The sequence below is a fragment of the Oryctolagus cuniculus genome, chromosome 12 (genome assembly GCF_964237555.1).
Source record: "Oryctolagus cuniculus chromosome 12, mOryCun1.1, whole genome shotgun sequence".
Classification (NCBI taxonomy): Eukaryota; Metazoa; Chordata; class Mammalia; order Lagomorpha; family Leporidae; genus Oryctolagus; species Oryctolagus cuniculus.
The window spans coordinates 19,322,705-19,452,008 of record NC_091443.1 but is presented as its reverse complement, the minus strand read 5'-3'; the positions used below and the strand labels follow the sequence as shown (position 1 = coordinate 19,452,008).

General features: G+C 43.5%; 2 protein-coding genes and 1 long non-coding RNA gene across 14 annotated transcripts in view; 1 reads left to right on the top strand and 2 right to left on the bottom strand.

Moving 5' to 3' along the window:
• Positions 1-7,618: 7,618 nt before the first annotated feature.
• LOC103351262 (uncharacterized) lies at positions 7,619-54,810 on the bottom strand. Of its 10 annotated transcripts, none has more exons than XR_007910268.2 (5): positions 54,129-54,810; positions 50,398-51,898; positions 31,647-31,713; positions 25,129-31,467; positions 7,619-16,207 (listed from the first exon to the last, which is right to left on the bottom strand). It is a non-coding gene; the product is annotated as an uncharacterized lncRNA (long non-coding RNA). The 10 variants fall into 10 exon arrangements; XR_007910278.2 differs by having other exon boundaries at positions 25,129-25,191; XR_011380693.1 differs by lacking the exon at positions 7,619-16,207 and having other exon boundaries at positions 18,830-25,191; positions 31,308-31,467.
• Positions 54,811-54,969: 159 nt separating this feature from the next.
• NAA30 (N-alpha-acetyltransferase 30, NatC catalytic subunit) lies at positions 54,970-75,322 on the top strand. The gene is made up of 5 exons (XM_008269799.4): positions 54,970-55,100; positions 55,392-56,193; positions 61,371-61,494; positions 62,310-62,365; positions 71,913-75,322. Exons 2-5 carry the CDS (start codon positions 55,393-55,395, stop codon positions 72,048-72,050), a joined length of 1,119 nt encoding a protein of 372 aa, XP_008268021.2. The 5' UTR covers positions 54,970-55,100; position 55,392; the 3' UTR covers positions 72,051-75,322.
• A 32,554-nt stretch (positions 75,323-107,876) lies between these two features.
• Positions 107,877-129,304, bottom strand: part of CCDC198 (coiled-coil domain containing 198) — a 47,531-nt gene continuing 26,103 nt past the window's right edge. For all 3 annotated transcript variants that reach the window (XM_008269709.4, XM_002718267.5, XM_017348334.3), the window contains exon 6: positions 107,877-122,804. In XM_008269709.4, coding sequence (XP_008267931.1) covers positions 122,569-122,804 — 236 coding nt within the window. In that variant the 3' untranslated portion in view covers positions 107,877-122,568. The remainder of the gene's footprint in view (positions 122,805-129,304) is intronic.

Sequence of the window (129,304 nt, the reverse complement as noted above, 5' to 3'; positions counted from 1 at the left end):
AGCCACTGCTGGTTTCCATCAGGCATGTTCCCCTATGCCATGGGAGGAAAAAGAGTAGCTGGCTCTGGCAGTTCAGAATAAAGCACATCTCTCAGCTTCTTTTGTGGGGCCCACTGTGGTCTGATCACTTCCGGCAACGGGATGACAGCAGATGGATGGTGTGTCAGCTCTGAGAACAGTTCCTGTGCCCTGTTACTATTCTGGTTTCACCTACTTTCTTTCAACACCAGCTGACAACAGCTCTCTGTCTGCGCTGCTTTCTCTTTTCCTTTATTCTGCTCCGTGGGGTGTGGATGTGGGAACTGGGGGGGCGGGGAACACACATCTTGAACCACGGGTGACTTTGAGAACGGAGACTGTGCACAGCAGAGCAAAAAGAGGCCACCTGCATGCTTCTGCTGCTCCGGGTTTCCTATCACTTATGATCAATAATTAATATCAATAATTAATGCAGAGAAAGTCGCGGCCCATTTTCAGCCCCTAGATGCTGCTGTATCTAAAACTGTCTGGAACTTCTGCAGCCACTGTGCAACCATCAGGAGAACCAGTCTCGGGCCAAAGCCCAGCTTAGAATAGCAGATGATGGAGAGCAGAATGCTAGTCAGTCAATCCTGTCACCCTGGGGATATTTCATTTCCTGAGAAAATAAACTTTGTTATTGTCTAAGCCGCTGGGTGGGTGATTTGTTTTTTTGCAGCTGAAAACATTGTTTCAGGGTTCAATGGTGTCTAATGGTTGTAAGATAGTTGTTCTTTTCGGCCAGCGCTGCAGCTCACTAGGCTAATCCTCCGCCTTGTGGCACTGGCACACCGGGTTCTAGTCCCGGTCGGGGCGTCGGATTCTGTCCCGGTTGCTCCTCTTCCAGGCCAGCTCTCTGCTGTGGCCCGGGAGTGCAGTGGAGGATGGCCCAAGTGCTTGGGCCCTGCACCCCATGGGTACCTGGCTCCTGCCATCGGATCAGCGCGGTGAACAAATGGCAAAAGTAAGACCTTTCTCTCTCTCTCACTGTCCATTCTGCCTGTCAAAAAAAAAAAAAAAAAAAAAAAGATACTTGCTTTTTGAGGAAAAAGTCAGCAAACCAAAGATTTGGAAGAAGCTGAATTAAATACAAAAGGTTGAGGAAAATGAGTGGCAAAACACTCAGAAAAAAGAAAATGGGGAAAGAAGGTAATCCCGCCTGTTCAGAATAACCATGAGGATAATTCTGACTTTCTGGTCTTTTGGAAAAAAAAAAAAAAAAAAAAAAACAACAACAACAACAACAAAAAATGCGTTTAGCTTACTTCTCCTGGTGAATCAAAACTCTGGGCAAGACACAAGAAGCAACCACATGGGAACTCTGGAAAGTGAAAAGAACAAGGCAGTTTGACGAGGGAACTGAACAGGAAAAATTGCGTGGTGCTGATAATCCTTCTGGTGCTTTTGGTGCTTTTGGTCAGTTTTCGAATTTTTACTTTTTTTGCTTCTTTATCTGCCAGCTTTTACTCAAGGTTTGGCAGATGCAAACCCCAGAAACTCTCGGGACACAGATCTGAGAAACCACAGCAAGCTGAGAGTCTGGAAGGGTCCCTGTTTCTCTCTGCTGGCCCTGACCTGAGGCTAGCCAGCCCTGGGTCTGCACCCTCAGGCAGCAGAGGGCTCCTTTGGTGGGGAGCTTGCGGCGGGATTCCCACTGGTACCCCGGCGGTTGTTCTCTTTCTTTTTCACCCTGACTGTGGGCCCAGCTGGGTGGAACGAGAGGCTCCGTTAGCACTGGAGACTGAAACTTTTCCAGAAACCTCATCTCTCTGCCAGAGAGGAGAGAATGTAAGGATGAATCTAATTCTGAGTGAGCTGATACAAGCCTCAGGCTCACCCGCAACTTGTACTTCGAGGTACACACACATGCACACACATACACACCAGCAGAGCAAGACTGCTGGGAACTGAACTGATATTGGAACCACTGCCCAAAGACAAAACTTGTTATCTAAACCTATGTTGGCTTTTGCCTGCTGAAACAAACAAAACAACATTTTCCAAAATATTTCAACAGGACTCAGAGACTCATAATATTTCAAATGTCTAGATATGACCCCAAATTTTATGACATATAAAGAAACTAAAAAATCTGAACCAGGTCTCAAGAGAAAAGATAAGCAACTAATGCCAACCCCAAGATAACCCAGATGCAGGAATTCTAATAGAAAGGCTGCAGAGTGGTTTTCATAACCAAACTCCATAAGGTAAAGATGAAGGCTTGAAGTGAAGGTGGACAGAGGTTCTCAGCAGAGAAAAAAACTATTGAAAAAGATCTAAATGTAAACGTAAGAACTGGAAAACATAATAACTGAAATAAAAATCCACTGGATGAGCTCAGCAGCAAAGTGGAGATGACAGAGAACAGAGACAGGACACTTGAAGATGGATCACTATAAATTACCCAACTGGGAGGAGAGAGAGAGAAAGCACACAGGACAGAGGTTTAGAGGAAATTATCGAATGGTTCCACACTCATGTACTTGGCGGCCCTAAAGGAGGGGAGAAAACAACGAGGGCAGAAAAATATTTAAAAATGCAGTGACTGAAAAGTCCCCCAATTTGGTAAAAGACGTACATTTATAAATTAAAGCAGCTCAGTGAATGCAAAAGTGGAAACACTAAAGTAAGTATGTCGAGATACAGTCAGACTGTGAGAAATGAACAGGCAAAGGTGGCTGGGGAGGCCGCGCAGGGAAAGGGAGTTGATGGACACCTGACAACTGTGACAGAGCAGGAGGTGGCCAAGGTGTACCACTGTGCTTGAACATGGTCTGTCCCTTCCCCACTGTGAGGGATGGAAAGCATGGAAACTTCGTCCAGCCGTGGTGTTGCCATGTGGACTTTGAAAGGTGGTGAGGACAAGTCGAAGTATGAAGCAAGGAACTACCTTACACCCTATACAAAAGTCCACACAACATGGATTAAAGATCTAAATCTATGACCCGACACCATCAAATTAATCAAGAGCATAGGGAGATCCTTTAAGACATTGGCACAGTCAAAAAATTCCTGGAAAAGACCCCAGAGGCACAGGTAGTCAAAGCCAAAATGAACAAATGGGATTACCTCACATTGAGAAGCTTCTGTACAGCAAAAGAAACAGCCAGGAAAGTGAAGAAGCAACTGACATAATAGGAGAAAATATTTGCAAACTACACAACTGAAAAAGAATTAATAACCAGAATCTACAAAGAGATCAAGAAACTCCACAACAACAAAACAAACAACCCACTTAAGAGTTGGGCCAAGGACCTTAACAGGCATTTTTCAAAAGAGGAAATCCAAATGGCCAACAGACACATGAAAAAAATGCTCAGGATCACTAGCCATCAGGGAAATGCAAATCAAAACCACAATGAGGTTTCACCTCACCCCAGTTAGAGTGGCCCTCATACAGAAATCAACAAACAACAAATGCTGGAGAGGATGTGGGGAAAAGGGCACCCTAACTCACTGTCGGTGGGAATGCAAACTGGTAAAGCCACTATGGAAAACAGTATGGAGATACCTCAAAAATCTGAATATAGATCTACCATATGACCCAGCCATCCCACTCCTGGGAATTTACCCAAGGGAAATGAAATCAGTAAACAAAAGAACTATCTGCACCTCCATGTTTATCACAGCTCAATCCACAATAGCTAAGACATGGAAGTAACCTAAATGTCCATCATATGAAGACTGGATAAAGAAATTGTGGGATATGCACACTATGGAATACTACACAGCAGTAAAAAAAAAAAAAGATGAAATCTGGTCCTTTGCAACAAAATGGAGCAGCTGGTAAACTTCATACTTAGTGCAATAACCTAATCCCAAAGAGATAAACACCATATGTTCTCCTTGATTTAAGAGAATTAATAGTGTGCCTAAAATGAAACTGTAGAAGCGAAATTGTCACTTTTAGAATCAATGTCTTCAATAGTCCTTGACCTGTCGAGAGACAGTTTACCATTGTTACTTTTTACTGTGTATATCCTTTTTGTTTTGTTTTGTCTGTTTTTTCTCTGTTTTCTTTCTTTCTCTCTCTTTTCTCTTCTTCATACTATATGTTGAACTCTCTATGTAACATAGAGTTAATCATATGTATTTTAAAGCAATTGGAAAAGATCCCAGTTAAAAATAAGAGGGGGATAAGAGATGGAGGAGGTAGTCTGTAACTGTAAAACAGTCTAGTTCTTCCTACAAACAGACTCACCTCTCAGGGTACAGCCTAAGAACTAGTCATGGGGCTCCAAACCCATAACAATCAGTGGTATAAACACCATCTTCACTGTTAAAATGATCATATTAAATGTTAAAGGTAACATATAGATCAGTCTAAGTTTAAAAAGGATGATATAAATAACATCAAGTACCCGGTAAAAATAATAGAATTAAAAAGGAAGGCAAGTCCAAAATGGGAAGTAGTCCACAGAGCAGACTCCTAGAATGACATTCACTGTAAATAACACTCTGACCTCAGAATCAACCCTTAAGGCTTCCTGGTTAGTCTGAAAGGCCTACGAGAGCATTTCAGTCATAGAAAGCCAACACTCTATGACAAAAAATATCCTACATGGAGGAGCTCTGCGAGATCTCAGAGGAAAGAAAGGGTCATCAAAGAAGGATGTACTCTTCTCTGAAGGGAGGAGAGAACATCCACTTTGCTTATGGCCGTGTCCAAATACTGATGGAGTCTATGGTCACAAAAGGCTTCCATAGCCTTGGCAGCCCATGGCAAGAGCCTCAGAGGATCACTGATTGTCGCTCCCCCTCTTCGTGGAGGAACGACACAGGGCCCTGCGTTGTTCTTTTGTCTGCTCGGCCCTCCCCGGGTTTGCTGCTGGTTCTTCCCGGGTTGGCTACCGTCCCTCCACCTCTGTGGAGGGGCGGGCCCCCTGCCACTTTCCCCACTTCCGCAGGGGAGCCGCACACCGCCGGCCGGCTCTCTCGGGGGCTGCACAGGTGTTCCTCTTAGATGTTCCTGGTGCATGTTGTCTCTCTCCTCCTTTATAGTCCTCTTCCACCAATCCCAACTCTGCTACCCACACGCCGAGTACGCTGCTCTCCTCCAATCAGGAGCAGGTCCTACAGTTTATTGGTTGAACTGGAGGCAGCTGTGTAGAAGCTGTTTCCTCCTCTCCCAGCGCCATATTGTGGGAGAGCAGATGCATAGAATAAGTCTTAATTCCAGTAACTTAGTCTAGTCCGAGTTGCTCCCAGTTGCTCCCCACAACTGATGTCATAAAAAAGAGTGTTAATTAAAGGAACAAAAGTAGTCACTGTGCACTTGCTCCCCAGGTAGGTCCTCTGTCCCTATTGAATTGTAATATGAGAATCGACTGCAAATTCTCTCCCCAAACTCTACTGTATATGCTGGGTGTGGGCATGGGTGCAAATTGTTGAAGTCTATGATTAGCATAGAGTTGGTCCTCTGTATATAAAGTCATACTATAAATGAATCATAATGAAGAAGGAGATGGGAGAGGGAGGTGGGATGGGAGCTGGGAGGGGTGTATGGGGAAAGAACCACTATATTCCTAAAGTTGTATCTATGAAAAAATGCATTCATTAAATAAAAACTAAAAGAAAGAAAGGTGAGGGTTAGATGAGGTCATCAGGTGGAGCCCCCATGAATGGATACTGGTGACAAGAGAGAGAGCAAGCGAGAGCGAGCGAGAGAGTGAGCCTGAGAGATCAGAGGAGACGCACGGAGGCTCCCCATCTCTGGCCTCTCAAGGCCCTGCACTGCCTCGGCACTCTGCCGGCAAGGTCATCACTCACTGTGCTGCTTGACCTTGTACCGCCAGAACTGTGAGCCAACGTCAACATCTTTTCTTTGTAACTTACCCTGTCTCTGGTATTCTGTTAGCAGCAACCCCAAAATGCACTAAGATAGGCACCTGTTGGTGGACTTTGAAGATGATTTGTGACTGGTGCTACATAACTAATTCTTCACATGCTGAGAAATTCAGTGCAAGCTGTGAAGCTCATTAATGCTTTGCAGCATGTGGCCATTCCTGGACAGGGCAAAGCTTGGAGCCCGGCTACAGCCGTGGGGAGAGGGGTGGGAGACAGATGCTGTCCTTGTGTCCTGTCACTTCTGGTCACACCTGCCACGTCTTGGCACTGGTGTTGCTACTGTTTTCTGTCCCTCTGGCCTTTCTCTAGGCAACATGTTCTGTAAGATGACCATTTCAGGAAAGACAGAAACAATAAAGTCATATTAAAATATTATATTTTTGATTAAAAATGTAAAATGTAATCTCTAAAAGCTTGGATATTTTAAAAACTTTCTCTTTTACTAAAGGCTTCTCTCTCTCTCTCTCTCTTTCTTCCTTATTTTTGTTTGGAAAAAAAATAGGCACATAACTAGTGCATGCTGAAATCCCTGATTATGTTTCTTTTGGGTACAAATCTTATTATTACATATTTTGTTATCTTTTTTCCCCAGACGACTTGCTTTACTTTACCTTTTAATTTACTTAATCACAATATTAGATGTCTTATTGGGTCTCTTAAGACTGTGGTTTTTTTTTAAGATTTATTTATTTATTTGAAAGTCTGAGTTACAGAAAGAGGAGAGAGAAAGAGGAGAGAGAGAGAGAGAGAGAGAGAGAGGTCATCCATCTGCTGGTTCACTCCCCAAATGGCTGCAATGACCAGCTGAACCAGGCTGAAGCCAGGAGCCAGGAGCTTCTTCCAGGTCTCCCACGTGGGTGCAGAGGCCCAAGCACTTGGGCCATCCTCCACTGCTTTCCCTGGTGCATTAGCAGGGAGCTGGATTGGAAGAGGAGCAGCCAGGACTGGAACTGGCACCCATATGGGATGCTGGTACTATAGACCGCAGCTTAACACGTTGCACCACAGCACTGACCCCAAAATTGTGTTTTTTTTTTTTTAAATATTTATTTGAGACACAGAGTTACAGACAGAGGGAGAGACAGAGAGGTCTTCCATCTGCTGGTTCACTCCCCAGGTGGCCACAATGGCCAGGGCTTCACAGGTCTGAAGCCTGGAGCCAAGAGTTTCTCCTGGGTCCCCACATGGGCACAGGGGCCCAAGCATTTGGGCAATCCTCCACCACTTTCCCAGGCCATTAGCAGGGAGCTGGATCAGAAATGGAACAGCTGGAACTTGAACCGGTGCCCATGTGGGATGCTGGCACTGTAGGCAGAGGCTTAACCTGCTATGCCACAGTACTGGCCCCAAAATTGTGTTTTTTAAAACAAGAGTTTTTCTTCTCGATCTCAAGCAAGACAGACTCTATCTGAAACACTCAAGATATACTCCTCCTTTGTTTGGGACCATTAATATTATCAATCATCTTTCTGCATCTGTAGCAGCCAAAACAAGGATTCCCATTTTAGTTACAACCTAAAGTCAGCTAATGGGGTCTCACAGTCAGCAAAAAAAAAAAAAAAAAAAAAAAAAAAAAAAAAATTCAGTCTGCTGTTTTCTTTCTTTTTATTTTTTGATAGGCAAAGTGGACAGTGAGAGAGAGAGAGAGACAGAGAGAAAGGTCTTCCTTTTGCCGTTGGTCCACCCCACAGTGGCCGCCGCGCTGCGTCGCACCGTGCTGATCCAAAACCAGGAGCCAGGTGCTTCTCCTGGTCTCCCATGCGGGTGCAGGGCCCAAGCACTTGGGCCATCCTCCACTACACTCCTGGGCCACAGCAGAGAGCTGACCTGGAAGAGGGGCAACCAGGACAGAATCCGGCGCCCCGACCAGGACTAGAACCCGGTGTGCCTGCGCCGCAGGCGGAGGATTAGCCTAGAGAGCCACAGCGCCGGCCTGTTTTCTTTTGTCTACCTTGCTTATTCAACGTAACAGGCAGGCCTGGCTGAGTCTGGCCAGCCCTGGCTGCTTCCTCCCACCTGTAACCAAAAAGGGTTCCTGAGAACAGATACCAGGCGGGAACTCCGAGTCAGCCTTGACAGCTCTGTTCTTGCTGCACATGGACGAAGATTGGGAAGAGGAATACCAACAGAGGAGACAGCACTGGATGAGGGGGGAAGGCCGGTGTCACCCTGGCAGTCAACTGCTCATCCAACTCTGAGATGCTCCGAGTGAGTGAGCACCCTCCTTGGATGCTCAGCTCCGTCCCTCTGGACTTTCTGATAAGCACAGCTCAGAAGATCTCCTTCTTTTCCAAGTGCCAGTCTCTGGGTGTGTCTTTACAATCAATCCTATGCAATGCTTATTTTATCAGCAGACACAAGCACTGAAAATAAGATGTCAAGTGTATGCACTATTGATATCTTAGGTTTGCTGTTTTTGTTGCTTTAAAATTAACCATTTTTTCTAGAAGGCAACAATTCAGAAACTTCTGATGTTTGTGGCGTAGCTGGGAAAGCGGCCACCTGTGATGCCCACATCCCATGTGGGAACCAGTTCCCGTCCCAGCTGCTCCACTTCTGATCCAGCTCCCTGCTATGGCCTGGGAAAGCAGTGGAAGATGGCCCAAGTGTTTGGGCCCCTGGCACCCACGTGGGAGACCCGGAAGAAGCTCCCGACTCCTGGTTCCAGCTTGGACCAGCCCCAGGCATTGCAATCATATGGGGATTAAACCAGCAGATCAAGCTCTCTCTCTCTCATGGAATGAATCACCATGTTCCTAAATTTGTATTTATGAAACGCATGAAGTTTGTATACCTTACAAAAAATTAATTTGCATATGCTTAAAAAAATCTCCCTCTCTGTAACTTTAACTTCCAAATAAATAAATAAATATTTTAAAAAAGGAAAATTCTGACATTTAAATAATTCACACTCTTATATTTTGTTACTTATGAAGAGTTAAAAATTGTATATGTGCGGGTGTCAAAAGTTAAGCTTAAGCTTACAGGTTTAAACCTTCCTGGTGCAGCTGTGAAAATAAGACAGAGTAAAGTAGCACCTTGACAGTAGGGACTCCATTTTGGAGCACTTGAGACTGCATTCTGGGAAAGCAACCCCCCCACCGTGAGACTCTGGTCTGAAACTATGATCTCAAATAGTCGGACAATAGCAGTGCACTACACCACCCTTGGCAACGCACAAAAACCCCCTAGCATGATTGCTCAAGCTTAAAAGTAAAAAGGTTGCACCTGGGTTACCTGGGCTAATAATGAAGATGTGATTTGTCTATGTCTTAAAATCATAATTGCTGATTGTAAGATTTTAGCAACCGCTTAGCAACCGTGTATTCTCTCCCCCCTCCCGATTTTGCGGTTTTTGCCTTTATGAACCCTATGCTGTAGTTCCTCACTGCTCCTTTGTCCTTGTCAGAGGGCCCCAACATGTTGGATCAATAAATTTAACCCTTTGCTGGTTGCATGAGAGAAAAAGTCTCTTGGAGTCGTTCCTCGGGTGGTGGGCTTTTTTTTTTTTTTGGACCCTAACACTTATAAAGCATTATTCTGTTAAAAGTACAAAATATTAGCCGGCACCGTGGCTCACTAGGCTAATCCTCTGCCTTGCGGCACTGGCACACCGGGTTCTAGTCCCAGTCGGGGCGCCAGATTCTGTCCCGGTTGCCCCCCTTCCATGCCAGCCCTCTGCTGTGGCCAGGGAGTGCAGTGGAGGATGGCCCAGGTGCTTGGGCCCTGCACCCCATGGGAGACCAGGAAAAGCACCTGGCTCCTGGCTCCTGCCATCGGATCAGCGCGGTGCGCCGGGCTGCAGCGCGCCGGCCGCGGCAGCCATTGGAGGGTGAACCAACAGCAAAAGGAAGACCTTTTTCTCTCTCTGTCCACTCTGCCTGTCAAAAAAAAAAAAGTACAAAATATTTTTGTGGACATCAAGTATAATTTTTTAAAATGTAGTTATCTCAAAAGCTACCGGGCCAAACAACTTTCAAACTGGATATCCTTGATCTGAGAGCTAGTTATAAATTTCCAACACAATAATGAAGATTATCAAAGTTCTTAAAGATATCAGCTTCCACCTGATGCAGTGTGCCAAGTGACAGCTCTGTATCTGGTATAAATGTTTCTCTCGGTTTCTGGAACAGGCAGATCAGAGAATATCCACAAATGAATGAAAATAAAAATGTTCAGGTGCGAATAAAAAGGCTTTGAAAAAGAATAGACGTTGTCACCAGTGGATTCATGCTGGCAGATCACGACAAAGTGGTCGCAATGTTTGTTGTGATCAAGAAGTTGCCGGGTCGGCAGTGAATGCCTGGAAGGGAAGTGGAGGAAGCTTAGCTGCTCTACAGTAAGCGCGGCTTCTGATCTTGCGTGGAGGGGCGCTGTGCAGGGCAGAGGGCAGCAAGCCCAGGGGAGTGTGCACCCACGGCGCTTTTCCGCCACACATCAAACAGCACACGGCGGTCAGAAAGCGCACTCTGCTTGCCTCCTGGATGGGCGTGCCGTGTGCGGCGGGAGCCACGTTCGAGTCGCACACTTTCATGTGCGAAGCGCTCGTAAGGTAGCCGGAGCTGGGGTAGGGGTGACGTGTTGCAAAAACGTCCAGAAACATCAAACCCTGTGCTGGCTGCCGAAAGGTAGGCTCTGCCTTTAGCTGCTGCTTCTTTTGGTTCCAGCTGAGTCAGACAGAACACAAAGAACCGACACACGCTGCACGCGACTGGCAGTCCCTGTGGGGTACCCCAAACCAGTGCCACTCACTCCCAACAGCGTTCTTTCCCCGTGGAGGGGCAGCTGCACCTGCTTCCCGGCCACATTCCCCGCCTCCAGACTTCAGGAAAACTCTGCACAGCCAGAAGACACCTGGTTCTGTACATGATCGAATGCTGATTTAGGTGGAGAGTTTGATTCCTCAGTCTCGTTTTAAGCTCAAGGTTTTAAAATGAATCATATAGTGAGGCATGGGATAACTGTCAATAATTTCCTCTTCAATGACCAAACCTCATGCAGTGTCTCGTTCCTGGAGGTCCGTGGAATTAACCATATGCCTCAAATATTTAGCACTTACGTCACCCACCCAAACTCTGACAAGCCAAACTAATCACTCCCTTGAGTGATCTGTTTTCTGTTTAACACTAATTCTCACCATATTTTGAGTGTCTTCTACTAGTTGTTACAATGTCAACTTTTTTTTTAAACAATCACTTTTTTCTTCAAGAAGTAAAAAGAAAAAAACATTTTGTGTCATCTAGTACTACAGCTGCTAAGGATAGTAAGTTATTTACAGGTCTCAAGAGCTATTTACCCACAGGGCTCATTTCTTAAATGAACACTTCTTAAACATGCATAAAACATCCCACTACCTAAGAATGAGCCACCTTCTGCCCTCCTCAACTTACAGAAAAGGAAATTAAGTCCAACTGTATTATTTCTACGGAGTTCCGCCATGCAGTGGGATGTGAAAATAATAACCCCAATAAATGATTTAATCTGTATCACGTTGTAATTCATCAGTCCTGGAACAGCACATTTCAGAAAGTTGTGGTCAGAACCAAAACACTTCTCTCAACATTCTCCCTTTTGGGCTTCCTCCTTTGTTAACTTTAGGCCCACAGTTCAGAAGCTCTGATGGGATTCTAGGCATCTCTATGACAGGGACTCCCTGAGTATGTGATGGCTAGGGGTGGGTGCAGCCTTGAGCACACTGGAAAAAAAAAAACATATATGAAGAGAACTGGCCTCTCGTGTTGGGCTTGCTTTCCTGTTTGTGGTTACGCAGCTGGAAGATCCTTCTTCAAGTATCAGTCTACTTCCACACAAGGACATGGCTATTTTCATGTTCACAAAACATTCTCTTCAAACGTTGACCTTCAAATATTTTTGAAGGTAGAAAGGCAAACAAATGTACCATTGTTCACTTAGATGACACAGGGCACCTCCCAACATTTGCTTTAATCTGCTAATACCCTGTGGCAGGTGGACATAGTCGAAAGAATTCCCACAAGAGCTATTTTCTCGGTTGAACAAGATGGAAATGGCAGTGGATTTAGTTCAAACATCTTCTGTGACTGTAGCATATAAAGACATTAAAGAAGTTTATAATTCTGTGATGTCTACCCTTACAACTCTTACTATCTCTTAAAACCCATCCCTCTAGCCGATCCCCACAAGTTCTCAGAAAATGCGGTGTGAAAATGTCAACAACATAGCTATTTCACAGCAGATCTAGTAATCCATGTATGTTTATTTTAGTAATTTATCTGCAGAGTCCGTTTTTTTTTTTTTTTTAAGAATAAAGCAGGTAAAAAAGTGACACTGTGATTGTTTCATTTTGCTAATCACATGATTCAGGATGGACCGTACCAGCCATCATGGACATGCAAGAGGCACCAGCGACCATGGTGGAAAGAAGTCTCTGGAAGACACGAGTAAATCACTTGCCACAGATAATTCCTGTGGAAACTCACAACTGGGTGATTCCCACAGAAGATGACTGCAAGAGGACAATAATAGAAAATCTGAATTCTGAGCGTGACTGAGCAACTCAACGAATAAATAATGCACCAATCTTGAACAACAGGAATCTTAGTACTGATGTGATGATAAATTCTTGCAAATCATATAGCCAGACAGGCCAACAAAGATATTCTAAGACTATAGCCAAGCTGGCGCCGCTGTAGCTCAATAGGCTAATCCTCTGCCTGTGGCGCTGGCACACCGGGTTCTAGTCCCTGTCGGGGTGCCAGATTCTGTCCCGATTACCTTCTTCCAGGCCAGCTCTCTGCTGTGGCCAGGGAATGCAGTGGAGGATGGCCCAAGTGCTTGGGTCCTGAACCCGCATGGGAGACTGGAAAAGCACCTGGCTCCTGGCTTCGGATCAGCATGGTGCACCAACAGCAGCGGCCATTGTGGGGTGAACCAATGGCAAAGGAAGACCTTTCTGTCTGTCTCTCTCTCTCACTGTCCACTCTGCCTGTCAAAAAAAAAAAAAAAAAGTACACTTTAAATTAAAAAAAGCTAGATGACATATATGGATATTTGAGTGGTGAAAAACTTCAGCTTTCAGCTGAAAGCTAGTTTTAATTGTGTGACTATGTGTGAGGTTCAAAATTATTTTAAAATTGAGCATAAAATGATATAATAAATATGAGACCTTTTTGATAATTAAAAAGAATTATACAACTGCAAGGAGTGTTTCCATGATGCTTTGCAGTCATTAAGATGTCTTTCTTACTATTATTTTCCATAACAAATGTGATGATGTGGGTTCTTGACAATAATAAGATATGCACATCCAAATATGTTTTCACTGAGCTCAAAGTCAATATGAATGTAACTGTTCTATCAGAATTCTTGAATAAAATACTCCTTCATCTTATAGTCTTATTTTCAATTTTCCCTCCAAAGCAATATTTTCAATTAGTTGGTTTTGTTTTGTTTTGTTTTTGCCAGGCAGAGTTAGACAGTGAGAGAGAGAGAGAGAGAGAAAGGTCTTCATTGCATTGGTTCACCCCCCAGATGGCCAAAGCCAGGAGTCAGGTGCTTCCTCCTGGTCTCCCATGCTGGTGCAGGGCCCAAGCACTTGGGCCATCCTCCACTGCCCCCGGGCCACAGCAGAGAGCTGGACTGGAAGAGGAGCAACTGGGACAGAATCCGGCACCCCAACCAGGACTAGAACCCGGAGTGCTGGCGCCACAGGCGGAGGATTAGCCTAGTGAGCCGCAGCACTGGCCACAATTAGTTGTTTTTAAAAATAGTTTTTGCCTGGCCCATAAAAATGAAACTCTATGGCTATCATCTGGGTAATTTTCACATAACTTCAGGGAGGCTATCAAGTATACTTTATTATATTCTCTCTTTATCTTAGAAAAATGAGTAAGGGGCAATTATTTACTCAAATAATCCATGCTTATGAACAGTACCTCTGTCTGAAATAAGAGAACAAATTGATGGACACTGTCATCTAGAAATTCAATACTTAACAATTCCAGGGCAGGCAGGGTGGTACAGGGGCTTAAGCTGCCACTTGGGATGCCTGTGTCCCGTATTGGAGTGCCTGGTTTGACTCACAGCCACTCAATTTCTGACCCAGCTTTTTGCTAATGTGGTCCTGGGAGGCAACAGGTGATGGTTCAAGTGGTTAAGCCCCTGCCATCCACATGGGGACCCGATGAAGTTCCAAGCTCCTGGCTTGCGGTCTGACAGTTGCAGGCATTTGGAAAGTGAACCACTAGGTGGAAGATCTCTCTCTCTCTCTCTCCCTCTTTGTCTCTGTCACTGTCACTGCCTTTCAAATAAATAAATTTAAAAATTCAGTTAACTGATTAAATAAACCCCATCACTTTGGTTTCCCCAATACACAGGTTTTTGGGTTTTTGCTTGTTGCTTTTACTTTTAAGACCAGAGTATTTCATATCTAACTTCTTTGAGACACTGATTTCTTCACCATGCTATTTCTCCAAGTAACAAAAGGATAAGGAGAATCCTGAATAGTCATATATATCTTCAATTTCTTATTTTGACTTTATACTAGGTCTCCATCTTTTTAGTTCTTTTTAATTTCTGACAGTGTAGAGTGTCTATGGCCAGGATATACATTTCAACACATTGACACTTGCTTTTACTTCTAGGTGAGACATGAAACAGTATTGCTGAGAAAATTATTAGAAATACGAACTACACCTCGGTTGTGATTGCCTTAAGAATCAATATCCTTTTATTTGAACAGGCGGCAGCAGCAATCATTAAGATAGGACCCTAGCAATTCAGGTTAAATTATAGCTCAATCATGAAGTGGTTAGATCATTTGGACAAACCATTGCAACAATTTCCATTTCTCCTACTTGTAAGTATAATAAACATAATCATCCTTGCTGGATGCTATGAGCTTGAAGAACATGTGTTTGGAAAAACTTTTCCGATTCTTAGGTATCTAATATAAAGGGGGAAAGACACTATTTACAAAAGTAACTATCTGTCTCAAGGTCAGGTTGCATGTCACATGTATTTAGAATCATGCCTATCCCTATGTGAGTAGTATCTGTGTACACATATAACGTCAGAATAACAGTACCAGGGGTGGTGCTGTGGTGCAGTGGGTTAAAGCCCTGGCCTGTAGCACCAGCATCCTATATGGGTGCCAGTTCTAGTCCCGGCTGCTCCTCTTCCAATCCAGCTCTCTACTATGGCCTGGGAAAGCAGTGGAAGATGGCCCAAGTCCTTGGGTCCCTGCACCCACATGGGAGACCCAGAAGAAGCTCCTGGCTCCTGGCTTCGGATCGGCACAGCTCTGGCCTTTGCGGCCATCTGGGGAGTGAACCACGGGTTGGAAAGACCTCTCTCTCTCTCTCTCTCTCTCTCTCTGTAACTCTGTCTTTCAAATAAATTAAATAAATCTTTATTTAAAAAAAAAAAAGAATAACACAGCACCTCATGAAAGAAAATCCAGAATAGGCTCTTAAAAATAATCAAGTGTCTGAGGAGTAAAGCCAGAGAATTAGTTAAAATGCCTGATCCATTCATTCCACATAGCATTCCAACCCTGTCAAGGCCACAGGACATTTTTTGTTGATTCTTTTTTTTTAACTCTCCCAAGTGAAAAATATACCAAAAAGCCAAATTCCACTGAGAGCCAGCTGCCGAGAGAGCCATGGACGTGACTGGCCACGTTAAAACGCCAGCCTGCTTGGCAACCTGTGTGCTCCCGCCACTCGGCTGTCCCTCCTCGCACCCAGTGGGCCTGGGAACAGTTCCCATGCCATCGTCTGCCGCCTCTCTTCCTGCAGTCTATTAGACAAAAACCCTCTGCTGGCTGTGACTGAGAGAGGGCTTCTGGAGCCCCTAATTATCTGCTGTAGCTCCAATTTCCTAGGATTCGACCTCTAGCTAAAACAGCCATGTGCCTAACTTTTCATCAGTCATTTATTCCATTTTATTATTTCTAACGGCTTTTTCCTATATTACAGCTGCCACCCTTCCTCCGCAATGCACGCCCTGTTCCTACCAGCTGTTATTTAAGTATTCCTTAAATCTCAGCTAATAAGATCTCCTGTATAAAAATAGCCATGCCTTTTCTTTGAATTTCTTTCAGACAGACAAACCCCTGCCAAGACACACAGCTGACCAAAAGTCCACCATCCGGCTGATCATACCAGCGGCAGCAACTGCTGAGAAATACCAGAAGTTAAAAGGCAATTCTGCTTTTCGGATTCGGTAGGTTAAGGGCTGTCTTACGGCAGCACAGAGGTAGCAGATGTTAAAGCCTCTGGTCGCTGCTGGAGGATGCATTCCAAATCCACAACCTTGGGGAGCGCCTCCGATTTGCCAGGACATCTTGGTCTTTCCCTTCTTCCTGTGATAGTGCCAAGAAAAGAAATTCACTAGAGGTTAGGTTTGGGATTTATTGGGTAAAAGGGATTCGTGTATTTTCAACGCTTTCCCTGTCTCTAATAGCTTTAAGATGTTTCGTTTCATTTCAAACATTAGTATTGTGAGTGTTCAGCAAGGTCTTTTACAAAGCACAACATGGGGTTTGTTGGTTATCAGAGCACTTTTTTAAAAATATTTATTTATTTAAATTGAAAGGCAGAGTTACACAGAGGCAGAGAAAGAGAGAGAGAGAGAGAGAGAGAAAGAGAGAGAGGTCTTCCATCCACTGGTTCACTCCCCAGATGGCTGCAACAGCCGGAGCTGCGCCAATCCAAAGCCAGGAGCCAGGAGCCTCCTCCAAGTCTCCCACGTGGGTGCAGGGGCACAAGGATTTGGGCCATCTTCCACTGCTTTCCCACGCCACAGCAGAGAGCTGGATCGGAAGTGGAGCAACAGCATTCATATGGGATGCTGGCACTGTGGGCAGTGGCTTTACTAGCTACGCCGCAGCGCCGGCCCCTCAGAGCACTTTTCCAAATTGAAATGTTTCTTTCTGGGACAGGCGTTTGGCCTAGAGATTAAGACACTTGTTAAGGTGCCTTCGTCCCACATAAGAGTGCCTGGACCATGCCCAGCTCCAGCCCCTGACTCCAGCTTTGTGTAAATACAGAGCCTGGGAGGCAAAGGTGTTGGCTCAGGTGACTGGGCCCCAGCACTCCTGTGGGAGGTGTGTATTGAGTTCCCGGCTTTCAGCTTTAGCCTGGCTGCTGGCATTTGGAGATTGGACCAGAGGATGGGATCTGTCTCTTTACCTTCATCTCTCTTTCAAATAAATAAATTTTTTCTTTATTTTAGGTATAAAAAGTTAATTATTTTTAATCTGTGCCTTCAGCTTTCCCTATTGCATTAATGTAAATTGCTTTTGTAAATCATTTCCACTTCCCAGGTAATATAAACTGTCATGCCCCTAACAGGCAATTTTATATCCCAGAAAATGAAATATATAATTTGCACTAAGTAGCCTCTTTTCTCAAACTCAGAGTCACACAGACGTTATAAAGAGGTTATAAGTTGGCTTTTTTAGTCATGGCAGATTATGCATTGACACAAATAATAGAAATGAAAAATTAATTTTCCTGATTTATGCAATATCTCTATATTTCTAGAGGTAAAAAAAAAGAAGATATCCAAAAGGGAGTTGGTGAGACAGCATTGACCTGGAATTTCCATTATCAATTGGATCATCGATTATAAAATAACTGAGATACCAATTGTGACGATGCTAGCCCTGTAACCGTCTCAAACCCAAAATCAAACAACGTTACTGTCTTTAACCGACCTCAGTGCCCTGAGCCACCCGCAGTGTCAGCCCCTTGCATGTGTCTGCTTTGGTCACTGGGCCAACATGCACCCCACCCGCTGCCCAGCCAAGACCCCATCTCTTGAAGGTAGCAAGTCTTTAGCTTATGAGAACCTTCATTTATTTATTGTTTTTTTTTTTTTTAAGATTTGTTTTATTTGTTTGTAAGGCAGAATTACACAGAGAGGTGGAGACAGAGAGAGAGAAAGAGATCTTCCATTCACTGGTTCACTACCCAGATGGCCACAATGACCCAGGCAGGGCCAGGCTAAGCCAGGAGCCAGGAGCTTCCTCCGGATCTCCCACACAGATGCACTGGCCCAAGGACTTGGGCCATCTTCTCCTGCTTTCCAGGCCACAGCAGAGAGCTGGATCGGAAGTGGAGCAGCCGGGACTCCAACTGGTGCCCATACAGGATGCCGGCACTGACCTTGCAGGCTGGGACTTTAACCCACTGCATCACAGCGCCAGTCCCTATTTGTTTATCTTTAGCATTTCCAATCCCCTCTCCCACATAATCGAATCCCCCTTTCTCAGTGAACACGGGTGGCATTCCCGCTTCCACATTCTGTAAATCGCTTGGCTGTACGAATCTCACAGACTTTGGGAGGCAAATGGGAGCTCACAGCGCAGCACAGCCCCCTGCTCGTCTGGTTCATCTGTCCTTCAAGTTCACTGAAGAGGAGGAGGAGGGAACTCAAACTTACCGGTGCTGTGGGACTCTGCCAGGTGCCTCAGGAATTCTTTCAGCATGTATTTATCAAGTGCCTACTGTCTGTGAGGTACTGTATTGGTGGTGAACTAAATGCTCATTTAATTCCGTCAACAACCTTACATGTAGATAACTATTAACTCACATACTACAAGTGAAGGGATGCTATCTAAGTCTTTTTAACACCATATAAAAATATTCAAAGTGTAGTCCTTTCCAGGACTTCTGTGCTTAAAAAGGGGAAATCTAGGGGCTGGCGCCGTGGCACACCAGGTTAACAACCCCACCTGCAGGGCCGGCATTTCACATGGGCACCAGTTCGAGTCCCGGCTGCTCTTCTTCCCATCCAGCTCTCTGCTGTGGCCTGGGAAAGCAGGAGAAGATGGCCCAAGTCCTTGGGCCCCTGCCCCCATGTGAGAGACCTGGAAAAGCTCCTGGCTCCTGGTTTCAGCCTGGCCCTGCCTGGATCACTGTGGCCATTTGGGGAATGAACTGGCAGAAGGAAGACCTCTCTGTCTCTTCCTCTCACTATCTATAACTCTACCTCTCAAATAAATAATAAATAAAATCTTTTTAAAAGGGGGGTATGGGGAAGTCTAGCCTAGTCTAGTCTTTTCTAATTCTAAGAGAAAAGAAAATTTGGATTATTTCCCCCATCAAAAATCTGACAGTTTTTCTTTATTCCTAAATATTGATGGTATATGGGTCTGGTTCTTGACAAACTGATAAAATGAAATCAGAACAATAAAAAGACAAATAACCTAAATAAAAAGTGCACAAAAGATTTGAATAGACATTTTTCTGAAGAAGATATACAAATGGCCAATACACACATGAAAAGAGGCTCAACACCATTAGTCAGCAGGGAAATCAAAATCAAAATCAAAGTGAGCAGCATAGCTATAATTAAAAAGATAGAAAACAGCAAGTGTTGGGATTGGCTTTGTGACATAGCAGGTTAAGACACTGCCTGCAATGCCAGCATCCCATATGGGCTCCGGTTCGAGTCCCAGCTGCTCTCCTTCCAGCTCAGCTTCCTGCTAATGGCACAGGAAAGCAGCGGAAGATGGCCCAAGTGCCTGGGCTCCTGCACCCACATGGGACATCTGCAAGAAGCTCCTGGGGGCTCCTAGCTTTGACCTGGCCCAGCCCCAGCCATTCCGGAGATCAGGGTAGTAAACCAGAGGATGGAAGAGCTCTATCACTCTCTCTCTCTCTCTCCTTTTCTCTCTCTCTCTCTGTCTCTAAACCTATCTTTCAGCTAAATAAATGTCTTTTTTTAAAGATTTTATTTATTTATTTGAGAGGTAGAGCTACAGACAGTGAGAGTGAGAGAGAGAGAGAGAGAGAGACAGAGAGAAAGGTCTTCATTGCATTGGTTCACTCCCTAAATGGCAGCAATGGCCAGAACTGTGCTGATCCAAAGCCAGGAGCCAGGTGCTTCTTCCTGGTCTCCCATGTGGGCGCAGGGGCCCAAGCACTTGGGCCATCCTCCACTGCCCTCCAGGGCCACAGCAGAGAGCTGGACTGGAAGAGGAGCAGCTGGGACTAGAATCAGCACCCATATGGGATGCCGGCACCGCAGGCAGAGGATTAACCTACTGTGCCACGGTGCCAGCCCCTAAATGTCTTTTAAAAAAAGAAAAGAAAATAGCAAGCATTGGTAAAAATGTAGAGAATGCTGATATGAATGTACATGGTGTAGCCCCTGTGAAAAACAGTTCACAGTTCCTCAAAGGGTTAAACATAGAGTTACCATATGACCCAGCAATTCCACTTGGAGGTAAAAGAAGTGAAAACAGGTACTCAAATAAATACGTGTACGTGAGTATTCCCAGCAGTGTGGGTCACGACAGCTAACAGAGACAAGTTCATTGTCCATCAGTGATCAAGAAAATACAACGTATGCATACAATGAAATATGATTTAGTCATAAAAGGAATGAAGTCCTGGCATCTGCTACAATTTAGATGAACCTGGGAAACATGATTCTTCGTGAAAGAAGCCAACCATATATTGTAAGATGACTCTATTTCTTTAAAAAAAAAGATTTATTTCTTATTTATTTGAAAGGCAGAGCTACAGAGAGACAGAAGAAGAGACAGAGAGAGAGAGAGAGAGAGAGAGAGAGAGAGAGAGAGAGATCTTCCATCTGCTAGTTTACTTCCCAAATGGCTACAACAGCAGCCAGGAGCCTGGAGCTTCTTCTGGGTCTCCCACATAGGTGCAGGGGCCCTACCTCTTGGGCCATCTCCCGCTGCTTTCCCAGGCGCATTTAGCAGAGAGCTGGATCAGAAACAGAGCAGGCGGGTACTCAAACAGGTGCCTGTTCAGGAAGCCCACATCGCAGGCGGCGGCTTCACCTGCCACACCATGATGCCTGCCCAAGATGATTCTGTTTCTATGAAATGTCCAGACAAGGCAATTGTAAAGAGGCAGAAATCAGATACCTGGCTGCCAGGGATTACGGGAAGACAGAGAGTGACTGGTAATGTGTACTGGATTTTTTGGGGAGAGGTGATGAAAATGTTTTAGAACAGGATATTGGTGATGGTTTTGGAATGCTGAATAAACAGAAATCCTTGTTTGAGAGGGTAAGTTGTATGGCATGTGAATTATATGTCAATTATGACAAGAATGAAGGGAGCCTGAGAGCTGGCTGATCACAGCCTTAGACAGTATGGCTCCCGCTCCTTTTCACCTCAAAACCTGTCAGACAATGGGGCACTGGGGGTGGGGTGGGGAGGTGACTGCTCCGGTAGCTTCCTCCTGAGTCCATTTGTTTTAGATAGGATTTCACAGTAAGTTCTGACTTTGGAGTTTTGAACAAAGGAAGTGAAGCAAAGGAATTTTGACTATGCACCCTGCGGCTTGATCTTAGAGATTCCTCAGAAATTGTGTGATTCAAGATGTCTCAAGGTTGGGTGCTCTATAATTTGGACTCTGGTTCCTACAGACATAAATGAGATTAGCTTTTTGAAAAAAAGATTTCCTCTCAGAGACACATATAAAAATACTGGAAGGTTATTTTACTCAAGTCAGATGACTTGAAATTTCAATGTGAATAAAAAAATTGTGTGTCTGGGCACACATATGTACAACCAAGAAAATAAGAATTTCTTAAGGTTACATTGGCTTAAAATGAGTTTAAAGCAAAATGTTAGCTCAATGTACCCAAGTTAGTTCTTAGTACATAAGAGGTCTTCATGGACAATGCATGCCGTGAAAAAGATAATGCTTGGATATAAAAAAAATTGTACCAAAATAAACTTATCTTTTAAATTCCATTTTTTTCACAAATTTTTTTGAGTGCCCTTATATTTGGCGTTTTTTGCAGAATCTAGTGAATTTCATAAGGGCTGATTTTTGGATGTTTCTTCATTAGTAGGTATCAAATCATCTTCACGTTATAAAAGGCATGCTAGTCCCAGCAGTGCAGAACTGAGTTAAGAATTCACACAGGGATCCAGTAAAACTGTATTTCTTCAAAGTTCCAGCACCCGTGCTACTCACAAAGCACCTTGCCTATGGTCCCTGAATTCTCCGAATCGTTTCCAGCTTTCTGCTTCTGACTTCACCAGGTCAACTGAAAATTTGGAAATCTCACCATCCAGCCATCTTTAAATGAGTCAATTCAATCTAAAACAGTCCTAGGACTTGTACCCTATTAAGAAATTATTCAAGTAGGGGTAGGTGTTGGGTACTGCAGTTAGAGATCCCTCATAGGACATCTACACTGGGGCCAGTGCTGTGGCGCAGTGGGTTAAAGACCTGGCCTGAAGCACCAGCATCCCATATGGGCACCAGTTCTAGTCCTGGCTGCTCCTCTTCCGATCCAGCTCTCTGGGGTGGCCTGGGATAGCAGTAGAAGATGGCCCAAGTCCTTGGGCCCGTGCACCCATGTGGGAGACCCAGAGGAAGCTCCTGGCTCCTGGCTTCAGATGGGCACAGCTCCAGCCATTGCAGCCATCTGGGGAGTGAACCAGCAGGTGGAAGACCTCTCTCTCTCTTTCTCTCTCCCTCTCTCTGTAACTCTGTCTTTCAAATAAATAAAATAAATCTTTAAAAAACGGGAAAAAATGAAAATCTACACCCCACATCATCATGCGACACACATCTTGTTGCCAATGACACTATGTCCCAGATGTGTCTTCAGAATCCCTTCCACTGTCACCCTACAGGCAGCGACTACTTTCCAGGTGGATTTGCCTCAAGGGAAGAAGACCTTTCAGCATGGTGCATTCACCTGGGTAGGGTAAGGGAGTGTGTCTCAGTGAGGAGGGGGAATGGGGAACAGAGAAAGGAAGAATCCTGAAGTCATAAGAATGCTGAACGTGAAAACACCAGGGTGTGGCCCAACAGCTAGGATGACCATTAACACGCCTACACCAGCATGAGTGCTGGGTTTGATGGCCTGCCCTGCTCTGACTCACTTCCTGCTAATGCGCCACTCTGGAAGGAGGTGGTAACAGCTCAAGGAATTGGGTTCCTGCCTCCCACTTAGGAGACCTGGATTGAATTTTCAGTCCTGGCTTTAGCCTAACCCATCCCAGGGTGTTGAGGGTATTTTGGGGAGTGAACCAGTGGAAGGAAGCTTTCTCTGTCACTGCCTCTGCCCTCAAATAAATAATTTTTTAATAAAAATTTTAAAACACAAATAAAAAAAGAATTTACCAAATCTGATGGCCTTGCCCTTTTCATAGAAACACACAATGATGCCATACGCGGCTTGCTCAAGAGACTGTTGTTATAAGACACAATAAACCTGATATCAGAGACTGTTATTTCTGTTTTACCCCAAACTCTCTGATTTGCCTAGGTCTTTCTGTTACCTGTGAATGGCAGGGTTCTTGTCTTCGCACAAGAATTCAGGCGTGAGACAGAGAGTAGTGGAAAGTCAAATAGCAAGGTTTATTAGGGAAGGGACATCTGTAAGAATGGATGGGCACCTCTCCAGACAGAACCTGAGAGAGAGTACCCAGTTGCTCGGGCTGGGGGAGAGCGGGGTTACATGGTTGAGTGGAGAGATTACACCTGGCTAGGCCAAGTGGGTGGCTCAGCAGAGAGGCAGAGGGCTGAGCACACCGTCTGGTTGAGGCTGGGGGTTTTTAAGGAGATGGGTCTTTGTCTTCACACATCTCCTGAAACAAAGGAATTTATAGATGTAAATATTAAGAAGCTCCTATCTGAGTTTTTTCCTGAAGATATCAGACAGGAGGAAGCCTAGTTGGCACCGTCCTAACCCAGGATCTGGAGCAGGGTATTTGAAATGTAGATACTTGTCGCTCCCCCATTCGCGGAGGAATGACACTGGACCCTGCGCTGTTCTTTTGTCTGCCCGGCTCTTCCCGGGTTAGCTGCCGGTCCCTCACTCGCGGAGGAACGACACTGTCCCGGGTTAGCTGCCGGCCTCCACGGAGGGGCGGCATCCCCCGCCGCTTTCCCCACTTCCGCGAAGGAGCGGCACACCACCGGCTGGCTTTCTCGGGGGCTGCTCAGATGTTCCTCAGGTGTTCCTTCAGATGTTCCTGGTGCATGTTGTCTCTCTCCTCCTTTATAGTCCTCTTCCACCAATCCCAACTCTGCTACCCACATGCTGAGCACGCTGCTCTCCTCCAATCAGGAGCAGGATCAGCTCCTGCAGCTTATCAAACTGATGAGGCAGCTGCGTAGAGGTTGTTTGGTCTCTCTCTCAGCGCCATATTGTGGGAGAGCAGATGCATAGAATAAGTCAATTCCAGTAACTTAGTCTAGTCTCAGTTGCTCCCCACAGATACTGAACTGCATCTGGAGGATTGTGGAAGATTGTCAGGCAGAAGGGGCAGGGACCCCCACCTGGCAGATTATCGGGTAGAAGGGGGCAGGGCAGGATGCGAATACTGGGCTGCCCCTGAAACATTATCAATGTTATAGGGATGACTTTGAGATGCAGATGCATATACTGGACATAGATATCATTTCTTTAGACCTTTGTCACACACACATAAGCTCATATCTGACTTCCTACCTAACATTTCCATTGAGTTTTTTCTTTGTATTTATTATATTATATTATCTTTTAATCCATTGTCCATAAACCTTTTGAAGTATTATTATATTTAAAGATGTAAGTATGTGTTTCTGCTAATTTATTGTTATTTTGAAAATCAATTATTAGTAAAATATATAATGGAGAAAATAAGTAGAGCCCCCAAAATGCCTCTCCTAGAGAAATAAGTACTCAGTGATTTGGTGTCCTGCCCTTCATATTTTTCATACACATTCAGTCTTTTTAACAATTGTATTATATTCTGTTATCTGAATGCATTATATTTTATTTTATTTAAGTCCACTACTTATAGAATGTTGAGTTAGGTTCAAAACTACCCAATTAGAAACACTGTTGCAGTGAACATCTTAATGTGTATGTTTTTGTACAGTTGTACAGGTATTGCTGTAGAGAAAACCCCAGGAAGTGAAATAGCACAACTGGAGAGTATTCACATTGAAAGCTTTAATAAAAATTAAACTGACCTCCAAACATATCACATTAATTTATAGATTGTTTTTTAGGAACAAAAGAACAAGAAGAATTCGTGTTTTTTTACGATCAGGTTCATATAGCCGTAGGTTTCAGTAGTTCATAGACAGAAAAAAGTATGTGTACAAGGGAAGCAAAATTACAGCAGCTGGTGGTCAGGACAGAACAACCACAGTAAACAGCACAGTGTGCCATCCTGTACATTTAATTGGTTTCTAAGGTTCTTCAGCATTACTTGAGTGGAAAAATAGGACAGTAGTTATACTGTTTCACACTATAGAAGTGAAATAAAAGGAAAGAGTTCAGACTTACTCTTATTATTATTTCTTGCTTTGTCTTCAGTTCCAACCCTTTATCTCAAGATCAGAGAGCACACTATGGAGAATAATGCAATACAAACAAGTAAGTTCCTAAAAGTGACCACCTCTTTCTTAACCAAGTGGCAATGTCTGAGAAAATCAACTAAATAACCAATGTGGGTAGAACAAAACGTGCCTTTTAAGAATCACCTCTTTTTTAGTTTGAACAATTACAAGACTGCCTAGCTCTTTGATTTTTGTCTTTGAAAAACGAGCAAGGGGCCGGCACTGTGGTGCAGTGGGTTAAAGCCCTGGCCTGCAGCGCCCGCATCCTATATGGGTGCCAGTTCTAGTCCCAGCTGCTCCTCTTCCTATCCAGCTCTCTGCTATGGCCTGAGAAAGCAGTAGAAGATGGTACTTGGGCCTCTGCACCCTTGTGGGAGACCCAGAAGAGGTTCCTGGCTCCTGGCTTCAGATCAACTCAGCTCTAGCTGTTGTGGTCATTTGGGGATTGAACCAGTGGATGGAAGACCTCTCTGTCTCTGGCTCTGCCTCTCTCTGTAACTCTTTCAATTATAAAATAGATTTTTTAAAAAATGAGCAAGTATAGTTCAGTGAACAAGGTACTAATTAATAGCTACTAGTATTTCTGTGTATTAATGTAGGAATTGTGTTAGGTGGTTTATAAGCATTATTTAATCTTCATTATAGCCCTGCTAGGTAAGTTCTATTATTAGTCCCACTTGCAGATCCAACACGATTTTGTTCCTGATGAAACATTCCAAGCATAGTTATAAACATCGATGCTTTAGACAATGACTTATAAAGTTGGAGCGTGCCTTAGATTTCATCTTCCTCCTGACTCATTGCTCCTTTGGAAGGGGATACTGATTGATTACACCTTTTATTTGTCTACCATGGATACTGTGAGAATGAAACATTAGCACATAAGTAGGCCATATAACCCATTCTTGGTTTACTTGACAAAGCAGGAGAATTTTGAGATGGTTGTGGTGGAACCTCTCAGGTAGGCTCACCCGGACTCAGAAGCCGGAATCCTGTCCACAGCATGGCCCTGATTCACTTCCTTGCTGATGTCCAGGTAGGAAAATATGGTTCTGCTTTTTTTCGGGGGGCAGGCATTGTGTTTCAGTGGGTTAAGCCACGGCTTAGGATGCCCTTATCCCATACTGGAGTGGCTGAACTGAGTCCTGCCTCTGCTCCTGATCCAACTTCTCTCTAATGTGCACCCTAGGAGGCAGCAGTTAACCGCCCAAGTATATAGGGTCCTGCTACCCATGTGGGACACCCAGGACTTCCAGGCTCCTAGCTTTGGGCTGGCTCAGCCCTGGCTGTTGCAGGCACCTGGAGAGTGAACCAGCAGACAGAAGGCTCCATCTTTCTCTTTTCCCATCTCTACTCCCTGCCCCGTCACTTTACCTTTCAAAATAAATTAAAAAGAGAATTTTTTCTGCCTTCTCTGAAGGCAGCCCTAAACAAGCAGCAGGAATGGATTCTTGGCGCTCTTTGTAGACCATCATGAGAACAGCTTACCTCCTTGATGAATGACTATTGATGAGTTACATTATAACATGAGGACAGGGGAAAAGAAAGCCCCCATGGTATAATAAAATCAAATTACATTTGGCAGGGATGGAATCCTGGTGGAAAAAGAAGCCTGCAAACCTTAGTAGGTACCCGCTGGGCACAGCATGGGCAATAACTTTTGAGGTTTGTGTAAGAAAATAAAATACTATCACTGAGACAAGAGAAGAGAGAAATTGATGTGAACACAGAGAGAGATTACCTTCGTTCCACTTCAATACAGAAGTATGCTGTGTTGGTATGGAAATACCAGTTCTGAACACCACTTCATCTGCACCCCAGTCTAATTGTAATAAAGCTAACCTCCATGAAGCATATTGAAAAAGTCTCAGAAAGTTGGCAACCAGAAGGAAGGGGAAATGAATCAACCTTCATGTAATTTGGGGAAAAATAATAAAAGAAATGGAGTTATGGGGTCATCGGTACAGTCATCTTGAGGAAAGAGCATCAGTTATTATTGGTGTAACCTTCCGTATTTAAACTAGCATCCCGTTTATTTCTGCCATTCTTCTGCATCTGAATACTTGCAGTTTGTTAAACTCAGTTCCTAAACAAAATGTGAAAGGTATCCAATGATGCTTTTATCTGACAGAAGATTCCCCGAGAGAGCAATGTTTGGGAAAGGCATTTCCGGGCTTCAGGGTGCAAACCATCATCCTTTCCCGCGCCTTTAATTGCTTTCTGTCCAACTGGGAAGCTAATCTGGAACATCTCCGGATGCGCAGGTTCTCGAGCCGTCATACCCAAAGCAGATTCACGGCTGTGCCGAGGACGACCTTTGAAGTTATGATGCTCTGCTAGAATCTCAAACGTTTTGCTTTGATCTGCAGGTACCGTTTTGCCCAGGAAACTTTCTTGTGATTGCTGCATTTCCTATCACCAATCTTTTTTACTCTATAAAGGTCTATATATCTTATGTCCCAAAGTTTGATATTTTGCCAGTTGTGTTTTCTTTGGTCATACAGAGGTTGACAGAAACAAGATCACTGGAGCTATGTAGTTTCTTTAAAATTTTCATTATAATTTATTTGGGTTAAGTAGTAATTTTATATTTTTATTTTATTTTTAAATTCTGGTGTTAGAATCAGAAAAATGGAGTTATTTATAAAAAATGAAAAAGAAAAAATAATTTGTACATGAGTTTTATTTTTTAATTGTTACAAGCATGGGTTTTGGGGGGTTGTATTAAAACATTTTAATCACTAGTAATTAGAGGCTGGCGCTGTGGCATAGCGGGTAAAGCTGCTGCCTGCCGTGCCGGCATCCCATATGGGTGCCGGTTCAAGTCCTGGCTGCTCCACTTCCAATCCAGCTCTCTGCTGTGGCCTGGGAAAGCAGTGGAAGATGGTCCGAGTCCTTGGGCCCTGGAAGAAGCTCCTGGCTCCTGGCTTAAGATCAGCTCAGCTCCGGCCGTTGTGGCCAACTGGGGAGTGAACCAGTGGATGGAAAACCTCTCTTTCTGACTCTCCTTCTCTCTGTGTGTAAACCTGACTTTCAAATAAATAAGTAAATCTTTTTAAAAATAACTAATAATTAATGAGATACTGATTGTATTGCGTATGAAGTTATATTTATAATGTGGTGAAAGGAGATAAGGAAAAAGGCAGGCAGAAATGGAAGAAAATTTAACAGGTGAAAATGAGAGAAGGAAGGGAATGAACCAAGCTCAAGGTAGAACAGGAAAGAAAAGGAAGAAGTAGTTCCAAAAAAAGTTAGGAGGCAAAAAGGAAAAAGAGAGAGCAAGAGGGCATTATTTTCTAAAAATTTTACTCTACTGTTGCTGTTCACACACACACACACACACAACACACACACACACAGGCACTTAAAAGTTCGTGGAAAGTGAAATTAAAAGATAAGCTTATTTTGGTGCAAGAAATGAAATTCATGCATTATGTTCTCATAATATACATTCCTATGAACTTTTTGAAGCCCTTTTTTGTGTGTGTGCGTGTGTGTTTCTTTAAATAAATGTCTTTATTTACTGAGTGTTCATAACACTTAAAAATAGTCCTAAGTGTTTTCCTTTCCTATTACATTTTGAGGGAGTCTGTTTAAAGTGATTTTATATCTCAGTGTTCTCGAACACAAGGATAACGTACCATGCTTGTTATTTAACTACTATGTGTGCAGGCATGGCGTTCTACACAACGCACAGAGCACCTTTCAAAGAAGTGTCAAATGAGATCTGCGTCCTAATTTCAGTTGCCTTGACAAGCTTTCCTTCATGGTGGCTTCTGTATGTCAGTGACTTGCAACACTGGGCATTGGGGATCTCCCATCAGGCTGAGACGTGATTCTCTTATTCTTCACCTGTGGGATGCTCCTGCAGAAAGCAGCGGCAACCCATCAAGTCAGTTCGCTGCACGCTACTGGAAAACTGCAAGTCAGGTGCTGAGAACGACGAAGCCCAGCATAGCATTCTCTGAAAGGACGAGCCAAGAAGATTCTAAATGTACACGAGGATCTCAAGATAAACAGTCCCGGATAGGAACGCTGTAGTCTTTATGGCTGATACTATACGCGGAGCCAGCTCCTCTTCCTCTCAGAGCACACAACAGGACATTCTGAAACCCACACCGCCCCTGCTCCTGAACACAATGGTATCTTTCATCTCTTTCTGGGACTTTTATTTCTTTTGTTGCTGGATCCCCCACATACTTGTAAGCATATCGCAGGCCAGCACAATGGCAGCCGTGGGCGGACGCATCCTGCACAGATGCGGACAATATCTTCCTGGCTGCCGCTGCCTAATGCAGCCACTAACCCACTTTTACACGCTCTTTGGAGTAAAAGGTGCAAGAAAAGCTCTGAAGAACTTAAAGGAGAAGATGCTTTTCAAGTTTTTTTTTTTTTTTTTTTTTTTTAGATTCAAGATGTTTGGGTGACTCAATCTGAAAATGCTAAAGAAAAAAGCAGAAAGAATTTCCAAAGAGTCATAGGCAACCCCCAGGCCCCTTAGAGCAAGCCACACACATAACCTTTGGCCATGTGCAGCAAGCACTGTGACTCATACAGCAACCGTCAGATGGAGAAACACAGGAGTATCTTGCAGGCCACTTTTCTGACAGGAAGGAGAAATCCATGAGGACTGTGGGAATTTGCGAATCACAAGCAAGTAGCTCTTTGGTACCCCAGTGGTAGAGGGTCTGAGGATGAAGGAAAAGGCCCCAGAGCAGTCATTAGAAGTCCCTGATTTGCTGCCTGACCTCTCGGAAGCAGCCCAACAGCTCTCTCTGTGGCTGGCCTGTCTCCACTAGTTTCTACATGCAACTGTCTAATGCACCAATGATGGAACTAGGCACTCTGGAAGCTTGGGCAGCTGCCAACACCTGGAAAGCAGTTGGGCCGAAGACCCTCTCCCCCAACCCCTCACCTGTAATGTGCTCTCACAAAACCCAACAACGTACTTGAGGTTTTCTGGACATGCTCTGTGCTTCCTACTAGTAAGGCATTATTCACCTTGTTCTCTTCTAGGATGTGTCCCATCAACTACCCCTGCCCGCCCCTCCCCCCTTCTCTTCTATTGAAGTTGATAGGGACTCCAGGAGCTCCTGGAAAAGGAAAGGAAAAAAACAGACATAACATAACCCTCCAGGAGTGCGTGGAAGGGGGAGAAGGCAGAAATGTGCACAGTGCAATTCAGATGTTACATCTGCCTAACAGACCTGATTGGGTACTCTGCAATCTGCTATGCAAAACAGGTTCCTCCAATGTCAGTTCCCGAACTGGCTCATGTAGAAAATCCCGTGAGCATATGCCTCGATGAATCAGTGACGACTTCTTCACTTAGAAACCCATAAAAATGGGGTTGGCGCTGTGGCGTGGTAGGCTAAGCCTCTGCCTGCAGCGCCAGCATCCCATATGGGCACTGGTTCATGTACCAACTGCACCTCTTCTGACCCAGCTCTCTGCTTGTGGCCTGGGAAAGCAGTGGAAGAGGACCCAAGTGCTTGGGCCCCTGCACCCACGTGGGAGAACTCAGAAGAAGCTCTTAGCTCCTGGCTTTGGATCGTCTCTACTCTGGCCATTGCAGCCATTTGGGGAGTGAACCAGCAGATGGAAGACCTTTCTCTTTGTCTGTAATTCTACCTCTCAAATAAATAAATAAATCTTAGAAAAGAAAAGAAACATAAAAATCCTGAGCCAGGCAGGCCCGTCAGGCCTTTGGGGCAGCCCTCCAGGCTGCCAGGAGGTATTCTCTCTTCTTCAGTAAACACCCTTTGCTTTGCTCTCTTCTTCCTTGTCTGTGTGCCTCACTTGTCCTGGTCATAAGACAAAGAGCCTGGCAAGGTAGAGAAGCTGTAACCCATAAGATGCCAGCACTCCTTGACGAATCCAGCAGAGAAGAAAAGCCGTAGAAGACAGCAACACTCGACAAACCAAGCAGGAAGGAGCAGCTTGGCACGCAGAGCTAGGATAGGAGGAGCTGCAGCACAGGAGCTGTGCTGCTCTCGAAGAATCTGCCTAAAAGACGACTCTGCCACGTCTCCTGGGGGATGAGACGCAGAGGCAACGGGAGCCACAGACTCCTCCTGCCACTACTCCTTCAACACTGACACCAGAACTCCTGCAACAAAATCTTACCATTGTCATGGGTTGAACATGCAACCCCGCAAAGATCAGCTGAGGTCTTAAATCCCGGTGTCTATGAATGCACTCGTTTTATTTGGAAATAGGGTCTCTCCAGATGATCAAGTTAAGATGAGGTCATTAGGGTGAATTTTAATCCAGTGTGACCGCTGCCCTGATAAGAAAGGGGAAATCTGAGTACTGACCCAAATTTCATTATCATTACCATACAGCCATGTGTATAAATGGAATTGGACTTTTAGAGCTAGAAGAGGCCTTAAAAATAATTCAGAACAAGATTTTTAAAAAAGGCACATGCTTATCTTACCTTGACTGGCCGTGACTGATACTCACCTTGAATGCCCTGGACACAGCACTCACTTGCAGAGCTCGGAGTTTCAAAGTCTTGCTCAGCACAGTGCTACAGAAGGAAGCACAAAACCACAACCTGAAGATCGATGCTTAGTTTTCATGCAAGTTGAAACTGATTTCTTTTACTAATCTAAGCCAAAAATGAAGAGTGTAATAATTCTTGACCAAAATCATACAGTTAGCAGGTGATCTGAGGTTGGAACTTTCAGCCCACAGTGTCCCTTGAGTGTCCCGGGAATAGTCCTAGCATAGATTTCTGAACCTGGCCCCAGGATGGCCTGTTGGGCAAATGGTGAATTTTCAGAGCCTCTTCTGTAATTAGGGTGATATAGTCACTTTTTTTTTTTTTTTTTTGCCAGCTAAAAACACTGAGGTGAGAGTTTAAAAGCTGTTTTGAGCCGGCGCTGCAGCTCACTAGGCTAATCCTCCGCCTTGCAGTGCCGGCACACCGGGTTCTAGTCCCGGTCAGGGCGCCGGATTCTGTCCCGGTTGCCCCTCTTCCAGGCCAGCTCTCTGCTGTGGCCCGGGAGTGCAGTGGAGGATGGCCCAAGTGCTTGGGCCCTGCACCCCATGGGAGACCAGGAAAAGTACCTGGCTCCTGCCATCGGATCAGTGCGATGTGCTGGCCGCAGCGCGCCTGCCGCGGCAGCCATTGGAGGGCAAAGGAAGACCTTTCTCTCGGTCTCCCTCTTTCACTGTCCACTCTGCCTGTCAAAAAATAAATTAATAAATAAAAATAAATAAATAAATAAAATAAAAAGGCTGTTTTGAGATTTCTGTATCCCATGTCAAAGAGTCTAGGTTCAAGTGCAGGCTCTGCTCCTGAATCCATCTTCCTGCCAATGCACACCCTGAGTGATGGCTCAAGTGGTTGGGTCCCTGCCACCCAGGAGAGACCCAGATGCCATTCCCAATTCCTGGTTTAAGCTGCTAGTTTCTTGTGGGCATTTGGGGGCATGAACCAGCAGATAGGAGACCTCTGTGTCTCTGCCTTTCAAATAAATATGTAAGTAAAATTAAGGAAAAAAACAGAAACACTGTTTATGCTTTAAAATATTTTTATGCAATGCACTTCAAAATATTAATTTTAAAATCCTGGAATTAGAGGGATAAATGTGCTTTTAGGCAAAAGGATGATTTAATTAAAATGTGGGGGTTAGTCACATGTATATAATGCAGCAGTCCTGCCTTTGCTGTAGCACCTTGTCAGAGGAACACAAGTATTTTTCTACTCTGTACAGCCAGACCCAAAGACTTTCCAGACTCCTGCTTATGAAAATCATCTAGGATTGAGATCACGAAGCTCATAGTGTGTCCTGTAGCAACCTGACATGAAAGAATGTCACCCTTACCCCTGGGGATGAGGATTCTGGGAGGGGAAAACCACGTGTGAATGATTCATATCTTTGGATCTCTGAACTCTCGCGGTGAGTAGGTGCTGGGGCCTTCACAGTGTGGTTTCTCGTGGTGCTTTGCAGTGTTTCAGCAAGGCCAGCATACCGCATCAGCTATGACTTAAAACCTAGAATGCACATCCTGGAACAGATCTCTACCAATGTTCCGAATTCCAGGTAACACATACTGCCCACCGGAGCCAATAATGGCCAACAAGTGTTTACTGGGCACAAATTTCGTGCTAAGCACTTGAGGTTCTCAGAGTACAAAGCTCAGGCAGACACAGTTCTCAGCCTTAAGAACCTGGCAGATGTACCCAAGATCATTTTTACTACTTTGGGCTTTTTCTTTGTTTTATGCTTTTCTATGGCTAAAGAAACAAGAGGGAGTATTTACACAGCAAATCTTATAATCTAGATTATAATCTGTTTACCTTTACTATTTTGATAAATAGAGTAAAAAAACATGGCGCAATGTCTTTGTTACCATATTCATACCATAGCATTTTGCTTACTCGGTTACTCACTACTGATTTTATTTGTGTGACTTGGATGAAATGTGGACTTGTTAGCACTGGTTACGTCAGAGAAGCATCATCAGGGCAGGGTGGGGAACTTCCATATTTGCTGTTTCCTTTTCTTGTTTGGTTTTTAAATAAAGATATTTTATAATTTTAAATGACCAAATCATCTGTAAATAATTGTTAATTATTTCAGGAATAATGATGTATTTTCCCAAGATCCTTTAACATCATAAAACAAGCACTTTAAGGAATGCTGTTAATGCTGAAACTCCTTTGGTTTTTTTTCTTATAAATTAAAACAGGTCTCTTCACTACCTTACCTGTAATGTATGGAGCATGTTTTGTGGTAGTTAAAGTATTTCTTTGAGATCAAGGAGAAGTCAGAAAAAGGAAGAGACTTGCAATATGTTTTTAATAATGTTGTAAAAGGTGTTTTCTTGTACAAGAAAGACCATCTGAATCCTGCTCTTTGTGGGATCTTCTTGATGTCCATTTGAGCCCATGTCATTTCTTTTTTGTTTGTTTTATTTTGAAAGACAGAGTTATAGAAAGAGCTAGAGAGAGAGAGAGAGAGAGAGGTCTTCCAACCACTGGTTCACTCCCCAGATGGCCACAGTGGCTGAGCTGCGCTGATCCGAAGCCAGAAGCTTCTTCCTGGTCTCCCACATGGGTGCTGGGGTCCAAGGACGTGGGCCATCTTCTATTGCTTTCTCAGGCCACAGCAGAGAGCTGGATCAGAGGAGGAGCAGCTGGGACTAGAACCGGCGCCCATATGGGATGCCAGCACTTCAGGCCAGGGTTTTAACCCACTGTGCCACAGCACCAGACCCCTCCCTCAATGTCATTTCTAAGGGGCACAAAGCCAGAAGAGAAGTTGCAGTTACATCTAACAGTGTCCTGGCATACTAAGAACAAAAGGTCAGTAGAATCATACAAAGTTACAGGTTGGCAGCTTTACTCTATGAACACCACTTAATCCACGTTTTCACAGGTTGATACTGGATACTTTAAACTCCTCACGTAAATGGAGCATTACAACAACCAAAGCAATCCAAGAGTCAACAGTCATGAGTGTCGTGATAATAATGCTGAATTATTCCTGTGCAGAAAATATCGTATAAGACAAAACAAAACAGATATAAGGTAGTTGGGAGAGGTGAAAAGAGTGTGTGAACAGAAAACTAGGAAAGAATTTGTAAAAATACTTTAGTTTCATAATAGGACCAATACTGATATAATCCACAATGCAACAGGTTTCCTGTAATAACAGCTTTAGTCAGGTGACTACATTTCCCCCCAACTGTTTTGCATAATCTTTTCTTTTGCATATATGTATTTTTTTATTGTGGAAAAGGCACATAACATAATATTTGCTATTTACCATTTTAACCATGTTAAGTGTATAATTCATTATTATACACTTAAGTACATTGATAGCTTCATACAATCTTCACCATTATCCTTTTCCAGAACCTTCCCCAGTATCTCAAACAGAAACTCTGTACCCACAAATAATAACTCACTTTTCTCGTCTCCCCTCAGACCCTGGTAAACATTATTCTATTTTCTGTCTATGAATTTCACTATTTCAGGCACCTCAAGTATGCAAAATCATATTTGTCCTTCGGTATCTGGCTTATTTCACTTATATTGTCTTCCAGTTTCCTTCATCTTAGAGGATGCATCAGAATTTCATTCATTTTTAAGACTGAATGACATCTCATTGTATGTAGGTGCCTCGTTTCATTTATGCATTTACCTGTTGATAGCTATTTGGGGTTGCTATCTTTCAGCTATGGTAAGTAATGTTGCCGTCCATTTTTATCCCGCCGCTGGGTTGCTGCTTCATGTCACTTCACTCTAAAAGCACAGGATTTGGATGACAGTGAACATTAACCTCCTAAGCCTTTATTTTTGTTTCTGCCATGAGTGTTTGTGGGTGGCACTAAGGAAATCACCAACTCGTCGTCTTTGACTAACGACATGAAGATACAGTTAAAGACAGCCCTCTCGGCCGGCACCGCGGCTCACTAGGCTAATCCTCCGCCTGCGGCGCTGGTACTTCGGGTTCTAGTCCCGGTTGGGGCCCCAGATTCTGACCCAGTTGCTCCTCTTCCACTTCAGCTCTCTGCTGTGGCCCAGGAGGCAGTGGAGGATGGCCCAAGTGCTTGGGCCCTGCACCCGCATGGGAGACCAGGAGGAAGCACTTGGCTCCTGGCTTAGCAGCCATTTGAGGGTGAATCAATGGAAGGAAGACCTTTCTCTGTCTCTCTCTCTCTAACTCTGCCCGTCAAAAAAAAAAAAAAAAAAAAGACAGCCCTCTCCTCGGCTGAGACGACGCCTCACCTGAGTATAACTTGACACGTGGCATTCCCATGTTTAAAGAAGGCTTGTATAAAAATGTGGGAAAAGAAGAAATTGGAGATGTAATTTGAAGGTGGAGACCCCTGATAAGCAGGCTTCAGATTCTAAGTCTGTGGAAAAGACACATCCATGTGGACACAGACACAGCAAATTATTTCAGTACGATCACATATATTTAGCTGAATACACAAAAAGGCCAAATTGTAAACTTTAAAGAGTCGTTCCTCACAATCTGCTTGACAGTCATGTCCCATCACATGCTCTGTATCTTTTAGATTTCTTTACTCAGTTTATTTGCTTAATGTTTCCTTCTGTTAAGTTCAAAGAGGACCAAGAGTGTGTTTGTCTTTCGCACAGCAAGGGCTACGTATATGCACGTAAATGTGGTTGGTCTCATCCACTCCAATCAGAATGTGGAAGCTAAATGCTAGAACTTGGAAAGTTAGAGATTTAGACATTAGGTAGTCCCCCAAGATGAAATTATGTTATAAATAAAATCAATCAGGCAGGCTTGCTTAGCAAAAATCCTCCTAACATACTGGGCTGCCCTCATACCCCACTAAATTCCAGGGTTGCTCAAGCACCATGAAGGCATGATAGAAATTTTCACTGATATTCAGAAACCATCTTGGTAAAAATGTGCACAAGCACTTGAATTACTGCAACAATTTCTTCCTACCAATATATTGTAAGATTTTAATCAGTCTGTCTTAACTGGAAACCTTAGATGGAATAATACAAAGCAAAAGTACAAAAGTACAATATGGTTAATAGTTTTCTTAATGACTCATTTATCTTTCCATTCATTTTTCCAACAACTTAGAAGCCACAATAATGGGGATGGGAAATTCACCCAAAAAACACAGAATCACAGAGAATCCTTTCCCTGTTTTTGGAAAGTCATAATGGCAATGGTAGGAACAGGGCTCATGTGTCTTGGGATTCCAGTTTTGGAATTTTTTTTTCCTACGTTGAGAGATTATTTTGTAACTATAAAAGTGGCCCATATTGGCTGGTGCCGTGGCTCACTTGGCTAATCCTCCGCCTGCAGCGCTGGCACCCTAGGTTCTAGTCCCGGTTGGAGCGCCAGATTCTGACCCGGTTGCCCCTCTTCCAGTCCAGCTCTCTGCTGTGGCCGGGGTGGGGGTGGGGGCAGTGGAGGATGGCCCAAGTGCTTGGGCCCTGCACCCACATGGGAGACCAGGAGGAAGCACCTGGCTCTTGGCTTCGGATCGCTGCAGCGCGCCGGCCATAGCAGCCATTTAGGGAGTGAACCAACAGAAGGAAGACCTTTCTCTCTGTCTCTCCCTCTCACTAACTCTGCCTGTCAAAAAACAAACAAAAAAAAGACTAACCGCGTCTCAGAATAGGGGAAGAAGCAGGTGTGATTTTCCACACGGTAATATGAGCCAAACCCCTGTGCCATTCAGTAAATTGCTGTTGTTAATTTCCATTTCTTTCTCCCTAAAAACTGAGGAAAATCCTTAACCAACGGTAGTTTGCCAAATGGTTAGAATATGAATTTTTCTTACAGATTTTGATGATATTCTTCTGCATGACAACAGGGTTCTTGCCTGTATTTCATTTTCTGATACTTGGGTTCTTAATTCTGCTACAGGTTTTCTTAGGCTCACTTCTAGGACAGCAAATACCTATATGAAGCTTTCCTAATACTAGACACTGCTTTAAACACTGTACGTTCATTGATGTCTCACAGCAGACCTTAGGAGATGGGTATTATTATAACTGCAGTGTATAGAGAAGGAAAACCAGGCACAGGGAGGTCAAGAAACTTGTCTGAAGTCACAGTTTGTATAAGACAGGAACTAAAGATTCAAACTCCATGCAATTAACTACTGTTATGATTTGGGAAATAATCTGGGTATCCTCCTAAAGGCCCACGTATTAAAGTCTAGGTTCCAAGAGTCTTTCTGTGCATGGCTATCCTTAATGGAATTCTGGTGTCTGAAGGTGGGCCCTTGGAAAGTGGTCAGATTGGATTAGGTTGCCAGGGTGGAGCCCCAGGGTGGCAATCACTGTGGAGCCACGTGGATGTGGAGGAAGAGCCAGCTCCCGCCTCCCTCAGCTTCCTCATGCCACCCTCCAGCCTCACCAGAGGCGGCAACACCAAAGGCTTCAACAAGTAGGGCCACTGAGCCTGCGGAACCGTAAGCCCAGGCAAACCTTCCTCCTCCCTAAGTAGTCCTTCTCAGGTGTTCTGAAATAAAGGAAAGGTGATGAATAAAACTATGGTGCCATATCACTTTTCTAAGTACCACGTTTTGATCACAGAATTCTTCAGGTTTGCTCCCACTACGATGCTTGGAGAAACATCTACTACTGCTTCCTTGGTCCTGCTTCTCCTATGCTGTTTAGCACAGAAACTCCAAATTACTGTGAGTTGGGCGAGGGCAGCAGCAGATGGTAAGAAAAACCACACAGATGTCTGCATTTGCTCTACAGATGAAATCAAGATCTGCAAGAATTCGTGCATGCAAACATGTGCACGGGTGCCTTAAGCCTACCATCTCTTGGTGTGCCATGGGTTTTTAGGACCTAGTGATCCAACTGGAATTACAGCGCCATTTATGTGTCAGGAAATTGAATTGTGTGTAAGGTTATATACATTTCCTGATCATTAGACTGTGCTCTCTAGCAGTTTAAACAATTCTAAAAATAGTCTTCTATTAAAATTTCATGGATCACATTTTCCTAATCAGAAAACATGAAACTATTTCCACTTTGAAAATGTAAATTGTAAAATCCAAGGGAAAAAGAGTAATTTTTGTATCTCTTGCATATCAAGTCTATTTCCTTGCTTTTCTACAAACTTAAACCAAGCAATATATACAGTGGTCAATGGAAAATAAATTCACTTTTTTTGAGATTAAAACAAGACTAAAATTCTTGCAAAATTCATTGTATAGATGTTGATGCTAAATTCCTTTGCAAAGTTACACTTGTGTAACTGTTAATAAAAAGACAATATTTACTAATAAGACTTTAAAAGTCTCCTACTGGAATAAAACCACAGTTGATTAAAAATGTTGACTTATTTTTTATCTTATGCAAACATATTTTATTGCTGTACAAGGTTGCCCTCTTGTGTTTTCTCTAGTTAAGTTATTATAATTTTTTATTGATTTAATATTCAGCTTTTAGCTTTTCCATCTAAAATGAATTCAGGACTAAATGAACTTCTAAGCCATACTCAAAACCATACAGAAGTTAGTGTTGGCCGGCGCCGCGGCTCAATAGGCTAATCCTCCACCTAGTGGCACCGCCACACCGGGTTCTAGTCCCGGTCGGAGCGCCGGATTCTGACCCGGTTGCTCCTCTTCCAGGCCAGCTCTCTGCTGTGGCCCGGGAGTGCAGTGGAGGATGGCCCAAGTGCTTGGGCCCTGCACCCCATGGGAGACCAGGAGAAGCACCTGGCTCCCGGCTTCGGATCAGCGCGATGTGCTGGCCACAGCGCACTGGCCGCAGCGGCCATTGGAGGGTGAACCAACGGCAAAAACGAAGACCTTTCTCTCTGTCTCTCTCTCTCACTATCCACTCTGCCCGTCAAAAAAAAAAAAAAAAAAAAAAAAAAAAAAAAAAAAAAAAAGAAGTTAGTGTACGGTTTGTGGCACATGGTAACCCTTTAAAACTCTGAACTAATTTATAAAATATGACAGCCTACAGTTAAGAAAAAGCAAGATTAAGTACCCAGAGAAAAACTTAGAATGACAAAGAATTCTAACACTTCAATACAATTACCAAGTTTTGGAAGATGTAGCCAGTTAGTCTTTTGGTATAGATTTGGTTTATATCTTTGTTATCAAATTCTCCCTTTTGCTTAGACTTTTGTTAGTAGAGGGATATAAGAATATTAGCATTGTTATTATTGTTTTCTTTGTGCACTAAATAAGCAAAATTTTCTTTTTAATGTTGCCTAATAAACAGATACTCGTATGTTGCTAGTGAAAGTGCGAATTCGGTACACTCTTTTTTTAAATCAAATTGGCAGTATGTATCACAGCCTTAAGAAAGGCCCATTACGTTTGCTTTCAGGAATTATCTTAAGAGCACAATCCTAAGCACCTAAAAAAACTTTATCCCCAAAGTGCTCATCATAGTCTTATTTATAATACAAACAGAAATAGTAACCTAAGCCTGGCCCAGTGTTGAACGAGAGTAGAATACAATTATACAGTGGAATCTTTGGAAAAATTAAAAGTTTAATGTATATTTAAAAATGACGTGAACTTTTTCTGTCATGATGGTCAGTTTAGACAAATCAAGATATAAATATGTGTGTGTATCCCGGTGATCAGGAAATGCTCTGTCTGAAGCTACCGACACTGAAATGGGATGTCTCTACATACAGACAGTTGCTTTCATTTGGTGGTGGCACGAAGGGAGAAATTCCCAGGTTCCTAATATTGTCATAATTGAGATGCTGCCCCCACCGCTTTATACTGATTAGGAATTCTGTGACTGCAAGCTCTGAAAACTTTCCTAAAGAAAAACACGTCTTCGGCAATAGCTCAGGATCCAGTTGTGTGAGTGCAGGAAAGTGGGGGTCGCTATATTATGAAAAGAATGAGGATGATTCTTTTTTTTTTTTCTTGACAGGCAGAGTTAGACAGTGAGAGAGAGACAGAGAGAAAGGTCTTCCTTCCATTGGTTCACTCCCTTAATGGCCACTACGGCCCACGCTGTGCTGATCTGAAGCCAGGAGCCAGGTGCTTCCTCCTGGTCTCCCATGCGGGTGCAGGGCCCAAGCACTTGGGCCATCCTCCACTGCACTCCCGAGCCACAGCAGAGAGCTGCACTGGAAGAGGAGCAACCGGGACTAGTACCTGGTGCCCCAACCGGGACTAGAACCTAGGGTGCTGGCACCACAGTCGGAGGATTAGCCAAGTGAGCCATGGCGCCGGCCTTTTTTTTTTTTTTAAGATTTATTTATTTGAAAGAGTTAGAGAGAGAGAGAGAGAGGTCTTTTATCTTCTGGCTTACTCCCCAAATGGTTGCAACGGCCGGAGCTGAGCCAATCCAAAGCCAGGAGCCAGGAGCTTCTTCCAGGTCTCCTATGTGGGTGCAAGGGCCCAAGGCCTTGGGCCATCCTCTGCTGCTTTCCCAGGTGCATTAGCAGGCAGTTGGATCAGAAGTAGAGCAGCTGGGACTTGAACCCGTGCCTATATGGGATGCTGGAGCCCTGGCCTTAACCTGCTGTGCCACAGTGCCAGACCCAAGGATGATTCTTAGAATGTATACTTTTCATCCCCAAGCTTTATTCTTTCCAGGAAAAGGAAAACAGTCAGATATAAGGTTCCTTTTCCAAACATATAAAACAGCAAATGAGAAGCAAGCACCCTTTATTAAGTGCTTAATGCACGCTAGGATGGTTGAATATAGCCAGAAGCTAGAGGTAATGACTGACTGAAACGAAGGATGCCTGCAGAACTTTGTGTCCAGCGACCTGGTAGGACCTCCCTGGCTAGGCTACAGCTAAAGAGCTGGTCTTCCTACCTCAACTGTTGCAGCAACCTTTACCTCTACCTTCCACACACACTGCCTCCTCAATGTATTTTCCAGACTGGCAAGAGTGATCTTATCAATGAGCAAAATCAACAGATGCCCAGTGCACCTTGGGGTGAATTCTAGCCCCTTTGAGAGGGTTTGCAAGGCCCTGTATGATATGGCTTCCGCTCACCCAGCTTCCTGACCACCTCATGTGCTCCCTTGCTTGCCTTCTAGGCACTCCGATCTTCAGCAGACTTGGCCTCTGGTGTTCTCCCAGGTTAAAATGGACCCAGGCTGTCTCTTGGTCTAGCTAATTCCTGCCTACCCTCTGAGTCTCTGGATAATCATAGCTGTCATTGGGAAATCTCAGCTGCACCCATCTTTATGCACCCATGGCAGCCACTACTTTCCCTATCAGGGTCTTTTCTGAATATTTTCCAAGTCTGGCTTAGCTGATCTTCTTGTCTAGTGGTATCCCCTTGAGGGCAAAGTCTGCTCCATTCTCCCAATACCTGTAACACCTAACAGGGTGGGCAACAAATGTTCATTGAATGAACAAATGAGTGGGTGAGTGAGATAACTGATCCTACTTAAACTCCCCAAATCTCCTTAAAGAGCTACTCCAATTACTGTCAGTGTATACAAAACAATGATACATATACACATTATGGTGCTGGTGGTTGGGGGATGACTCAATGCTGTATTTCATTAGTGCTCAAGTTTTGAATCCTGCCCTCTGTCTATAGTTGTAAATCTTTTAAAAATTTCAAATTAGTTTTTCTGGCCATTTGTGGGAGAAAAACTAATCAATTGTTCCTGATCCTTAGAAAAAGAAGATATCTTCATTATAAAAGTAAAGGAATAAATAAATTATGGCTTATAAAATATTTACAAATAATCTTTAAAGACAAAGGAAATGCCCATATTATATTATGCTTTTTAGGGGCCGGCACTGTGGCGCAGGGGGTTAACACCTTGGCCTGAAGCACTGGTTTGAGACCTGGCTGCTCCGCTTCCTATCCAGCTCTCTGTTATGGCCTGGGATAGCAGTAGAAGATGACCCAAGTCCTTGGGCCCCTGCACCCACGTGGGAAACCTGGAAGAAGCTTCTGGCTCCTGGTTTCGGATCTGCAGAGCTCCAGCCAATGTGGCCAGTTGGGGAGTGAACCATCAGATGGAAGATCTCTCTTTCTTTCTGCCTCTCTTCTCTCTGTGTAACTCTGACTTGCAAATAAATAAATAAATAAATCTTTTTAAAAATTATGCTTTTTAAAAGTACACAGGGCTGGGGCTTGCACTGTGACACAGTGGGTTAAAGCCCTGGCCTGAAGCGCCGGCATCCCATTTGGGCGCTGGTTCGAGTCCTGGCTGATCCACTTCTGACCCAGCTCTCTGCTGTGGCCTGGGAAAGCAGCAGAATATGGCCCAAGTCCTTGGGCCCCTGCCGTGTGGGGGACCAGGAAGAGGCTCCTGGTTCCTGGCTTCCCATCGGCACAGCTCTGGCCATTGCAGCCGACTGGGGAGTGCAGTGGATAGAAGACTTCTCTCTCTCTCTCTCTCTCTCTCTCTCTCTCTCTCTGCCTCCCCTCTCTCTGTGTAACTCTCGCTTTCAAATAAGTAAATAAATAAATCTTAAAAAAAAAAGTACACAAGGCTGAGTGTCTGGCAAAGCAGTTAAGACAATGCTTGGGACGCCCACATCCTGTACTGGAGTCATTGGATTCAATTCCTAGCTCTACTTCCCATCCAGCTTCCTGTCGAATGTGCACCAGGGAGGCAGCAGATGATTGCTCAAGTACTGGGATCTCTGATGCCCACGTGAGAGACCCGGATGGTATTCCTTGCTTCTGGCTCCTGACTTGGCTTGTCTTAGCTCTGACTGTAGCGGGCATTGGGGCAGTGATCAGTGGATGGAAGATCTCTCTTGTCTCTCTGCCTTTAAAATAAAATAAATTTAAAATTTAAATTTAAAAGCACACAAATTTCATATGCAAAATAAGTCCCATAAAATAAATATATTTATAGAATAGAAAGATGGAAGGGAAATGCATCAGAATGTGTACTGTGATTATCTCTGAGGGTCATCTCGTATAAAACCCTTTTGTTCTTCACAACTTTCTGTAGTTTTCTGAACGGACAGTGTGTTAGAATGCCAAGAATCATCATAAAATCTTTATGAGATAGATTCCTTTATGGGTAGGTAATGCTTTGGAAAAGTGTTTTAATAAAACGTAGGCTAGCAGCAACAAAGCAACTGTCCCAACCAACTGAAATGGATTAAGGGAGAGGCCAACTTGGGCTGCAACCCAGAATGACCCCTGGGAGTAGCCAGGCCAGCAGTGGCAGGTCGGACAGCTCCGCCAGCTTGCCTCTCACCTGCGCCACCTATCTCACTAGATCGAGGAAGTTGCTTGGTCTTTTGCTTAACAATAGGCATAGTGATAAGCAAAATGGCTCTGCTCCAAAGCTCCCTGAAGTGCAAAAATACCAAGAAGATCAAAGGAACCATTAGCCAACTCCCTGAACTTCAAAGGTTTCTCTTCTGGGAACTCACAGAAGCAGCTGGGTGTTTACTTAGAGACCTCCATCCCAGGGTATAAATATAACATTACGGATATCTTGGTTACCATAGCCTTTCTATTTCTTAGCTATGGTTGTTTTTAGGCTTGACAGTTTTGTAAACATATTAAACTGAGCAACAAACCAAAATACACTGGAATAGAGAGTTCATCACCCTCCGTGAGCACTGCAGCCCTGTCCTTAGCCTTGAATTCTTTGTGTTCCTTCTAAACTGAGTTTTTAGATACCTCAGTAATTGCTATATTTTTTATTCGGTAAAAAGCAATAAAACAAATATTTTGTTTCCAAATAATTTATGTTACAATGCAATATCAAAACAAAGTCTACACAAAAATCATTTATCTTTCCTGGACAAGTTTCACAGACTTTGTCCCCTCAATAGTGAAAAATATCTCTTCTCTGAAACACCTCATGCAGCCTATGGTGACCCAAAGCCAAAACAACCCCATCGTTCATGTAAATGTAGTGTGTTGTGTTGCCATTGAAGAGGCTGTCTGCAGATGTTCATTTTAATAATAAGAAATGTACCTCTATGTGATAAAATAGTATTAAGACTGAAATATATTAAATAGGTTAAAAAGAGGTCCTATTTTCATAAACTTGACTGAAGGAATTTTTTTAACCATCAGAGAGATCTAGATTGTGAAAAGGTGTGAAGTCAGTTGTGAAAAGGTGTGAAGTCAGTCATAGGTACATTCAAAATAATGTAGAAAGGTATGTCAAAAACTCCATGGAGGGGCAGACATGGAAGGAGAGAGGGTTAATCCACTCCTCGGGTACACCGCATTCCATATCAGGGTGCCTGTTCAACTCTCAGCTACTCTGCTCTGGTCCTGCTTCCTGCTGATGTGCCTGGGAAGGCAGCAGATGGTGGGTCTAGAACTTGAGTTCCTTCCATCCATGCGGGAGAGCTGGATGGAATTCCTGGCTCCCAGTTTCTGCTTGGTCAACCCCAGCTATTGTGGGCATTTGGGGACTGAACCAGCAGTTAGAAGATCTCTCTCTTGCTATCTTTTATTCTAGTGCAAAAAATTTTTTATTTATAAATATGTGGAAGGCGAATATTATGAGAAACTACGTGTGGGTTTCAAACATTTTTTGCACCAAAGAAAACTTTTAATTCCACTTTCCACAAATTTCTTAAAGCACTTTTGCCATATATTATGCATATATCTGTAAAAACAGGAATGACATAACTCCTGTTTTGAAAAGACCTCTTTTCTAGAAGAAGCCACAGACAAGGAGAGAAGTGCCCTCAACAAGCACAGCCACGGAGTCCAAAGTACACAGGGAGCAGGGAGAAGTCCGTTTCACAAGTCGTAGGGAGGGTGTGCTCTGTGTGTGTGTGTGTGTGAGAGAGAGAGAGAGAGAGAGAGAGTAAAGGAGAGAAGTGGTGTGTGTGTGTGTGTGTGAGAGAGAGAGAGAGAGAGTAAAGGAGAGAAGTGGTGTGTGTGTGTGTGTGTGTGTGAGAGAGAGAGAGAGAGTAAAGGAGAGAAGTGGTGTGTGTGTGTGTGTGTGTGTGTGTGAGAGAGAGAGAGAGAGTAAAGGAGAGAAGTGGGGTGTGTGTGTGTGTGTGAGAGAGAGAGAGAGTAAAGGAGAGAAGTGGTGTGTGTGTGTGTGTGTGTGTGTGTGTAAGAGAGAGAGAGAGAGAGAGTGAGTGAGTAAAGGAGAGAAGTGGTAGAGTATAGGTGGGGTGATAGTTCCAGGGACCAATGGAAGCACCCATGCAGAAACAGCAACCAGAAACCAACTGGCATATTTTGGAAATTCCAAGGAGCCCAGTTCAAAGTTCATTCATTCATAAACACAATAATCATTAGTTTAATATTTTGATTTGAAGTTGTTTCAAATTGCAGAAATAGCTGCTACTTCAAGATAAGATGAGATCAGGCACGTTCAGGGTGTTAGGGCTGTAGACTGTTACTTCAAGATTAAGGTCATGGGGCCCATGCTGTGGCGTCTCGGGGGAGCCGCTGCCTGTAGTGCTGGCATCCCATGTGGACAGCAGTTTGAGTCCCAGCTGCTCCACTTCTGATCTCTGCTGTGGTCTGGGAGAACAGTGGCGGATGGCCCAAGTCCTTGGGCCCCTGCATTCACGTGGGAGACCAAAGAGGTTCCTGGCTTCCGACCAGCATTGCTGATTGTGGCCATTTGGGGAGTGAGCCAATGGATGGAAGACCCCTCTCTCTCTTTCTCCCTCTCTCCCTCTGCCTCTCTGTAACTTTGCCATTCAAATAGATAGATAAATCTTAAAAAAAAAAAAAAATTAAGATCACTGAGGCCTTGTTCCTGCAAGATAAAAAGGCACTTCAAAATGTTTGTGGATGCAGCTGGCTCTGTGGTGTAGTGGGTTAACGCCCTGGCCTGAAGCGATGGCATTATATATGGGGTGCTAGTTAGAGACCCACCTGCTCCACTTCAGATCCTGCTCTCTGCTATAGCCTGGGAAAGCAGTAGAAGATGGTCCAAATCCTTGGGCCCCTGCATCCACGTAGGAGACCCAGAAGAAGCTCCTGACTCCTGGTTTCGGATCTGCAGAGCTCCGGCCAATGTGGCCAATTGGGGAGTGAACCAGTGGATGGAAGACCTTTCTCTCTCTCTGCCTCTCCTCTCTGTGTAACTATTTCAAATAAATCAATCTTTAAAAAAATGTTCATGGAAAATAACTTTGGTGCAAAAAGATTGAAAATTCAGAATTTTTTTTATAATACACATTTTCCATGAACATTTTGAATACCTTCTATGCAAGGATTTCACTTTTTCTGCACCAAAATATTTATTTTCTAATTCCATTGTCCACATACTGTTTGAAGGGCTCTCTTTATAGGGTCACCTTCCTGGTAGCCACTCCACATTCTTCTTCCTAATGCAAACCCAATTTCGTTTTGTTTAATCTCCTCCCCATACACATATATGCCTCTGCTCTTAGCCACGGGTGGTTAAACTTAGTCCCTTTCCAGGGGCTAACTCAGGAATAGCATGTGATCAGTTCTGATAAAAGAGATACCAAGGGAGCTTTGCTCAAAGCTTCTGGAAAAGTAACTCTTCTTGAGAATTACTGAAAGTTTCTCCTTTCCTCTCACTGGGCCTTAATCAAAAAGTACATGGCCCCAAATACTAGTAGCAGTCACATTATAATCCCACAGGAAATGGACATCAGGCTAGAGCTGAATCTAACTGGATGGGAGGGGAGACAGGAAAACCTGGGTTCTCAGTGATATCACTGAAACAACTAACCCTGAACCCAACCCTAGGCCGGCACCCCGGCTCACTAGACTAATCCTCCACCTTGCGGCACCGGCACCCGGGGTTCTAGTCCCAGTCGGGGTACTGGATTCTGTCCCAGTTGCCCCTCTTCCTGTCCAGCTCTCTGCTATGGCCCGGGAGTGCAGTGGAGGATGGCCCAAGTGCTTGGGCCCTGCACCCGCATGGGAGACCAGGAGAAGTACCTGGCTCCTGCCATCGGATCAGCGAGGTGTGCCAGCCACGGCGGCCATTGGAGGATGAACCAACGGCAAAGGAAGACCTTTCTCTCTGTCTCTCTCTCTCACTGTCCACTCTGCCTGTCAAAAGAAAAAGAAAAAAAAAAAAAAAAACCTGAACCTAACCCTCATTATCTTTGCCATGAGTTAATTCATATTTTCCTTTATCTTTTATTTTATTTTATTTTTAACAGGCAGAGTGGATAGTGAGAGAGAGAGAGAGACAGAGAGAAAGGTCTTCCTTTTTGCCACTGGTTCACCCTCCAATGGCCGATGCGGCCGGCGCGCTGTGGCGGGCACATCACGCTGATCCGAAGGCAGGAGCCAGGTGTTTCTCCTGGTCTCCCATGGGGTGCAGGGCCCAAGCACTTAGGCCATCCTCCACTGCACTCCCGGGCCACAGCAGAGAGCTGGCCTGGAAGAGGGGCAACCGGGACAGAATTTGGCGCCCCGACTGGGACTAGAACCCAGTGTGCTGGCACCACAAGGCGGAGGATTAGCCTATTGAGCCGCGGCGCCGGCCCCTTTTTCTTTTTAAATCAGACTATTTGTGGCCAAAATACCCAACCAAATTTAGATCTGATTATCAGACAATGGGGAGTCACCGAAGAGATTTAAGCAGGAGCCCAGCATAATCAGTTTGTAAAATATAAGGGTGACAGTGGCAGCAATGACTAGGAAGGGTGGGTGGAATGGGATACTGAGTAACATTTTCTGCAGCCCATTATATGTTCTATGGTAAACACTCTATGTGTATCAATTCATTGGCCCCTCCCAATACCCTCTGTGGCACGTGATCCTATCCATATCCCATATGAGGAATCTGAAGCCCAGGGACATTGAGTTGTCCATGACCATATAGCTAGGAGGTGCTGGAACCAGTATTTGATCCCCAATTTTATTAGACACACCTCTGCCCTTCAGCTAGATACATCAGGAGATGCTCACCTCCCACTTGGCCCCAAGTAGGTCAGACTGACACGACCTCTTTTCTGGTGATCGGTTCAGGAATAGGCTGGTGACCCAATTCTGGTCTGCATTCAAACCATCAATTCGTATTACATACTTCATAGGATTATTGTGAAAACTAAATGTACTATTGCTTATAACCTGTTTATAACAACACAGGGAAGGCCCATAATAGGCATTGGCTATTGTTTTATTATACTTATAAATCACGATTTTCTTTTTTTTTATTAGATTTATTTATTTATTTATTTGAAAGGTAGAGTTATAGACATAGAGAGAGAGAGAGAGAGAGAGAGAGAGAGGTCTTCCTTCCATTGGTTCACCCCCCAAAATGGCTGCTACAGCCGGCGCTGCGCCCATCCGAAGCCAGGAGCCAGGTGCCTCCTCCTGGTCTCCCACACAGATGCAGGGGCCCAAGCACTTGGGCCATCCTCCGCTGTCCTCCCGGGCCACAGAAGAGAGCTGGACTGGAAGAGGAGCAACCGGGACAGAATCCGGTGCCCCAACCGGTACTAGAACCTGGGCTACCGGTGCCGCAGGTGGAGGATTAGCCAACTGAGCCCGGCGCCAGGCCCCATAAATCACGATTTTCGAGAACAGCTGGCAAGCAATGTCCAAAGAGGGAGGCAGAAGACAGTGGTGTGACAGAAGCTAAGGGGAAACTTTGCAGAAAGGCAAAAATATTAGTCCATTTTCTGTTGCTCATAATACAATACCACAGGTGGGTAAGCTGAAAGAAAAGAGGTTTATTTCAGCTCATGGTTCTAGAGGTACTGGTAGAAGGGGGCCACATCTGGTGATGGCTCTCTTGCCTATAGAGTGCACAGGAGGTTCAGGGCAAGAGATGATATGGGGGCCAGCGCTGAGGAGTATTGGGTAAAGCCCCTGCCTGCAGTGCTGGCATCCCATACGGGTGCCGGTTTGAGTCCCGGCTGCTCCACTTCCAATCCAGCTCTCTGCTATGTCCTGGGAAAGCAGTAGAAGATGGCCCAAGTGCTTGGGCCCCTGCACCCGCATGGAAGACCAGAAAGAAGCTCCTGGCTCTTGGCTTTGGATCGGCACAGCTCCATCCATTGAGGCTATCTGGGAAGTGAACCAGTAAATGAAAGACTTCTCTCTCTCTCTCTGCCTCTGCCTCTCTGTAACTCTGCCTTTCAAATAAATAAATAAATACATCTTAAAAAGAAAAAAAGAGACGATGTGTCTGGTTTTGGTCTTGGTTTGTGTGTGTGTCTTTCTTCCACCCCTCATATAAATCCTCCAGGATTCAATCATGGGGGCTCCACCCTAATGACCTTATCTAACTTTAATCTCTTTCCAAAGGTTCCATCTCAAAACACCATAAACGGATTAAGTTTCCACCCTCTTAATGCCTCACAGTGGAACTGAATTTCAACACACACAGCCTTTGGGACACTCAACACATGCCCAGACCATAGCAACCTGACAGGATGAATGAAATGGTGTAACAAAGTGACTCAGTAGCTGAAGACATAGCAGGTGACCTTTGCCAGAGCAGCGCTGGGAAGGGCTAAGGTGGAAGACGACCATTTAGCTGAAGAGTGAGCTGCACCCGAGTGAAGGCAGAGGCTACTTGCTGCATATTAGTCGTGTTCCCAGAAGGAGAGGGCAGCAAAGAATTGTTGGAGAAGTCTCCAGACAGAAGACATTTACATGCTTCAAGGCAAAGGTAACATGGAAAATTCAGGAGGGAAACAATGATAGGAGAGGTCCCAAAGGGGACTGAAAGAGGTGGCATCAAGCCCACAGGAGGAGGGAGACAGTAGTCATGAAAAACGGGGCCATTGCCCATCCTCTAGGACGGGAGGAAGGAGTGGGGCTAAGCTCATGTGTGGATGGATTTCCAGGCCTGTCAGGGAAGGTAGGGAAGCGCAGCAAAGGAACAGCTTACTTTTCTTAGTGAAGTGGAGGCAGGGTCCTCTGCCCGGGAAGGCGTGCAGCAAGCCGGGGCTGACGACAGGCACTGTTGGATGAGGCCAGACTGAAAGGCAGGTAAGACAATTCTAGGGTACAGGTGGTTGACCGCATAGATAAACTGCAGACTAAGAATTTTCAAAGGTTCCAATGTGTAGGGATCTACGGTTCTCTCCAAGACCTCTCTCACCGGCCAACGTGTATCAGTGAGAACCAACCTGTCCATGTCTTCGGCAGGTTATACACAGTAATGGAAGTGGCGACTGGGTCTACAAGTGGGACAGCCAAGCACTGTTCTCACGAGGGAAAGGGAGTTAAAGACCAGATTGTCATCCCTCAAATCTAAAGGGAAGACTCAAATTTTTTAATTAAAGCTCTTTACCTAAGAATCTCAGTGTGTTCCAGGATTACAGGTGGTGAAACAACATACTAACAGTGATCCCTTGATTAAATTTTATAGCCCTCACATTTCATGCATGCCCTTTCTTTCATCTTGGATGAAAGAAGTTACGGGCACCCAAATCAGGGCTTTCTGTGTAACAGCGAGGATTAGCAGGATTAAGAACTACATGATATGGGAAGACTGCTCATCTACTTAGATTATGCAGTTTGTGTGCCTATGGCACCTAACAACATCAAACTGCTGACTCAAGGCAACTTAAAGCATCTTTCCACTGTCAATGTCTTCATTCCCATGGCTACCTTTCAACTACCTACACAGCTAGATTTCTTCTGTAAACTTAGCCAACAAGCGAAAAACGTCTCACTATTAGAAAGTCTTTGGGAGGTATTTTTCTCCTACCAAGTTCATTTCAAGAGGTTATTCTTTTGAAATTGATGTTGGTTGTTGTAATTGATTTCATGGTTTTTTTCCTCCTAAAAATTCAGGTGTGGTCTTTTGTTTAAAAGGGAATAATAGTTTAAGAAGTGCTCCTTCGTGGGCTATTACAAAGCAATGAAAATACCAATCATTCTAATAGAAGAGCATCAATACCAACACTTCCCCTCTGCTGAGGACATTATTTTTCTCTTAAGTGAAGTCACTGCTCACAGAGATAGCTGCATTTTCAGACTTACAATAGGCAAAATATGCCCAAAGCATTAGGCGAGCCAATCCTATTTCTGTGCCAAAAGTAATGCCATCACCATTGTCAAGTAAACATCAGTTTAAAACAAAAGATTTCACAGGTGTAAAGACATACCTCTTAAAGAAATCATTTAAAAGACCATCATTGGGATTTTAATACAGACATATGAACAGAAGTCACTAGAACTCAGCTATCAGAAGTCACACTAGCTTATCAATCATCAAGCAGGCCAGAACTTACTGACTTCATAAACATTCTAGATTGCTCCAAGAGAGACTGGCGAACTTCAGTCAAAAGGCTCAGCAAGTCCTCTTCTGTGTGTTAGACGGGAGAATACAAAGCGAGTAACCTTTGGCTCCTGACCTCAAGGCTTTTATGACTCTCGACTTCCTGAAAATAACAGAGATTCTGAGTGAGAAAGCCCCATACCAAGGCATGAATATGGACAGGAAAATTTGCTGCCACTCAGTCGTCCGGGGGAGTCACACGAGTCCCAGGAGGGATTGTAACAGAGGTCTTCAAAAAGTTCACGGAAAATGTGTATCATGAAAAATGGCATGAACTTCAAAACTGCATCAAAATCATCTGATCGTATAACTCCGTTTTCCATGAACTTTTTGAAGCACTCTTGTACTCCAAAGTGAATGACCGAGAGACATTTTGCTAAATGAAAATTAAGCTTAAACATTTCTTAGGAAATTGTACGGGGCCACCTGCCCAGATTTCCCTCCCTGATTTGAACAGATCGTGGCTTCTTTGGAGAACAGCCAGGTTACACCTAGAAACTGGTGTACTGACAACTATGTATTTATTTTAAAACAATATATGCACATTTGAAAATACGGCTCTGAGTTGTGCTTTCTAAAGGACATTCACGGGGTCACACTACAACATGTCTCATTTATTCCCTTCTTCCCACGGCCCCTTTGTTTAGCCCTTTCAATGAAGGGGCTGTGGCAAGTGGTGCTTTCCCGAGACAGCCACAACACTATTTGTGGTCTCACACGCTCCTTGAGAGCTTCGTCTCTCTCCATCACGAGGCAGGAGACCCTTCCCCTCCTTTCAAACCTGCATGTGACTTTGTGACCGTCTGGATAAATATAATGCACAAGAACTGGAACTGCATGATTGAAAAGCATTTTGTTGTCGTTGTTGTTTAATTTATTTGAAAGGTATAGAGATCTTCCATGTACTAGCTCACTTCCCAAATGCCTGCAGCAGTCGAGGCCAGGCCAGGCCAAAGCCAGGGGCCAAGAGCAGCATCTGGATCTCCCATGTGGATAGCAGGATCCCAAGAACTTGAGTCATTACCTGCTGCCCCCCAGCACTAGTAGGATGCTAAGATGAGAAGCAGAGCTGGGGCTGAGACCCAGGTGCTCTGGGATGAGACCCCCACAGTCAAAGCAGCATCTTAACACTGTGTCAAATGCCTGCCCCAGTACACCATGATGTCTAAGACTGGGTCCCACAAGTCTGTGAAGTACCCTTTTGTGTATATTTTCATCTTTTAACCAATGTAATTAACAGAATATTCTATAATATTTCTGAATCGTATGTTCAGTCATTCTTATATTCATAGACATGTAGGTGGTCTGGAACTAGTTTTTCTGTGTCATAAACAGGGTTGAAATTGGGGCAGGCACTATGGTATAGGTTAAGCCTACAGGTGCGGTGCAGGCATCCCATATGGGCACTGGTTCGAGTCCCAGCTGGCACACTTCTGATTCAGCTCCCAGCTAATGGCCTGGGAAAAGAGAAGATGGCCCAAGTGCTTGGACCCCTGCACCTACGTGGGAGACCTGGAGGAAGCACCTGGCTCTTGGCTTTAGATCAGCCCAGCACTGGGCCATTGTGCCCATCTGGGGAGCAAATCTCTCTCTGTCTTTCCCTCTGTCTGTAACTCTTGCCCTCAAATAAATCTTAAAAATAAATAAATAGGAGCTGGCGCTGTGGTGTAGCGGGTAAAGCTGCCACCTACAGTGCTGGCATCCTATATGGGCTCTCCACTTTCCATCCAGCTCTCTGCTATGGCCTGGGAAAGCAGTGGAAGATGGCCCAAGTCCTTGGGCCCCTGCACCTGCGTGGGAGACCAGGAAGAAGCTCCTGGATCCCAGCTTCTCATCGGCGCAGCTCTGGTCATTACAGCGAAGTGGGGAGTGAACCAGCGGATGGAGGACCTCTCTCTCTTTCTCTATCTCTGCCTCTCTTTCTCTCTCTGTGTAACTCTGACTTTCAAATAAGATAAATAAATCTTTAAAAAAATAAATGAATGTGCTCCTATATGCCTCTTTGTGCACAAATGTCGATATTTTGATAGGATACAACCCTGTAAAGGAGTTAATAAATGCATATGAGACAAGCAGAACTGTGTCTGGCGCATAGAAAACATTTCATGACTATCTCTCTAGGTGAGTCTCTCCAAGGAAGGTGAGCGTTTTCCTTTATCATCTCCAGGGACACGAACTCTAAGACTCACAACAGTCCCGCTACAGTGTATTCCGCCTGCACAGTTTAGGTTACAGCAAGAAGTTGCACACACTCTCAGAATTCTAGCCTCAAAATGTCCACCCGTGGCACGCTGGTAGCACCTGACCGGCCCTACCAGTTTTTACAAACTTACTTTGCTCTGTGCGCTAGAGGGTCAACGCTGTCGGCTTGCCTCTCGGCCCAGGCAGAGGAGTACACAGACACGGGCTGCACTTGCTTCTCTCCCTGCTGACCGCGCCAGGCCGGCCACGTGGGCGGCCGCGGCCGGACACCCCTGCACCCGGGCTGCCCACCGATCACACGTCGCGTCCCGCGTTTCGCACCGTGCTGCTGGGATCGCGCCCCGGGCACGCCTGGGCTGCCCGGCACCTGTCAGTCACACTTCACCTCCAGCTTCCCCTGGCCGGGGGAAGGCAGTGAGCAGCGGCCGAGGAAACGGGCGGCGATACCTGTTCCCGTGTCTCAGAAGGGGAAAGGCCGGGTCAACCCAATCCCCGCCGCAAGCCTCCCATTTTCACAAAGTTTCCCCAACTCCCTCTCCCCTCCCGTTTGCTGCCTGGATGCGCTCCATTTTAAACCCCTTCCCTTCCAACCGCACGGCCCCGGGTTAGGGCTAAAGTTACAAAACGCGGAGCTCAGGAAAAACATTTTTTGGGTGATTTGTAAAAGGGCCGGATCCGCAGGCCCGGGGCGGCGGGCTGAACAGCGGCCCCGCCTGGCCGCGTAGACGCACCCCAGAAACCCCGAGCAGGGATGCGGCGCGGGCGACTCCGGGGCCCACCGCGACTTCCCCGCCCCGTAACCCCACCCGCCGGCCCGCCGCCGCCGCCCTCCGAGCCCGCACGGGGACACCTTCGTCCCCGCCCCTCGCACAGGTCACCTCCCGCCCGCCCCTTTCCCTCGGCCCGGCAGCCGGCAGGCAGGGAAGTGTCGTAAAGCCAGGCCCAGGAAACTTTACCCGGGGTAACAGCCGAGGCGCTTTACGGCGGCGGCTGCTGAGTGAGAGCCTTGGCGGCGGTGGCGGCGGCCGCGGCGGCGAGGGAGGCGGCGGCGGTGGTGGCTGAGTGGCGGCGGCAGCGGCGGCGGCGGCGGGGACCGGTGCGGGGTGAGCCTCCAGGAGGGGTCGGGGAGGGGCCGCGGTGACAGCGCTGGCGTCTGGGCCCTGGCGGACAGCGGCGGCTGGGCTGCGGGGTGGCGTTGAGGGGCCCGGGGTGGGTAAGGGTGGGTGGGTTGGGGGGGAGCGGCGCGGAATTGGGGCGGCAGCGCCGTGAGGGACGGTTTCTGCCTTTGTTCCCCCCCACACACACTCGTGCCGCCCCCCCACCTGCCGTCCCCTCCGCCCGGCGTTGGGCGACAGCGTCTCATGGCCTCCGCTCTCGGTCTGTGTCGCTTCTAGGATGGCGGAGGTACCGCCTGGGCCTAGCAGCCTCCTCCCACCTCCAGCACCTCCGGCCCCGGCGGCGGCCGAGCCCCGCTGCCCCTTCCCGGCGGGGGCCGCGCTCGCCTGCTGCAGCGAGGACGAGGAAGACGACGAGGAGCCCGAAGGCGGCGGCGGCGGCGGCGGCGGTGGCGGGAGCCCGGCGGGCGGCGAGGCGGCGGCGGCGGCGGCGGCCAAGGGGCTTCCGTGCCTCCGCTGCCCTCAGCCGCCGCCGGAGCAGCAGCAGCAGCAGCAGCAGCAGCTCAACGGATTGATCAGCCCCGAACTGCGACACCTCCGGGCGGCCGCCTCGCTCAAGAGCAAGGTCCTGGGTGCAGCCGAGGCGGCCGCCGGCGGCACGGGCTCCAAAGCGACTGCAACAAAAGGAACCGGGGTGCCCTCGGGCGAGAGGCCCCCTCGCTCGCTCTCCAGGAATGCGAGAACTGCGCTCCCCAGCCGGGCCGAGGCGGCGGCCCGCAACGGACTGGCCGAGGGCGCCGAGCCGGAGCCCGAGCCGGAGCCCGAGCCGGAGCCCGAGCCGGAGGAGGAAGACGAGCAGGTGCGGCTGCTGTCTTCGGCCCTGACCGCAGGCTGCAGCTTAAGAAGCCCCTCGGGCAGGGAGGCTGAGCCCGGGGAGGATCGGACGATACGATACGTCCGATACGAATCCGAGCTCCAAATGCCCGATATCATGAGACTGATCACCAAAGATCTGTCCGAACCCTACTCCATTTATACTTATAGATATTTTATCCACAACTGGCCGCAGCTGTGCTTCTTGGTAAGTGCACGGAAGGAAACGTGGGTGCTCCCACAGCCAGGTGCAGGCGGCGCGGGGCAGGGAGTGTGCGGGCCGCGTGGACGCTCGCCCCTGCGTGTCGCGGTGGCGGACGGGATGTGCAGTGCGTGTCCACGCTTCCTAGCGAGTGCACGGAGCCGCTTCGAAGGGAAGACCTCGCCACCCGGGCTGGCCTGGGACCGATGTAGATGCGCCGCACCTGTGGGCTGCGTGGTGGTCACCGGGGGTGGGGGCGGGGGTCTCGTGTCCCGTGGACCTGAGCTCACAGTGTGTGGTCGTGGTGAACTGTCTTTAGCTGCCCTCCCTCAGCACAGGCGTTGAATTTGGTCGTGGCCCTGGTCGGGCGCAGCCCTCGGCAGGACTGAGTGTGTGCACAGGATGCTGTGCGGCCGCAGGTCCTCCAGGCCTGTGCCTGTTCCCTACCGCCACACCAGCCCGCTTCCCCGTGCCCCATCGCAGAGGTGCTAACACTCGGTTCCCGAAAGACTCCTGAAACTGGAGCGAAAATGCCCTTTTGTGAAATGCAGGAAGCTTGAGTGTGAAACTGTTACTACTCTGAGTTTTTTTTTTTTTTTAAGAAACTGGCCATAGATGGGCCTAAACACTGGTTAACCCTGGCTTGTATTGGCTCTATGTGATGAAATTCTTCTTACTTATATGAAAGTGAAAAAGACTTGATATTAGACAAGCTGAATAATACAGTGCGAGTAATTTCCTCACAGAGCTGTTGACCCAGTCTCAGTCTGTATGAAACTTAAATATTAGCTGCAGGTATATGCTTTTTACCATGTACTCACAAACATTGTTCCCCTTGAGTTTGACTAAAAAGAACGTGCTTTTAAGGAGTATTTTATGATATGTGAAGGGAAAAGTCACCACTGATGTGTTTTTTGGTTTGTTTGAACGTGGACTTAGTGTCACTTGCTGAATCCTGGCAGTGTGTTGTGACAGTACTTAAATCTTTCTGATTTCTATAGCTTCGTGGTAATTTGAAAATATAATGTGGGTATTGAAGGTAGTGATAGTTCTGCTATTTTCTGTGTTAATTTTACACAAACTTCAGTTTAATACCTTTGTTTAAACTAGGTATTATTTTATAGTCTAGAAAATTGTTAGGGTTCTAAACCTTGTATCAAAATAGAAGTTCTAAGACATGTCTGTGTCAGTGAATATAGAAGAATGATTTATAGCACTATTATAAATGTCATTAAATACCATTGTAATCGCTAAAAATTGTAGATTGATTTAATTGTGCAGCAGTCCAGCGAAAGTGTATAATTGAATCACATTTTAAATTGAAATAGATGTTTTTCCATCAATTCCAGGAAGTAGTTGCATATATAAATATATATATATGCTATTTAGTCAGTATTTGAGTCCTCATAGTATGTGGACCTTTCTCAGCTTGTCTGCTATTTTAGACTCTGATAAGCTTATTGTTAGTAAACTTTAGCCTTGATTGTATATAGAATCCTCCAAATTCATCAACTGATTTGTACCTTAGCACTTTATAGCCAAAGTTGAAAATTAAATCTTGAATGTCTAGAAGTTGAGATATGCACAAGTGGTTGACCTCTGTAAGATTTACTAGTACAAGAATGAATCTGGAGGTATTTTATTGCACAATAAAACATTAGTTAAAACGGGCCATTTAGAACTGAGGCCTTCATGTTGGCATATTTTTAATTTAAATTTCATGTGAGAACTAAGTTTTTAAATTGTGAATGTTTATTTCATATCATTTTAGAACTGAAAGGGATTCTAGTCTAGCCCAACTTTGTGGTGTTTTTTTTTTTTTCCTTGTATAAAACATTTAAGGATCAGAGTGACTCAAAATGGTTAAATTCCCAGGCAAAGCTCAAACCCTGGTCTCCTGACCTGAAAAATGGCATACCATTAACCTATGTAGTACAGATCATTGTGTGTTACCAAATTATCTTCACCAAAGGGTAGTTTCCCTTAGAAACATCTATTTCATGAGATTGGAAACCTCTAAAATGTTTCTGGTTTCCATGTGTAACGTGTAATGGGTCAAATGGAATATATGAGATTGAACTTTATGAAATTGCCAATACTTGATTGACAAAAATGACAATTCCTGTAATTCTAATTATTGCAACAGAAGTGAAAACAGAGGATGGTGGAAATGTGAGGTGCCATCTACCCTGTACCGAACCAATTTGTCTTTACCTCCTTTGGAGTCACAGCATTTTCAGGTGTTAGTGCGTTTTTGAAGTTCTTAAACTTTACTATCAGCAATGTAATACAGTACTTCCGTTCATTTGTTCTAAATTTAACTTCCCAGCTTCCTCCAGTTTTCTATTTTCAGTGTTCTATATTTGGGAATCTATTTCACACAATTTTTATTTTTCATGGTTTTGTAGGCTGGCAAGCCTTTGGTCTTGTAGAGTTAAGTCTTAATTTTGCTAGAGATTTTTCAGTTCTCATCCTTGGGAAAAAATATTTAAATAGAATGAGTTTCATATGTATGTACAGAAGCTTTTTTAAATTTTTTTTAAGATTTATTTATTTGAAAGATTTACAGAGAAAAAGGATAGGTCTTCCATCTGCTGGGTCACTTCCCAGATGGCCACAAATGCCAGGGCTGGGCCAGGACAAAGCCAGGAGCTAGGAGCTTCTTCCATGTCTCCTACATGGATGTCAGGGGCCCAAGCACTTGGGCCATCCTCCGCTGCTTTTCCCGGGCTTGCAGAAGCTTTTATTTGGAAAAAATTGACAGACAGTTGGCTGGTTCTTGCAAATGTTTATTCATCTGCAGTTTATCAGGGAAAAATATGGTATTGACCTTCCTCACTGCCAGAGGTGATATTAATAACAGTGTATCATTCATTGGGCCTGTTATTTTTAGATGATGTATGCATCTTGATTTTTTGCTCCTATAGATTCTTAATTAGGAAAAAATAAATCTAGCCTAAAACTAGTTGTTATTTCTTCCAGGGTCAAAGGATAAAGATTTGTTTGAAATGGTTTTCAGTTTGAAATTTCTGTCCAGTTGTATTTCATGGCTTTAGTCTTTTTTGGATGACTTTTTTAACTTGGAGGTATAACTATCCTATAGTTTGGAATCCTAGATTAAGATTTTCATTTCACACAAACCCAACATTTTTCTGATTCTTTTAAGTGTACCATTTGGCTTGTGATGAGTTTACATATGTGTGTGCCATATATGTATGTGTGTATACACACCCATGCACATATCTGAATTTTCGGATCAGAAAAGACTGAGTTTGTCAGTCAAGTTTTGTATACATTTCGGACCTTAGGTAGAAATAAATGATAAGTTTTCAAAAGATTTTCAAAAGATTGATTTATTGAGAAGGAAAAACAAGAAATGACAGTTTCAGAGACTTATTGGCCCAAAATGTTTTGGAATGTATGTTAAAACAAATGAATTAGCGTGGGTTATAAAATTTAATCTCTTCAAATGTGACCTAGTTTAGATTTGTGTGAAATTATCTTGCCTAAAAGATTTGAATTATCTTGCCTAAAAGATTTCTCCACAGTATTTTTTTAAAGGAACATTTTACTCAATTTATAGTTAAAATTCAGGTATAAGTTAAAGTTGGCTTCTAATTTTTTAGCTCATTCCTGGTTTTTATTGTTGAAATAATTTTTTTAAATATTTATTTATTTGAAAAGCAGAGTTACAGAGAGGCAGAGGCAGAGAGAGAGAAGTCTTCCATCTGCTGGTTCACCCCTCAAACAGCCGCAACGGCTGGAGCTGAGCCGATTAGGAGCCAGGAACCAGGAACTTCCTTGGGGTCTCCCACACAAGTGCAGGGGCCCAAGCACTTGGGCCATCCTGTACTGCTTTTCCAGACCATAGCAGAGAGCTGGCTCATAAGTGCAGCAGCTGGGACTCAAACCAGTGCCCGTTTGGGATGCTGCCGTTGCTGCAGGTGGAGGTCTAGCCCATTACACCATAGCGCTGGCCATGAGATAATTTCTTTTGAAAAGTTAATTTAGAGAAAGCAAGTACTGCTTGCTGACACATTATTAAACAGTTGGAGATAATGCCCTGTTTATATTTACAGTAGTACAGTATTGTAGAACTTTTTATCAGTGATGGAGTTTTAGCATTCTCTTTTTTTTTTGACAGGCAGAGTTAGAGACGGAGAGAAAGGTCTTCCTTCCGTTGGTTCACCCCGCAGATGCCGGCTATGGCCGGCGCAGATCCGAAGCCAGGAGCCAGGTGCTTCCTGCTGGTCTCCCATGCGGGTGCAGGGCCCAAGCACTTGGACCAAGTGATGGAGTTTTAGAAAAACAGTTTCAATGATGACACTGGAAATCAGTAAAATGGATGATTAGCATTATTTATCTTGTAGCCTTTCAGTGCTCTGGAAGGCTTTATGTTTTTATTAAAATAGAAGGCTCTGTATATCATGATTTTAAGTATGTGTTGTAAAGCTCTGATTTTGAGCTATAAAAATTTATATAAAAATATAAAGAGCTTTATGACAGATACCCACTCTGGCAAAGATATCTTAAAAATGAGGCCATCGTAAATTTAGTGTTTGTAGCACTTCAGTAACCGCTTGAGTATAATTTGAGCAATACCTGATAATTCTTTTTCTTATTAGTATTTGTTTATACTTCTTCTGCTGAAAATCTAACTACCATCAGGTATTACTATTATGTCTTACATCCGTCTCCCATTAAAGCTTTATTATAATTGTTTAAACATACAATACTCTGCTGATTGCTGGTGGACAAGTTTTACAATATTTTGTCACATCCTACTGAATAAATGTTTTTCTTGAAACAATTTTGTTCACATATACCCCCTTCCCACTACTTCAGGTAGATCTTTACTGCAAATAATTGTAATTATGAGTATCTCATGTGTAATCTTAAAAAGTACTTGAATATTTCCTTGTGGAAATCTTGCCTTTGTTCCCATAGGCTTTAATAATCCTAAGAAATTAATGTTCTAAGTACTGAGAGATTGTAAAGCCAGAACATTTGAAGGATTCTGGGATTTAGATTTCTGAACCTTCTGTGATTGCTCTTTTGCTAGACTTTGCATTATCTCTTTCTTCCTCAAAAATGCTGACACATGGTTGGTTGCTATTTTCACTGGGTGATTCTGCAGTACCTGATGGCAATATATTCTTCATAACTGTTTGTTTATTTTTAAGGCCATGGTAGGGGAAGAGTGTGTAGGTGCCATCGTTTGCAAGTTGGATATGCACAAAAAGATGTTCCGCAGAGGTTATATAGCCATGTTAGCTGTGGATTCCAAATACAGGAGGAATGGCATTGGTAAGAAAAATAATATTTCGCTAAAAGAAAGCATAATATTTTTGTTTCTGTGTTTTGAAACCAAAGTCTTAAATGTAAATATGTGGAAATGAATGTGAAGGTAAAGGAAGAAAGGTAAGAAGATTTTATATTTCAAAATGTTTTTAAGAAATGCTTGAAATGAATTGTTTTCTTAATGTTTATTTCCAAGATCTTTTTAACAGTTAGGTGATCAATTTTCTTCTAATCATATTCAATGTTTTGCATCATACTAAATACTGCAATTTTTAGTTGTATTATGAGGGTACTTGAGCCCAGCCCGTAAGCAGCTCCCTGTACATGGGTTAAGTAGACCTCAGCCAAGCCAAAATTATGGAGAAATTACCATTACTTAGTGGTGGCCATTAAACATTATGTTAGAATTCAGAAACAACCAAGAGTAGAATCGAATATTTCTTAACAATTCCTAGACTCTCTTTTATTCATGACTCCACTTTTCCTAGCATGTTGAATTCAGTTTTTAAGCCCCTCCCCCTCTTGATTTCATCTTACACTCATGGTTCCTAATGGTCAGTAGAATCATCCCTGGATGGTTTAAAAACATGCATAGAGCTCTCCTCCTCAGAATCTTGTTTGTCCTGTCAGTGGTGTATGTAAGTTCTCTTGGCTTCTAAGTTTATATTTGAATATTTGCCACTTAATTTGAGATAATCATTGTAGAGGTGATCAAGATAGAAACTAGCATTTGACATTTTCAGTGCTTGTTATGAATATAAATTTAGGTGTCTTTAAGAAACTACACTTTTGTGTCATTAATACTCACATCTGTATTCTAGGTACTAACTTGGTTAAGAAAGCTATTTATGCCATGGTTGAAGGAGACTGTGATGAGGTAAGTCTTTCTAAATGTTTGTTACCTTAGATGCTGGGCAGTATTGACTATTTTTGTAAATGTTCTATAATAATTCAGATTTCATTACAGACTATTTAGACAAATGAAGCTTGTGGAGAAAATTATATTCCATTTACAAACACATGGATTTTGACTTAATACAAATTTTAAGAAAATGATAGTTAGAGGCTTTGTTATTATTTAAGTCATTTAAGAAAAGTAGCTCTCTTACAAACTCAACTGTAGTTTGCTTACATGTTGTCCTTAATGTTCTAACACTTTTTTTTTTAAAACCATGAGAAATTTGCCAGCCCGTATGGAAGACATTTCATATTTGAAAAATCAGCAATAGTGATAGGTCGGGAAGGGAGCAGATAATAGCTTTAAATGTAGAGCTATCCGTACATTAACATGAGAGCATCTTTAGCTTATCGTGTCTGATGGCAGGCATAATTTATTTGTATCTTGCAGCACTGTATATTTGCTAGGTGCTCAATAAATAGTGGTAATGTTTGGGAACATTAACATTTACCATTGTGCAGTGTAGAAGGGAATGAGTATAGGCCGGCGCCGCGGCTCACTAGGCTAATCCTCCGCCTTGTGGCGCCGGCACACCGGGTTCTAATCCCGGTCGGGGCACCGGATTCTGTCCCAGTTGCCCCTCTTCCAGGCCAGCTCTCTGCTGTGGCCAGGGAGTGCAGTGGAGGATGGCCCAAGTACTTGGGCCCTACACCCCATGGGAGACCAGGATAAGTACCTGGCTCCTGCCTTCAGATCAGCGTGTTGCGCCGGCTGCAGCGTGCTGGCCGCGGCAGCCATTGGAGGGTGAACGAATGGCAAAAGGAAGACCTTTCTCTCTGTCTCTCTCTCTCACTGTCCACTCTGCCTGTCAAAAAAAAAAAAAAAAAAAAAATTAAAAAAAAAAAAAAGGGAATGAGTATAGATATCTTTGTAATCACAGTAGTGACTAAGGAGGAGCAAAGTTGTACTTTGTAATTCTTTGTAATTTTATGAGCAGGACAAATGACAATTGTCTTTATTGTCAGAGCAGATATGCCTTAAGGGGTTCTCAAAATACATGAAATTAGGGCTTTTTTTTTTTCAACAGATAGACTTTAATAAGTAATTTGGTGAGTTTGAAAAGTAGTTTTTTTTAAATAAAGTGTTTATACAGTCATTAAACATGTATTTTTGATTAAAAAATTTCTTCACCATGTGCTTTTTGGCTTTTTTTTAAATATATATATAAAGATTTGTTTATTTGAAAGGCAGAGTGACAGAGAGAGAATCTTCCATGTGCTGGTTCACTTACCAGATGGTCACAACATCCAGGGCTAGGTACCAGGAACTTCATCAGGGTCTCTCACATGGGTGGTAGGAACTCAGCAGGTGAGCCATCATCTACTGCTTCCCAGAAGCATAAGCACTGAGCTGGATTGGAAGCAGAGTAGTCAGGGCTGGAACTAACAGCCCAGAATGGGATGGCGGCTTCCCAAGCATCAGCTTAATCCACAGCACCACAACTCCTGCCCTGTCTTTAACTTGTTATCCTCCTCTCTGCCTATAGCTCCTGTAGTCATGATATACACATTCCCACTTTCTAAGCATACCTTTATGCAATGTGTTTCATGCAAAAGAAATATTCTGCAATAATTGCTACTTAAATGTGAAGGTATCTTATGAACATGTTTTTATGTTAGAATACGAAGATTTACTGAAGAGTGTTCTCATATTCCTTGTTCATATGATCTGTATTCTGACAGATCACAGTAAATGGTGGTTGTATGAGAAGGCCTGTAGACATAGTGGGTAGCACACTGATGGCATCCTGATTGATTAAAGAAAAGAAATTTTACATCAAATAGGTAGTATGTGGGTGAGGAAGGATCTCACAGCTTCACAGCTTTTAATATCCAAAAGTAAAAAGTGCAGTAAGCTGAGTCATTTACATGGCTGTTAACTAAAGTTTGCAGGAGAGAATTGGGCTGGGTATGTGTAAGTCTTTGTTTGGACCATAGCCATACTGGCTTAGCTCATCAAGAAGAGAAGTCAGGCTTCTCGAAAGTTGCTTGCTGCTTTCCAGACCATTAGCAGAGAGCTGGATTGGAAGAGGAGCAGCCGGGATACAAACCTGCATCTATATGGGGATGCCGGTGTTGCTGGCGAAGGCTTGACCTGCCCCAGAAGTTGCTTAATGGTGCGGAGAAATCTTTGGAATGACAGACCTTGTTTTGATCTTCTGAAGAATGGAGAGTGATTTCTCGGGAACTGGGATGCTGTGAGCAGGGACTCTATAATGTTCTTGTGGTTAAGCCATTTTTGAGTTATCCTGGTCGCTGTCCTACTCTCCCTGTGTGTTTTACTTTAACTGGTCAAATGTTGAAATGGTAGTGGCTTTTCTTTGAAAGCTCAGAGGTGTGATACAAAAGCTATGAGGTGTGATATAGAGATGTTTCTTATTTTGTTTCAGTCTCAAGGTTAAATCCTAATTTAGTGATATATTTTAGGATGGAAATATTCTCTTCATTGTGGGCCTAAAACTCTAATGCTGGTGTTTTGTTTTTCTTACTTTTAAAATTACTTGGACTAAAATGAGGATAGGTCCATGAAGTTTTCCTGTTGTATGATTTTAAATGGATGATTTTTGCAGTTTGAATACTCTTGCTTGTAGATTAGAGCACTTTTTCTTAGTTTTAAAAAAAAATTGCTTATCCATGTCCCATATCGCTCAGATAGACTTTGATGTGTGAAAAGATAGAGCTCTTGTTTACTCTTAGTGAGCTTAGTGAGGCTTTCATGTTCCCTTTCATTTCTTTTTCTTTCTTTCCTTCCTTCTTTTTTTTTTTTTTTTTTTTTTTTTTTTAAGATTTGCTTGCTTATTTGAAAGAGTTACAGAGAGAAAGATCTTCCATCTGCTGATTCACTCCCAGTTAGCTGACATGGCTGGGGCTGGGCATTGAGTGCATTACCTATTACAAAAAAGGAAGGTAAGAATAACATGAAAGGTGCAATTGATTCTGTCCAGAAGAATCAAAGAAAACTTAAAGCAGTTAGTGGTATTGGTTCCAAAGCCAGGAACCAGGAGCTTCTTCTAGATCTCCCATGTAGGTGGCAGGGGCCCAGGCAGCTGGGCCATCTGCTGCTTTTCCCAGGTCATTAGCAGGGAGATAGATTGGAAGTGGAGCAGCCAGGACACTGAACTGGAGCCCATATGGGATGATGGCATTGTGGGTAGCAGCTGTACATCACTGTGCCATGACGCTGGCCCCTTCATTTGATTTTAAATGAGCCCTTGTTTCCCTTTTTCCTTTCTGATCTTTGATAAAAGAGTGTGTGTGGCTTCCATTTGCTTTTATTACCATTTCATCCTATTTGGTTTGGTTTCTGCCTCCGCTTCAGTGAAACTACTTTATTTTCATTGATACATCTGGTAGGTTTGGTAGCTTCTTGGTCCTCCTCTGCTTATCAAAATATTTCTCAGTCTTTAAGACCCAATTCACATACCGTTAACTGTTTTAAGTTTTCTTTGATTCTCCTGGACAGAATCAGTTGGACCTTTTGTTTTTCTTAATTTCCTCTTTTGTAATAGTTAATGCACTTAAGTTCACTTAGTCTTTGCCTATGCCTCAGTCCTTGTGGGGACAGAGATGGCTTTTCATGTTTATTATGCCTTTTCTTGCTATATTAGTAGCACTTGTGTGGATTTTTTTTTAAGATTTTATTTATTTATTTGAGAAGTAGAGTTACAAACAGTGAGAGGGAGAGATAGAGAAAGGTCTTCCGTCCATTGGTTCATTCCCCAAATGGCTGCAACAGCCGGAACTGTGTCATTCTGAAGCCAGGAGCCAGGTGCCTCTTCCTGGTCTCCCATGTGGGTGCAGGGACCCAAGCACTTGGGCCATCTTCTACTACTTTACCAGGCCACAGCAGAGAGCTGAATTGAAAGAGGAGCAGCTGGGACTAGAACCGGTGCCTATATGGGATGCCAGCACTGCAGGTGAAGATTAATCCGCCTATTGCACCACGGCACTGGCCCCAGGTGTGGCATTTTTGATGGAGTACCTGATTCATAAATATCTGTTGGTTAGTTCTGTGCCTCCAGAATGTATTTTGTGCCTCTTTTTTTAAAAGCACTTTTGAAATTTGACTTGTATAATTAGTTGTTAGCTTATCTTTCTAAACTTTCAGTAAGCTTTCTAAGAGCAGCAATTGCTTAGCTTTTGTGTACTGTGTATAAAATTAAAAAAAGAGCCTTTGCAAGGTTTAACCACATTGTTAGAATACCTTTTTGTTTAAAAACAATTAAATGTGAAGATAGCCTTTGTATATAATTCATTGTTCTGAGGGAAATTTTGAAATCATACTTCTTCAAGAATACAGTGGCCAATTGTAGAGCAATAAAAGTGTGATTTTACTTTAATTCTGACCAAGCTTCCTGCCTTCCAGGAACTTCCAGCCTGCATTATTGAAAAAGTGCTATTTAACCTGTATTGGTTTGCTTTATCCTGATAATGGTTCATTGCTAAGGGAATCAGTGGAACATATGACTATTTGTCTTTAAACAGAATTCAATTTTGGCAGATTTCTTTAGGACTAAGAAAACCTCATTATCTTTTGTCTTGTTATATAATACCATGTATTAGAAGAGTAGTTTTATAATACATTCCTAGTATAAACCCAGTTTTTACGTTAATATGTTATAAGAACTTACTAAGTATTACAAAGTACTTTTTTCTGGTTAAAGGTTAGTCTTTTCTCCCCCTTATTAATATGTATATTTTAAAGTTTTTACTTATTTATGTGAAAGGCAGAGTGACAGAATGGAGGGAGAGACAGAGGGAGAAATCTTCCACCCATTGGTTCACTCCCCAAATGCCCACAGTAGCCATGACTAGGCCAAACTGAAGCACGGAGCCAGCAACTCCATCTAGGTCTCCCACATGGGTGGCAGGAACCTAAGTACTTGGACCATCATCTTCTAGGATGCTCATTAGCAGGAAGCTGGATTGGAAGCATAGGCAGGAGGACTTGAATCTGGGTACTCTGATAAGGGGTATGAGTGTCCCAAGCGGTAGCTTAACTCACTTGCTACAACGCCTGTCCTTGGTGTTATCTGTTGTGTCAAGTAGCACATAATTTCTTTGTTTAGAAAAATGAGTATGCTAATAAGTATGCTAAGTAGTTACATTTTAACTAGATTACCCTTTGTGTATTTTTTTTCTATGTAATTGGTCCTTATTTTATTAATCAGTGATAGTGCCATCAAATCTGAATTCAACTCTTAATCATAACTCAAGTGTGTATTTGTGTAGCTATAGTTGGCTTCATGTATATTTTGAATATTTTAGATTGCCAGATATTAAATCCAGGTGGATTTACATCCTCTCAAGTAGGTTATATGTCGCATTTGCTTTATGGAAAGAGTGGATACTGTTCAGCTCTGGTTCTTATTTGTACTGTGCTCTGTCCTTGCTCTACTGGTGACCTTGAGTTTCAGTCATCTGTAAAGTGGAGATAACCATATCAATTTCATTGGGCTATTATGAAAATAACCCATGTGAGTAGCAAGGACCAAGCACTTGGGCCATCTTCTGTTTTTCTCAGGCTATTAGAGAAAGCTGGATCTGAAGTGGATAGGATGCCAGCATTGCAGGCAGTGGCTTTACCCATTACATCATGATGCTGACTCCTGTCATTTCTTTTTATTTTTGTGAAATCAATTCCATGTTTCCTGTTGTAGGTTTGTAATGTTTTCGGCCCCCCTCCCCTTTTTTTAAGATTTATTTATATTTTAGAGGCAGAGTTACAGATGGAGAGGGAGAGACAGAGAGGAGTCTTCCATCCTCTGGTTGACTCCCCAACTGGCCACAACAGCTGGAGCTGCGCTGATCCAAAGCCAGGAGCCAGGAGCTTCTTCCAGGTCTCCCACATGGGTGCAGGGGCCCAAGGACTTGGACCATCTTCCGCTGCTTTTTCAGGCCATTAGCAGGAAGTGGAACAGCCAAAACTCAAACCAGCACCCATATGGGATATCAACGCTATAGGCAGAGGCTAAACCTGCTATACCACTGCGCCAGCCCCTGTCGTGTTTCTCTTATTGAATTACCTTGATTTAACATTTTAGCTGTAATTGGGTATTGATCTAATAACAGAAATTCAGGAATTTAACTGAGTGAACTGTTCAAAACTAAAAACTTGTATTGATCAGACCTAGTGCCTAGGCTCTAAAGGAATGCATACATTACTAGAAATTGAGTTGTGCTTTTGTTAAGAACAGAGAAACTGTTGACTTAATTCTTAAACCAATTCGAGGTCTTTGGAGAAATATTTTCATTTGATCCTGAACTATTAGTCACTTGATCATGAACTATTTAGTTGATTTTAAAAGATTCAGGTTTAGCACGTGATTTTTTTTTTTTTTTAATTTTTTTATTTTTTGACAGGCAGAGCAGACAGAGAGAGAGACAGAGAGAAAGGTCTTCCTTTTGCCACTGGTTCACCCTCCAGTGGCCGCCACAGCCGCCACACCACGCTGATCCAATGGCAGGAGCCAGGCACTTATCCTGGTCTCCCATGGAGTGCAGGGCCCAAGCACCTGGGCCATCCTCAACTGCACTCCCTGGCCACAGCAGAGAGCTGGCCTGGAAGAGGGGCAACTGGGACGGATTCCAGTGCCCTGACCGGGACTAGAACCCTGTGTGCCGGCGCCGCAAGGCGGAGGATTAGCCTAGTGAGCCGCGGCGCCGACCCCGTGATTTATTCTTAAGAATTAAACGCATTCATAGTTGCCTTCAGATGTCGCTTTCTCTTTAAGTGCTAGGGTTATTCAAAAGCATGGCAGTGCTTTTGTTTAATATGTATTTATGCAACATGATGGAAAGCGCTAATTAAGTCTTCTGTGGGTCAGGAAGCCACTGTGCAGGAGGTCCGCATTGGTCCCTGCCTTGTTGGGCTCTAGGAGAGATGACGTGGAGCACTGCAGAGTGCTGTGTGGGGGATAAAGCAGTGTGGGTGTCGCCCAATCTGGAAGTGACAAGCTAAGACCAAAAGTGAGGAGGGTGGGAAGAGCATTCTGCTAACAGAAAATAGTTTGCCTCGAAATATTAAGATGGGAAAGATCATTGTGGGTTCCAGAAACTTAAAGTTTAGTGCTGACTGTGAAAAGCAAGAGGAGAAAGCCTTAAAGCAAAGCTGGAGATGTACAGGCCATATCTTGTTGCCTTTTAGATCTCTGTAGATTATTTTTAGATGAAGACAAAAAACAGTTCAGTGTTTTTAGTAGGGAAGAAGAGCATCACTGTAACTACTAGTGGAGAATGAGAGACCTCTTGAGTTAGGAGGCAGCTTGGACTAGGATAGGGAAGATAACCAGATTGAGAGGTTGAAGAGGAAGAATTGACAGTACTTTGTGCTTGCTTGCATGTATGTAGATGGTGGAGGCCATAGTGATTCAGAGATGATTGTTAATGTTGCAGATTTGAGGCATTCATACCAAGGATTTGAGATGCTGTTTACTGAGATAAGGGATTGATTGTGGAGAAAGATCATGAGTTCAGTTTTGTGTAGATCAGTTGTGAGGGTACTGTCTTTTCTCTGTTACTGATATCTATAGTTTGAATTCTTGTCATTTTTTTTAAGAGACTCATGCTTCATTTGCACTTTGTATAATTCTACCTTTCCATTCCCCCCACAACTCAACACTTGAAGGTTATGGCCCTAAGCAATAGCTCTGGTTCACTGTGTTGATTCTCAAGGATGTAGGTTGCAAATCAATAGAAAAGATACCTATGAATATAGCTATGTAAATAAAAGTTGGGAAGATGAGGTAGAGACCGATTTTGGTAGAAATAAACCAAGAAGGGGCTGGTGCTGTGGCATAGCAGGTAAAGCCACGCCTGCAGTGCCGGCATCCTATATGGGCGCTGGTTTCAGTCCTGGCTGCTCTACTTCTGGATCCAGCTCTCTGCTGTGGCCTGAAAGCAGTGGAAAATGGCCCAAGTCCTTGGGCCTCTGCACTCACGTGGGAGACCCTGGGGAAGCTCCTGGCTCCTGGCTTCAGAGCAGCCCAGCTCAGGTCTTTGTGGTCAGTTGGGGAGTGAACCAGTGGATAGAAGACCCCCTCCCCTCCACCTCTGCCTCTCCTTCTCTCTCTGTGTAACTCTGATTTCCACGTAAATAAATCTTTTTTTTTTTTTTTTTTAAGTATTCAGAAGTATCAATTCTTCCATGTCAGAGTTACTAGTTCAGAAGTAACCAAAAAGACCCAACTGGAAGTTAATGCAAAGTTCGCTTTTGTTAAGTGTTGATATTCATGATGTCTGGACCAGTAGTTTTCAAAAACATAGTTCCTCAATCAACAGCAGAACCATCACCTTGCAGTTTGTTAAAAATGCAGATTCTTATATCCCATCACAAACCTCCTGAGAAACTGGTGGTGAGGCTCAGCATTGTATTTTAATAGGATAGTTATGATATACCTTAATGTTTGAGTACCCCAGTCTGGGTTCGGCAGACTTTCTCTTCTGCAAAAGGTCACATAGTAAAGTACTTGAGGCTTGTGAAGAAGCATAGGCAACTCTGCCCTCCTATCGAGAAAATAGCCACAGGCATTATGTAAACAAATGAGTGTGGCTTTGAAAACTTTACTTAAAATATCACAGCAGGGGGCCGGCGCTGCGGCTCACTAGGCTAATCCTCCGCCTAGCGGTGCCGGCACACCGGGTTCACACCGGGTTCTCGTCCCGGTCGGGGCGCCGGATTCTGTCCCGGTTGCCCCTCTTCCAGGCCAGCTCTCTGCTGTGGCCAGGGAGTGCAGTGGAGGATGGCCCAGGTGCTTGGGCCCTGCACCCCATGGGAGACCAGGAAAAGCACCTGGCTCCTGGCTCCTGCCATCGGATCAGCGCGGTGCGCCGGCCGCAACGCGCTGGCCGCGGCGGCCATTGGAGGGTGAACCAACGGCAAAGGAAGACCTTTCTCTCTGTCTCTCTCTCTCACTGTCCACTCTGCCTGTCAAAAAAAAAAAAAAAAAAAAAAATCACAGCAGGTACACAGAACTTAAGTCTGTAGTGTGCACACTCTGGTCTAGGGTCTCGACAATTGTAGTTGTCAGGATAAATGATGACATTAATGAAAATATGGGTATTGAAGATCAATCTGGATAATTTCAAGTACTGGTTTACTTTTCAAAACCTTTGTTGATTATTTCTTTTTTGTCACCTGTCTCCTCAGATTAATAATTCATCTTTGTTTTAGAATAAAGCATACACTCTCATTGCTAAAAATTTAAAAATCATAGAAATGAGAACAGAAAATAAGTGCTGTTGATCCTACCTCCCTTGACTCAACAATAATTATTGTTACGATTTTGATGCCTACTTTGCTTGGTTCTTTCTGTTTATTAATATGTATTGTTATAATTGATATGTATTGTTTTCACAGCAATTTTTAAACAAATTAATAGATGTTTTAAAATTGATCTGATTTGTTTACTTTGCAAGTGGTTTTTCAAATTATGATATTACAACAACTTTCTTTCATTTCTTTGAAGGTTGTTTTGGAAACAGAAATAACAAATAAGTCTGCTTTGAAACTTTATGAAAATCTTGGTTTTGTTCGAGATAAGAGGCTGTTCAGATACTATTTAAATGGAGTTGATGCACTGCGACTTAAACTGTGGCTGCGTTGAGAAACTGACATCAAGGAGCAACTTCTAACCATGCAGAGTCGACCTTTGCATGCAATGCAATTTGTACAGAATTGCTTTGCAGGTGGATTTCCTAATTTCCATGCAGCTCTTCTCTGTCAGTGTCTCGTTGAGTGTCGCACAATATTTGTTGCACTTTGGCATGGCGCATTTGTTCTGAATTAAAAGAGATTGTTTTAAACTTCAGGAGTTCTTTTGGTACCGAGAAGATGTGCCAGTTGATAGCCAAGATTTGTTTGTTCATTTGCAAAGTCTGCTGACAATGTTATTTGCATAGTGATCATTTTATTACAGAACCAGTAAGTGGAACATGGTTTTTGTTCTTAAAAAAGCCATTATAGATTGTAAAAGTCTCTAAGTATATTAACATTTCACACAAAACCTACCATAGTTTTCTGAAGGGGGTGAGAGAACAGCTTCAATTTTAGGTTTTATTATTATTTTTCAATATTAAATTTCCCAGTCTTGAATATTGGTACCTCATTGATTAGTGAATGAGAAAATGTAGAATGGGGTGTCTTATGAGTAAAGTTAACAATTAAGTTGTGTCTGCCAGTGCCTGTGTAGATAAACATGTTTGTCTTCATCTTAGCTTTTGAATGCATGCTGTCCTTTTCTTTTCTTTCAGGCCTTTACAAACAAACTTTTGTTTTTATTTAAATTCTAAATTTGATAATAAATTATTTCAGATTTTTATAATTTGGATACTTTTTCCAGGTGAGTGACAGAGTGGTTTACTTTAGAAGTCCCTTCTTTCATTACAGTAAGAAGTTGAATCTAGTTGGAAAACCTTTGAGGAATGGCTCCAAGGGGATGACAAAAGTTGACGGAGATGGGAATTACTGGGTTTTGGATGCACTTTTTTTTCTTTTTGTTGAGAGTGAGGGAATTTTTGGAAAACAATAGAAAATTAATGTAAATTGGTTTGATCTTATTTAATCAAAATTATTGCTAAGCTGTGAAGAACAGCTTTTATATAAAGTAGCTGGACTTTTTTTTTTTCCCACTTGATTTGGATTCACATTGCTTCCATTTCTTAAAATGCTTCACTTTGGTTCTTGTTCTTGGGAATAAATTTCAGGATGCATTGTATTAACTTTAAGCTGCTTTTATTTTCCTTTCACTTACATGAGCAGATTCTTCAAGGAGCTTTGCTTTATTGCTCCAGAAAAACAAAAGGAGAAAATGCAAATCTTTTTTTGGAATGAGTTCTGTGGGTTTTCTTAGCAGCCACCATGTTATTAGTTACATGTGTTGGCTACTCAGTGCAGTGTAACAAGTTTTAAAATCAGTTATCTTCAGTTGGGTCAGTAAACCTGTGATGGATAACTTATTTAACTGGAAAACCTAGGTACCCATAAGAAAAAAGATTCTTTGTGAAAATGTCTTGTAGGACTTTATGTTATTGTTTGCATTTGAATATGCTTTACTTCTGCTTTAGGACTTGGTTTGAATTTTATTTTGTGGCTATAATTACTGTATTTTTTTTTTAAACCCTACCTCCATTAACAGTTGATATAAAGCCCCTTTTCAGGAAAGTTTGTTGCTTTTTTTTTTTTTTTTTTTTTTAAGGAAAGCTGCTCTTTGCTCAGTATAGTGTTTTGAAAAGGTGAACATGGTCAAATAATTTTACAAATAAAGATACACAATTTATATTTGAAAATAAAAACTTCCTGCTGGTGGGATCATTTGTAGTTCCTTATTTTAAAGAAAACTTTTTTCTTTCCATTTTATCTTCCATTTTATGTTGTTCTTGAAAGTTTAATGGACAGGATATTGGTTATGAAAAATATGGCGACCACCCAGTGCTCAGCTTTTCAGCTAATCATTTTGAGTTTGCTTCTGGTCAAACTTCAGTTGGTCTCTAGTGTTTAGAATACCAATCATAGTGATGCTTCTGTGGTTATTTTTGAAATGAAGGAAACTAAAACAATATACTTAGTCTCCAAATTTTATTCTACCCCTCTGTATTTGGCTTGCTGGTTCGTAGGTAATGATTGTTAACGAACGTACATTGGCTTGACTGACTAATGAGGACGGTTGTCAAGCAGATACGTGCCAGATTATCAGTTCAATCATTTTGGTCTTTTGTCAGGTTGTCAATTCCTGACCTTTTCCCCCAAGAATTTCCGAAATAACTGAACTGATTGGGATTTGTTAACATGACTTTAACTGTGACTAAAAAGTCAAATGATTACCATATAGTTCCACTGGTTTATATTGAGTTTCAGTGTATACCTTACATCTCTAAAATTGGGTATATAAAAATTGCTAAGTAAACTAAAATTTTCAGCTTTAGCATGATAACTCAGCACCAGAATTAAAAGTCTCCAAGTTGAGGCAGCATCAAACATTATTTTTTGATATTAAGCATTCATTTGTCTTATACAAGCTTAAATACAATTCAGTTATACTTTGATAGAGGGGGTTCACTTGGCAAGAACTGAGCAAAATTGGTGCAACTTTCTTTTAATGGGGTGCTGTCTCTTTTTAAGACTGACTGTACTATCCACTGACACTGGTTTGGCAGTTGGTACTGCTGAACATTTTAATACATGCTACCATGAAGCTGTATATGCTAGTATTGAAGAAGCTAACGGGTATACTACCATTTTTGATGTGTGGGCTGATTATAATTTCCCTTACATTGGGATGAAACTGCTTTAGAGAAGTTCACAGATCAGAAACCAGACAGTAATTTTTGAATTTGAAGCCAGTAAAAAAGAAAAAGTTACTGATAAAAATTGGTTGTAATAATTTGTTTCTTGCCCAAATTACCTTCCACACTTGCTCGACAAATCTGTGTAAAGAGGTTTGTCACATTTTAACTTACCTTGCCCCGTGTTATTATATTGGCTGACATGTATAAGACTGGGTGTGTATATTTATTGTGGTGTCTAAAAATCATGAGGTTCATCACTTTCCCAGGATCACAGATTAAATCGTATGAGTAGTGCATCAGAGTCGCTTCCAGTGCGCCATGACACCACTAACATGAGTGCTATGATGTTGCAGGGCCTCCAGGTTTGTAAAAACATAACCATAAGTTATATTGACGTCAGGTATGAGCTGAGTATAAAATATCACGTGTATCTCAAAATATTGGACTGCTGTGTGATGACTGGATATTGCTGCCTAATTTGTCTCGTATCTTTTTGGAGAGAGAGATTTAATGGGATTTGAAATGTGCAAGCTGTCTAAATAAGATGCAGTCAAATAAAGTATGGTTAAGTTGTGTTTGCATTTTTCTTTAAGATACAGCTGTGTGCATTTTGTGACTGGATTGTTTTGCTTTGCCCTACTAAGAAGAACAACAAGCAATCTATTGTGCTTCCTGCCTCCTGTTCAAGCGTCACTCGGAAGAAGTGATAGGCCATTGTTACTGTCTGCTTTGTGTTCTGAGAAAGTCAACTTGGAAGTAACATGAACTGGTTTTTCCTAAAAGCACTCGTAGTTGATTAAATCAGATCCCAGTACACATGCATGTATTAAAAGCAGAAGTCAGTTTTCCATCCTTGTTCAATACAGTTTGTTCCTAAGACAGTTTTATTTTTTCTTTGTACTGTGCCTGGTATAAGGAAAGCTTTTTCTGTCTTGCTTAAGACACCAAAGTAAAATGAAGCAGTGTGTAAAGAGTCTTTTGCCCCATCCTTATTGAGGAACTGTAAGTAGTAGTTAGGTACTTTGATATTTCAAGACTTGTATTTTAGTAGTAGGAGGAAATGATTGACTTTAATCATGTGATGGCAAAATTTTCTCAGGCATCATTGTACCTCTTCACTTTATTCATCACAGTAGTGTTGTGAAAATGCCTGACTTCATGTTTTGCCTGGGGAAACTTAAGTCAGCCTTAATAAGGACCAGAAAGTCGATGCCATTCTTTCACACCTATAACACAATTGCATATTAACTTTAGCTCACAAATGTGGGGATACTCTTCTTATCAACGGCTTTTAAAAATAGTTTTACAAATCTGATGAGTTTGTAGCACATCTGTCTTTGGGTCAGTGCTGCCCAATTGCACTTTTTATGATGCCAGTAATGCTGTTTGCATTGTCCAGTATGGTGGCCTCTGGTCACATGCAGCTGCCGAGTCCTGAAGTGTGACGAGTATGATTGAGCAACTGGATTTTTTTAAACTTTTATTTAATAAATATAAATTTCCAAAGTACAGCTTTTGGAATACAGTGGCTTCCCCCTCCCCATGACTTCCCTCCCACCTGCAGCCCTCCCATCTCCGCTCCCTCTCCCATTCCATTCACATCAAGATTCATTTTTCAATTCTCTATATACAGAAGATCAGTTTAGTATATATTAAGTAAAGATTTCAACAGTTTGCACCCACAAGAAACACCAAGTGTAAAGTACTGTTTGAGTACTAGTTATAGCATTAATTCACAATTTACAACACATTAAGGACAGAGATCCTACATGGGGAGTAAGCGCACAGTGACTCCTGTTGTTGACTTAGCAAATTGACACTCTTGTTTATGGCGTCAGTAATCACCCTAGGCTCTTGTCATGAGTTGCCAAGGCTATGGAAGCCTTTTGAGTTCGCAGACTGTGATCTTATTTAGACAGGGTCATAGTCGAAGTGGAAGTTCTCTCCTCCCTTCAGGGAAAGGTACCTCCTTCTTTGATGGCCCATTCTTTCCACTGGGATCTCACTCCCAGAGATCTTTTATTTAGGTTGTGTGTGTTTTGTTTTGTTTTGTTTTGTTTTGCCAGATTGTTTTGGCTTTCCATGCCTAAGATACTCTCATGGGCTCTTTAACTATATCTGAATGCCTTAAGGGCTGATTCTGGGGCTGGAGGAGCAACTAGATTTTTAATGTTAGTTCATTAAAATTAGCCACATGTGGGCATTGGCTACTATATTGAATAATATATAGCTTTAGATAATGTTTAAACAACAGTAATTGAAGATGGTATTTTTTGGTATAGAATTTTAAAGGATATTGTGGTTTATTGGAATATGAAGTAGGATAATCTAAGCAAAATTGTATGGCTGAGCTGTTTTCAAAGTCCCAGAAACTCCCCCCTGGTGCCCCCATTGTGATGTAGCCTTCCTGAGAAAAGCAGTCCTTTCAGAAAGGTTTATTGAAAATTCTTTGGATTGCAGAGATGCACAGATGCCAGTGCCAAAATGAGTTTCTGATAAGACTCATATCTTTTTAACCTGAGAACATTCTGTATAGTTATCCCCACTAGTTTCTCATTTTAGATGAATTTGAAATCATGTTTCACTTCTAGACAAGGTTGGCCTCATTTTTAAAATGAGTGGTCAAACTGGAACATGGACATCTGCCGTCTTATGATTTACTCATTGAGTTCTGTGAGATCACTCAGCTGATGAGACCAAAGACAAGTGTGTGTGTTTTTGCTTTGTTCTGTGGCCACTGTGTGAAACCCTTGACCCCGGTTGGTCATCTGGTAACTAATTCATCCAAGGGACAGGCGCGGGGATGGTAAACACTTGGCCACAGTGCCTGGCTTGATATCCAGCCTGTTTTCGGCTCAAAGCACATGAACTGTTGGAAGGCTTGGTACCATATGGAAAAGACCTTGGAATAACACCACCAAAGTGCCATAATTTGTTTCATACTGCCTTTAAAAAATGTATACAATGTAGGAATTACAATGAAAGAGTTCTAGTTTTAATTACGTAAGGCTATTATAATGCTAAGTACGCTTATTTTTAATTAACAGTGGATTTTCATGGTTACCTCTGCTGTGTGAATATCTAAGTACCTCAATTTCTTGAGAATATGTATATATACAAATAAAATATAATTGCTAGAAGAAGGATCTGGCTTTTAAGGAAATTGTATAAAATTTTTTATGAATGTGCTTTATAATGAATCAATTTGCAATTTTTTAAAAAGCAGCCTTTTCTGGTCCTCTGGACCAAGAATTTTTAGTAAACATTTAGTGAGATTTGTATTCCAGGAAGTATGTTCCCTCATTTGTTCATTTACAGTTGGAAAGATTTCTATGTTTTCTTTTCATTCCAAAGAAATTCATCTTTTAAAAAAGCCAGCAGGTTGCACAAACCAAGAAATATTTATTTTTGCCCCTTAAGTAGGTATTCTTAAGTTTTATTTCCTGGGATGTAAATGCTTTACAGAGTTAAAGCATGCAGTACTAATTTGTAAAAATGCGTGGATCTTCAGGGATGCACTGATTCCAGTAAGGGAAGCATTTACATTTTTATGCCACATTGAAATGCACAGTTGTGTGAAACTTCTTAAAGCTAATACAAGATAAAAAGTAATTACTAAAGCTGTGAACTTCTCAGGGGACTCAGTGCCCTAACGTGTAGGGGATTGATACTATCATCTTTGGGGCCGGGTGTTCCTTGGTGGTGCATGGTTATCATAAGGCCGTTGTAAGGGTGCTGAATCTGCTGTCAAAGCTAAACCTCCTCCTCCCTCTCCAAGTCGTGCCTGAACGCAGTGATGCTGCATTATGCTTGGTTCTATTGTGAATATAAGTAAACATTTTAAGTTGAAGTATTAACTAGGTAAATATAAACTGATTCCAAATTTGTCTTTGGCCTAGTCCACTTAATAGCTTATAATTTGGAAATGAACTACATCAGTATGAAGTGAGCATTGTATTTGCAATATTAATGTAGTTTTCATGTTAGAAACTGTTAATGAACATTTAAAGTTTTTATTTTCATTCTGGTGGTACTAGGCAAGTTTCTTAGCCTCTTTTTTTGTTTGTTTGTTTTTAATGTGAGAGACTGAGACTGACAGCTCCCATCTGCTAGTTCACTCCCCAAGTGCCTGGACGACCAGGGCTGGACTGAAGCTGGCAGCCAGGTGCTTAATCTGTTCTCCCATGTGGATGGCAGGGACCCCGTTTCTGAGCCATTAGCACTGTGTCCTAGGGTCTGCACTGGCTGAAAACTGGCATTGGGAGCTGGATCCAGGAATCAAACCCAGGCAACCTGGTGTGTGATGTGGGTGTCAGTTCCTAGGTTCAAGGCCTGCTCACTCTCTGAGGTTTTAATGATAACTACCTGATAAACTTATAAAGAACAAATTCAATCCCTTTAATATTCCTAGTAGTCCAATAGCTCAATACATAGTACATAGTAAGTGGGAACTATTGATATGTAACAGGGAATATAATTTTGTATTTTTACTATTGTTTTGTGACACCATTTAAATGGCAAAAGTCATAAATATTATGTTAGCTCTTTGAGAATAATCCAGCCTGTAGCAAGTGAAGAGAAAAAACGTTCTGCATTTCTTTATGGAGAATATTAAAATAGGTAGAAGAGTATAATGAATTCTTTATGTACTTAACCAGGTCCCAAACCAAGGCTGATCTGGCCCCATCCATTCTCATATGATTTCAAAACAAATCTCAGGTTGTATTTTTCTGATATTTGGTACTGAAATGGTAAAAATTTCATGTTAAAAAGTGAAACCATAATACCATTGTCTGACATTAATCCTTTCTTTTTTTTGACAGGCAGAGTGGACAGTGAGAGAGAGAGAGAGACAGAAAGAAAGGTCTTCCTTTGCCTTTGGTTCACCCTCCAATGGCCGCCACGGCCGGCGCACCGCGCTGATCCTATGGCAGAAGCCAGGTGCTTCCCCTGGTCTCCCATGTTGGTGCAAGGCCTAAGGACTTGGGCCATCCTCCACTGCACTCCCTGGCCACAGCAGAGAGCTGGCCTGGAAGAGGGGCAACCGGGACAGAATCTGGCGCCCCGACTGGGACTAGAACCCAGTGTGCCGGCGCCGCAAGGTGTAGGATTAGCCTAGTGAGCCGCGGCACCAGCCACATTAATCCTTAATCATCATTGGGATACATAAGTAAGTATAGTCAATATAGAGGAGGTTACCCTTAAAGGAGAAAGATTTCTGTTACAAGAACAGTAGATGCCTAAGTATGCAACTTTGGAACTAGGAAATGATGAAGTGGGAAAGAAGAGTCAGTGTTGAAGGCAGGGGTTGTGCCTTGCATGTTCCAAGTACCTCATGTTTCCTCACAGACCTGAGACATACTTAGTAGGAGTTGATAAATGTGGAATTGCCAGCAGTGACTGAAGAATGTCTTTGGAGACAGCGCTGTGTTTTTAACATATAATCAAGCAATTGCAGGAAAGAAAGCTGGGTGAGCAGGAAGGGGAAGAGATGGTGATACCCGCACAAAAGTCTGTTAGGGAAGATTAGGCAAGTGAGGACAACTTTGGTGAAATGGGGCAAAGGTAAGGGGCGCCCTACCCTGTCAGATACCCCAGGTACCACAGTCAGAAGCGGCTCCATGGAGAATAGCTCAGGATCAATCAACTGAAGCTATTACCTGACTTGCAAGAAACAAAATTAGGAGATGTAGGAGTTTGCTGTGCCACAGCTACACTAAATGCATATCGAGTACGAGGTACAGAACTGACGCTCTCAAGCCAATGAGCCCGATTTTCTTTGTTATAAGAGCACCCAGTTGGAGGTGCAGGGCTCCTGGACATATTTACACAGTGTAATACAGAGGGGCTCCAAGATTGGGTCCTTGCTGGTGTTGAGTTGTGGTCCCCTCTTTGGGGTACAGACTTATGACTAACATTCTCTCTGTTGTCAGGGAGGGCAGTTGAGGAATCAGCATGCAGTAAGGTTGCCTTCTTAGAGTTTTCAAAGCATTTCACCTGCTTTTACTCGGTCTTAAAAAAAAAAAAAAACACAAAACTTTTGAGGGGCTGACACTGTGGTGCAGTAGGTTAATCCTCTGCCTGCAGTGCTGGCATTCCATGTGGGCACCGATTCTAGTCCTAGCTGCCCCTCTTCCAGGCCAGCTCTCTGCTGAGGCCCGGGAAGGCAGTGGAGGATGGCCTAAGTGCTTGGGCCGCTGCACCTGCATGGGAGACCAGGCGGAAGCACCTGGCTCCTGGCTTCAGATCGGCAAAGCTCAAGCCATTGTGGCCATCTGGGGAGTGACCCAATGGAAGACCTTTCTCTGTCTTTCTCTGTCTGTAACTCTACCTGTAAAATAAATAAATAAATCTTAGAAAAAAAATCTTTTGAGCTTGAAATATGTTTTCATTGTTCAGATAGAAAACTACTAGAATGTTAACGTGACACCTTGAAGGTCACGGAGCAGAGGTGCAGCCGGAATCCTGACCTGCTGAGTCTTCCGTGTCATTTTCTTGCCACCACACAAAGTGATGTTGGGTAAATTAAGACTTTAATGAATTTAAATTATTTAATACAGTTTTATTCAGGATAAAATCAAAATGCTCTCAGAATGTTTGAGGTCTAATTTGTAAAATTTATTAAAGAACTTAGGATTAAATGATTTGTCTTAACATCTAAATGGTTCCAATAATTAAATCTTTAATATCTTTCAAGGAAACTGGGATTTATTTCTTCAGAACAAACTCTGTACATATTGTTCTATGAAAGTTGAATGATCTTATGAAATAATTTATTTGATATTATTTAAAAATTTCTAAGCATTATGCTTTAGCATGTAACTCGACAAATTTCTAGTAAAATTTTACTTTGTCAAATTTAAAGTAAGCCTGTGGAAATTTTATTAGGAAGAGAAAAGGGTTATAATGGGGGAAAACTATGTTATTAAGTTTGAGATTAAATTAAAATGACAATAAAAACTATGCAAAGTCAGATTTTATTAATGTTTATAGCACTAGGCCTGTGTGCAATTTTTTTTTTTTTTTTTTTTTTTTTTGACAGAGTTAGAAAGGTCTTCCCCCCAAATGGCTGATGTGGCTGGCGCGCTGCACCAATCCGAAGCCAGGAGCCAGGTGCTTCTTCCGGGTCTGCCATGCTGGTGCAGGGCCCAAGCACTTGGGCCATCCTCCACTGCCTTCCCGGGCCACAGCAGAGCAAGCGGGACAGAATCCGGCGCCCCAACTGGTACTAGGACCCGGGCTGCCGGCGCCGCAGGTGGAGGATTAGCCAAGGCCACAATTTTTTTTTTTTTTTTAAAGATTTATTGATTTGAAAGGCAGAGTTACAGAGAAGCAGAGAAGTCTTCCACCCTCTGGTCTCTGATTCACTCCCCAAATGGCTGAAATGGCTGGAACTGGGCCAATCCAAAGCCAGAAGCCAGGAGCTTCTTCCGGATCTCCCACATTAGTGCAGAGGCCCAAGCACTTGGCCCATCTTCTACTGCTTTCCCAGGCCACAACAGAGAGCCAGATAGGAAGTGGAGCAACCAGGACTACAACCGGTGCTCATATGGGATGCCGGCAGGGCAGGTGGTGGCTTTACCGGCTCTGCCACAGCGCAGGCCCCTTGCATTTTTCTACTGGATCCTTTTCCTGGCTGGTAAGAAGTTGAAGTTTTTCCTATTGGTGGTCAAATGCTAAGTGACTGGGTGGTTCTGTAAAGCTGGCTTCAGGTAGCTCAGTGTGCCACTGGACCTCTGTACAGGCCTGGGATCTCAAGCAAGGTACAGGAGACAAACTGTCACTTTCCTACTCATGAAATTGAGGATTCCCTGCAGTGTGACTTTATGATAGTCGGGGAAATTGATCTTGGCTGTATTTGTTCACTGCCCAGAACACTGCCTGGAATGCAGTAGGCAGAAAATTATTATTATTACATAGATGAATTGTTGCAGAATTCTTCTAAGGTGCATAACAGAAAGGAGTTACCAGACCAAATCCTCCGAGGTATCGGAGGTCTTAATTGGTGCTCAGCTGGTCTGTCCATTCCTGCCTCCCTCTTCCCATCCTTACCTGGTGCCTCTGCCAGTGTCGTCTCCCTTCTGCCATCTGGTCTCAGTTCTGCACCAGACAGCTCTGGGCAAGGTGTCTGTGCTGGACTGAGGAAACGGAGGCACCTGACCCGGGCCCATGGACCTACCTGAAGTGCTGTGTGGTACAAAGAGGTCATTGCTGAATTGTCTTTTTTGGTCCCAGAGTAGTCGACCAGGCAAAAACTTGAAAAATCACTAAGATCCCAGATAGTTTTCCTCTGAATCACTTTCCTACATTTTTAAAGAAAGATTGAAATACAGAGTTATAGAGAGGTAAGCCAGAGAGAGAGAAAGAGAGAGCGGTCTTCCATTCACTGGCTCACTCCCCAAATGGCAGCAATGGCCGGAACTGTGCTGATTCAAAGCCAGGAGCCAGGAGCTTTCTCCAGGTCTTCGCACGCAGGTGCGGGGGCCAAAGGACTCGGGCCATCTTCTGCTTTCCTGGACCATAGCCGAGAGCTGGATTGGAAATGGAGCAGCCGGGACTAGAACCGGCACCCATATGGGATGCGGGCGCTGTAGGCTGGGGCTTTTTAACCCACTGTACTGCAGCGCTGGCCCCTCCTACATTTTTTAAAGGAGCAAAATCCTGTGTGTGTGTTATGTGTATGAGGCCTTTTAGAAAACGATGCCAAATATTTAATTACTTAGACATATTCATCCAAATAGAATTCAGTAACAGACTTGTTGGGCCTAGAACTTTGAATACTAAAATTATGGAAATTGAAATGTTTGATGTATATTTGATCCCAAACAAAATCCTTTCTAATGAACAACACAATGGGACAGCTACTTGGTTTTGAAATTTATTTCCATGTGGGCCGGTGCTGCGGCTCACTTGGCTAATCATCCGCCTAGCGGTGCCGGCACCCCGGGTTCTAGTCCCAGTCAGGATGCTGGATTCTGTCCTGCTTGCTCCTCTTCCAGTCCAGCTCTCTGCTGTGGCCCGGGAAGGCAGTGGAGGATGGCCCAAGTGCTTGGGCCCTGCACCCGTATGGGAGACCAGGAGGAAGCACCTGGCTCCTGGCTTTGGATCAGTGCAGTGCGCTGGCCGCAGTGGCCACTGGAGGGTGAACCAATGGTAAAGGAAGACCTTTCTCCCTGTCTCTTTGTCTCTCTCACTGTCCACTCTGCCTGAAAATTTATTTCCATGTACCTTGAATAATTGTGTTCATAATGTGCATTTTCGTGAACTTTTTGAAGGCTTTGTAAGGTCTGAAAGGTTTCTTGGAAAAAAGCTGAGCAGAGGATCCCAGGGATGGAACCTGAGCTCTGTCTGCGCTCTGTGAGGCTGCAGGGCAGTCCAAGGGGTCTGTGACCGTTGTTGCTGTCAGAGGCCCAGGAGCCTCATGGAAATGAATGTCCCAGAGGGAAGAAAGTGGCCAGCTAAGAAGTCGGGTCTTGGAGCCAGTGGTGGAGGATCAGCGGATTCCAGTGTGTGCTTCTCAGATGTCCTAAGGATGGGTTCATGGGCCACGGAGCAGGAAGTAGAAGGAAACTCCATCAAGCACAGAATTGCTTCTGTTTCCTGTATTAAGCAGCCATCATCAATGTGATTTTTGCATTCTTCTCTATATGTCAGAATAACTTTTTAAAATTGTTTAACTGTTTCATCTTGATTTCACATCTGGTAAAACTGAAGTTCCAGAAAGTTTTTCCATGTACAGCCCTTATCCTCTCCATCACATCATCTTGAATCCTTGGGGGGCGGGGGAGAGCAAGTGCCCCAGTGGGAAAGCAAATTTAGCACACGCTTTTATTGTTCTCGGTGTGGCTGTTGTGGATTCACGCCCATGACAGGGAAATGGAACTGTCCAGTCACATGCAAGCTAGCTGTTTCACCAAGGGCACGAGGGCTGGGTGCCCAGCAGCCCTGCCATGTCAGTGCTGGTGAAAGCATATTGGTGTCCATAGCAACTTAGGAAGGCCTAGACCCCAGGATGGAGAGGCAGCAGTTCATGGTGGCTACAAGGCAGAACATCTGGATACACACGTGACACACTGGGGAACTACCCTCAGTCTTGCAAGGAGTAATTCAGAGGGATTTGGGGCTGGAGTTCCCAAATCTCTGCAGACAATGAGGGTGGACCAGAGGAAGTCTCTGTTTCGTTAGCTGGCAGGGTGACCCTGTTGCACCTGCCTTCTGTCTGGTACGTTGTGACGAGCACATAGCACCCTCAAATGCGTGGATGCTCCTAGACTGTCTCAGCGGAGTATCTCTTTGATGTATTCTCAAACATAACTAAAGAAGAAAGCTTGTTGATCAGCTGAATGTTGTTAGAATCTGTTCTCGGGTAAGCCCACTATCCAGGCAGCATCTACATATCAGAGTAGATGATGGCAGTAGCAGAGGCCAGTGTAAAGGCATGGTTTGCACTTGCTGTTCTGGGAAGGGATCTAATTCTGGCTTCCCCAGCCCTGTTCCCCACATCCTCGTCTGTACCATCCCTGGTCTCCCCGTCTCTTGGCTGATAAAGGGTAAGTACAGATGTAACAAGTTTGAATTCTGAGGCTGGAGTGATTGGTAACGAACTGGTGCCTCCACCAGCTTTCTCTCAAAATGCAGTTCTCTGAAGGAAGCGGTGTCAGGGCCCAGAGCAGGTTCTCTTGAGCCTCAGTGAACTGAAGGAGGCTCACAGACACTAAGGACAACAGCAGGTTTACTGTAGGAAAGAAAGTGCACTCCTTAGAACAGCATCAGACATCGGCTCAAAATTTCAGAATGAGGTTGTGATTCGAGGCCCCAAGGCAAGGGTGGCTACACCTTTTATAGGGGGTGTTTAGCTGTTGGGTGAGAGGCCCTCACTGGGGTCCACGATCATCTGCTGTGTAGACATCCGGCTGGTATCCTATCTATGTGCAGCTTCCAAGTGAAGATTTCTCAGGCTTGCAGTTTTTAAAGCTTCCACTCTTTTTCCCCCTCAGCTTCCTCAAATAGCCCTTCTCTGTCTCTGGCCTCAAGGTCAAGGATAAGGGAGGCAAAGACGGAGAAGAAGAGAGATACAAACTGAGACTAAGAGTTTTGGAATTTGCTTTGATCAGCTTCCCCAGTTAGTCCTTATCTGTCTCCTGCCTCAGAAACATCAATCAAATTCAATCTAGAATATATAAAAAATAATATATATCCTATCCACAGCTACTTGTGACATTATTGTTAATGATTGACACAAAGTTTGCAAATAGTGTTTTTTTTTTTTTAAGATTTATTTGTTCAAAAGAGTTACAAAGAGAAAATGAGAAACACAGATTTTCCATCTTCTGGTTCATTCCTCAGGCGGCTGCAACAACCAGGGCTGGGCCAGGCCAAGCCAGGAGCCAGGAGCCTCATCTGGGTCTCCCATGCAGGTGGTAGGGGCCCAAGTGCTCGGGCCATCTTCTGCAGTTTTCCCAGACCGTTAGCAGGGAGCTGGATCAGAAGTGGAGCAGCCAGGACACAGACCAGTGCCCATCTGGGTGGATGCCAGCATTGTAGGCAGCAGCTTTACCTGCTATGCCACAACGCTGGCCCTGCCAACAGTGTTCTTCTTCCCAAAGCAGTGTCCACGGCGCCCCCGTGGTGATATCCTTGAGCTCCCTGGACTCTGATGTCCTTGCCTGTGTGCAATGAAGAAGGCCCAGCTCACCCCCAGCAAGTGTGCAGGGGCTGTGTCACACTGTGCCAATCGTCTGTGCCATGCTGAAGCGGGAAGAGCATTGGGGAGCTCCTGAGGGAGGGGCTGGGGATCGTGACTTTGTTCTGGTGTGGTCTTGGCTCTTGGGTGCTTGGCTTTATTTTTGCAGACACTGTTTGTAACTTGGAGTGTGGGATTTATGCCGAAAGGAGGCACTGGAACCCAGACAGTCTGCAAAGAGTTTCTCAGTCTGTACTCTCTTGAGCTTGTTTTTCAGAGCGTGTTCCAGGGAAGTTTGTCTTATCACGCTGTACTCAGAGGGGGTGAGACCACAGCAAATGAGGAAGGCTGCCCGAGACCAGGCTACATCAGGGTTTGGCACATACACAGTATGAAGATGTACATTGCTGCAGCAGGAAGGGCCCTTCTCTCTACTGCATCCTGGACATGCCCCTAACCCTGGCTGTAAAAGTCCTAGCAAAACTAGGAAGCTGTTGGTGTTAGTTTTAGAAAACTATTATTATTGGCCAGCGCCACGGCTCACTAGGCTAATGCTCTACCTGTGGTGCTGGCAGCCCGGGTTCTAGTACCAGTTGGGGCACCAGATTCTGTCCCGGTTGCTCTTTTTCCAGTCCAGCTCTCTGCTGTGGCCAGGGAAGGCAGTGGAGGATGGCCCAAGTGCTTGGGCCCTGCACCCGCATGGGAGACCAGGAGGAAGCACCTGGCTCCTGGCTTCGGATCGATGTAGTTCCAACCATAGCGGCCATTTGGGGGGTGAACCAACAGAAGGAAGACCTTTCTCTCTGTGTCTCTCTCTCTCACTGTCTAACTCTGCCTGTCAAAAAAAAAAAAAAAAAAAAAAAAAAAAAAAAAAAGAAAAGAAAGCTATTATCATTAATGCTCATTGCTATTGGGGTGTTGTTACTTTTAGTCCTCAACAGACTAGAAAATACATATATATATAGGCACACACACACACACACACATGAAAGTTTTTCCCCAAGTTTGTGGAAAAAAAAATGGAGTTGGGGCCAGCGCTGTGGTGTAGCGGGTAAAGCCGCCGCCTGCAGTGCCAGCATCCCATATGGGCACTGGTTCATGTCCTGGCTGCTCCACTTCTGATCCAGTTCTCTACTGTGGCCTGGGAAAGCCAGAAGATGGCCCAAGTCCTTGGGCCCCTGCACCCGCATGGGAGACCCGGAGGAAGCTCCTGGCTCCTGGCTTTGGATCAGTGCAGCTTCGGCCATTGCGGCCAATTGGGGAGTGAACCAGCGGATGGAAGACCTCTCTCTCTCTCTGCCTCTCCTTCTCTCTCTGTATAACTTTGACTTCCAAATAAATAAATAAATCTTAAAAAAATGGAGTTAAAATATATTTTTGGTGCAAAAATACTGAAATTCATGAGTGGCTTTTTTTTATAATATACATTTTCCATTAACTTTTTGAAAGTAATATGCACACTTTCATATACACTCCATCCACCTCTATTGGTCTGTCCACCTGTCATCTAAGTCTATCATGTGTCACTCCTGATCTATCTGTCCATCATCTATCCATCCACTCATCCATCCATCTAGTTGAAAACCATGAATTCATACTGCTGTCTTCAATTCCAGTCTACCACACAAGATTTATGTTTACCTCTTTTTTTCTATTCGAAGCTTTCCTCTCCAATGCATTAGCCTCAATATATTTTCTTGGGCGGCCAAACATCCTGTGTATAACCAATGTTCTGACTATGCAGGCTGCTTCTTTGTCCCCAGTCCCGCTGACCATGCTGGCTGTATCAGCCGAGTTCTCAGCTGTGACTAAGGGAAATGGGAGGGGAAGAGATAGAATCTATTTTTTTCTGGGGCCAGTGCTGTGGCACAGAGGATTAAAGCCCAGGCCTGAAGTGCCAGCAACCCATATGGACACCAGTTTGAGTCCTGGCTGCTCCACTTCCGATCCAGGTCTCTGTATGGTCTGGAAAAGCAGAACATGGGCCAAGTCCTTGGGCCCCTGTACCCGCATGGGAGACCTGGAAGAAGCTCCTGGCTCCTGGCTTTGGATCAGCTCAACTCTGGCCGACATGATCATTTGGGGAGTGAACCAGCGGATGGAAGACCACCCCCCCCCCCCAACCCCGCTCTGGCTCTACCTCTTTCTATAACTCTGTCTTTCAAATAAATAAAATAAATCTTTTTTTTAAAAGAATACATTTTTTCTTTGATTAAGCCTGAAGTGGAAGTTTTGCTACTCAACATTCACACTTAATTGTTCCAGCTAGTGATTGACTTAACAAGTAATTATGGACTGTTTATTGTTAATATCAGAGACTGATGTAACAGTATACTACTGAGGCTGTTAAAGTCCATAATTTTATTGCACAGTGGACAGATTTTCCCATTGTCATGGCATCCATATGCTTAATACAGGTAGAAATCTAGAGATTTCTAAGAACAAAAGATCTTAGGATCTTCTGCCACTAGTTTAGTGCCATTCATATTGCACTCACTTTCTATCATAACCAACCTTTGGGAATACACTCAAACATTGTCCTGGCTGAAGTTATTAGCTATTGTCTATAGTTCTTAAAGCCTAAGTAGCTTGAATGATAATGTTGAGTTTACCTAATCAGTCTTCAAATTTTATGATCATAAAAACTTGATTGTTAACAGTGCTAACCCTTGGGCCCACTCCCAGATGCAAATTCAATAGCTTTGGGGAATCTCTGTATTTTAGTTATTTATTTTTAAATGTTTACATATTCACCTTTATTTATTTGAAAGGCAATGAGACACACACACACACACACACACAATCTTCCATTCAACTGTAAATTCACTCAGGTGCCTACAGCAGCTGGGGGTGGCCAAGGCTGCAGCTAGGACTTGGAACTTAGTCTGTGTTTCCCATGTGGGTGGCAGGGACCCAAGTGCTTGAGCCATCACCTGATGTGTCCCAGGTTGTATTAGTAGAAAGCTGGACTGGAAGCAGAAGCAGAGGTGGGACTCGATCCTGAATACTTCTCTGTGGGGTGTAAGCATTCCACACAACAGCTTAACTTACCATGTGACAATGCCCACCCCAATGTCAACATGTTAGTGATATACCTAGGAAGTTTAGGAACACATGGCCTAGATTCTTGAGTTGTATCAATCATTCCTGGTCATATGCAAGGTTGAATCAAAAATTCTTTCATAATTAAGCAAATCAATGTTGTTGACATTTGAGTGCCAATACCTTCAATCCTAGGACAAATGCTCTAGTTTGTTCATCAACACTTACATATCAAGGCTGTGCTAGTACGTTTGGAAGAGGTGCTGTGGTAGACCAGGTAGAATTGCAGCAAACTGCCTCCCAGATTCTACCCTAACAAGCCAGGTCTTTAGGTAGGAGAAAAATGGTTTTGGCTAGCTATTGTTCTCAGTAAAACTGAGAAGTGACTAGATATGATCTGAAAATACAGGATTCCCATAAACCTCTTGTCCCCATACCTGCAAACCCTCCCCCATTTTTGACAACCTGCATCACAGTGATATGTGTGTTATAACTGATGAACCTCCATGCTGGCTTCACTATCAACCAAAGCTGATAGTTTCCACTAAAGTTCATTCCTGCTATTATACATACCAGGGGTTTGATGAGTGTATAATAACTGTATGCATCATTGTAATATACAAAATGATTTTACTGCCCTAAAACTCCTTTGTGCTCTGTCTTTTCTTACCACCTCCTCAACCCCTGGCTGCCACCTTTCTTCTTATTGTATTTATAGTTGTACTTCTCCCAGAATGTCGCATAGTAGCATCATTCATCCTTTTCAAGTTGGCTTCTTTCATTTAGCAATATGCATGTAAGTGTCCTTAATGCCTTTTCACGGCTAAAGAGCTCATATCTTTTCATTGCTGAATAACATGCATTCTCTGGTTCTACCACAGTTTGCCCATTCAGTTACTGAATGAAATGTTGGTTGCTTCCAATATTTGGAAATTATAAATGAAACTTCTATGAACAGCCTTGTGAAGATTTTTGTTTGGGTGTAAGTTTTCAGTTCGTTTGGGTAAATAGCAAGGAGTATGATTACTGGATCAGATGGAAAGAGTTATGTTTAGTTTTTCAGAAACTGCCTAGTTGTCTTCCATTCTGCATTCCCACCAACCGTGAATGAGAGTTCCCGTTGCTTCACATCCTCACCAACATGTGCTGGTGTTTGGGACTTCGGCAGTTTTAATAGATGTATTGCTGTTTTAATTGCAATTTGCTGGTGACATATGACATTGACAGCTTCTCATATACTTACTTGTCATCTGTTTATATTCTTTGGTAAGGTGACTGTTGAGATCTTTTGCCTATTTTAAAATCAGGTTCTGTATTTATTTATTTATTGCTGAGTTTTAAGAGTTCTTTGTATATTTGGACAACAGGCCATTCATCAGATGTGTCTTTTGCAAACATTTCCTCCCAGTCAATAGCTTATTTTCACCTTCTCTTGACAGTGACTTTCACAGAGCAGAAACTTTGAATTTTAATTAACCAGTTTTTCAACTATTTCTTTCATAGATTGTGCCTTTGGTGTTGTACTAAAAAAAAAAAAAAAACAACTCATTGCTGCAACCAAGGTAATTTAAGTTTCCTCCCATGTTATCTTTTAGGAGTTTTATAATTCAGTGTTTTACATTTAGGTCTGTGATCCATCTGAGTTAATTTTTGTGAAGAGTGTAAAATCTGTGTCTGGATTCATTTTGTTACATGTGGATGTCCGGTTGTTCCAGCATCATTTGTTGAAAAGACTATCTTTGCTTTATTGTGTTGTATCTGCTCCTTGTCAAAGATCAGTTGATTATCTCTACGTGAGAATATTTTAGGTTCTCTTTTCTGTTTCACCGATTATTTATCTGTTCTTTTAACAATGCCACAGTGTTTTGATTGCTATAGCATTATAGTAAGTTTTGAAACTGGATAGTATCAGTCCTCCAACTTTGTTCTTCTTTTTCAAAATTTAGTTGGCTATTTTGAGTCTTTGTCTCTTCATATAACTTTGGAATCAGTTTGTCAATATCAACAAAATAACTTTTTGGGATTTTGATTGAGATTGTGTTGGATCTGTAGATCAAATTAGAAAGAACTGACATCATGACAATAATTGAATGTTTGTATCCATGAACATGGACTGTTTCTGCATTTACTTAGCACTTCTTTGAAATATTTCATCAGTGTTTTATAGTTTTTCTCATGAATGTCTGATACACATTTTGTTAGATTTATCTAAGTGTTTTGTTAAAGAGTTATAATACAAATGGTGTTGTGATTTTTATTTCAATTTCCACTTGTTCATTGATGGTATATAGGAAAGCAATTGACTTTTGTATTTTTTTATTTTTTATTTTATTTTTGACAGGCAGAGTGGAGAGTGAGAGAGAGAGAGACAGAGAGAAAGGTCTTCCTTTTGCCGTTGGTTCACCCTCCAATGGCCGCCGTGGCCTGTGCATTGCAGCCAGCGCATCACGCTGATCCAAAGCCAGGAGCCAGGTGCTTTTCCTGGTCTCCTATGTGGGTGCAGGGCCCAAGTACTTGGGCCATCTTCCACTGCACTCCCGGGCCACAGCAGAGAGCTGGCCTGGAAGAGGGGCAACTGGGACAGATTCCAGCGCCCCTACCGGGACTAGAATCCAGTGTGCTGGCGCCGCAAGGCGGAGGATTAGCCTATTGAGCCACGGCGCCAGCCGTGACTTTTGTATATTAATCTTCTTTATTTATTTATTTAAAAGGCAGAGCAAACAGAGAGAAGGAGAGCCAAAGGTAGATCTTTCATTCTCTGGTTCACTCCCCAATGGCTGCAAGAGTCAGTTCTGGCCCAGGATGAAGCTATGAGCCAGGAACTCCATCCTGATTTCCCACATGGGTGGCAGGGGGTCACATATTTGGGCCATCTTTCTCTGCCTTCCCAGGCACATTAGGAAGAAGCTGGATCAAAAACAGAGTAGCTGGGACACAAACTGGTACTCTGATATGGAATGCGGGCATCCCAAGTGAGAACTTAACTCATGTACCACAATGTTGGCCCCTTGTATATTAACCTTTATTCTGAAACCTTGCTTTTTTTTTTTTTTTTTTTTTGACAGGCAGAGTGGACAGTGAGAGAGAGAGACAGAGAGAAAGGTCTTCCTTTGCCGTTGGTTCACCCTCCAATGGCCGCCGCGGCCGGCGCGCTGTGGCTGGCGCACCACGCTGATCCGATGGCAGGAGCCAGGTGCTTCTCCTAGTCTCCCATGGGGTGCAGGGCCCAAGGACTTGGGCCATCCTCCACTGCACTCCCTGGCCACAGCAGAGAGCTGGCTTGGAAGAGGGGCAACCGGGACAGAATCCGGCGCTCCGACCGGGACTAGAACCCGGTGTGCTGGCGCCGCAAGGAGGAGGATTAGCCTAGTGAGCCGCGGCACTGGCTGAAACCTTGTTTTAATTGCTTCTTTTTAAAAAACATTTATTTATTTATTATTTATTTGAAAGGCCGAGTTACAGACAGAGAGAGAGAGAGACAGAGAGAGATGTCTTCCATCCACTGGTCCACTCCTCAAATGGCCAGAGCTGGGCCAATCTGAAGCTAGGAGCCAGGAGCTTCTTCCAGGTCTCCCAGTGGGTGCAGGGGCCCAAGCACTTGGGCAATTTTCCACTGCTTTTCCAGGCCCTCAACAGAGAGCTGGATTGGAAGTGGAGCAGCCAAGTCATGAACTGACACCCATTTGCAATGCTGGCAACAGGGGCAGAGGCTTAACCTACTACACCATACCCCAGCCCCTATAATTACTTCTTTTTTATTTATTTATTTTTATTTTTTGACAGGCAGAGTGGACAGTGAGAGAGAGACAGAGAGAAAGGTCTTCCTTTTGCTGTTGGTTCACCCTCCAATGGCCTCTGCGGCTGGCGCACCGTGCTGATCCGAAGGCAGGAGCCAGGTGCTTATCCTGGTCTCCCATGGGGTGCAGGGCCCCAAGTACTTGGGCCATCCTCCACTGCACTCCCTGGCCACAGCAGAGAGCTGGCCTGGAAGAGGGGCAAGCGGGACAGAATCCGGTGCCCTGAGCGGGACTAGAACCCGGTGTGCTGGCGCCGCAAGGTGGAGGATTAACCTAGTGAGCTGCGGCGCCGGCCTATAATTGCTTCTTAATTCCAATAGTGTTTTGGCTTTGGGATTATTTTGGATTTTCTACATTGATGATCATGTCTTCTGTGAACAAAGACCGTTTTGTTTCTTCCCAACTCATATACCTTTTCTTTTTTATTTATTTATTTTAAAGAATTTATTTATTTATTTGAGAGGTAGAGTTACAGACAGTGAGAGGGAGAGACAGAGAGAGGTCTTCCTTCCATTGGTTCATTCCCCAGATGGCCGCAACAGCCAGAGCTGCGCTGATCTGAAGCCAGGAGCTAGGTGCTTCTTCCCGGTCTCTCATGTGGATGCAGGGGCCCAAGGACCTGGGGCATCTTCTACTGCTTTCCCAGGCCATAGAAAGTTGGATTGGAAGAGGAGCAGGTGGGACTAGAACCGGCATCCATATGGGATTCCAGCGCGCTGCAGACAGAGGATTAACCTACTGTGCCATGGCACCGGCCCCTACCTCTTCTTGTCTTGTTGCATTTTCTAGAACTTCTAGTGTGATATTAAAAAGGAATTGTGAGAGGGGAAATCATTGTCTTCTTCCTGATCTTGGTGGGAAAGCTTCAAATTTCTCACCATTAAGTATATTAATGATATTTTTTTGTAGATGTTTCTTATCAAGTTGAAGAAGTTCCCTTCTGTTCCTAGTTTGCTGAGAGCTTTTTGGCATGAATTGGTGTTGATTTTGTCAATATTTTATGCATCTATATATAATCATGTGATTTTTCTTTTTTAGCTTGTTGATGTGATCTGTTATTTTAATTTATTTTTGAATTCTGGCTCAGCCTTGCATACCTGGGATAAATCCCCATTGGTCATGATGTATACTTATTTTTATAAGTTGTTGGATTCAATTTGCTAATATTTTGTTGAGGACTCTTGTATCCATATTCATGAGAGATATTGGTCTGTAGTTTTCTTGTAATGACATTGTCTGATTTAGGTCTTAGGATTATGATGGCCTTGTAGAACGAGTAAGGAAGTATTCTCTGTATTTCTATCTTCTTAAAGCAACTATAGAAAATTTGTATAGGTTTTCCCTTAAATGTTTGATGGAATTCAGCACTGAACTCACCTGGGCCTTTTGCTTTATGTCCTGGAAGACAATTAATTATTGATTAAATTAATTTATTAGAATAGCCCTGTACAAATTGTCTATTTCTTCTATTTCTATTTCTTATGTGAATTTTGGCACACTGTACCTTTCAAGGAATTGGTCCATTTTATTGAGGTTTTCAAATTCATGAGCATACAGTTGATAATATTCCTTAATTATCTTTTAAAATCTGTAGAATCTGTGGTGATATCCTTTCTTTCATTTTAGATAGTAATAATTGTGTTCTTTTTATTTTTTTTTTCACTTAGACTGGCTAGAGGGTTATGAATTTTATTTACCTTTTCAAAGAAACAGCTTTTGATTTTATTAATTTTTTCTATTGTTTTCCCGTTTTCAATTTTTGAATTCTGCTTTGATTTTTCTTATTTATTTTCTTCTGCTTATTTTAGAATTAGGATGCTCCTCTTTTTCTAAATTCCTGAAGTGGAAGTTTATAGCAGTGATTTTAGATCTTCCTCCTTTGCTAATACAGATACTCAATGCTAGGAGTTTTTCTGTAAGCACTGCTTTCACTGCATCCTTTGAATTTTAAAATGTTGTGTTTCCATTTTCACTTGGTTCAAAATATGTATGAAGTTTTCTCTAGATTTCTTCTTTGACCTATGTGTCATTTTAGAAGTCTGTGGTTTGATCTACCAATATTTAGGGAGTTTTCCAGCTAATGATTTCTAATTTAACTCCTGAGATCAGACAATGTGTGATTTCTATCCCTTTATTTGTTAAGCTATGTTTTATGTCCAGGGTATGGTCTGTCTTAGTGAATGTTTCAGATAGGTTAGAAAAGAATATATCTTCTGGTTTTGGATAAAGTAGTCTTAGATGCCGACCATATACAATTGATTTATGGTGTATTAAGTTCAACTATGTCCTCACCGATTCTGGGCCTGCTGGATCTGAGCATTTCTGACAGAGGGGTGTTGAAGTCTCTAACTGAAATAGCAAATTCTCAAATTCTGTAATAGTGAATTCATGCATTTCTTCTATGTCTTGCATGGTTTGATGCTTTGTTGTTAGGCACATACACATTTGGGATGGTTACATCTTTTTGGAGCACTGACCCTTTATCATTGTTGTTGTTTCTAGAAAACCCAGTATACAAGAACCAGCCACCAAAGGTGGAAGGTGCTGAGAGACAGAAGAAAGAGGCAGATAAATCTAGGATTATACGAAGTGTGATTTGTTAGAGGGACTTATGGACAAAAGCATGGTCTTGGATGGCCTTGAGACAAGGGACCCCTGCAACTCCAGTTAGTTATAAGGCACTTATATATTAACCTAGATAAATGTGGCCTACAGCTAACCCAAATGTACTTGGACTTTCTCAAGAAATACTGACATCTTGGACATTAGATAAGGGACATTCCAGGGTCCACCCTGGCAAGTTTATATTTTTTTAAAAGTTTTTTAATTTTTTTTTATTTTTTGACAGGCAGAGTGGACAGTGAGAGAGAGAGACAGAGAGAAAGGTCTTCCTTTACTGTTGGTTCACCCTCAATGGCCACTGCGGCTGGGGCACTGTGGCTGGTGCACCGCGCTGATCCGATGGCAGGAGCCAGGTGCTTCTCCTGGTCTCCCATGCGGGTGCAGGGCCCAAGGACTTGGGCCATCCTCCACTGCACTCCCTGGCCACAGCAGAGAGCTGGCCTGGAAGAGGGGCAACTGGGACAGAATCCGGTGCCCTGACCAGGACTAGAACCTGGTGTGCTGGCGCCGCAGGCGGAGGATTACCCTATTGAGCCACGGCGCCAGCTGACAAGTTTATCTTAATGACGTTGTTTATCCTATAAGGTTTGGAATGACCATCAGGAATACCTAAAGGGCAAGAAGGCCATTAGGACCAAAATGGTTGTGGTCATGTCAAGCTGAATCCTTACAGTACTCCCTTCCTAATGGCTCATACAACCTCATGTATTACCCTGTCCACTCTCTTCAATGTGCCCTGAGCCTGCAAAGGGTTCTGGCATTTTCCTGGTGGTGTGGTGTGTTGCTGGTTATCCAACTTGTAAGCAGAGTCCACGGCAGCAATAGGGGCACAGAGAAAAGAGACAAACAATGGCTATGCAATAACAGCATGCAGAGACGTGGTGGCTTTGTGCATAATGGTGAATCCACGTGGGAAGATACTGGCTTCAAAAAGAGACCCAGTGGAAAGAGGAGCAAGTCAGCATCAGGTCACAGCTATGGATGGAAAAAAAATGTTGATTGTGGACTTGTTCTGGCAAATCTGCACTGTCAGATAAGATAACAGCGGTCGTGTCATCTCTGTTTGGCAGCATGGCGGCAGCAGCAGGGGCCTGGTGCGCTGGAACATGCTGCACACACTGACCAACAGGACAGGGTCCATCAGTGATTCCCAAAACTCACGTGAAAGGGCATTGCCAAACCAAGAGGCCGATTCTTGTGCACTGGTGCCTCTCCTTTGGCCTGCTCAGGACATCAGCTGTAACCACGGGATCAGAGTCCAACAATGGACTTCACTTCAACTGGACTATCTGGTCCTCTCTAGGGGCACAAATCTTTGGAGTCCCCATTCAACTGACCCCTCCTCTCAGCTTAGAGTTTGTGATGTTCTAAATAGCGACACTCCCTCCCTGCTCATGCACCAACTCAGGCAGTGTAGCATCTGCTTGTACAACTTAAACATGATGAAAAGGCCCAGACACATCATGTGTGTGAATCCAACCTTAGACAGCATGTCCCGGGTGCCTCAGCGAGTATCAGTGTGGTAAGGTGTTCCATATATCACACTATCCTTTTCCGGAACTTGAATGCGGATAGTTTGGTCAGCTCTTCTGTTAGGAAAGGCTTGCATAAGCCCAGCAGCTGTATCTACATGAATAAAAGTGTATTTGTGTCTCTTGCTGTTTGTCAAAGGGCCAGTGTCATCAATCTTGCATAGATTGAATGACTTGGTGTCTCTGTCCCTTTGTGTGGGCCAAGTAGCAGGGCCAGTGGCACGAGTACACCTGATATTGGGTCACAGCTGTCACTAAGTCACTATCTTTTAGGGATAACCTTGCCCCCTTAGGTCTCCTCCAACTCTGGCGCTCTTATGTTCGCTCTGTTGTATATCCACAGGACCAGACCAGCTGTCGGGATTAGGCCAAGGGTCTGCACTTTCTCAGGGTATACATCTCCTTGTCCCCAAGGACATGGGTTTTAATGTGAGTAGATTCTTGATACAATTAATTGTACCCCAGATTCATGGAGCCATTCCCACATTTGTTGCTACACTGGGGCTCCCAGGCAAGATTTCCTAGTATAACCACTATTCTGCTGGCCATGGTGCCATCCTCAACGTGAGGCCTCAGTACACCACCCGGTTGTCAGTACAACCAGTGGCTGTGGCTGTGAGTCACTACCAGCCATTGGCTGCTTGGATTTTCTCCTGCCTCAAGCCAAACAGGATCACTGGTAGGCTGTATGGCAGCAGCGTCTAGACACTTGGGTTCTTTCTGCCAGATCCATCTATGCTGAAGATTTTCAGGTTTTGGAGTCAGCCTCCAACCCGTTCTTGTGAAATTATAGGGCCCACCCAGGGAAGCCACCTGGGACAGTGAGTTGGTTGGTTTCATGGCCCACAGCTTGGGATTCAATACACTTTTGGATATACTGTTCAATACACCGTTGGATACGATACTTGCTGTTGTCAATATTTGTGCCATTTATTTATTTTTTTTTTAAGATTTTATTTATTTATTTGAGAGGTAGAGTTACAGACAGTGAGAAGGAGAGACAGAGAGAGAGGTCTTCCTTCAGTTGGTTCACTCCCCAAATGGCTGCAACGGCCAGAGCTACACCAATCCGAAGCCAGGAGCCAGGTGCTTCTTCCCGGTCTCCCATGCTGGTGCAGGGGCCCAAGGACTTGGACCATCTTCTACTGCTTTCCCAGGCCATAGCAGAGAGCTGGATCAGAAGAGGAGCAGCCGGGACTAGAATCGATGCCTGTATGGGATGCTGGTGCTGCAGGCAGAGGATTAATCTACTGTGCCACGGCGCTGGCCCCAATGCCATTTATTTTAGATAAGGGTCTGTGTTACAGTAGGTTGAGGCTGGTAAAATAGGCCATATACCCACTCCTTCTTAGGTAGACTAGTACGCATGGTGGCTTATTCAGTGGCTCTACCTGTAACAGGGCCACGTACAATGTAAGGAGCTGTTGCCCCATAGCTTCAGCTTCTTTCTAGAGCTGTGACCAGAAACCCAGAGGGAGCTTCTGTTCTTGCTGCACTCACCAGAGTGTCCTGTTCATACCGTCTGCTGTACTGGTGACATCCAATTGCCTTGGAAAACCAGATAGAGGGGTGCCCAAGCCTCTACCTGTGCTATAAAAAATGCTTCTTCCTGGGGGCATCCCAGTATCATGTGGCCCCTTTAAAATTAGCCAATACAGTGGCTGTAAGTATTGAGCTACTTGGAGGACAAAAGTCCACCAGTAACCCAAGCACTCCACAAAAGCCCTGTGCATCCTTTACTGCATAGGATATAGGAGATGTTTGCACTTGACTGAGCACCACTCCCAGTGCTAACTGGTCTTACCCAACCAGACCACTCTGAGAAACTTAACAGGTGGTCCAGGCCTTGAATCTTCCAGGGGTTGACAGACTCACCTGGAGGTGAATGATGTCCTGTGAGAGAGCATAATCCAGCCGGCACTGCGGCTCACTAGGCTAATCCTCTGCCTGCGGCGCCGGCACACCGGGTTCTAGTCCTGGTCGGGGTGCTGGATTCTGTCCCGGTTGCCCCTCTTCCAGGCCAGCTCTCTGCTGTGGCCAGGGAGTGCAGTGGAGGATGGCCCAAGTGCTTGGGCCCTGCACCCCATGGGAGACCAGGAGAAGCACCTGGCTCCTGCCTTCAGATCAGCGTGGTGCGCCGGCCGCAGTGCGCCAGCCGCGGTGGCCATTGGGGGGTGAACCAACAGTAAAGGAAGACCTTTCTGTCTGTCTCTCTCACTGTCCACTCTGCCTGTCAAAAAAATAATAAATAAAAAAGGAGAGAGCATAATCCTTGCCAGTTAGTGTGATGTCATCAATATAATGCAACCGAGCCGTGTCAGCAGGGCAAGGACCCCTGCCGCCATGCCATGACAGGTAATAGGACCATGCACATACCCTTGGGGTAGCACCTGGGAAGTCCACTGCCTGTCCTCCCCTGTGAGGACAAGCCAGTCACGAGAATCTACCTGTGCAGTGATGCTGCAGGAAGCATTAGCTAAACAGAAAACAACATGAACAGAACCAGGAGAGGATGTTCACTTTTCTATGGTATGTGACATATAATGTATGATTTGGGGGAACCGCAGCATGTGTGGTAGGCACTACCTTGTTAGGTTTTCCAGTAATCTGCATTCTCCAAGTCCCCTGCTGTTGTTTTTTACTGGCCAGACAGTTATCAAAAGGACTGTAGGCAAGCCACAGAATCTAGGTCTTTTTTTTTTTTCTAATTTATTTGACAGGTAGAGTTATAGACAGAGAGAGAGAGAGAGAGAGAGAGAAAGAGAGAGAGAGAGAGAAAGGTCTTCCTTCCGTTGGTTCACCCCCCAAATGGCCGCTATGGTTGGAACTGCATCGATCCAAAGCCAGGAGCCAGGTGCTTCCTCCAGGTCTCCCATGCGGGTGGCAGGGGCCCAAGCACTTGGGCCATCCTCCACTGCCTTCTCCGGCCACAGCAGAGAGCTGGACTAGAAGAGGAGCAACCATATGGGATGCAGGCACCGCAGGTGGAGGATTAACCAAGTGAGCTATGGCATTGGGCCCTCTAGGCCTTTTTAATCCTTTTCTGGACTTTCCTCTTTCAGAGTGCCTCCTACAGTCTATACTGCCTGTTTGCACTACCAGCTAGGGGCATGGAGACTGATAGGATCCCATCGTGTTCCTTCCCCCAGTACAACTTTTATTGCCCCAATATTAAGTCAGAATTTCCCCCACAGATGTCTTCCCCAGCAAGAGATCCACTCAAGGGATACTTTCTGGGCCTGGAGAAATGAACATCAGCTATGTGCCAGAGGCCCTCTGCCAATACTAAAGTGGAGCAATGCATGTTTTACCCCAGCAGTCTTGGCCCCATTGCCATCTGTGGCTGCCTGGGTTGCCAGGGCTTAGAGAATATTCGTGCCTGTGTCCACAAGGTCACAGTTTGTTCTTTATTTATTTATGGGCGCCTACTGAAGAGTTCTGTATGAGGGCTCTGGTAACACCCTAACACCGTCACTTTGGGGTGATGTTGGCCCCACCCCTAATCTGGGGAGTGGGTGACACCCATCTAGTCATCTTCAGTGTCTGACAGCAATCAGATTATCTTCCTTCCCCTGTGGGGAAAGCAGACTGTGGGAACTGGAACTGCTGGTTGGATTTTAAATCTTTCCATAGAGCGGCCAATATGGCATTTGGTTGTTTGCTTTTTTCCCAGGAAACACCAGCATCATAATCACACATTTGGTTTCTAAGGACCTGGACTAGCCCATTCTTTTCCTTTTGTTTGAAGGTTTGTTTTATTTATTTGAAAGGCAGAGTTAACAGAGAGAGAGAGAGAAGGAAAGACAGAGAGATCTTCCATCTGCTGGTTCATTCCCCAAATGGCTGCAATGGCTGGGGCTGGGCCAGGTTGAAGCCAGGAGCTTCATCTGGATCTCCCACGTGGGTGCAGGGGCCCACACACTTGGGCCATCTTCTGCTGCTTTCCTAGGTGCATTAGCAGGGAGCCGGATCAGAAGTGGAGCAGCTGGAACTTGAACCGGTGCCCATATGGGACGCCCACAGCACAAGCCCCATAGTCCATAATTTTTCTTTTCTGCAACCTTGGTTTGTTCACCTCTCTTTCCCTGTTGAATGACAAGGTTCACTCTATCAAGGCCCCATTCAAATTGGCCATATAGGTATAGCTTCTCCGATATCACACACATGGTGTCTGTCAAACTGGGTCAAGGAGGCAGAGAAATAGATCTTACTGATTTCAGGGGTGGGAGGGGCATTTCTGACAGCTTAGTCTTCTTGACTGTAAAATCTACTTTGCCAGGCCCTTCAGAAACGTGGGCACAGGTATTCTGCCCAATTCTCAACTTCCTTGGAATACCTTGGGCTCTTTCTAGGCTCATCCAAGGGTGTTCCAGCTTGCACTGTTGCTTCATCAGTCGGGTGGAAAAGCACAACTCCTAGACCTCCCTGTTGTCTCTCTCCTCTGGCTGTTTTATGTTCACCTTCGCAGCTATCTGTGCACTGCCAGCTGGCCGAACAGCCCACAGCAATGGCCATCCTTCCTGACCACAGTGGGCCAGGCGAGACAGCAGTCACTCCAAACCCAGCAGCATTTTGAAGACTTCCCGTACTCCCGCAGGGGACTGTCGATGTCCAGTGCGTGGGCTGCTCCTCCTGAGAGGCAAGTGGCCAGCCCAGATTTCCCCACTGGTCTAGGGTGGTTAAGGAAAAGAGAGAGAGAGAGAGAGAGAGAGATTGAGAGAGAGATTGATAGATTGATTTTCCATCTGCTGGTTCACACCCCAACTGGCTGCAACAGCCAGGGATAGGCCAGGCTAGAGCCAGGAGCCTGGAACTCCATCCAGGTCCCCAGTTGGGTGGCAGCATCTCAAGTACTCAAGCTGTCTTCCTCTGCTTCTTAGGTGAATTAGAAAGGAGTTGGATTGGAGGTGGAGTAGCCAGGATTTGAACTAGAACTTGGATATGGGAGGCTGATGTCCCAAGCAGTGGCTTAACCAGCTGCAGCACAACACCTGCCCCTGGCCAGGACATTTTTATCCCACAGTTTCACACTCCTGTCTGTTCCTCAGATTTGCTGACCACTGATGATGCTTGCATGGGGTAGGGGCAAGACCTTCTTAGGTAGTACCCCTGTGAGGCTGGGGTGCAGTGAGAGGCAAGGTTGAGCACAGGCTCTCATGGCAGTCTTAGTCACATTTAGCTGGAACCAGCGTGGGCAGGGGAGCACAGGTCATGACTCCTGAGCACTTGGTCCCCTGGACTGAAGGTGAACAGTGAGCAAGAATCCATTCCACCCCCTTTAGGAGGGAGAGGAGGCCACCGACTCCCCCGCCATCATGTTGGAGGTGACAGCTTCAGCCCCATCCTCACCCCTGGCCTCCGGGCCCTGCCCACTGCCAGTGCACCTGGGTGCCGTCCCTTGAGGCTGTCTACTCTGGGTGTCCTGTAGATAGACTCCCTTAAGGATTACTGTTGTCTTTTTCTTAGTACAAATCTTCAAACTCTCCCTCCCCCCAAAAAGAAATGAAAAAAAGAAAAGGGAATTCTTCAGATTCATTCTATGAGGTTAGTGTTTTCTTGATACCAAAATCAAAGCTGCAAGAAGAGAAACTTCACATCGGTATCCCTAGATGAATATTGATGCAAAACTCCTTTTTAAAAAAATCTTACCAAATCCAATTCAGTAACATATAAAGGGATTCTATACCTCATGACCAAGTGGGATTGATTTCTGGAAGGCATGGATGTTTCAAAGTACAAAGATCAATTAACATGACACATCCTATTAACATAATGAAAGACAAAAGCCACACAATCTCAATGGATGGAGAAAAGGCATTTGATACAATTCAACAGCCTTTCATGATAAAAACCCAACAGAAATCATGGCACAGACAGTCATCTACAAAGATCTCTGGTTCCTGTGATATTTTTTTCTGTCTGCATCTGGTGTAATTTTCCCATTCCTGGCCCTGAAATCTCTATGTCATTTTTTTTTTTTTTTTTTTTTTGACAGGCAGAGTGGACAGTGAGAGAGAGAGACAGAGAGAAAGGTCTTCCTTTGCCGTTGGTTCACCCTCCAATGGCCGCCGCGGTCGGCGCGCTGCGGCCGGCGCACCGCGCTGATCCGATGGCAGGAGCCAGGAGCCAGGTGCTTTTCCTGGTCTCCCATGGGGTGCAGGGCCCAAGCACCTGGGCCATCCTCCACTGCACTCCCTGACCACAGCAGAGGGCTGGCCTGGAAGAGGGGCAACCGGGACAGAATCCGGCGCCCCGACCGGGACTAGAACCCGGTGTGCCGGCGCCGCTAGGCGGAGGATTAGCCTAGTGAGCCGCGGCGCCGGCCTCTATGTCATTTTGCTAATGAACATCTTTATTCTCTTAATCATACTCCTCCATGAATGATACTCCTTATGGTCCAATCCATATTAATTAGCTTTTATTTATAAAAAAAAAACATGAAAAACAAAAAAAAGCATTCTGCTCACTTACGCTTGTGCTAATGTTTGAGGTCAGTTCTGTGGGGGATTGATTTCTCACTGTTGAATGAGATTTCTGAAGTCTGCCGATCTGGTCAATTTGCCGCACCCAGCAGTCCTGCTCTTACGCATCATCCTCGATACATGGACAGATAGGTTATTATCTAGTATTTACAGGGACCAGTCTAGCCTGCAGCATAGAGTGGAACAGCTGCAGAGTGGCCCAACTAATCCTGTGGAGGAAATAGAGATGGCAAAAAGATTAAATATGGCAGCGGGGAAGGGAGAATGAGTTGTAGGGACATATGCTGCCTTCAGAACTCACTGAGTGATGCACTTGTTCTGACATGCTCACAGCCTCATCTGTAGGGGCTCCCTGTGTAATAACCGGGCATGGCTTCATCTACCTGCCTCTAATTACTCTGTGAGCAATTACACCTTATTGTAAAGACTTGGTATCCCTTTATAGCCTGTATTTAGGAATACCTCTGAAACATTAAGTCCGGAAATAAGTAATAAACTAGATGACAAGAAGTTTGCAAATAACAGTGGAAAAACTTGAAGCCAGCTTGGAAGCAGACAGGTCAGGGCCAGATCTGCAGACCTGTTTTCCAAGAAAGGGTAGCAAGGATGCTGCATAGCTGACTCAAACCCCAGGGGGAGAAATGCTGGAGCGGGAGTCACAGAACTGGAGACATAAGTACTAGGGAGAAACGTCAGCGATCCCAATCTTTTGTGATTAATTCTCCCTGTTTGTTTTTTTGTTCGGTTTTGGCTTTGGTTTGTTTTCAACTACGTATAATGACAACGGCCAGCAGAGGGCCTTCAGATGTCACCAGCTCGCTTTAGTATTCATGTGGAGTTGCTTTTGGTGTTCTTCCTTACAGGTTTTCTTTCCTCTCCTCTCCTCTTCCTTTTTCACCCCTCCGCCTCTCTTTGCTTCTTTTAATGAGGAGAAAAATCCCCTTCATGTCTTATTGGGAGATAGTTGCAAAAGACTTCAATGTGTGTCTCTGGCATTGAATTATGACTTTTAGCAGTATTTCATGGAGAACGAAATAACTTCAGCGAACGATCACTAGGTTGCAAACTTCTACAATGCTTACATTGAAGAAGGCTTGTAATGAGGTAGTTTCCATTCCAGGGAAATACTGAGGTTCTTGTTTCTTTTTCAGGGGAAATGAATGGTGGTGGTGGTGGTGGTGGTGGTGGGGTGTGTGTGTATGTGTATGTGTGTGTGTGTGTGTTCATTTGCATGCATTTGTAGTATGTTCTAAAACACACTGAATGCAACATAAGTCCCTTTTCAAATAGTTATGAAGACATTTACCAATTCAATTAGTTTCTTTTTGAAGATCTCTTATAATTGCTGTGTTTAACTCATTCCCTGTGGGAAAGTGGGTAGAATAGAAGTTTCCTAAATTCCCCTTCAACTCTAATAATCTTTGATTTGAGACCATCTTGACACTAAATCTTTTTTTTTAACTTTTATTTAATGAATATAAATTTCCAAAGTACAGCTTATGGATTACAATGGCTTTTTCCTCCCCATAACTTTACTCCCACCCACAACCCTCCCCTTTCCCGCTCCCTCTCCCCTTCCATTCACATCAAGATTCATTTTCAATTATCTTTATATACAGAAGATCAATTTGGCATGTATTAAGTAAAGCTTTCAACAGTTTGCACCCACACAGAAACACTACATTTCCTCAATGAACCTCCTCCAACTTTACAAGGTGGGATAAGGCTTGGACCACATTTTTGATGGAACTAAATATGGTTTTTGTATTTACTGTTTATTTGAAAGGAAGAAAGAGAGAGCTCCCATTTGCTAGTTCCCTCTTCAAATACCTGCAACTGTAAAGGCTGGACCAGGCTGAATCCAGGAGCCTGGAACTCAACCCGGGTCTCCCACATGGTGGCAGGGACTGGAACTGTCATCCTCTGCCTCCCAGGATATGCATTAGTAAGAAGCTAGAATTAGGACCACAGCCAAGACTTAAACCCAGTCCCTCTGAAATGGGATGTGGGAGTCCCAAGCAGTACCTTAACTGCTGTGTCAAACACCCACCACTGATGGGACTTTTTTGGGGGTGGGGGAATGGTAATCATCCTCTGTTTCTTTACTTGAAGTGCAAATTGCATATCAACATCTTTTCTTCATGATAGGAATCCCTAAGTGTAGGATTTATGCTGACAAGTTCTGGGACAAAATGGTCTATATCTACTCTCTTAGAGAACTTGTCCCCAGAACTAGTAAGCACTTTAGCCTTCTCTCTGCTGTCATGTGGCTCCAGGTAGGACCGTGCTATTGCAATGCTTTACAGGTGTGTGATGTGCTAGGCAGCCAGCCCCTTAGCATCCATTTGTAGTGTACACCTGTTGCTTTTATTCAGAGTCCTTGATTTCCTTCAAGAAAGTGACCACCTTCAACTCCATTTGTTTCCAGCGATGTTTTACATCAGCCTTGCCTTCCCAAAGGATAGGAAGTAAGGCATATGTCCACTAGATTCCTTTTGGGTGACTGATTTTCATGATGGAGGGGGCACAAAACATGATCTTTTGTTTCTGATCCAGCTAAATTGGAAAGTGACATGAGAAGTCTTCAAAAAATCGGCCGGCGCCGTGGCTCAATGGGCTAATCCTCTGCCTTGCGGCGCCGGCATACCGGGTTCTAGTCCCGGTCAGGGCACCGGATTCTGTCCTGGTTGCCCCTCTTCCAGGCCAGCTCTCTGCTGTGGCCAGGGAGTGCAGTGGAGGATGGCCCAAGTGCTTGGGCCCTGCACCCCATGGGAGACCAGGAGAAGCACCTGGCTCCTGCCATCGGATCAGCGCGGTGTGCCGGCCGCAGTGTGCTGGCGGCGGTGGCCATTGGTGGGTGAACCATCGGCAAAGGAAGACCTTTCTCTCTGACTCTTTCTCTCTCACTGTCCACTCTGCCTGTCAAAAAAAATACTGGAGAGGTCAGTGCTGTGATGTAGTAGGTAAAGTTGCCACCTGTGATGCGGGCAACCCATACAAGTGTCAGTTCATGTCCCGGTTGCTCCACTCCCTGCTAAAAGCCTGGGAAAAGCATTGAAAGATGGCCCAAGTCCTCAGGTCCCTGCCACCTGAATGGGAGACCTGGATGAAGTGCGTGGCTCCTGGCTTCTGCCTGACTCAGCTCTGGCTGTTGCAGCCACTTGGGGAGTGAACCAGCAGATGTAAGATATCTCCCTCTATCTCTTCCTCTCTCTCTTTATCTCTGCCTTTCAAATAAATTTTTTAAAAAGTTCATGGAAATGCAGTTTATGGAAAACTGCATGGATCTCAGAATATTTTTGAATCAAAATAAATTTAATTTTGAAACATTTTCTTTTCTATGAATTTTTTGAAGTACCTATGTATAACTTTAGCTACTGGTGGTGATCATACTTGTTATATGCTCATAGTCTACCTTGTCTAAAGCTAATTTGGCCACTCCAGCTTTCTCTGGATTAGTGTTGGCATGGGATGTCTTACTACATTCTTTCCCTTTTCACCTAATTGTGTCCTTGCATTTAAAGTGTATTTCTTGGAGATAGCATAGAGCTGCTTCTTGGTCTTTTTTTCCAATCTGATCTGTTCTGTAATTAAATGCTGATCTTTTATATATAATATGATTATTTATGTAGTTGGGTATAAATCTGTTACCTTACTATTTGGGTCTAACTTTTGCAGAGTGACTAGGTTTTTGTACTATATATTTTATTAAAAATTTTTATTTATTCATTTTTTTTGATAAGGGAAAGTGACAGCAAAAATGCCTAAAACAGCCTGGGCTGAGCCAGGCCAAAGCCTGGCACTGGTGACTCAATCCAGATCTCCCATGTGGGTGGCAGTGACTCAGTTACTTGAGCCATTACCACTGCCTGCCAATGTACACATTAGCAGGAAACTGGAACCAGGAGTGGAACTGGGACTCGAACCCAGACACTCTGGTTGGGGCAGCCCACCAAGCATCATAACCACTAGGCTAAGGGTCTGCCCTGGAGCTCTGCATTTAAAACCTTCTTTGGGGGTGGGTATTCGTCAGAGCAGTTAAGACGCTGCTTAGGAGGCATACTTCCAATTTCTGCCTGCCTGGATCTGAGTCCCTGCATGTCTGTGATGCAGCTACCTGTGAATCAGACCCTGGGAAGCAGCAGGAGATGGTTCAAGTGCTTGGTCTCTACCATTCACGTGGGAGACCCAGATGGAATTCCAGGCTCCTGACGCTGGCCTGACCCAGCCCTCACTGTGGATGGAAGTTATCTCTCTCTTCATCTCTCTTTCTCTATCTTTCAAACAAATAAAAATAAATACATTTAAAAACTTGTTTCTCCTTCACTGGCTATATACTTCCAGTATCTGGTGCTATAGTATATGTCAATATTGCATTACAGCGTCTGGTCTTGAACCTTTATGTCATTTCTGGGTGAGCCGGTGGACTGTTGAGGTTTTCTCTAAAACCATCCCTTCATCTATAGATGGAAGTGACTGTGAACCACATAAATGCTTCCTACTAAACCCCTACTCAGTATAGCCCCAACTCAACTTTCTTTAGCCAGATTTTCAGAATGGCTGGTATTTGATGGAATATTAGAAGGGAAGAATGTGACAGCCTTATCAATGCCTCTGTCCATTTCTGTAGCTATTACAGAATACCTGAGATTGGGAAATTTATAAAGATCAGAGATTCATTTTCTCATAGTTCTGAAGTCTGGGAAGTTCAAGGTCAAGTGCCGGTATCTGGCGGGGGCCTTCGTGCTATGTCCTCATGCATCAGAGCAGAGGGGAGAAACCCGCTCCCACAGCCCTTTTTTATAATGGCATTAATCCATTCACAAAGGCGGAACCCTGTGACCTAAATGCTTTCCCAAAGGCCTCACCTCTCAACGTCTCTGCTCTGGAGATCAAATTTCCAGTACGCGAATCTGGGGGCACTCATTCAGATCACAGCCTTAACTGAAGTTACCGTTTTCTCTATTTAAACATTTTTTAAAGAACAGTCTTGGTTTCACAGCAAAATTGCATGGAAGTTACAGTGATTACCTGAGCACACCCTGCCCGTATGCAAACATAGCCTCTCCCATTATTCACACCTCCCCACCAGAGTGCTACTCTTGCTGCAATTGATGAACCCATCATTACCACCGGGTCTCTGGTTTACCTTAGGGGTTACTCTTGGTGGTGCACAATCTATGGGTTTTTGTTGACAATTACCCACCATTGTAATCATTGTTTCACCACCCCCAAAATACTCCGTACTCTACCCATTCATCCTTTTCTCTCCCAGTCCCTGGCAACCACTGATGTTTTTGCTGCCTGGAGAGTTTTGCTCCCCACAAGCATACAACCAAGTTGCAGAAGTTGTAGGTTCCCTGTCTTTGACCTATGAGGCCTTAATTTGACCCACCTTTTGCTGGTATCTCCATCTCTGAGCTTGAAAATTTTCCTACGCAGAGAGACCTGTGGACAGCTGGCATTTGGAAAATGCCAGAGAATTAATTTAGTCTCCTTCATGGCCCTGCAGTCAGCAACCCATGACTGACCTCAGGTGCTATGTGACAACCAGCACGCTTCCCTCTCCATGGGGATCACTGATGCACAGAATTCCCCGACAGGATGAAGCTCCCGTGGCCCAGAGAAGTAGCTTCCTTTACTGTGTCTTCCCCATCTCACCTCTCCACTCACCTACTGGTGTTTCCTGGGATTGTCTCCTCAGTGAAGGACATGTTCTCAATCCTTCTCTGCTCCTGGGGGAACTGTAATTAAAATGCATGGCTGCGAATTGTTAGGATCACTCCCAGGGCAGAGGGCTGTGTGCATGAGGGGCCTTGAGGGACTTCCTTGTCTATTGCCTCTACTAGTTTGCTGCTCCAGGAAAGAGCTTGCAACCCACCTTGCAGCAATGTCTGGGGGCTGGAGCAGACAAGTAAAGTCAACAAGACGTGTTTCCATAGAGAAGGGCTGAGACACCTGGATCCTTTCCCCCTCTGCCAACCCTTGTTGAACTTTGTAGGTCATGGATAATGCCAAGAGGTGTATAGGAGAGTGCATAGCAGCTTTCCAATTGAGGTGGTGCCCAAGTCAGCAGGAGAGCCCACTGAGCTTCTTCCTCAGCCATCACTGTCCAAGGCCAGGGCCAAGAGTGTGGTAGGAAGTAACACCAGCAGGGAGACTGGGTGCTCAGGAGAGGGAGGCCAGTGCCCAAGGTCCTCTAGATGAGTATCTTTCAGTCAAAGGCCAGAGGAGTCAAAGCAGGACACCAATGAGATATTCCCTACTCCCCACCAGGCTGGGGCCATACTCACAGCTATACATCTTCCCCAAATATCTCTCTCTGGGGGAAAATGGAGGAGAGGGGGAGACTCCTATGAGAGTGCCTTTTATGCCAGATGGAAGTACCTTGAACTGGTGAGAGGACAGCATTGATCAGTAATGGAAATAAGAACTTGACAGCTACTACTACCAAGACTTTTGCAAGACTGTATATCCTGAGATGCCTCCCTAGTGACCAGTGAACACACTGTTTTTCCAGGAGCATTTGTCTTTGCATTTAGGCATTTTTATTTCTGTTGGGTAACTTCTGTGCAATGGTTTACCAAAGTTGTAGATTTTAACATATATTTATTTAATCCAAATGCCTGTTTAATTCCATTAGTCATTCGAAAAGTTTTCCAGTTGATTTATCTTGGGTAATCTAAGCATATAATCATATCATCTGCCAGTGAAAATTTGTTTTTATTGTTCCATATTTATGTCCTTCCAGCTTTTGTTTCATCTCTCGTTGAACAGACCAGATTCTGAGAACCACGTACTAAATCATTCTTATTTTATTTCTGGTTTTGATGGGAAGAGAACTGTCATTAACTCATGGATAGGGGCATCTGTTGAATGTTTAAGTGTATGAAGCACCTTCTGTGTTTTATCTTATTTCCATGTCACAACACACTGTGAAGGGGGCACTATCCTTATCTCCAGAGACGTGAAGTAACTTACCTGGGATAGGAAGTGGCAGAGCTGGGGCGTGAGCTCTGAGGGCAGAGCCCATGGTCCTTACCTCTGGCCAGGTGTGCTGGTAAATGTTTATCATCCAGCTCTCTGAAAAAATGTCCCAATTCGTAACACTTGCTGGTTTTTGTGGTATGAATGCTACTGCTGGGGCCACCCTGGCATCCCCGAACATGTGTTGGAAAGAGATCCCTGCAGTTTCTCTTGGGGCTGGTACTGGCCACTCTGGTCAGTTCCTGTACCCCATAGATGCTGGTGTTAGACTACGAGGCAAGGACGTGGTTGATGCTTAAGATACTGAGATTGTTGGATTTCAAGAGACAGAAGTCAGCTGGAGCCCGTCCACACAGAAAACATGGTTCTTATTCACAACAAAGATAGAGTAGAACCTTGTGTGTGTATGTGTGTGTGTGTGTGTGCGTGTGTGTGTGTGTGTCTGGGGATGAGGAGGAACAGATGTGCTGTGGGGCCTCAGTGGGTGTCTTTGAATCTCTGTCTACTGCAGGTCAGGTTGTCTGCATGTCTGGCTGATGGGGCGGAACACTGCTGCCCTCCCTCGTGTGCTCACTTGCTGAAGTCCTTGCTACCAGCAGACATGGAGGCCCTCTCTCATTGTCCCTCGTTGGGAAGTTATGGCCGTGTGACTTTAGGGGATCTGTTGTCTTAGGAACAGCCAATTCCACCTCTAAAATCCAGTTACACTTCAAGTCTGTCATCACGCTGTGGTCCTCTGGGCTCCTTACATCAGGTCCCTTGCCTTGCTGCTGCCATCCCTAGGGGTCGCTCTCTGCTCACTCTCGCCCTCTTGTTGGCTCTTGAACAGTACAAGCCCGTTCTCACTGCGGGCTCTATGCACCTGCTCTTCCAATGTCTGCGAAGTTTGTTCCATGGGTTTCTCGTGGCTGATGCTCTCCCTCCCTGAAGGCCTCTCTAAGCATCTACCTCACACAGTCCGCTCCACCTGTGCCTGCCTTCTTACCTGCCTCATTTTTCCTGCCAATGCTTAAACTTACATGAAATTAAATCATATACTTGACTGTCTACTCAATGCTCTCCCCACCGGCATATAGTTGATGAGTGCAAGGACTTTTTCTTGTCCACAGCTGTATCCATCTGGGACAGTGCTTGGCATGGAAGAGATAATTCACTGAATGAATTGTGGACTTATTTTGATGTTACATGTAAAGCAATCTTTAACCATTGACTTCATTTGCAATTGTGTTATTGTTTTTTCTGTACTTGAATAAAATAGTACTTTTTTAAAAATTTTTTTTTATGTATTTGAAAGGCAAAGAGAGAGAGAGACAGACAGAGACAGAGACAGAGACACACAGAGAGAGATATTCCATCTACTGATTCACTTTCCAAATGGCCCCAATAGCCAATGCTGGGCTAGGCCAAAGCCAGGAACCTGAAGCTCCTCCAGGTCTCCCACGTGGGTGCAGGGGTCCGAGAACTTAGGCCATTTTCTGCTTTCCCAGGTGCATTAGCTGGGAGATGGATTGGAAGTGGAGCAGCTGGAAGTTGAATCAATCCATATGGGATGCCAGCACTGTAGGTATGCCACAATGCTGTCCCCAAGAGTATTTCTTTTAAAATGAGATACAATTCAGGCTGTTTTCCATTTAAAAATTTATAGAACAGGAACAAATTTCGTGCATTTCATATACACAGTTTTAAGAGCATAGTGATGCCTCCTTCCCTTCCCCTCCTCCCTCCCATCTTCCCTCCTCCTTTGTTATTTTTCTTTTACTTTTTACAGTGACATACTTTCAGTTTACTTTATAATCATAAGCTTAACTCTCCACTAAATAAATAATTCAACAAGTCCTAAGTATAAAAAACAACTGTTCTTCAAGAGGATAGAGAAGGACTGTAAGCAATAATCAAATCTCAAAATTTTAATTTTGCTCATATACATTACATTTTTTCTTGTCTTTTGTAACAAAATGGGTGCAATTGAAATAAAGCAGTCCTCAAAAAACAAATGTAAGTTTTCCCTCCTCTGTGGCAATCCAGGTTTTTAGGGGTCTGATCTTCCCTAACCTATCCCTTAGTGAACTTTCTCCCAAGTCCTCCCTACAGTATTCTAAATTAGGGAGATTTCGTATTAATATAGGGAAATGCAGGGAATAGCTGCTGTTAATTATCCTTTGATGGCCAGTGTGTTTCCACGATAAGAACGAGTGTGGAACGAAGAGTTGGTGTTTTGTGTTCTGTTTATAAAGACTCAGTGCAAAGCAGAAAACATTCAGTTGTTTATAAGGGTATTTCATGGATGGTTCCTGCAAGTCATCGTTAGATAAACCGTGGTATACTAACTCAAAATTATCATCAAAATAAACAGACTCGGAAAACATCCCTCTGCCTGAGAAAAATAATTGAGGAAGTATGCAAGAAAAAAGAAAAAAACTCAGAGCAGCAAAAAAATATTATTTTCACAAGAGCAAGTATGCATTTGGCCATAGACAAACCTTTTTTTTCCCCTTTATAAAGCTGGAGAGATTTTCAGTAGAGAAAAATCACTGTATTTGCCTCCAGGCTGAGGTTTATAGTTTTCAGCAGCAACAGCTGTGTTTATGATGGCTGTGCACTGCCCTGAACAAATTTAAGATTAAGTATAGGATTGATGTTCTCAGACAATTACCAACAAAATGATCGTTTCTCTTAACTCTTTTGTTGAGCTCCAGGCCTCATGTTCTTACCTTCAAAAAAGTTATCTTAGGAGTTGTTTCCTTGAAAGATAGCAGTTATCTATTCCAGTGAACCAGAACACTTGTACCACGAATGCTGTGATTTTTGACCTCGCTAACACATTAGATTCACCTGGGTGCTTCAAAAAACCCCACCAACCCAATGCTAGAGTTCAACTCCAACCCAAATGAATTAAAAGGCAGGTTCAGAAGCCTTGATTGTTACTAGTTTTTTGATCATCTGACGTGCAACTTTAGCCTGTGACTAACGTTGAGCACTGCTACCCTCCTGCCATTGCCATTGGCGCACTTGCGTTCAGTTCTGGATGGGGACTTCTCACGGGGCAAACTGGTGCTCCCAGACCACACTGAAGACAGTCGAGTTAGCCTTTACTCCCTCCCTCTTCTGACTTTCTCAAGTCCTGTGATCCTTGCCTGTGCCCACAATTTAGCCATCAGTTAAGCCAGTTCTCATTGCTAAAAAACAATCCCACCAAGTTCTTGCCCTCTCCAAAATATACTATTACCCCTTTCCAAAAACCAAATGAAAAACCTCACCAGTCATAGAAAAGAGTTGTGGAACTGCATATAATGCAGTGGTGAATTGGAAGTAAAATTGTGGAAAGGAGGGAACAGCCCCTGGCTCCCATCAGATCACTTTTGGTACACAATACTCTACTTCAAAGGGAAGCTCTGCTGGACAGCTCTGGTAAGTTATTTAATCTCTTTTTGCCTCATTTTCATCCTCTGTAGTTTTAAAGAAGTTTATTTATTTTTAAATTTCATTTAATGTGTACAAATTTAATGTATTTCATGTGTACAGATTTAGGAACACAGTGAGTACTCATGTCGGCAGCACATATACTAAAAAAGTAGGAACATAGTGATACTTCCTTCCCTAGCCTCTCTCACATCCATGCTGCCACCCTTTCTCCTCCTTCCTCTTCTATACCCTCTTTTAATTTTTACAAAGATCTACTTTCAGTTTACTTTATACTCATAAGATTAATGCTACACTAAGAAATGAGTTCAACAAATAGTATGAAGAAAAAAAATACTGTTCCCAACAGTAGACAACTGTAAACAATAATCAAAGCTCAAAATGTCCATTTCACTTCTATACATTACATTTTTGGTACTCTACTAGTTGCCACAGACCAGGGAAAACATATGGTATTTGTCTTTTTGGGACAGGCTTATTTCACTAGGTATGATGGTTTCCAGTTGCATCCATTTTGTTGCAAAAGACAGGATTTAATTCTTTTTTACAGCTGAGTAGTATTCCATACTTTCTATATATGCCATAATTTCTTTATCTAGTCATCGTTTGATGGACATGTAGATTGATTCCACATCTTAGCTATTGTGCATTGAGCTGCAATAAACATTTGGGTATAAATAACTCTTTAATATGCTGATTTCATTTCCCTTAGGTAAATTCCCAGGAGTGGGATTGGGCCATATGGTAGATCTGTTTTCAGCTTTCTGAGGTATCTTCATGCTGTCTTCCACAATGGCTGTACTAGTTTACATTCCCACCGATAGTGGGTTAGGGAACCTTTTTCCCTACATCCTAGCCAGTATTTATTGTTTGTTGATTTCTGTATGAGAGCCATTCTAACTGCAGTGAGGTAAAACCTTATTGTGGTTTTCATTTGCATTTCCCTGATGGCTAGTGATCCTGAGCATTATTTTAAATTTTGTCTGTTGGCCATTTGGATTTCCTCTCTTGAAAAATGCCTGTTCAAGTCCTTTGCCTATTTTTCAACTGGATTGTTTTTGTTATTGTTGAGTTTCCTGAGCTCTTTATAGATCCTGGGTATTAATCCTTTATCAGTTGCATAGTTTGCATTGGATTTTCTTTTGCCTTTCCTGGGAAATTTTCTGCCTTCACATTTCTTCTTAATGATGACTGTCCTTCTGGCTTCTATATGTAGCACATCCTTAAGTATCATTTGTAGGACTGGATGAGTGGTGACAAATTCTTCCAATTTCTGTTTGTTATGGAAGGTCTTTATTTCTCCTCATTTACGAATGAGAACTTTGCAGGGTATTCTGGGTTGATCTTTTTTTTTTTTTTCTTTTAAGACTTGGACTATGTCTCTCCATTCTTGCCTAGCCTATAGGGTTTCTGATGAGAAATCAGCTGCGGGTCTAGTTTGGGATCCTCCAAAAGTAATCTGGCATTTCTCTCATGCACATTTTAGAATTTTTTCTTTATGCTGTACTATTGAAAGTTTGACTACAATGTTGAGTGCTGAAGATCTTTTCTGGTTATATCTATTAGGAGCTCTGTGTGCCTCATGTTATTGGATGTCCCTTTCTTTCTCTAAAATAGGGAAGTTTTCTTTAATTATTTCAATGAATAGGCCTTCTAATTCATGATATCTTTCCACTCCTTCAGGAATTCCTAAGATCCATATTCTGGGTCATTTGATAGTATCCTGTAAATCTCTAATACTGTTTTTAATTTTTCTAATTTCTTCATCTTTTTTTTGAGAAATTTCCAAAGATTTGTCTTCTAGCTCAAATAGTCTTTCTTCTGCTCACCAAGTCTGTTAAGGTTTCCATTGTATTTTTTGTTTGACAAACTGAATTCTCTGTTACTAATATTTCAGTTTTATTTCTCTTCAAAGTCTCAATTTCATGGGAGATTTTTTCTTCCATGTCATGTGGGGATTTCCTTAACTTGTTCATTTGCTTCTCATTGCTTCTGAGTAATCCTATGATTAAATTTTGAATTCTTTTCAGGCATTTAATCAATCTCATCTTCACATTCTAATAATGAAGTATTGTTGTGTTCTTTGGGGGAGTCATATTGTCTTCCTTATTCTTGTTTTTTGAATTTCTGCATTTATTTTTAGGCATTTGCGGAAATACTTGTTGGCTTTCTTCTCTGACAGATTTTACTTTTGAACTATTCCTCTGTGGCTTAGTGGAGTGTCTCCTCTTTCAGTGAAAACCCAGGGTTGGGACCAGCACTGTGGCATAGTGGGTAAAGCCACTGTCTGCAATGCCGGCATCCCATATGGGTGCCGGTTCGAGTCCCGGCTGCTCCACTTCCTATCCCGCTCTCTGATGTGGCCTTGGAAATCAGTAGAAGATGGCTCAAGTGCTTGGGCCCCTGCACCCATGTGGGAGACCCAGAGGAGGCTCCTGGCTCCTGGCTTGTAGTTCCTGGCTTCAGATCAGTGCAGCTCCAGCTATTGTGGCCAATTGGGCAATGAGCCAGAGGATGGAAGACCTCTCTCTGCCTCTCCTTCTCTCTCTGGGTAACTCTGACCTTCAAATAAATAAATAAATAAATCTTAAAAAAAAAAAAAAAGGAAGAAAACCCAGGGTCGTGTGCTGGGTGTGGCCAGGTAGCTCTGGTCATTACTCGACGGTGGGGCAGGTATCCAGTGTGACACCCAAGTTGGGCATGGTGAATCTGCTCTATTGTCAGCAGGGAAGAGTGTATGATAATCTCTGTTGGTGTAATCATAACTTTACTTCCTCTTTCCCAAAGCAATAAATGCCCTGGGTTAGGCCACAAGTGGGTGCAAAATTTATCCACACTGCTGCATGAACCACACAAAGTCCCTCTTCTTTCTGTAGAATTTCCACTGCAGATTTCTTTGCAACTCTCCCCTGGGAATGGAATTCCTTCATTTTTTTGTTACTATTTTCTCCCAGCCTACAGCAGTACTACCTTCTCCTATTCAGCCATCTTGGAATCCTCCATTTTCCTCATCTGTAAAATGGAGATAATATTAATACTGACCCACAAAGACACTGAGAATTAAATATGTAAAACATTTGAAGAGTGTCTCACACACAATAGGAAAACCATGCACTCTGGTAGTTATTACTATTGTTAACTAATCCTTTCAAATTCTTGAATTTATAACTGGATGAAGAAGAGTTCCACATGGAGCATGCAAATAAACTCAGAGAAGGCATCATGATTAATTTTCTTTTGCAGCTAACACACTTATAGGGTTCTGAAAAACATTTTGAGCTACAGCATTCTCATCAGCTCCTGTATCTTTAGGCAATGTTTAATTTAAGCCATCAATTAAAGATGTATGGTTTTCAAGAGCTTTTGAGGAAAATGTCCCTTTTTCACTGTATAATCATGCTTGAATTTTGAAAATTCTTGGGCAATGATGAAAATGAGGGTGAGCAACTGCATAGCTGAAGAAAAACATGCACCTGTGTACTTGATAAGATAACCCAGCATATAAATTAATGAATTTAGCAAATTTAATGATAAATTATGTTCCAGATGTCATCCTAGGAAGAGAGGATATCATAGGGAGAAGAAATGTAGGTAACAAGTGAGTTTATAGAAGGGGATTCTGTCCAATTTCTATGACAGAGAAGAGCAGTGTAATTGTGCTTTGGGTTCACTCTTCAGGGTTGGGAGTTGTCTGTCCCACTTTCCTTTAAGACTTCCAGATCAACCATAACAGGCAAGGATCCTTTGAATAGCTTAAATTCATTTATCCTCTGAAGGATCTACTTTTCTGGGAAGGCTAGCAGGTCCACTTCTCTATTCTTTTGCTGGGGATATGCTTATTGTCTAGCACAGAAGAAAGTAAGAACACAAAGAGCAAAAAGAACTAATTGAAGACAGGCTGAGGGATGACCAAATTGCATTTTGTCTTTGGAAGAAACACAGATGTTTATTCCCTGACATTTCAGGCTTTCTGTCTTCTTACTGACTGACCTGAATGCACTGAATGTAAAGTCAGGTGATTTTTCCTCTATTTTTTCCTTTTGGAAGTTTCTCAGAGAAGACTTAAAATAGTGCTTTGTTTTTATTTGTTTTAAAGTTTTGTTAAATTCTTGGAAGCTTTGGTATTGATTAAAAGTATTCTTAGATGATGCCAAATGTGGAGCCAAATTTTATACAAAAGCCCTTAAATATTGCCTAAAAATCTAAGTTTTATAAATGAAGTAACTTTTAGACAGAACATTTGTGAGATCCCTTTTAGTTTCAAAGAGCTGTAAGATGTACATCATAATCTCAGAGGTCTTAATTTTGAACTTGACTTCACAATGACCTTCCATAATTGACATTATTCCACCTTTTTCCTATAGCCTCTTTCTTGGCTAACTCACAAAAAAATGGCCTAGGTGAGTTGTAAAGCATTACAGTTTTTTTCTTTAAAAATGCAATTGTCTCAAACCTACTCTCATTTATTTGTTATATAAGATCTAATTTGCTTTTTAAAAGCATGATGTGGGGAATAGGGAGGTAGCTTACTGCTCTGGTCTGGGGGGGATAATTAAAAAATGTGGGGAGAGTGCAATCTCAGGGAAGAGTTAGGGAGAAAATGGCAGAGGAAGCTCCACCACAAATTAGAGGGGTGCTGTGGATCTATGTGGAGGATGTGGATTTGCACAACTCAGGACCTCAGTAGCCGAGAGCCTCAGCACCAGCTTTGGAGAGTGAGGTGAGACCAGACTGCAGGAGCCCAAGCTGCTGGCAATAAAGTTGTGGGAAGAGCCTGGCTGGAGTCTGGCTTGGACAATAAAACTGCCAACCTATAGGAAAAAAAGTGTGTGTGTGGGGGGGCGTGTTTCTCTCTCCCCGACCACCCAGAACTGGAACCCTGTAAGTAGCAGAGAATGGGGAGGACATGTACAACAGCTGTGCCAGCTCACTTCCACACATCCGGCAAGCAGCCCGGCAGAGACACCTGCATCTGGTGAAAGCACTGACAGGGGGCTGGGTGCTTGTGACTGTAGGAGCCTTGTGTGCTGGGACTGTGACAACACTGTGGCTGCTTGTGAGGGTGCCGGGTGAGGCTGGGTCTTTGGGCAGTCATGGTGGGCAGCTCTACACACTCAGGGCTCCCTGATTCCCTGGTGAGGGTCATTGCTGAGGTATCTGTGCTCACCCCAATGACAGCATGGATTCTTTGTGTGGTTCTTATGGAAGCATGGATGAATATTGTACTCGCTGGGGCTAAAGCCCAGGCATTGGTCTCCTTGGAGGAGAGGAGGTGGGCCTGAGACTATGCCAATAAAAATTAACAAATGTCCCCTCTGCTTAAAAAAAAGAGTGTGCCATGCACACTTTGGGAGTTTCTCGGAGCACTGAATGGAACTCCCTGGCCACAACTAGCATATGCCTCAGGGATTCACTCAAAGAGAAGACACTCCACTAATCCACAGAGGTATAGTCCAAAATTACAGGCCACCACAGGCAAAAACAAAATGAAACAAATCAAAAAATCCCCAACAAGTATCTCCACAAATACCTAAAAATAAACACAGCAATTTAAGAAACAAGAATAAGGGAGACAACAGGATGCCCTCAAAGGAACTCAACAACACTTTAATACAAAAGGTGAAAATGAAGAGATTGAAGAAATGCTGGAAACAGAATCCAAAAAATTGATCATGGGGTTACTTAGACGTAATCAGAAGCAAATCCACAAACTAAAGAAATTCATACATGACATGAAAGAAAATTTTTCTCACAAAATTGAGATATCAAAGGGAAACAAAATATTGTAAATGAAGAATTTAATAGAACAAATAGAAAATGCAGTGGGAAGCCTTAACAACAGAATTGGTGAGGCAGAAGAAAGAATATCTGAGTTAGAAGACAAATCTCTGGAAATTTTACAGGCAAGCAGAAAAAAAAAAAGAAATTAGAAAACTAAAAAACAGTGTGGGAGATGTGTGGGACACTATCAAACAATCTGACAAACGAGTCTTAGGAGTTCCTGAAGGCATGGAAAGAGAATCAATTAGAAGGCCTTTTTAGTGAAATAATTATAGAAAACTTCCCTAATTTGGAGAAATAAATGGACATCCAAGTACAGGAAGCACATAGAACTCCTAATAGACATGACCAGAAAAGATCTTCACCACAACACATTGTAGTCAAACTTTAACAGTACAACATATAGAAAAGATTCTAAAATGTACACAAGAGAAACATCAGATTACTTTAGAGAATCTCCAATTAGACTCACAGCTGAGTTCTCATCAGAAACCCTACAGGCTAGGAGAGAATGGTGAGGTATATTCCAAGTCTTAAGAGAAAAATACTATCAACCCAGAACACTGTACCCTGCAAAGCTCTCAATTATGAAAGGAGATAAAATAAGACCTTTCATAACAGAAATTTGTCACCACTCATCCAGCCTTACAAAAAATTCTAAAGGATGTGCTACACACAGAAGCACAGAAACATGGTCATCAGTGTGAAAAAAGGTGAAGGCAGAAAATCTCCTAGTAAAAGTACAAAGGAAATCCAAAGTAAAAAGCAGGAATATTTATGGAAAAATGGCAGGGACAAGTCATTACTTATCAATAGTCACCTTGAATGTAAATGGCCTCAACTCTTCAGTTAAAAGACACAGACTGGCTGAATGGAAAAAAAATCTATTTGCTATTTACAAAAAACACATCTCACCAACAAACATATAAGCAGACTGAAAGTGAAAGGATGGAAAAAGGCATTCCACACTAACAGAAACCAAAAATGAGTAGGTATAGCCATCTTAATATCAGACAAAATAGACTTTAACACAAAAACTGTTGAAAGAGACAAAGACGGGCTCTATACAATGATTAAGGGATCAATTCAACAGGAAGATGTGACTATAATGAATGTATATGCACCTAATTGCAGGGCACCTGACTATTTAAAACAAAAGCTAATGGATCTAAAGAGAGACATAGACTCTCATACAATAGTGATGGGGGACTTCAATATCTACTTTCAGCAATGGACAGATCAACCAGACAGAAAATCAACAAGGAAACAGCAGAGTTAATTGACACTATAGACCAAATGGACCCAACTGATATCTATAGAACTTTTCATCCTACAGTTGCAGAAAACATTCTTCTCACCAGTGTATGGAACTTTCACTAGGATAGACCACACCAGGCCATAAAGCAAGTCTCAGCAAATTAAGAAAAATCAAAATCATACCATTCATCTTCTCTGATCGCAATGGAATGAAGTTGGAAATCAACAACTCAACAATCTCTAGAACATATGCAAACACATGGAGACTGAACAACAGGCTCCTGAATGAACAGTGGGTCATAGAAGAAATAAAAAAAAAGTTCCTCAACAGTTGAGAATGCTTTTTTTCATACTATTTGTTGAACTCTTTACTTAGTATAGAATTAATCTATGTATAAAGGTAATTGAAAGTAGATCTTAGTAAAAAATAAGAATGGGAATTGGAGAGGGAAAAGGAAGAAGGGTGAGAGTGGGGGTGGGAGGGTGGGTACGGTGGGATGAATAACCATCACTATGTTCCTAAAGGTGTTTTTATGAAATGCGTGAAGTTTATATACCTTAAGTAAAAGGTTTCTGGGGGAAATAAAAGAGCGTGATGTGGTAACAAGTCTCACAGGTGGACCCTAGTGGAGCAACTTTGGCCTTTACACCATTGTGTAGGCTCCTACACTGACTGCAGTCTTGCCTGAGCTTCAGAATATGGTGCACGTGATTCAGAGCCAGTCTCATGACCAACCTTTAAGAAGACTGTTTTTGCTTTCTTTTCTTGGGACATCTGCTTTTGGGATCCCTAGACTGATAGGAAAGAAAATTTACTACTCTGCTGCAGAGCATATGTGACAAGGCTTTGAGATTATATGGAGAGGGGATATGGTCTAGCTGTCTTAGAGTCCTAGTTGAGCCTTCAGATGACTCCAGTCTTAGCTGACATTGTATTTCAATGACTTGAAAAATTTCATGAGGTTAGCAGAAGAACCACTTAGCAGAGCCCAGCAACCCACAGAAAAGTGACACATTAAAATGGCTCTTGTTTAAGTCTCTAAGTTTTGAGGCAGTTAGTTACACAGCAACAGATAATGACATATATAACAAACCTGCTAGCCATAAGACTCTAAATGATGTAATATCTTTTTACAAAAGAGAATTGCTTTCCTCACAATAATTCATATATTAACTTGAAGAGTTTGACAGAAAGGTAATATTTTAATGCATTCAGTATTTAGTGAATGACATTCTTATTCTTGATCAAAAAACTCATCAAAAAGTGGAATTCTCTCCGTCCTTGTCCTCACTAATGCTTGTGGTTTCTTCTCATCTGTCCCCATCTCATCTGAGTCACAGCTAGAACTATCCCAGAAAAGCTGTCCCCGGGCCTCTTGTTCACGAATCCATTTTTCCATTTTGCCAATTTTCCGGGTACGATAGTCATTTCTTGCTTGATGCTTCAAAAATTCTGCATTTTCTATGTTTCCTACAAAAAGTTTAAAGTTCATTTAATTTACTTTTCCTTAACAATGATTTATTTGTTATTACATGTTTAGACTTCATGAACATAAAACAATCTGCTTATATACTAATACATAGGTATTATTCATATACACTATATATACTTATATATACTTTATGTATTTATATTTATAGATACAGTTGTAATTTGTGACTCTGTAAGCCTTAAAAAATTTTAGCTGTTATTTATAATTTTTTTGAATCTTCTGAAAGTCACAAGAATGGTCCAATACATATCTTTATAATCACAACCCATTGACAATGTTTTGATACAGTATCACTTTCACCATATATCTATGTCTATCTATCATCATCTCTATGTATCTCTATCATCTCTATTACCCCTATATCATCAGCTGTTCATATCCAATGTTTTGCTACAGTATCACTTTTATCATATATCTCTGTCTATTTCTATCTCTGTTATCATCTCTATGTATCTCCATCTTCATCTCCATATCTCTTTCTCTCTATATCATCTCTATCATCCCTATATCATCAGCTGTCCATATCTGTGGGCTCTACTTCCATGGATTCAACCAGCTATAGATTGAAAATATTTTTTAAAAAGATTACCTCTGTTCTAAAAATTTACAGACTTTCTTTTCTTGTCATTATTCTCTAAATAATAAAGTATAACAACTATTTTAATAACATTTACATTGTATAGGGTATTATAAATAACCTAGGGAAGATATAAAATATGCAGGATGGTATACATAGGTTATATGCCAATACTACATTTGTTTTTTTTTCCCTCAAAGAAATCTTTTATTTAATGAGTATAAATTTCATAAGTACAACTTTAGGAATATAGTAATTCTTCCCACCATATCCGCCCTCCCACCCCACCACTCATCCCTCTCACATTCCCAGTCCCATTCTCCATTAAGATTCATTTTCAATTAACTTTATATACAGAAGACCAACTCTAGAGTAAGTAAAGATTTCAACAATTTGCACGTGCACACACACACACACAAGTTTTACGGTTAATTCTCATAATACAATTCGTTGAGGACAGAAGTCTTGCATGGAAAGTTAGTGCAGAGTGACATCTGTTGTTAATTTAACAATTAACACTCTTATGTATGATGTCAGTGATCACCTGAGGCTCTTGACATGAGCATCCAAGGCTATGGAAGCCTTTTGAGTCCACAATCTCCATCAGTATTTAGACAGGGCCATAAGCAAAGTGGGAGTTTCTCTTCCCTTCAGAGAAAAGTACATCCTTCTTTAATGGCTCCTTCTTTCCACTGTGGTCTCACAGAGATCCTTCATGTAGGACTTTTTTTTTTTTTTGCCACAATGTCTTGGCTTTTCATGCCTAAAATGCTCTCATGGGCTTTTCAGCCAGACCAGAATGCCTTAAGGGCTGATTCTGAGGTCAGAGTGCCATTTAAAGCAGTTGTCATTCTATGAGTCCGCTGACTACACTGTTTCATATAATAGACTTGAGCATCCTGATTTGGTATCTGTGAGAGATATGGAACCAATTTCCCATAGATACCAAGGGAAGGAGTTATATGCTTTTTAGATGAGCATTTGAATTAGTTGTGGAGTCATTTCCCCCATAACTACATTACCACAAGTTTCTTAAGAACAAGGGTATTTCTGCCTATATAAAAGCCACACAATTATTACCTTTAGGAAATTTAACACTGGCATAATGGTATTTACCGATATATGGTCCATATTCAAGTATCTGTAGGTTTTCTAGTAATGTCCCAACAGCTTTTTGTTTGCTTGTTTGTCTTTTATCTTTTAGGTCTGAAATCCAATCTAGGATCATGTATTACATTTTATTTTCTTTTACTTTCTTTCTTTCCTTTTTTTTTTTTTGACAGGCAGAGTTAGACAGTGAGGCAGAGAGACAGAAAGGTCTTCCTTCCATTGGTTCACTGCCCGAATGGCCACTAAGGTTGGTGCTGCACCAGTCCAAAGCCAGGAGCCAGGTGCTTCCTCCTGGTCTCCCATGCAGGTGCAGGGCCCAAGCACTCGGGCCATCCTCCACTGCCTTTCCGGGCCACAGCAGAGAGTTGGACTGGAAGAGGAGCAACCGGGACAGAATCTGGCGCCCCAACCAGGACTAGAACCCGGGGTGCCGGTGCTGCAGGCGGAGGATTAGCCTAGTGAGCCACGGCTCTGGTCCTAATTTTCTTCTCAGTCATATTTCATTCAAGAATACCCTCCTATGGTTTTCTTTTTTTCTCTCACCCTTTCTCACTCTCACTCTGTTGTTCCATCCTTCTCCTCTCCCTCTTCTACTTTTGTTACCTTACAACAATTTGTGGCCTTTGTTTTTTCTAACATTGACATTTTAAATAATACAGGTTTGGGCTAGTCTGATTGTTTCCTTATGATTAAGGTTAACTATTTGGGCAAGAACATTACACAGGTACCTAGTGCTCTTAATTGAACATCTACTACATGCTAGGTACACAATACACACTTAACTTTCATGTCAGTTCTGATTCATATCAGACCTGTTTGTGCAGGCTTTTGGGAACAGATACAACTGGGGAGCTCAATGAGTCAGGTGTTCCATTTCACTTTATATTTTTATTACAAGAGATTTAATTCACTTCTGGTATGGAATTTGATGTATGTGTGTTTCTGTTTGCTTTAGCTTTTTTATTTAAGCAGCACCCAGTATCCTTTCAAAATGCATTCCAGAGGACTTGTGTAGGAAAGTCTGCCTTTCAGGCCAGCATTTTGGCATGGTAGGTAAAGTCTGGCTTTCAATAAAACAAAATCTTCTCAATCACCTTTTGCCTAGCGCAATAATCCTATTTTAAGCCCAGAGCTTTCCCCCAGTGCGGTAGAAGCAGCCATAACTTTTGGCATGTCATTTTAATGAGAACCATTTATTAGATCTTTGTCATATTTTATTTAAGCCCTTGATATCTGAAGTTGGATAAGATTGTGTAAGAAAATAAAGCATTTCTTTCTTTCCCTACTCTGTTGGGATATGATCTATGTACAGAAAACTGTGCATATTGAATGGGTGCAGTCTGAAGGGTTGAAAAATAAGTATTTCAGTGGAATGGTTCGTGCCTGCTAATTTGCTAGTTTTCCTTTCTGCCTCAATGAGAGGCTGCTATGTTCTCCCCTTGAATACCATTATAATTATTGTGTTACAGTGCCTATTTACAAAGTGCTTAAAGATAACTACAGTTAATTAAATCTGCAACACTGCTCTCTTAAGCTATAGATGTTTTTGTAAAAACTGGACACCTCTACTTTGATGTCTATCTGTCAGAGTCGACCTCTCTTTCCCTGGCAAACCTGCTTCTGTGTCTGGCTCCCCTAATGCGGCCAGTGGTACTACCTTTGCTCCGCTGTCTGCCTCATTCTTCAGGAGGAATGCAGGAATCCAACTGGGCTTCCTAATTTCTCCATCTGCCCACATGGAATCTGTGGGGAGCAACCCGGACTGGACTGAGTTACTGGAATTAAGACTTATTCTATGCATCTGCTCTCCCACAATATGGCGCTGGGAGAGGAGAAAACAGCTTCTACGCAGCTGCCTCTTGCCAACTTGAGTGATGACCTCCAGGAGCTGATCCTGCTCCTGATTGGAGGAGAGCAGCGTACTCGGCGTGTGGGCAGCCGAGTTGGGATTGGCGGAGGAGGACTATAAAGGAGGAGAGAGACAACATGCACCAGGAACATCTAAGGGGAACACCTGTGCAGCCCCCGAGAGAGCCGGCCGGCGGTGTGCTGCTCCCCCGCGGAAGTGGGGAATGTGGCAGGGGGAACCGCCCTTCCACGGAGGTGGAAGGGTCGGTAGCCAACCCGGGAAGAACCAGCAGCAAACCCGGGAAGGGCTGAGCAGACAAAAGAACAGCGCAGGGTCCTGTGTCGTTCCTCCACGAAGACGGGGAGCGACAGAATCCATCACCAGGTTTCACCAATTCTGCCTCCTGAATGTCTCGTATCTGGTTCCTTCTCTCCATGCACAGTTTTGCTCTACTGTCCTGGTTCAAACATTATCTTTCACCTGCACCATTACTATGTCCTTCTTCCTGGACTCCCCACATCCTCTTGCTATCCCTGCCAACTGTTCTGCACAGTGTAGAGAGAGTGGCATTCAAACATGTACAGCTGATTGTGCCATTTCCCTGCCCTGTCAATGGCTTTGCATTGATCTTAGGAAAGAATTCAAAATCCTTGACAAGACTTGTAAGGCCCTGTGCGAGGCAGCCTCTCCCTGTGTCTTCAGAACCATCTCTAGTCACTCTCTGCATCTTTCCTCTCAACTCAGCTCCAGGATGCACTGTGTTCTTGCCACTGCAGGGCTTTTGCACATGTTGGTGTCAGTCGTGGTTCTGAATGTTTCTGCACCCCTGGTCCTCAAACTCACATGCATTCCTGCTTCCTTCCTTCAGTTACTTCATGTCTCTGCTGAAATGTCACTTCTTCATGGAAACTTTTCCTGATCCTGTGACTATCATGCCTGCCAGTCATACTGCTACTGAACATCTTCTTGTTCCTCTTCTGTATCATGATATAAGCTGTAGAGGCAGGAATCATGTCTACCTGGTTCATTACCATAGGATGAAACTATCACAACACCTGCTCCCTGATCTATGCCCAGCAAGTATTTGTTGAATGAATACATGAATAGATGAATGAACAAATGAATGGATCAGAGAATTTTGGGAGGTAGGAGGTATTGGTAACTAAGACTTGGGAAAGGCTTTGTTTATTGGGCCTGGGAGTGTCAATCATCTCTGCTATGCAAATGAGCCAAGCACTACCAGAGACATCCCACAGACTGGGAACAGGGATTTTCTAGAACATTTAACTACAGGCAGTAGCCTTGAAAGAGGAAGAGAATGTTTGTTGGTGATGAGATCTAATGCATTATTAATGATAGCTTAAGTCCCTCAACACTCTTGGCATTATAATTCAGGCCTAAAGTTAGCATGCATGGCAAAACTGATGAGTTCAGCTTTGAAAACCAATCCCTGTCATTCTTAAAGAATTATACACACAGTTTACTATGCATGACATTAACATTTGAGGTGTTCTGAGTAAGATGTCTTACTACTTCTTTTCACAAACCCCTGTTTGTCTGTGGTTTATAGGCTTATAATAAAAACACCACCGTTAAAAACCTACATGGATTTTGGATGAGCAAAGTAGATATCCTACTTCAAAACTGATTTGGGGGAAGAGTGAAGAAACGGATGCCAGTGGGAGGGGCAGAAGGAGTGATTTTAGGTCATATAGTATAGGGACCGCGTAAACTCAAGTGAGAAACACGTTCAGTGGTTGTAGACTTTGTAATCCATATTTTAATAAAATGCATCACTACCATAACCCTATCAAACCCATAATTTCTTTTTTTTATTTTTTATTTTTTTTATTTAATGAGCATAAATTTCCAAAGTACAGCTTATGGACCACAATAGCCTCCTCCCCCCTGTATCTTCCCTCCCACCCACAACGCTCCCCTCTCCCACTCCCTCTCCCTTTCCCCTTCACATCATGATTAATTTTCAATTATCTTTATATACAGAAGATCAATTTAGCGTATGTTAAGTAAAGATTTCCACATTTTGCTCCCACACAGAAACACAAAGTGTAAAATACTATTTGAGTACTAGTTATAGCATTAATTAAACACCTAAGAGTAATTGTGCATCAATTACAGAGTTCAACCAATAGTTTTTTTTTATTTTATTTTTTTTTTTATTTTTTTGACAGGCAGAGTGGACAGTGAGAGAGAGAGACAGAGAGAAAGGTCTTCCTTTGCCGTTGGTTCACCCTCCAATGGCTGCCGCGGCCGGCGCACCGCGCTGATCCGATGGCAGGAGCCAGGAGCCAGGTGCTTTTCCTGGTCTCCCATGGGGTGCAGGGCCCAAGCACCTGGGCCATCCTCCACTGCACTCCCTGGCCACAGCAGAGGGCTGGCCTGGAAGAGGGGCAACCGGGACAGAATCCGGCGCCCCGACCGGGACTAGAACCCGGTGAGCCGGCGCCGCTAGGCAGAGGATTAGCCTAGTGAGCCGCGGCGCCGGCCTAGAGTTCAACCAATAGTTTTAAGTAGAATATAAAATGCATCTTTTGTATTGTTGTGGCTTCCCCCCCCCCTCCCTCCCGTGGTCCTCCCCTCACCCTCTCCCTCTCCCATCCTGCCCTTCATCACGTTTCATTTTCAATTACCTTCATATATTGAAGATCAACTTAGTATATACTAAGCAGGGATTTCAACAGGTTGCACTCACACAACCGAACCAGGTATAGGGTATTGTTCGACTAGAGTGTTGTTTTTGAGTTTCATAGTTAAACATAATAAGGACAGAGATCCTGTGTGGGGAGCATGAACCCAGTAACTCCCGTTGTTGATTTAACAATTGGCACTCTTATTTATGATGTCAGCAATCACCCGAGACTCTTGCTATGAGCTGTCTAGGCTATGGAAGTCCCTTGAGTTCAGCAACTCTGAATTTGTTT

What these genes read in the sequence shown, in the direction of transcription:
- NAA30 (XM_008269799.4), top strand. Translation starts at nt 55,393, where the DNA reads ATGGCGGAGGTACCGCCTGGGCCTAGCAGCCTCCTCCCACCTCCAGCA. An exon ending in ATACAGGAGGAATGGCATTG is followed by an intron (nt 61,495 to 62,309) that starts GTAAGAAAAATA and finishes TCTGTATTCTAG; the next exon opens with GTACTAACTTGGTTAAGAAA. An exon ending in TTGAAGGAGACTGTGATGAG is followed by an intron (nt 62,366 to 71,912) that starts GTAAGTCTTTCT and finishes ATTTCTTTGAAG; the next exon opens with GTTGTTTTGGAAACAGAAAT.